The 137,765-nt window shown below is 47.6% G+C and overlaps 6 protein-coding genes and 1 pseudogene across 6 annotated transcripts; 3 read left to right on the top strand and 4 right to left on the bottom strand.

Annotated features, from left to right (window-relative positions):
* Window positions 1-20,152: 20,152 nt before the first annotated feature.
* On the bottom strand, window positions 20,153-27,299 carry Icam5 (intercellular adhesion molecule 5). The gene is made up of 11 exons (XM_004667446.2): window positions 27,218-27,299; window positions 26,035-26,304; window positions 25,534-25,854; window positions 24,934-25,221; window positions 24,408-24,662; window positions 24,038-24,286; window positions 23,101-23,343; window positions 22,748-23,026; window positions 22,421-22,660; window positions 21,498-21,761; window positions 20,153-20,561 (listed from the first exon to the last, which is right to left on the bottom strand). Exons 1-11 carry the CDS (start codon window positions 27,297-27,299, stop codon window positions 20,299-20,301), a joined length of 2,754 nt encoding a protein of 917 aa, XP_004667503.2. The 3' UTR covers window positions 20,153-20,298.
* Window positions 27,300-29,362: 2,063 nt separating this feature from the next.
* On the bottom strand, window positions 29,363-30,375 carry Icam4 (intercellular adhesion molecule 4 (Landsteiner-Wiener blood group)). The gene is made up of 3 exons (XM_004667417.2): window positions 30,039-30,375; window positions 29,628-29,933; window positions 29,363-29,482 (listed from the first exon to the last, which is right to left on the bottom strand). The coding sequence occupies exons 1-3, from the start codon at window positions 30,373-30,375 to the stop codon at window positions 29,364-29,366; spliced, it is 762 nt and encodes a 253-aa protein (XP_004667474.1). The 3' UTR covers window position 29,363.
* A 290-nt stretch (window positions 30,376-30,665) lies between these two features.
* Window positions 30,666-46,782, bottom strand: Icam1 (intercellular adhesion molecule 1). Its single transcript, XM_004667416.3, has 7 exons — window positions 46,723-46,782; window positions 43,703-43,963; window positions 34,555-34,869; window positions 33,701-33,988; window positions 32,247-32,501; window positions 31,871-32,119; window positions 30,666-31,784 (listed from the first exon to the last, which is right to left on the bottom strand). The coding sequence occupies exons 1-7, from the start codon at window positions 46,772-46,774 to the stop codon at window positions 31,609-31,611; spliced, it is 1,596 nt and encodes a 531-aa protein (XP_004667473.3). The 5' UTR covers window positions 46,775-46,782; the 3' UTR covers window positions 30,666-31,608.
* An 18,332-nt stretch (window positions 46,783-65,114) lies between these two features.
* Mrpl4 (mitochondrial ribosomal protein L4) lies at window positions 65,115-72,839 on the bottom strand. Its single transcript, XM_012950930.2, has 9 exons — window positions 72,661-72,839; window positions 72,513-72,576; window positions 72,279-72,429; window positions 69,851-69,902; window positions 68,128-68,245; window positions 66,514-66,620; window positions 66,288-66,397; window positions 66,126-66,202; window positions 65,115-65,431 (listed from the first exon to the last, which is right to left on the bottom strand). Exons 1-9 carry the CDS (start codon window positions 72,715-72,717, stop codon window positions 65,286-65,288), a joined length of 882 nt encoding a protein of 293 aa, XP_012806384.2. The 5' UTR covers window positions 72,718-72,839; the 3' UTR covers window positions 65,115-65,285.
* A 1,359-nt stretch (window positions 72,840-74,198) lies between these two features.
* LOC101617259 lies at window positions 74,199-74,806 on the top strand (annotated as a pseudogene).
* Window positions 74,807-112,280: 37,474 nt separating this feature from the next.
* On the top strand, window positions 112,281-121,499 carry S1pr2 (sphingosine-1-phosphate receptor 2). The gene is made up of 2 exons (XM_004667443.2): window positions 112,281-112,411; window positions 119,707-121,499. The coding sequence occupies exon 2, from the start codon at window positions 119,747-119,749 to the stop codon at window positions 120,800-120,802; it is 1,056 nt and encodes a 351-aa protein (XP_004667500.1). The 5' UTR covers window positions 112,281-112,411; window positions 119,707-119,746; the 3' UTR covers window positions 120,803-121,499.
* On the top strand, window positions 117,658-118,479 carry LOC101616965 (proteasome subunit alpha type-2). Its single transcript, XM_004667444.2, has one exon. It carries the CDS (start codon window positions 117,658-117,660, stop codon window positions 118,360-118,362), a length of 705 nt encoding a protein of 234 aa, XP_004667501.2. The 3' UTR covers window positions 118,363-118,479.
* Window positions 121,500-137,765: the final 16,266 nt, after the last annotated feature.

Raw genomic sequence — 137,765 nt, 5'->3', positions numbered from 1 at the left:
ACAGAAGTCCAGTCATTTGTAGCTAGGATCCACATATGAGAGAGAACATGTGATGTTTGGGTTTCTAGGCCTGGGTTACCTCACTAAGTATAATCCTTTCCAGATCCATCCATTTTCCTACAAATTTCATAACTTCATTTTTCTTTACTGCTGAGTAGAACTCCATTGTATAAATGTACCACATCTTCATTATCCATTCATCAGTTGAAGGACATCTAGGCTGGTTCCATTTCCCAGATATTGTGAATAGAGTGGCAATAAACATAGTTCAGCAAGTATCTCTCAGGTAGTGAGGTGAGTCCTTAGGATATATGCCTAGGAGTGCTATAGCTGAGTCATATGGTAGATCTATTTTTAACTATCTCAGGAACCTCCACACTGATTTTCACAATGGCTGGACCAGATTGCATTTCCACCAACAGTGTAGAAGGGTTCCTCTTTTTCTACATCCTCGCCAGCATTTATGATCAATTTGTTTCATGATGGCAGCCAATCTGACAGGAGTGAGATGGAATCTCAATGTAGTTTTAATCTGCATTTCCCTGATGACTAGGGATGTAGAACATGTTTGTAGATGTTTATAGGCCATCTGTATTTCTTCTTTTGAGAACTCTCATAGTCCATTTTTAATTGGGTTGTTTAATTTCTTATGATTTAATTTTTTGAGTTCTATGAATATCCTAGATATTAATACTCTCTAAGATGTGTAGCTGACAAAGATTTTCTCCCATTCTGTAGATTGCCTCTTTTCTCTATTCACAGTATCTTTTGCTGTAGAAAAGCTTTGTAATTTCATGAGGTACCAGTGGTTAATCTGTGGCTTTATTGCCTGAGCAATTGGGGTTATATTCAGAAAGTCTTTGCCAAGACAAATATGTTGAAAGGTTTCCCCTACTTTTTCCTCTAGCAGTTTCAGAGTTTCAGGTCTGATATTAAGGTCTTTGATCCATTTGGACTTAATTCTTGTGCATGGAGAGAGATAAGGATTTATTTTCATCCTTCTACAGATACATATCCAGTTTTCCCAGCACCATTTGCTGAAGAAGCTGTCTTTTCTCCAATGAGTATTTTTTGGCATTTTTATCAAATATCAGGTGGCTATAGATACCAGGACTTACATCTGGGTCCTCTATTCTGTTCCATTGGTCTACATATCTGTTCTTGTGCCAGTACCATGCTGTTCTTGTTACTATGGCTCTGTAATATAAGTTAAAATCAGGTATGGTGATACCATCAGCCTTATTTTTGTTGCTCATTATTGTTTTAGATATGCAAGGTTTTTTGTGTTTCCAAATTATTTTTTTGATTTTTTTTTCTATTTCTGTGAAGAGTGCCATCAGAATTTTGATGGGGATTGCATTAAATGTGTAGATTGATTTTAGTAAGATTGTCATTTTTACAATATTGATTCTTCTGATTGTCCCTTCTGAATAAGGGATGTCTTTCCATTTCCTAGTGTCTTTTGCAATTTCTCACTTGAGTGTTTTAAAGTTTTCATTGTACAGATCCTTCACTTCCTTGGTTAGATTTTTCCAAGGTACTTTATTTATTTATTTATTTTGATTCAATTGTGAATGGGAGTGTTTCTCTGATTTCATCCTCTGTTGTTAGCATATAGGGGGGCTACTGATTTCTGTCAGTTTATTTTGTATCCTGCTACATGGCTATAGGTGTTTATCAGCTCTGACACTTTGCTGGTAGAGTTTTTAGGGTCCTTTATGAATAGAGTCATGTCATCTATAAATAATGATAACCTGATTTCTTCCTTTCCAATTTGTATCCCTTTTATGTATATCTCTTGCCTTATTGCTATGGCTAAGACTTCCAGCACTATATTAAATACAAGTGGAGACAATGGACACCTTGTCTTATTCCTGATTTTAGTGGAAAAGCTTCAAGTTTTTCTCCATTTATTATTATTTTGGGCTGTAGGCTTGTCATAAATAACCTTTATTATGTTCAGATATGTTCCTTCTATTCCCAGTGTATGTAGGACTTTTATCATGAAGGGATGTTAGATTTTATCAAATGCTTTTTCTGCATCTAATAAGACGATCATGTGATTTTTGTCTTTCAGTCCATTTATATAATGCATTACATTTATTGATTTGTGTATGTTGAACCATCTCTGAATCTCTGGGATAAACCCTACTTGGTCAGGATAAATAACCTTTCTGATATATTCTTGTATTTGGTTTGCCAATATTTTGTTGACAATTTTTTCATCTATGTTCATGGTCTGTACTTTTCTCTTTTTTTGTTCTATCTTTGCCTGGTTTTGGTATCCAGGTGATGCTGGCTCCACAGAAGGAGTTTGTTAGGACTCCTTCTTTTTCTATTTTATGGAAAAGTTTAAGAAGCATTGGTGTAAGTTCTTCCATGAAGGTCTGGTAAAATTCACCAGTAAATCCATCTGGGCCTGGACTTTTTTTAGTTGGGAGATTTTTGATAACCATTTGTATCTCCATACTTGTTATAGGTCTGTTTAAGTAGGTAATCTCATCTTGATTTAATTTTGGTAGGTCACATAAATCAAGGAAATCATCTATTTCTTTCAAATGTTCTTTTTTTTGGGGGGGGGGTTCGAGGTAGGGTCTCACTCTGGCTCAGGCTGACCTGGAATTCACTATGTAGTCTCAGGGTGGCCTCGAACTCATGGAGATCTTCCTACCTCTGCCTCTCGAGCGCTGGGATTAAAGGCATGCTCCACCACGCCCGGCTCTTTCAAATTTTCAAACTTAGTGGAGTATATGTTCTTTTTTTTCTTTTCAAATTTCTTTATTAAGAACTTCCATGATCATAAAAAATATCCCATGGTGAGTATATGTTCTTTTAGTATGTCCCTATGATTTTTTAAAGTTCTCTGGTATCTGTTGTTATGATGTCCTTTTCATCTCTAATTTTATTAATTTGTGTCTCTTCTCTCTTTCTTTTGGTCAGATTTGCTAAAGGTTTATCAATCTTTTTTTAAAATTTTTTTTGTAATTTTTTTGGTAATTTTTGTTTATTTATTTGAGAGAGACAGAGAGGGACAGAAAGAGGCAGATAAGGAGAGGGAGAGAGAATGGGCACGCCAGGGCCTCCAGCCACTGCAAATGAACTCCAGACGCATGTGCCCCCTTGTGCATCTGGCTAACGTGGGTCCTGGGGAGTCGAGCCTCGAACCGGGGTCCTTAGGCTTCACAGGCAAGCGCTTAACCGCTAAGCCATCTCTCCAGCCCAAAGGTTTATCAATCTTGTTTATCCTTTCAAAGAACCAATTCTTTGTTTCATTGATTCTTTGGATTTATTTTTTTGTTTCTATTTCATTATTTTTCTGCCCTAATCTTTATTATTTCTTCCCTTGTACTGATTTTTGGTTTGCCTTCTTTTTCTTTTCTGTTTACTTGTGACCTTTCTAATTTCTTTTGTTTAAAATATTTTATTTGTATTTATTTATTTGAGAGAGAGATATAGAAATAGGGAGGTAGAGAAAGAAAGAGAGAATGGGCATGTCAGGGCCTCCAGCCACTGCAAAATAACTCCAGATGCATTCACCCCCTTGTGCATCTGGTTTACATGGGTCCTGGGGAGTCGAACCTGGGTCCTTTGGCTTTGCAGGCAAGCGCCTTAACTGCTAAGCCATCTCTCCAGCCTCTAATTCACTATGTAGTCTCAGGCTGGCTTCAAACTCATGGCAATCCTCCTACTTCTGCCTCCCGAGTGCTGTGATTAAAGGCGTGCACCACCATGCCCGGCTTCTAATTTCTTTTTTTTTATTTATTTTAATTTTTTTTTCTGGCTTCTAATTTCTTAATATAGGCACTTAAAGCTATAAATTTCCCTCTTAGAGGATATAAATAAATCATATGGAATCCTACGTTTTTGGACAATGGAACACTCAGGAGCCATAGATTGTTGCTAGGTAATTTTCAGTGCCAGGGATGGGATACCTTCCAGGGAGGTCCCTGATGCCCCAAAAACATTATAGGCCATTGCCAGGGCCCTTGGTTTCCCACCAGAAATAAATGGTAAGACCCTATTGCTGAAGAGTCCACATACTTGGGCTGCAAGACCACTGAGAAATCCTGCTGGAACTGAACTGATAGCCTCCTCCATGTAGACCAGCTGACAGAAAGCTGGAAGAAGCCATTCTGCATGCAGTTCAATGGGAGAAAGAGTTACCACCAGCGAAGATACTCAACAGTGGACACTGCAAGCCTTGTATTTTGCCAGCCAGGCCAAATGAGACAACAGGTGCAATAGTGGCATGTCTGTCATGGTGGAAACCAACTGCCCTCAGATTGGACTGGAGGCCAGCTCCAAGGGAGGGAATACATCCCTGATACTGAAAACTTAAAACAGGGGTAGTCATGAGCCCTAGAGGAGTAACGTCTGCTGCTGTCTGGCTAAATGTATAAACTATGCTTATCAAACTGCCCAGTAAGCACTTCTCTTAATGTTCATATCCTTATATTAATGCTACTCTCACTTTTGGTAGAAAATCTTCTCTTTTCAGATGGCAGTGACCTTGGGACGAATCAGAAGGTATCATGGTGCTGGAAAGAAGTGACAGGAGTGCTCAGTACTACAATATCTCTATCACACTTTCCAAGGCTCAGGGTCTGTTGTGGAAGAGGTGGTGGAAAGAATGTAAGAGCCAAAGGAAGGGTAGCACTCCTTACAACATGCTCCCTCCAGACACAAAATGGCCTGGATATCCATGAACTCACAGTGCCTGACGCTACCTACACAAGAGCATCATAAGAGGAGGAAAAGATCATAACATCAAAATAAAAGAGAGACTGATTGAAAAAAATAAAGGGAGACTGATTGAGAAGGGGAGGAGATATGTTGGAGGATGGAGTTTCAAAGGGGAAAGTTGGAGGAGGGAAGGTATTACCATGGGATATTTTTTTGATTTTTTAAAAAATATTTTATTTAGTTATTTTTATTTATATTTGAGAGAAAAGAGAGTGAGTGAATGGGCCAGCCAGGGCCTTCAGCTGCTGCAGACAAACTCCAGAAGTGTGTGCCACTTTGTGCATCTGGCTTATGTGGGTCTTGAGTAATCAAACCTGGGTCCTTTAGCTTCGCACGCCAGTGCCTTAACTCTTAAGCCATCATCATGGGATAATTTTTATAATCATGGAAGTTGTTAATAAAAATTTGAAAAAAAATTCCCTCTTAGGACTTCCTTCATTGTGTCCCATAGCTTTTGGTTTGTTGTATTTTCATTATCAATTGATTCTATTAATTTTTTGATTTTCTTCTTGATTTCTTCATTGACCCATTCATCATTTAGTAGTGTATTTTTAATTGCCATGATTTTGTGTATGCTCTATAGCTTTTCTTGCTAATGATTTGTAGTTTGATCCCATTGTGATGAGCTAGAGTGCAAGGAATTATTTCAATTTTCCTGTATTTGTTAAGATTTGCTTTGTGTCCTAAAATATGGTCTATTTTAGAAAATGTTCCATGTGCTGCTGAAAAGAATGTGTATTCTGCAGTGTTTGGATGAAATGTCCTTTATATATCTGTTAGATCCATTTGTTCTATCACCTCATTTAATCCAGATGCCTCTCTGTTTAGTTTTTGCTGGGATGACCTGTCAATTGATGAGAGTGGGGTGTTGAAGTCACCCATTACAACTGTGTTCGGTGTTATCTGTGACCTTAGTTCTTTTTTTAATATTTTTTTGTTCATTTTTTATTTATTTATTTGAAAGTGACAGAGAGAGAGGGAGAGAAAGAGACAGAGAGGGAACGGGCGCGCCAGGGCTTCCAACCACTGCAAACGAACTCCAGACACGTGCGCCCCCTTGTGCATCTGGCTAACGTGGAACCTGGGGAAACGAGCCTCAAACCAGGGTCCTTAGGCTTCACAGGCAAGCGCTTAACCGCTAAGCCATCTCTCCAGCCCTGTGACCTTAGTTCTAATAGCGTTTGTTTGATGAAGTTGGGAGCCCCCATGCTAGGTGCATATATGTTTTGGATTGTAATTTCCTACTGTTGGAGTGTGCCCTTAATCAATATAAAATGACCTTCCTTATCTTTCCTAAATAATGTTGGACTAAAGTCTACCTTGTCAAATATTAGGATAGCAACCCCTGCTTGTTGTCTAGGCCCATTTGCTTGAAACACCATTTTCTAACCTTTCACCGTAAGATAGAGTCCATCCTTTCTTGGAGGCAACAATTAAAGGATCCTGCTTTTAAAAATATTTTTATTTATTTATTTGAAAGAGAAAGAGGGAGAGGGAGAGAGAGAGAATGGGTGTGTGAGGGCCTCTAGCCACTGCAAGTGAACTCCAGACACCTATGCCCCCTTGTGCATCTGACTAACGTGGGTCCTGGGGAATCGAACCTGGATCCTTTGGCTTGGCAGGCAAATGCCTTAAGGGCTAAGCCATCCCTCCAGCCTAAGGATCCACTTTTAACCCAGTCTGCAAACCTATGTCTTTTGTTTGGGGCATTGAGGCCTTTGTTATTAAGAGTTATTATTGAAAGGTGTGTATTTATTTTTGCCATTTTTCTTGTTTTTAGTTCTTCTTGTTTTACCTTTGCTTTCTTGTATTAACTAGTATTTGAGTATGATTTGTTTTTTCCAGTTTCCTTAAATGTGTGCTTTTCTTTCTCTTCAGCATGGAGGATCCTTTCAAGTATTTTCTGTGGAGCTGGGTTTGTCTCCAAATATTCCTTTAGCCTCCCTTTGTTGTAGAATGTGCTTATTTCTCCATCTATTTGAATGGATAGCTTTATAGGATAAAGTAACCTTGGTTGACAGTTGTTATCTTTCAGAACTTGGAATACATCACTCCAAGCAAGGAGAGGTTCTTTCCAGGTTTTGGTTGGTTGGTGTTCTAAAGGATTCCTGTATCTCCATTGGCATCTCTTCCCCAATTTGGGGGAAGTTTTCTTCTATGATTTTGTTGAAAAAACCTATTATGCCTTTGGAGTAAAATTCTTCTCCTTCTTCCTTCAGGAAGCAACAAATGACAAGCCCCAAATATAGCTTATTTAAGAATGGCAAATCTGGGCGCTCTCTGGCAATTTGGAAGGTGACAGCAGTTGAGTCCCCCACTCCCTGGACGCCTGGTAGTCCTGCCTCCGCAATCTCCTCCTCCTCCTCCTCTTTTCTGCTTAGGGTGGTGGAGGCTGTGGCAGTGGCTGGAGGACACAGGAGGATGGAGGAAGGTGGCGGCAGTGTATGGAGCCTGATCCCCGGATCCCCGGTGCTCCTGGTGCCGTGCCGTGTGCTCAGCAGCGACGTCCCCTTCCAAGTCAACTGGTGCGGCACTGAGTTCTCTCTGGGTTGTGTACCTGGTGTTGCTTACAAACTCCTGCAGGAAAAGAAGAGGAAGAAAAGACATACCTTGACTTCAGAGAGAAAAGAGGCTTCAGAACCACAACAGTCATTTTTTTATCCAAAGATCCCACAACAAAACCATTCACTGTGCTGCTGTATATAGGAACATGTGATACTCCAAGTTATCTTGGTCCTGCTCATCTGGAAGTCATTGCTGAACAAGTTTTTAATGAACCTGGTCCAAGTGGAAGAAATACAGAATATCTTTTTGAACTTGCAAATTCTGTTAGAAAACTTGTGCCATAAGATGCAGATGAACATCTTTTCTCTTTAGAAAAATTAGTAAAGGGATGTTTAGAAGAAAAATAAAACCTCAGTGGTAAATAAAGTCACAGCCTTTTCCAAGCAGAACTTTTGATTTTCAGAGAATAATTTCAGTGCACAATGGCCTTATGTTCTGGAAATGTATTTACTTTAACGTTACGATCATCATCTAAGTTTATTTTTACATTATTTTTTATTGACAGATTCCATAATTGTAAACAATATCCCATGGTAATTCCCCCCCACTTTCCCCTTTGAAACTCCACTCTCCATCGTATTCCCTCCCCCTCTCAATCAGTCTCTCTTTTATTTTGATGTCATCATCTTTTCTTCCTATTATAATGGTCTTGTGTAGGTAGTGTTAGGCACTGATGGATATCCAGGCCATTTTGTGTCTGGAGAAGCACATGGTAAGGAGTCCTACCCTTCCTTTAGATCTTACATTCTTCCTACCACCCTGAGCCATGGAAGGTGTGATTGAGATATTTCAGTGCTGAGCACTCTTCTGTCACTTCTCAACACCATGGTGCCTTCTGAGTCATCCTAAGCTCACTGCCATCTGAAAAGAGAAGGTTCTCTAAAAGTGAGAGCATTAATATACGGGTATGAACATTAAGAGAAGTGCTTACTGGACAGTTTGATAAGTATAGTATATACTTATATATATAGTTTAGCCAGGCAGAAACAGATGTTACACCCCAGGGCACATGACTACCCCTGTTGTAGGTGTTCAGTATCAAGAATATATTCCCTCCCATGGAGTGGACCTCCAGTCAAATTAGAGGGCGGGTGGTTTCTCCCATAACAGACATTGCTACTATTGCACGAGTTGGCTCATTTAGCCTGACTGGTCAAATATAAGGCTTGTGGTGTCCACTGTTGAGTATCTTCACTGGTGATTTCTCTCTCTCCCATTGAACTGCATGCAGAATGGCTTCTTTCAGCTTTCTGTCAGCTGGTCTACATGGAGGAGGTTTTCAGCTCAGCTCTAGAAGGGTTTCTCAGTGACCTTGCAGCCCAAGTATATGGAGTCTTCAGCAATAGAGTCTTACCATTTATTTCTGGTGGGAAATTAAGGGCCTCAGCAATGGCCTGTAATGTTTTGGGGGCATCAGTAACCTCCCTGGCCAACAACTCACTGGAAGGTATCCCATCCCTGGCACTAAAAATTTTCTTTTTTTTTTTTTTTTTTTTTTTGGTTTTTCAAGGTAGGGTCTCACTCTGGCTCAGGCTGACCTGGAATTTACTATGTAATCTCAGGGTGGCCTCGAACTCTTGGCGATCCTCCTATCTCTGCCTCCCGAGTGCTGGGATTAAAGGCGTGCGCCACCACGCCCGGCAAAATTTTCTAGTAATGATCTATGGCTCGTGTGTGTTCCATTGTCCAAAAAAGTAGGTTTCCATATGACTTACTTATATCCTCATAGATTTTGATTAGCCCTCCCTCCACCTTTCTGTTACTCAATCTCTTCCCCTGACCTCACTTAGGCCTTTTCATCCCCATTAATCTATTCTTCTACTTACATGTATACAATACCACCCTATTAATTAAATGTATGTAGTTTGCTTGCAAGTGTCCTGAAACTTACATCAGAAGTTTGGCATACAAATAAAGGGAAAAAAATCAATTACTGGGTATGGTCGTGCATGCCTTTAATCTCAGCATTCAAGGCAGAGGTAGGAGGATTGCTGTGAGTTCGAGGTCAGCCTGAGAGTACATAGTGAATTCCAGGTAAGCCTGGCTAAAGCAATACCCTAACTCAAAATAATAATAATAATAATAATAATAATAATACAGAAGAAAGAAATTTAGAGCTAGAGAGATGACTTAGTGGTTAAGGCCCTTGCCTGAAAAACTTGAGGACCCAGGTTTAAGTCTCCAGTTCCTACATTTGACAGATGCCCAAGGTGCTGCATGCCTCTAGAGAGTGGCTAGAAGCCCTTGTGCACCCATTCTCTTAATCTCTTTCTCTGCCTCTTTTCCTCTATTTCTCTCCCTCCATCTCTAATAAATAAATAAACAAGCCAGGCGTGGTGGTGCACACCTTTAATCCCAGCACTTGGGAGGCAGAGGTAGGAGGATTGCCATGAGTTCAAGGCCACCCTGCGATTCCATAGTGAATTCCAGGTCAGCATGGGCTAGAGTGAGACCTTACCTTGAAAAACCAAACAAACAAACAAACAAAAAAAAGATGGCAAATCCAACCACCCATCAGAGTTAACATGTAATTTATCCAGACATGGAAGGTGCAGTTAGCACTTCCAATTCAAGCCTAGATACCAGGCTTATTTGGCGAGTACTGACCTGGTATAATCCCAGTTACCTTTTGTATGGCTTTGGTCTCAATTATGTTGTGCTCCTGCTTGGGTCCCTCTTTATTGCACTGTGGGCTCAGGTTGGCTAGCTGGGTTGGTGGGTTGCTGCTCTGCTCTGATCGCCAGTCCCAGGGGCTGTGTAGGTGAGTTCCCTTTCCCAGGTCTCTGATGCTTGCTGGCTCTTGAGCTGGTGGTGGGGGAGGGGAAGAGGTGGATGGTGGCTGAAGTTTTCCCACTTGTCCTCTTCCCCAGGATCCACTTCTCCGTTGGTGGTTGGGGTCCTCCCTTCATGTTTCTTGAGTTTCCTGCAGCTCAGGTGGAGCCTGGTACTTGGGGCCACGCAGACCTGGTTCCACCAATGCAGACCTGCTTCCGCCTGCCTCTGTGAACTCTAGAAGCTCTGAATCTCTTACTTCTCTGTTGCAGTTAATAATTTCTTATATTCCTCACTTTTTAGTAGAAGAGTGTATTTTGCTGGGTTTATTTTTGGTTTTTTCTCCCCTAGGCTGCTTTGGCATGGTTCCTATGCTGCCATCTTAACCCAAAGTCTTAATGTAGAATTTTTTTGTTGACAACTTCTACACTTACAAACAATAAACCATGATAATTCCCTCCCTCCCCCACTTTCCCCTTCACAACTTCACTCTCCATCATATTCCCTCCCTCTCTTTGTTCGTCTTTTATTTCGATATCATCATCTTTTCCTCCTATTATGATGGTCTTGTGAAGGTATTTCTAGGTACTGCGAGGTTGTGGATATCGAGGCCAATTTCTGTCTGGACAGTTCCATTGTAACCAGTCCTACCCTTCCCTTGGCTCTTACATTCTTTTCGCCACCTCTTCCACAGTGGATCCTGAGCCTTGGAGGGTGTGATAGAGATGTTTCAGTGCTGGGCACTCCTCTGTTATTTCTTCTGAGCGCTACGTTGTTTGGTTCATACAAGTGGTCATGGCCATCTGAAAAGAGAAGGTTCTCTAATCAAAAGTGTGAGTAGCTTTAATATATGAATATGAACATTAAGTGTAGTGCTTACAGGGCAATTTGGTGAGCATAATATACGCATTTAGCCAAACAAGAAGCAGGCTTTACACCCCTTTGGGTCATGACCTCCACTGCTCCATTTTTCTTTCTTTCTTTTTTTTTTGCAAGCGGAGAGGGATAGTAGAGAGACAGAGAGAATGGGTGTGCCAGGGCCTCCAATCACTGCCAAGCACTTCAGATGAATTCATCACTTTGTGCACCTGGCTCCACATGGGTACCGGGGAATAGAACTCAGGTCGTTAGGCTCTGCAAACAATCGTCTTAACCACTGAACCATCTCTGCAGTCCCCCCCCCCCACATCCAGTTTACATGATGCTGGAGATCAAGCTCAGGGTTTTGTGCCTGCTAGGCAGGAACTATATCCACTGAGCCCATCTCAGAATCTCTCAGATATTTTGGCTCCGTTCATAGAACTCCCACAGGGACTCAGGTGAGGACTTTGGTCAAAAGGAATGGCAAGGCTCTGGGGCAGGCAGGATTCTGTGGGCTTCAGGGAACCACAAGGTTGTCAGCAGAAGTGAAAAATGATTAAGGGGCGGAGGAGGGGCCACCAAAAGCTCAATGCCTTGCTTATGTTTTCTCAGCTTTTGTCCCTTGGCATCCAGCCACTCACACCCTGTTTCCTGTTCTTCTTTTTGCTTGTTACATGTTTGTAGTAGAGCAGCAATAGAGCTAGGAGCTGCCCAGAGCCACTTCCTTCCACAGGGCTGTGTATTCGGCTTTTGAAGGAGATGGGAGAGGGGGTGGCTGCGGGTAGGAGGCCCAGCTGTTCTCTCCGTTTGCTGTTAAGGGGTGAGGGGGTGGTGTTTGGAAGGAGCTGCAACTAATACTCTGTCTGCTCAGAATCATAATGGCCTGAATGTCAAGGCAAGTTGGGGTAAACTCAGGCACGGGTGGACACTGACTGGAGAGGTCATTGAAGGTGGGATAAGGGTTTGCCCTTTGATGGGAGAGACATCTTGAAGGCTGATATTCATAACCTTCTAAACATTGTTTTTGTTTTGCATTTTGTTTCTGAGCAGGGTCTCACTCTAGCCCAGGCTGACCTGGAATCACTTGTGTTTGTAGCCTCGGGCTGGTCCCACACTCATGATGACTCTTCTACTTCAGCATTCTGAGATAGAAGGCACGTGCCACACATCCAGTTTATTTTTTTTTATTCCCTTTGGTTTTTCGAGGTAGGGTCTCACTGTAGCCCAGGCTGACCTGGAATTCACTATGTATTCTCAGGGTGGCCTCGAACTCATGGCGATCCTCCTACCTCTGCCTCCTGAGTGCTGGGATTAAAGGTGTGTGCCATCACGCCCGGCTATACAGCCAGTTTTTTTATTTAGTTATTTTGTGGAGGGGGGCATATGTGTGTATACATGGGTAAGAGTGGACATGTGTGCACTTGTGTATGGAAGCTAGAGGTCAGCATTAGGTATCTTTAATTCATTCATTCTTTCTGTGTGTGTGTGTGTGTGTGTGTGTCTGTGCACCAGGGTCTTTTGCTGCAGCAAAGGAACATCAAGTGCATGGACCTTGTATGTGTGTGTGTGTGTCTGGCTTTATGTGGGTTCTGGGGAATTGAAATGGGCTGGCAGGCTTTACAAGCAACTTCCTTTAACCATTGAGCTGTCTTCCCAGACCCTGGGTGTCTTATCAATGGCTCTCCATGTAATTTTTTTTTTGGGGGGGGTGCCAAAGAAGGGTCTCATACTAGTTCGGGCTGACCTGGAACTCACTTTTTAGTTTCAAGGTGACCTCAAACTCACAGAGATCCTCCTACCTCAGCCTCCTGAGTGCTGGGATTAAAGGTGTGCACCACCATGCCCAGCTCTCCACCATATTTTTTGACACATGTTCTCTCATGGAACCTGGAGCTCGCAGATTCACCTAGATTAATTAGCCAGGAATTCTGTCTCTGCTCCCCCAGAGCTGAGATTACAGGCACATCCCACCCCACTGTGCTTTTTTGTTTGTTTTGTTTATGGAGGTATGGTGTCGCTCTAGCCCAGGCTGACCTGGAATTCATTCTGTAGTCTCAGGCTGGCCTCAAATGAACTCGCTGCAATCCTCCTACCTCAGCCTCCTGAGTGCCAGTATTAAAGGCGTGGGCCACCATGGCTGCCCTACCCAGCCTTTATGTAGGTTCTGAGGATTTCAACTCAGGTCCTCATGCTTGCATAAGACTTCACCTACTGAGCCATCTCCCCAGCCCCACCCATAGCTTTTTACTCATCAAGGAAATGGGAAACCCTTAAAAGGGGGCTCCACCCATTTTGGCAAGGGGATCTTGCTCTGCTGGTGACCAGGCAACCAGGGCTGGGAAAAGCACCATAGTTCCTACCTCAAAGACCTCAGGGATCAGAGGGCAATGCTGGTCAGAAGAGATAAAGGCAGAGAGTAGGAAGCCAGTCCTCACCCCTGCCCATAGGTCTCTTGACTGTAAGAAACAGTACTGTACCAGAAAACTCCACTCTATGTCATACAACTCACAGATAAGATGAGATATGCCTGACACAGAGTACACTTGCAAAACAAATGTTTTTAATGAATAACTCTGTAATCTTTTCTTAGTCATTTGTTTTTGAGGTAGGGTCTTGCTCTAGCCCAGGTTGACCTGGAATTCACTATCCAGTCTCAGGCTGGCCTGGAACTCAGAGCTATCCTCCTACCTAGACCTCCTAAATACTGGGCTTAAAGGTGCATGCCACCATGCCTGGCAACTCTGTAACCTTAGATTTGGGAGATAGAACAAGAAGGATCATGAATTCAAGGTCATTGTCAGCTACATAAGGAATTTGAGACAATATGAGATCCTGTCTCAAAAACAGGGGCAGACCATCATGAAAACAAATGATCATAAATGCTCGCGGGGATGTGGAAAAAGAGGAACCCTTCTACACTGCTGGTGGGAATGCAATCTGGTCCAGCCATTGTGGAAATCAGTGTGGAGGTTCCTAAAACAGCTAAAGATTGATCTACCATATGACCCAGCTATAGCACTCCCAGGCATATATCTGAAGGAATCATCTCATTTCCTTAGAAGTATGTGCTCAACCATGTTTATTGCTGCTCAATTTATAATAGCTGGGAAATGGAACCAGCCTAGATGTCCCTCAACTGATGTGTGGATAATGAAGATGTGGCACATTAATACAATGGAGTTCTACTCAGCGGTAAAGAAAAATGAAGTTATGAAATTTGCAGAAAAATAGATGGACCTGGAAAGGATTATACTAAGTGAGGTAACCCAGGCCTAGAAAGCCAAGCACCACATGTTTTCCTTCATACGTGGATCCTAGCTACAGATGATTGGGCTTCTGCGTGAGAAGGAAAATACTTAGTAGCAGAGGCCAGTAAGTTAAAAAGGAGATATCAAGGGAAGAGAAAGGAAGGGAGGAGGGTACTTAATATGTTGGTATTGTATATATATAATGATTGAGATGGGGAGGTAATATGATGGAGAATGGAATTTCAAAGGGGAAAGTGGGGGGAAAGGGAGGGTATTACCATGGGATTTTTTTTATAATCATGGAAAATGTTTAAAAAAATTAAATAAATAAAAAAAAGGAAAAGAAAAAAAATATTTTCAAGACAGCAAGGGAGCACCAGGGCCTCTCTGATGCTGCAAATAAACTTCAGATGCATTAAAAAAAAAAAAAAAAAAACAGGGACAGATGGCTCAGTGGATAAAACACTTGCCACACAAGTGTGAGAATCTGAGTTTGTTTCCCAGAACCCACATAAAGCTGGATGTGATAGTGTGAACACTGGTTAACTTCAGTGCTGTTATGACAAGATGAGAGGCTGGGACAGAACCCCAGAAGATCAGGGCTGCAAGATCAGGCTAACAAGGCTACACAGCAAGAATAGCATGAAGCCTTGTCTCAAAATGGAAGGAGAGGATCAACAACCAAGGCTGACCTCTGACCTCCACAAGCATACAGGAGTGGATACTGGCGTGCGTGCACACACATGATGAAAATAAAGGGATGGTAGAGCTCTTGTCTGACATATACAAGGTCTAGGAGTCAATCCCTAATACCACCAAACAAAAAGAAATGCCAAGCATGGTGGCACACTCCTTCAATCCCAAGATACAGGAGACAGAGATATGAGTGAGTGACTGGCTACAGAATAAGTTCCAAATCAGCCTGGGCTAAAGAGTGATACCCTGCCTCAAAAACAAAGGGGGCATGTTGAGGAGATGGCTCAGTTAACAAAGTGCTTGTCCCACGAGCATGAGGTTCAGTTTGATCCCAGAGCTCACATAAAAATGCGAGTGGTGGGCTGGAGAAATGGCTTAGTGGCTAAGGCCCGTGAAGCCTAAGGTTCCCAGTTTGATTCCCCAGGACCCACGTAAGCCAGATGCACAAGGGGGCACATGCATCTGGAGTTTGTTTGCTGTGGATACAGGCCCTGGTGTGTCCATTCTCTCTATCTGCTTCTCTCTCTCAAATAAATAAATAAAATATTTTAAAAATGCTAGTGGTACAAATGTGGTGGCACATGCTCATAATCTTAGTACTGGGTGGTGGGGACAAGCAGACCTCTAGAGCTTTCTAGCCAGCCATTCTAGCATAACAGGAAGCTCCAGGCCAATGAGTAACCTGTCTCAACACACACACACACACACACACACACACACACACACAGAATTTAGAAAACATTCTAGGCATGGTGACTCACACCTGCCATCTCATCTCATTACTCAGGAGGCTTATGTAGGAGGATCTTTGTGAGCTTAAAGCAAGCCTGAGCTACAACAGTGAGTTCCAAGTCAGCTTGGGGCACAGTGAGATACTGCCTCAAAATCTGAGAGAGGGCTGGAGAGATGGCCTAGTGGTTAAGGCGCATACCTGCAAAGTCAAAGGATCCAGGTTTGATTCCCCAGTACTCACATAGAGCCAAGATACACAGGGAAGCACATATATCATTTGCAACGGATAGAGGTCCTGGTACACTCATTCTCTCTTTCAAATAAATTTAAAAAAAATTAAAACTGGAAACAGCCTAGATGTCCCTCAACTGATGAGTGGATAATGAAGATGTGGCACATTTACACGATAGAGTTCTACTCAGCGGTAAAGAAAAATGAAGTTATGAAATTTGCAGGAAAATGAATGAACCTGGAAAGGATTATATTAAGTAGGTAACCCAGGCCCAGAAAGCCAAGTGCCCCATGTTCTCTCTCATATGCGGATCCTAGCTACAGATGATTGGACTTCTGTGTGAATAGGAAGAAAACTCAGTAGCATAAACCAGTAAGCTAGAAAGGGAATAGAAAGGGAGTGAGGGGGACCTAATAGGATGGTATTGTATATATGTAAGTAGAAAAACAGATTAAAGGGGTGAAAAGGCCTAAGTAAGGTCAGGAAAAGAGATTGAGTAAAGGAAAGGTGGAGGGAGGGCTAATCAAAATCTAAGAGAATATATAATTAATCATATGGAAACCTACTTTTTTGGACAATGGAACACTCAGAAGCCATAGATTATTGCTAGAAAATTTTCAGTGCCAGGGATGGGATACCTTACAGTGAGTTGTTGGCCAGGGAGGTCCCTGATGCCCCCAAGACATTACAGGCCATTGCCAAGGCCCTTGGTTTCCCATCAGGAATAGATGGTAAGACCCTATTGCTTAAGAGTCCACATACTTGGGCTGCAAGGCCACTGAGAAATCCTGCTGGAACTGAGCTGATAACCTCCTCCATGTAGACCAGCTGACAGAAAGCTGGAAGAAGCCATTCTACATGTAGTTCAATGGGAGAAAGAGATACCACCAGTGAAGATACTCAACAGTGGACTCTGCAAGCCTTATAATTGGCCAGCCAGGCCAAATGAGCCAACACGGGCAATAGTGGCACGTCTGTCATGGTGGAAACCAACTGCCCTGTAATTGGACTGGAGGCCCACACCATGGGGGGGAATACATCCCTGATACTGAAAACTTAAAACAGGGGTAGTCATGAGTCCTAGGGGTGTAGCATCTGCTGATGTCTGGAAAAATGTATATACTATGCTTATCAAACTGCCCAGTAAGCACTTCTCTTAATATTTACATCCTTAGATTAACGCTACTCTCGCTTTGGGTAAAGAATCTTCTCTTTTCAGATGGCAGTGACCTTGGGATGACTCAGAATGTATCATAGTGCTGGAAATAAGTGACTGCAGTACTGAATAACATCTCGATCACACCTTCCAAGGCTCAGGGTCTAATGCGGAAGAGGTGGCGGAAAGAATGTAAGAGGCAAATGAAGGATAGGACTCCTTACAACATGCTCCTCCAGACACAAAATGGCCTGGATATCCATGACCTCACCACGCCTGACATTACCTACACAAGACCATCATAAGAGGAGGAAAAGATCATGACATCAAAATAAAAGAGACACTGATTGAGATGGGGAATGGATATGATGGAGAATGGAATTTAAAGGGGAAAGGGGGGGATAGGGAAGGTATTACCATAGGATATTTTTTATAATCATCGAAAATGTTCATAAAAATTGAAAAAAAATCTAAGAGAATATATAATTAATCATATGGAAACCTACTTTTTTGGACAATGGAACACTCACAAGCCATAGATTGTTGCTAGAAAATTTTCAGTGCCAGGAATGAGATACCTTACAGTGAGTTGTTGGCCAGGGAGGTCCCTGATGCCCCCAAAACATTACAGGCCATTGCCGAGGCCCTTGGTTTCCCATCAGGAATAGATGGTAAGACCCTATTGCTGAAGACTCCACATATTTGGGCTGCAAGGCCACTGAGAAATCCTGCTGGAACTGAACTGATAGCCTCCTCCATGTAGACCAGCTGACAGAAAGCTGGAAAAAGCCATTCTGCATACAGTTCAATGGCAAAGACAGAAGTCACCAGTGAAGATACCCAACAGTGGACACTGCAAGCCTTATATTTGGCCAGCCAGGCCAAATGAGCCAACAACAACAGATGGCACATCTGTTATGGGGGAAACCAACTGCCCTCCAAATGGATTGGAGGCCCACTCCATGGGGGGGGGGGGAATACATCCCTGATACTAAAAACCTAAAACAGGGGTAGTCATGAGCCCTAGGGGTGTAACGTCTGCTGCTGTCTGGCTAAATGTATATACTATGCTCACCAAATTGTCCAGTAAGCACTTTTCTTAATGTTCAAACCCTTATATTAATGCTACTCTCACTTTTGGTAAAGAATCTTCTTTTTTCAGATGCCAGTGACTTTGGGATGACTGAGAAGGCATCATGGTGCTGAGAAGTGACAGAGGAGTGCTCAGCACTGCAATATCTTTATCACACCTTCCAAGGCTCAGGGTCTGTTGCAAAAGAGATAGCGGAAAGAACGTAAGAGCCAAAGGAAGGGTAGGACTCCTTACAACTTGCTCCCCCCAGACATAAAATGGCCTGGATATCCATGACCTCACAGTGCCTGACACTACCTACACAAGAGCATCATAATAGAAAGAAAAGATGATGACATCAAAATAAAAGAGAGAGTGCCAAGCATGGTGGCGCATTCCTTTAATCCCAGCACTCAGGAGGGAGAGGTAGGAGAACTGCCATGAGTTTGAGGCCACCCTGAGACTACATAGTGAGTTCCAGGTCAGCGTGGTCTAGAGCGAGACACTACCTCGAAAAATAAATAAATAAATAAAATAAAAACAGTAAGAGAAACTGATTGAGAGGGGGAGGGGACATGAAGAAGAGTGGAATTTCAAAGGGGAAAATTGGTGGAGGGAATTGCCATGGGATATTGTTTACCATTACGGAAGTGTCATTAAAATATAATAAATAAATAAATAAATAAATAAATAATTTAAGTTTTGTTTATTTTAGAAAGAGAGAGAGATAGAGACAGATAGAGAGAGAGAGAAATGGGCGTGCCAGGGCCTCCAGTCATTGCAAATGAAATCCAGACGCATCTGGCTTATGTGGGTCCTGCGAAACCGAACCAGAGTCCTTTGGCTTTGTCGCTAAATGCCTTAACCGCTAAGCCACCCCTCCATCCCTAAAATATTTTTTTAATTTAAATAATTTATTTATTGGAGAGCATGAGAGAGAAAGAGGCAGAGAAAGAGAGAGAGAGAGAGGGAGGAAGAGAATGGGTGTGCCAGGGCTTACAGCCACTGCAAACGAACTCCAGAGCTATGCACCATCTTGTGCATTTGGCTTACTTAGGTCCTAGGGAATTGAACTGAGGTCCTTTGGCTTTGCAAGCAAACGCCTTAACTGCTAAGCCAACGCTCAAGTCCCCTATTATGTTTTTTTTAAAGCAAAGAGCCCAGCTGGGCATGGTGTCACACACCTGTAATACTTGAGAGCCGTAAGTTCAAGGCCACCCTGAGACTACATAGTGAATTCTAGATCAGCCTGGGCTAGAATGAGAACCTACCTCGAAAAACCAAAGGGTGGGGGGAGCCAAGAGCCAGTCCTGGCACTTGGGAGGCACAGATAGGTGGATGGCCATGAATTCGAGGCCACCCTGAGACTATGTAGTGAAGTCCAGGTCAGTGTGGGCTAGAGCGAGACCCCTCCTCGGAAAGAAAAAAGAGGTCTAAATCCCAGCAGTATAGCAGCAGCAGGTTGCTTAAACATGGGCTTTTTCTGCCTTCCCAGGGCCTCCCTGCCCTGTCACTCCTAGGCCCCCTGCAGACTGGGTAGCCTGGGTCTTGGCTCCTTCCTTTCTGGGCCGCTCCTCCTGTGGTTGAGGAAGTAGCTAGGCACAGGGGCTGGGACCCGCCGCTCCTGGCTTGTCCCCTGCTGTCCCCAGGATCCTGACCTCCAGCCTGCGACAGGTCAGCCCCACGGGTGGGGAAAGGAGGGAGGAGGGTGACCCAGCCTCGATTCTGCAAAGACGCTGTTTCACGAGACCTGATTCAATACATCTGAAATAAAAGCAAACCGTCAAGAAAGAAAAGAAAGGAGAATAGAAGAAAAGAAAAGAAAAGAAAAGAAAAGAAAAGAAAAGAAAAGAAAAGAAAAGAGGGAAAGAAGGAAGGAAAAAGAAAGAGCCCTGGCTTGGTGGCTACGCCTTTAATCCCAGCAGAGGCAGAGGTAGGAAGATCACCATAAATTCCAGGTCAGCCTGGGCTAGAGTGAGACCCTACCTCAAAAAAAACAAAAACAAAAACAGACAAACAACAACAAAAAAACCCTTGAGATAAGTGTTCAGCCCCCATTGCACAGAGACCCAGAATCCTTTATAAAAACTTTATTGGGGGATGGGTAGAAAATGGGGATGACACCCCTGGAGTTGAATAAATAATTAAGTAGAGCAGTGACTGTGCCCCGTGTGCGTGCAGGGGCGGCCCCGGCCCGCGGGGAGCAGGGAGAGGGCTAGGCTCACGCGGCCGTCAGCTGGATGGAGAACACATCGTCCCCTGCGGGAGACTCGGCCGGGTCCCCCGCCTCGGGTCCACTGTCCGCCCCCGCGCCGCCGCCCGCGCCATTCAGACACACCGCCTCGCCCGAGCTCTCCGCCTCCTGGACATTATACTCGCCCTTCTTGCAGGCGGTCGACTGCACGTAGAAGGCCAGGCCGGCCCCCGCAGCCAGCAGCGCCGCGCCCCCCGCCGCACCGCCCACGGCGACCCACAGCCACGGACCTGCGGGGGCGGAGACCCTCACCCAGGATGCGCCAGCCCCAGCTCCTCCATCCCCACCCATGAGGCGAGGCGCGAGGTCTGCCTTACTCCTGCCACTGCAGTCCCAGGGAACTCACGTTTGTCCTTGGGAGGAAAGACTCTTGTGCATGAGTGGACCCCAAAACCAGTTTGCATCCCTCTCAGCCCTTAGAGACTAGTTAACACCTCCCATCCCCAACAGGATGAAGTGGGTGGCTAGCTCCAATGCAGGCAGACCCCAGTCTCAGGAGAGACATGAAGGGGATGTAGTTGAAACCCCATCAGCTACTCTGAAAGTGGGAGGATCAATTTCTCCCATCCCCAAAAAGATGAGGGTTGGAGGATCCCAGACAGACCCTAGTTCCACGAGCCACATGAAGTGGTAGGGGATGGATCTGCTGAGACCCTTCAGTTGTTCTGTGTCCTTCTCTAACCTCCATTCCCCAAAGTGATATGGTGGAAGGTGAATTTCTTGCAGGCCCCAGCCGCGACTTCACAAGCAAAGTGCCGGATAGTTTGATGCTTAGCATAGAAGGGTGTCACCACACACCACAGCCGCTGTGGCTTCTTGGGTCTTGAGCTCCTCAATTAGCAGCTGGGGTACTTCAAGAGCCCCTGTCCACTCTTACTGCTTGTTTTATGCGACAGGGGGATGTAGCCTATGCAGCTGAGAATGACCTTGAACTCCTGACACTCTTGCTTCTTCCCTGTGAGTGCTGGGATTTCAGACCTGCACCACCACTTCAGGTTTACCCTACCTCAACCTCCTTCCTCCTTCTCCAAACCAGCCACCCTGGGACGCCCTTGACTTTTCTTTTTAAACTTCGGCTTACTTTGGACTCATTTGTCAGGCACCCAAATTCCAAATCCCACCCTCGTGCCCATCCCTTGCCTGACCCTCTGCTATCTGCCACTTACCCGCCACGCGCACTGTGATGCGCCGCACGTGGCGCCCATGCGCGTTGGTGGCTGCGCACTCGTACTCCCCACCGTGGCTGCCCATGGCGCCCGCCACGCTCAGCGTGGAATTGTTGCTTGACAGGCCAAGGTTGAGCGCCCCCGGGGGCGCGCGCCAGCTGATCTGGGCTGGGGGCCAGGCCTCCGCACGACACGTCAGAGTGAAGTTCCCGCCTGGTCGCACGCTGGGCGGAGACGCGGCTAGCTCGGCCACCACAGGCCGGTCTGCAGGGGGCAAAGGAGCTGCTTAGCGCCAGCCTAGGCGTTAGACATGTGCCCCCCTCTGGTTAACCACACTGGTCCTGAAACAACCCCCAGCGTCACTATCTTTTAATCTATGACTTCTGGTAAGACCCCATCCTTCCTAGAATGGGACAAGGGCCCCTGAATTATTTCTCTCCTCACTTTCTTCTCTTTTCTCCTCCTTCCCTCCCTCCCTCCCTTTCTCTAGCCTACTGACCTGGAACTTCACTCTATGCCCAGGCTAGCTGCAAATTTAAGGCTTTCGACCTCAGTCCCCTGAGTGTTGGGATTATAACAGTGAGCCAACACCGCTGACTTTTTCTTTTTTCTTCCCTTTCCTTCTTTCTTTATTTTATTTTTTTTGTCTCACTCTAGCCCAGGCTGACCTGGAATTCACTATGTAGTCTCAGGGTGGCCTCAAACTCACAGTGATCCTCCTACCTCTGAGCACCCTGCCTACAGCTTCCTCGTGCTAGGATTTGAGGCAAGTGCCACCACACCTGGTTTTATGTGATACTGAGGATGGAACCTAGGGCTTCAGGCTTGCTAGGTAAGCATTCTTCCCACTGAGCCACGGTCAGTCCTGCAAATTGCTTTTCTAGAGGGAAAAGTCCCCTCCATTCAGTGGTACTCTCACTCACATTCCACACCCACAGTGACAGTCCTGGAGTCCGTGCCATGAGCATTGGTGGCCACACAGCGATAGGTCCCTGCGTCTTCGCGGGACACGAGCTTCTGCAGTGGCTGGGTGGAACCCTCTCTGGTGCAGCGCACCCTAGGAGAAGGACGACCCCGGGCAGCGCAGGCTAACGCGGTCACCTTAGCTCCTTCCAACCAAGTCTGCTGGCTTGGGCAGCTGGATTCATCCATCTGAGGCGGTGCTGCAGAGCAGCCACGAGGAGGGGGCGTCAGGGAGAGTCCACACCCGGGGACACCCTGTTCCTCCCACCCACCTGGGCCCCGCTCACACTCCGAGCTCACGACGACTGTTTTGACCATGGAGCCATGTCTGTTGGTGGCGTTGCAGAGGTAGATACCAGGTGTCAGGTCACTAAGGGTCATAGAGTCACTGGGGCCCGGATTTGAGGATTCCAGCGGCAGTGCCACTCCCTCGCTGGCACCCTCAGAGCCCATGCATTCCACGCGAGGCTCTGGCTTCCCATCGACCTCACAGGAAAACAGCTTTCCCGATCCTTCCACCCATGTCCAATTGCTAGGGCAGCTCAGCTCCTCAAAACTGGGGCCATCTAGGAGGCAGGAAAACGGATTCACACAGGGCACTGGGAACCCAGTCCAGGGATACTGAAATGCCCTGACTCACATTCCACTGTGACAGCCACATTTTTGGCTGCTGAGCCTCTTGCATTGATGGCTTCGCATCGGTAAGTGCCGGCGTGTTCTCGGCCCACAAGAAGTAGACCTTCCACAACTTCTGACTCCCCAGAGCGCACACAGCTCACACTAGGGGGCGGGACCCCATGTGCTACACAGCTGAGCGAGGCCTCGGTTCCTTCCAGCCAGGTAATACGTTCCGGGCAGCCCACACTGTCCAATGCAGGGGCATCTGGAAGGGGAGGCATGTTTTTTTTTTTTTTTTTTTTTTTTTTTTTTTTTTTTTTTTTTTTTACCACAGGGCCTCATGTATCCAAGACTGGCCTTGAACTCACTATGCAACTAAGGATGACATAGAAGTTCTGATCCTCTTGCTTCCACCTAGGATTACAGATGTGTGCCACCAAACCCAGTTTTATTCTGTGCTGGTGATCAAACCCAGGGCTTCATGCATGCTAGGTAAGTACTCTACCCACTGAGCTATATCCCCTCCATTTGGGTTTGAGTACATCTGATGTCCCTAGTTGTCCTCTTTCTCCTTCCAAAATCTCCAAAAAGGATTGGGCAAGCTATGTACTGTATGCAGATGCTGAACCATGGGGGTGTGGCATCAGGCCAGCACTATTTAAAGGTTTCCTGAACCCTTAAAGGGAGCTTTTGACTAATTCCCACAGTGTATCTCCACGACCATCCTAGTCTTTAGCTCTAAATTTGTTAAGACTGTCTGGACTGCCCGTTCTTGCCAGATTCCGCCCAGTTTATGGACATACCTTCAATAGTTTATGGGCATCCCTCAACACGATTTTTCCTTAATCCCACCAACTCCCCAGCATCTTTTCTTTCCCCAAATCCCGACTAAAGTCTCATCTATATCCTATTTCTACATTTCATGTAGGCCAACCACCTCAGAAGAGATGCCTACTCACACTCTACTGTCAGGGTCACATCCTTGACAGCCTGGCCTTGTACATTAACCGCCGTGCAGCGATAAGTGCCTGCGAGCGCGCGAGTCACTGGACCCAGCAGGCCTAGCGCCAGCACGGCCCCGCCATCAGGCCTGGCGCAGTGCACCGAAGGCTCTGGGTTTCCACGGGCCTCGCAGTGAAGAGTCTGCTCTGGACCCTCGGGCCATGTCCAGCTCCTGGGACAATCCGAGTCGTCCAGCCGGGGGGCATCTGCAGGCATGGAATGGGGAATACAAGAAGGCTACAGGTGAGGAAGGAATGACTGCCACCTCCATGACAGGAACCAAGCGTGTCCTAGGAAGTCTCACAAAGACGGTGCACATGTACTCACATAAGACACGCAGCTCAGTGCTCTGGTTCTTGCTCAGGGTCTCCCCATCCACCTCCAGGGTGGCATCGCAGAAAAAGCCGCGCTTGTCATCGTCCTCCGTGACGTTTAACTGGAGCAGGGCGGGCTGTCCTGGAACCGCAGCTGGTATTCCCTCCAGAGTGACCAGGGCTTGAGTCCCGGCTGTGCAAGTTACTGTCACTGTTTTCCCCTCCGGGGCGTTAGGGTCACTCAGGGTCAGAAGAGGTGCAGGGAAGCCTGGCGACAGAGCAAAATTGAGGCTCACTGACTTCGTCCCTTCCCAATGAAGACCACGCCCCTTTCCGCTGGAACTCTGGAGCTGCGGCCAATCAGATGCCCTGCTCCTCAGGCTGCTACGGCTCCTTTCCCCGCCAGTCCCTCTCCAGCTCGCCCCGCCCCTTCAGAAGTCCCCTGACCATTCTCATCTCGACTCCCCCGCCCACCATATTCTCCGCCCCCGTTCCTCTGGTCCCACCCCCAGCTGCCGAAGCCCCGCCTAGCTTCTTACTGTAGATTGTCACGTTTTCCTGTGTCTCGCGGCTTTCGTCCCCCAGGGTCACGTTGCAGACCAGCTGCCTGGCACCCTCCTGTTCTTCGCTAGCGGTGGCTATAGCAGTGGCCATTACTGTGTCCCCCTCGAGGGTGACATCAGGATTCAACCTCTGGTCTCCCAAAGCGAGGTAAACCCTGGCTTCTGGGGCGGGAAAAAGTCCGTCCAAAGTGCAGCTCACTGGCCTCTGTGAGCCCACCTCTAAAAGTCGGGGAGCAACGAGACTCGGGGTATCTGGAGGCAGGACTGGAGTGGAAGAACAGATACTGAACATACGTACTTAGCACTTAGCGTGAATTAAACAATTATCATGCACTGCCTTGTTTCATCTTCAAAGCACCGAGGCAAAGACTCAGGGGCAGCCGGGTGTGGTGGCCCATGCTGGTAATCTCAGCACGCAGGAGGCTAAGGTAGGAGGCTCCCCATGAGTTGGAGGCCAACCCGGGATAGAGCGAGACCCCTGCCTCAATAAATAAATAACAAATAAATAAACAAACAGCCTCAGGGCGGAGTGTTAGGGTTAGCATTCAGAAGCACGGGCCTCTTAAGCACGCTCACCAAAGGTTCGGAGCTCTCTGGGGGCCGAGCTATTCGCAAACAGTCCCAGACCATGCGGCCGCAGATCCAGCTCCGCGTGGCACGAGAAGTTAGCCTTGTGGTCCTCCCTCCGCGCCAGGACTGTGGCTGTGAGCACCGCTCCCCGCGCTCGGGGTGGCTCGCCGACGAAGCTGCGGCGGGCTAGCTCCTGGGTGCCCCGCAGCAGGGTAAGTGTGAGGCTCCCACGGGGGCCAGCGCCCGGGACCCGACAGCTCAAGGTGAAGTTCTCGCCCACCCGTTGCCAGGAGGGCAGCGGTACCAGCTCTACCCTATCGGGCTTCTCTACAGAGAGAAAACCATAGCTTTAGGAAACTCTTTCTCTCAGAGGGACCCCAGGGCCTATAGGGGAGAGCGTTTGGGGGGCTGTCCAGAGGGTGGGGCCTGAAGCAGAGGACTTGGGGACATAAGGGGTGGGGCGAGTATGGAAGAGGAGGTAATGGAGTGTGACCACCCAGAACTCACGGAAAGTGCGAATGAGCCCACGCGCCTGTAGAGTGCGTCGCGAGCAGCGGAAGAAACAGACGGGCTGAGTTTCAGGCTCGCGGATGTCCACCAGCTGCCGGGCCAGCCAGCGCAAACCCCTCTGGGTCCCGTTTCGGCGCAGCGAGGTCTCCAGGCCACCGCGCTCCGGCCGAGGGCAGTTGGTACTGCAATTCAGCCACAGCGAGCCCCCGCGCTCCACGAGCGCTACGCGGGGCTGCAGGTCCGCCCAGAAAGGCTCCTGCGCGATCGCTGCCCAGGAAAACGCGGGCTCAGCCTGGGGATCCAACTGTCTGAAATCTCAGCGCCCCTTTATATCAAGTCAGGGGTTCCCGCGGGACGAGGAGAGGCCACAACCAACAAAGAACCCAGGAGTCCCGCACGTCCCGCCAAAGCCCCAAGCTTGGAGGAGTCTCTGATCCAAATCTCGAGGGTGTCTCTGGGATGTGGCAATTGAAAGCCCTGGTCTCCAAGGCACCGAAGAAGCGATGGGGAAACATGGGGGTGGGAAGACAGGAAAGATGGGGTCTTGGATGCACACAGCAACTGTGGGAGGAGGGGACTCCGGGTGGGGGATGGGGAACCAACTAGCTCTCAAGGCCCTGACCAATGGACGGCCAGGCACAGGGAGCGCTGAGGTTGGGACAAAAGCAAAGGAGAGACGAGTGTGCCCTGGTCAAGGGTAAGGGTGGACCCCGAACCAGGGTAGTGAACATAGAAAGAAGCCTCAAGGTTGGACTCAGATGGAACTGCGGGTACAACCCAGGAAGCCGGTTGTCAGGGCTCAGGGTGGAGCGGGAACAGCGCCTCTGAGTCATGATAGTTGAGGAGATGGGGGTCTTTGCGGATCGCGAATGGGGAAGGTGCCAGTCCTTGCACCACAGTGAACCACAGAGCGGAAGAGGTATCTAGGGAGGGTATAGGAAAGCTACAGGGTCTCCAGGGTAAGAGGTTGGGCGCAAAACACCCAGGATCTGGAAGGCTGCTGGATACAGATCAGGGAGATCGAGGGGTGTTGATGGATAAGGGCGAAGACCTGCGCTCCAGGTGGGGACTGAAGCGTAGGAGCCATGAGAGGGCGGAGCCTGGAGGGGCATGGGGCCGTCTCTAAGGTCCAGCAGCTCCTCCCCCGTCTTGTCCACGGGAAGATCGGGCGGCCTCTTACCTGAGAAACCGAGGATGCCCAGGCCCAGGGCAGCCCAGAGGCCGAGGAACGCTCGGCGCAGCCCTGGCGAAGGCCCTGGCATCGCCGCCGCCGCGGGGGAAAGCGCAGGGAGGCGAGGGGAGCGCGAGCGACGAGCGGGGCTGGAGAACGACGCCGCGCGGCGGGTAGAGTGTGGGGGTGGCAGAGTTGCGCTCGGGGATTGGTTTAAACGTTGGTAACTTGGTTTCCAAGGAGGGGGCGGCGGCAGAGGTGGCGGCGGGGTTGGTGGAGGGTGAGGGAGGCGAGTGTGCGCCGGGCTCCCGGCATTGGTGAAGGAGAGCTGGCCGGAGGAGCGAACAACCCCGGCCCGGGGGTCTACGTGAAGATCGTTGCTAGTATCTGGGAGCCTTCTGGGGAGGACCACACTCTCTCGCGTCATTCCCTGGCCGCGACGCGAAGGTGGGAGAGGATGCTGGATTGCCCTGCCCAAACCACCCCATCCGCCCAAAGGGCTGGGATAACCGTGCTGGACTCCGAGCTCCACCCCCAGACTTAGCTCCTCCCACCCGCGCCCTTTCGCTTGGGGCTGGGAGAAGCTTGACGAGGATAGTATGCAGAAAGGATGGTTCTAGAGGAAGGTATGGTGTGCTTTCCTCCTTTCATTGATGCTTTCTCTTCTGACGCCCCGGAGTTGAGGATTGCAACCACGCCTCTAGTCTTCTTCTCGCACCCGACGGAGGGGGCGGGGACCAAAGTGCCAGCGAGCCGGGGACACGTGTGCGTGCGCGCAGCGTTGCAGGCGTCTAAATTAAAGTCGGCTGGTCTCCGCGTTTTTTATTTATCCAGCGTGCAGCGAATGTGAGTGGTGAGCACGTTTCCTCACCAGCGGAGGGATGGCCCGGGGACCTGAGTCGCTGAGGGCTGTCTCAGAATAATTAGCGTGGGCCTGGAGTCTGCGTCCAAGCGAGGCCGGAAGCTCAACTTGGGGACCGTTTTTAAAACAAAAAGATTTTTTTTAAAGGTAAGGTCTCACTCTAGGCCAGACTAATTTGGGACTCACTCTAGCCTAGGCTGTCTTCGAATGGATCCTCTTACCTCAGTCTCCTGAGTGCTGGGATTAAAGTGAGGCTCTTGGGGACACCTTTCCCTCTACATTGGATCCCAAGCTTTGACACTCACTCTTCTCCCCGCCCCCCCCCCAGCCTCATATGCCCACCTGTCTCAGTGACTGCCAGCCGGTTGCCAGGATGCGAGTCCGTGACATCCCGCGTGGACCGTTTGGCTACTTCCTCACTGTCATTACATAACCTCTCCACAGGGTCCGTATAGCCCCGCCCACTTGTGGTTCCCCCCCACACACACTCTCTCCCTTAATACATGGGGATATGCTCTGGCTTCACCTGTTGGCCTCTAGTCAGTCTCAAGAGCTAAAGTAGAGGCGGAGGGAGGAAGGAAACTTAGCATCCAATCAGAGCTGCGGTGTGTATCAGAGAAGCCAATCAGGAACAGCCACAAAGAGAACTGGCCCTCCTCCAACCCAAGGCCTCCAGAAGAGCCCCAGCATAGCGGGTCTGCCTAGCAACGATAAAGCCAGCAAGAGAGCAAGCCTTTAATACGTGCCTCGGAACGAAGACTGGGACCTCAAGTGGCCCTTCTGGGACAAACCTCATGTCTATCCCCCTTTTTTTTTCAGTGTTGGGGATTGAGCCAGGGCCTTAAGGAGTGCCAGGCAAATGCTCCACTATTGAGTTGTATCCCCAGCCTCCAGACAAGAAATTCGGAGTAAGTAACGCCACACACACACACACACACACACACACACACACACACACACACAAAGGGAGATCAAGGCTGGAAAGGTGGCTTTAGTGGTTAAGGCGTTTGCCTGTGAAGTCAAAAAATCCCGGTTCGATTCTCCAGGACCCACGTAAACTAGATGCACAAGGGGGCGCACACGTCTGGAGTTCGTTTGCAGTGGCTGGAGGCTCTGGCGCGCCCATTTTTTTCTCTCTCCCTGTCTTTCTCTCTCAAGTAAATAATTTTTTTTTAAAAAAAGAGAGACCACTTCCGCCAAGAGTCCTGAGGCTGTGGGACTAGAGGTTGAGGAAGAAGGCTTTATTGATCCAGGCTTCTTTCTCCTCCCTCTTGGCAGGCATGGGGCATCCATTTAGGCCTGGGACTGCATCTCCAGGCACTTGCGCACGTAGGCAACCCCAACAGCAAGAAGGATCCCCACCAGGGCTGCGATGGAGGTGGAGGCCAAGGCTTTGGCGACTGGGCTCAAAGCTGAGAGCAGGAGTGAGAATTAGAAATGCGGCACGGTGGAGGTGTGAGGCCCTCCAAGCGTGGAGCTCTCACGCCTTCCCTCCTGGACTCGCAACGTCCTCCCTCCCACATAAGTCCCCCCAGGATTAAGATCCGGATGCCTCACCCTGGACTGTCAGCATAACCGGTGCTGAGCTGCTGTGAACCACTAGGCCGTCGAGATTGAGGCGCGCGTGGCAAGTCAAGGGCTGCCAGAGGTCGTTGGGCCCAGCGCGCACAACATAAGTCAATGTCACGTTGGCCAGGTTCGGACCCGTGAAGCGCTCCAGACTTTCAAAATAAATAACCCGGCTGCCTCGCTTAAAGGTCACCACCAAGAAGCCCACGGGAAACACGTGCGTCACATAGCAGCGCAGAGTATACTTGTGGCCCACTAGGACCGGAGCTTCCATGATCACGCTGTCGGGCCTTTCTAAGGCAAGAGGGAAGAGCCCTGGGTAAGGTCCGCGGGACAGTCAACTCCCCCGTCCTCCACCCTCCTCCCCTCGCCCTGGCAGGGCCTGAACCCCTCCCTCACTGTAGGCGGTGATCGTAGCTGTGGCCTCCCGCGTCTCTCCCGCGCAGGTGACGACGCAGCGCACGTTGGAGCTCCAGGCCCGGACGTCCAGCAGCTGGTAGGATATCCACCCGGGCCCACGGAGCATCCCGCCCTGCTGCAGCTGCGTGCGCAGGCTGCTGCTCTCCGGCAGGGGGCAGCTGTGGCTGCAGTTAAGCCACACCGAGCCCCCCGGCCGCACGGCTTTCACCTCCGGGTTTATGTGCACCCAGAACGGCCCCGAGGGCGTGGGAGGGCTCCCACTAACCAGGCAGGTGGCCGCCAGCAAAAGTGACACAGGCAGAAGTACAGACCCCATGGCAAAGAACCGGCACTGAGGGGCCGGCACCCGGGAGCACGGCTGGCCCTGGAGATAAGGAGGACTCCTAGGCCCGCCCCAGAGGCCCTAAGGACGCCCAGGAGCCCTGCATAGGATACCCGACCCCTTCTAGTTTAAAGAGAGAGAGAGAGAGACCTCAGGCCCTATCTTCAACCAAATGTCAACGCATTTTTCTGAACAGGGCCAACTGGCAATCCTTTCTTTTCGTGAGGAAATGGAGGTCAGGACTGTCACTTAGAAAGGGCTCCAGGCTTCAACTCACAGAAGGCTGAGGCCATTGAAAAGCTTTATTGGCATAAAGGAAATGTTCTGGAGTTGGGAGGAGCTCCTCTAAGCCAGGCTGGCATCCCTGCCCTACCCCCACTGTTTGTGGGGGAACAGATCATCAGTTTTCTCTCCCTGCATTCTCTCAGAGCTGGAGACCCCAGTGGGGCACGCAGGGGTTGGCTGTAGTTCAATGGAACTCAAGAGTTCAGCTGCCAAGGAATGGTCACCTGTTTTTAGGCATGGTCACTGTCTCTGGTAGCGCTGACAGAAAATGTATATGGGTGGAATAATGTGCCAGTGCTGGGATGGGGGGATGAGTCACTGAGCATGTAATTATTGCTAGTCCATAGTGCCCCCCCATAAAAAACAAGTTTAACCAATGGGGAGAGAAATCCCAGACTGGCTTGATTCTTTCATCAGCCTCTGTTGTGCAGCGCAATGGCACCTGACCACCCTGAACGTGATTACATTGAGAGTTCAGTGTAGACAGGAAGCATAAGTATCTATGCAGGGTACTCAATAAATAGGTAAAAATCACAAATTAATAAATCTATCATGAAGAGTTGGGGACAGCTGGTAGATGGAAATGCCTGAGCTGGCACGGATGAGAGGAAACATGAGCATCTCTTCAGACACTATTGGGGCTGTGGGGCCTCAGCACATGTAACAGTTAGTGACTTCAGAATCTGCTTGAGAGTCCTCTAGGCTGGAGAGATGTGCCTCTCGTACTCTTCCTCTAGCCAGGTCAGACTTCAGTGTCCCTCACAGTCATGACCAAGCCTTGCTTCTTTCCTGTGGCTCAGTCCTGGGGCTGCAGGTCAGGTGTGACAACAAGTAGTCTTGTGTGTGGGTGCCACAACTCCAAACGCGTCCTGAGGCCACCATGCTGTCCTTTGTCACTTGAGGTGATGAACACAGCTAAATCTGTCCATCTACAGTAATCTCTCAGGGGGGGGTGGCTTGCGTCTTAAGCTTCAAGGGGGCCTCCTCCTGAGCCTTTTGTAGCTTATATTTCTTGATCTTCCGCTGGCGGTTGTAAGTGTAAATGGCAGCAGTCACAGTAAGTAGGATGGCCAAAGATGTTACCAGAATGAAGATGGCCAAGTTGCTCTGGTGGTGGTCTATGTGGAGGGTATAGGAGATGGTGAAGATTTAGCCCAGCTCACAGCCCTGCCTCCATCCTGCCCTACAAACTTGGGATACTCACATAGCACAGTCAGGAATACCTCCCGGGTGACATTTCCATGGGTGCTCACAGCATGACACACATAGGTACCATTCATCTCACGCTTGACAGACTTCACCACTCCTATGGGTAATGAGGTGCCATCTGTTTTTCTGCTACAGTTCAGCCTGGGGGATGGGTTGCCCCAGGCCTGGCATCTCAGAGTCTGCCTGGACCCTTCCTGCCACGTCCAATTCCCCAAGCAATCTTTCTCATTCAGTCGGGGGCCATCTGGAAAAATGCAGCAGAATGAAGGTCAGGGACAATGACACCTCTATCTGTGGACTTCCTAAGGAAGGGACTTGTTAGGTGTTGCAAAGCCTTGCAGACAGGGCTCATGGTCAGGCTGTCTACTCACAGAGGACACAGAGCTCCAGGGACTGGTTCTTGTACACCACCTGCCCAGCCACCTCCAGGGCAGCAGAACAAAAGAAACGTCGCTGGTTGTCCTCGACACTGGCATTCAGTGAAAAGTAGACCTGCGGAGATGGTGGCCCAGCTGGGGCGCCACTCAACATCACCAAGGCTCCACCATAGGCTTCACACATCACGGTCACTTGGCTCCCTTCAGAGACCTCAGGCTTGCTCAAGGTCAGGCTGGGAGGTGAGAAGCCTGGGGGCAGGGCATACAGCAAAGTCTGTCCCATGCTAGCCTCTACTGAACGCCCTGCTCCTAGTACTGGTCAGTTCCTGAAGTAAGCTAATTCCTTGAGAACCCTGCACCTAAGCCAGGCATGCATACCTTTAATCCCAGCAGAAGTAGGAGGATTACTGTGAGTTCAAGGCCACTCTGAGACTACATAGTGAATTCCAGGTCAGCGTGGGCTAGGATGAAAGCCCTACCTCGAAAAACCCAAAACACAAACAAACAAAAAAAGAAAGCCCTGCATCTGGTATCAGTTTGCTCTGGATTGACCCCTGCCCTCTTAAAATTCTGCCTCTTGAAGAAACCCTGCCCCAAGCATGACTTTAATCCCAGTATTCAAGAGACAGAGCTAAGAGGATCACTCTGGGTTCAAGGCCACCCTGAGACTATATAGTGAATTCCAGGTCAGCCCAGGCTAGAGTGAAACCCTACTTTGAAAAAACAAAGAAACCTGTCTCAGATGAACCCTGAGGTACAGGCCTTTAATCCCAGCTGCTCTGGTGGCTGAGGCAAGAGAATCTCAACAGAGTGAGTTCCTGGTCAGCCAGGGCTAGAGTGAAACCCTGCTTCAAAAAGAGAACTCCGGGCTGGGGAGATGGCTTAGCAATTAAGGCGCTTGCCTGCAAAGCCAAAGGACCCAGGATTCATTCCCCAGGACTCATGTAAACCAGATACAGAAGGTGGCACACATATCTAGAGTTCATCTGGAGGCCCTAGGGTGTCCATTCTCTCTCTCTGTCTCCATCTGCCTCTTTCCCTCGCTCTCAAATAAATAAATTAAACTTAAAAAAAGAAAAGAAAGATCACAAGTTCAGGGCCTGCCTGGACTAGAAGTGAGTTGAGAGTTCAAGGTTACCCTGGATAATTTTTTTTACTTTTCGAGGTAGGGTCTCGCTCTATCCCAGGCTGACCTGGAATTCTCTATGCAGTCTCAGATTGGCCTCGAACTATGGTTCACCTCTGCTTCCCAAGTGCTGGGATCAAAGACATATGCTACCACACCCCGCTCCACTTCTGATTTCAATCCTTTCTCTAGCACTAAGGGTGGCAGAGTAGGCCCTGACCCCTGGAAGCCCCGCCCCTTGAAAGCCCCACCCTCTGGTTCCAGTCAGTCCTGTCTGGCACCAGCTGCCTGTGGACTGGGCCCCAGCCCCACTCCATCTTACTGTAGATGGTTAAATTCCTCTGTGTCTCCAGCTTGTGGTTGGCCAGTTCCACCACACACACCAGCCACTGGGTGCCCTCCTGCTCCTTGGTCACCTCCACCAAGGCCTTGGCTGATGCAAAGTCCTCAATGTTTGTAGTTAGGGAGTGCAGCCTCTGCTCCCCCAGCTCCAAGTGGACCTTGGCTTCAAAGGCTGGAAACAGGCCATCCAGGGAGCAGAGTACAGGTTGCACTGTGCCCACCTCCAGAATATCAGGGGTGACAATCTGCGGGGAGGTTGCAGGCAGGACTGGGGAGAGACAGTGGGTGTGAACAGAGGACTCCATGGCCACCCAAAAGCCCCCTTCTGGGGAATTTTTATTCTTCTACCAGGCACATTCATTCTGGGTCACCTTTGGCCTAAGACACAAGGACCTCCCTACTAAGCCACAGGAGACCAGAATCTTCCCAGGTCTTGCAGCCACAGACATCCCATCCCATGGCCAATAACGTTTTTTCAAGGTTCTAGGGCCTGAAGAGATTGATCACTGGTTAAGGTGCTTGTCTACAAAGCCTAAGGACTCTAGTGAGATTCCCCAGTACCCATGTAAAGCCAGATACACAAGGTGGCACATGTGTCTGGAGTTCATTTGCAGTGGCTGGAAGCCCTAGAGTGCCCATTCTCTCTTTCTCTGTCTGTCTCTCTCTTTCAAATAAATAAAATCTTTAAAATAAAAAAAGAGAGAGAGAGAAGGTTGTACAATCAAGGTCACCACTTTCTCAGTCCCCACACCCACCTCCACAGCCAGAGCCTTCTCCTTCCCACGGCCCTGCCCCACCACCTCCCTCTCAAACCTATCTTCTCTAGTGTCTCACCGAAGGTACTGAGTTGCTGGGGAACCGAGGTGTTGTGGAGCAGGGCCAGTCCTTGTGGCCGAAGATCCAGCTCCACTCGGCATGAGAAGTTAGCAAGGTGGTCATCTCTGCTCACCAGCACTGTGGTCGTGACCTCCGTGTGGTCCTCAGGGTGCCCTCCCACCAGCTGGCGGCTCAGCTCCACTTCCCCACGGAGCAGCACCACAGAGAGCTGAGACCTGGGTGCCCCACCCAACACCTTGCAGCTCAGGGTGAGGTTTGACCCTACTGGCTGCCACTGGGGCAACATAGCCATTTCCAGTGACTCTGGAAGCCCTGTGGGAACAAGAAGCATCCTGTAAGCTGTAAGGAAAGCTGCAGACAGACCACACCTGTCTGGAAAACCCCATACCTTCCCAGTCTCCCCGAAACACACTCCACCAGCTAAGCAGCCAGGAATGTTAAGTTTCTGGGAAAGCTAATAATGAGGCCCTGAGTGTTTGCAAAAGGAACGGTAAAAATTCCAAAATTCCGCCCACCAGGCGTAGTGGCCGACGCCTTTAATTCCAGCACTCAGGAGGCAGAGGTGGGAGGATTGCCATGAGTTCGAAGCCACCCTGAGACTCCATAGTGAATTCCAGGTCAGCCTGGGCTACAGTGAGATCCTACCTCGAAAGACCAAAAAAAAAAAAAAAAAAAAAAACCACAAAATTCCTGTTGGCGACACCTGTCAGGAACACCCAGGATGCAGGCAACAAATGTAAGCAGTCCTCCACTAGATACTGACTTCAGGACGGGAGGGTCCGCATATCGAATGGGGTGCTGCTCATTTGATAACGTGCTGGCCATGCTGCATACCTGTCATCCCGGTCTCCCACCCAGGAGGATCAGAAGTTTAAGGTCATCCTTGGCTAACTATTTCCAGGCCAGCATTCATGTAGCAAGATGTTGATTCAAAAAAAAAAAAAAAAAAAAGGGAAGGGCTGGAAAGATGGCTTAGCTATGAAGGACTCAGGTTCAATTTCCCAGTACCCACATAAGCCAGAAGGGCAAAGTGGTGGTGTTCTTTTGCAGTGGCTAGAGGCCCTGGTAAACCCATTTTCACTCACTATCAAATTAAATAAATAAATAAAACAGCTGGACGTGGTGGCGCATGCCTTCAATCTCAGCACATTGGGAGGCAGAGGTAGGAGGATCGCTGTGAATTTGAGGCCACCCTGAGACTCCATAGTGAATTCCAGGTCAGCCTGGGCTAGAGTGAGACCCTACTTCAAAAAACAAAAAAGAAAGAAAGAAACAGACCCAGAGAGAGAGCACAAGCACAAAGACAAAGCTGGGCTTGGTTGCACAAGCCTTTAGTCCCAGGAGGATCACCTGAGTTAGAGGACAGTTTGGACTAGTCAGCCTGGGCTGCCGTGAGACCTTACCTCAAAGAAAACAAAAAGAACTAGCCCCAGCATGTAGGTCTAACCACATACCATGAACTCCAACTGCAGTAACTTGAGGCTTGCTTGCAAAATCTGGTGTCCTGGATTTGATCCCTCCATACCCACAAAAAGCCAGATGCACACAGTGGCACATGTGTCTAGAACTCATTTGCAGTGGCCCTAGTATACCCATTCTCTCCCTTCCTCCCTCCCTCCTTTCTCTAACATAAATAAAGGTTTTTAAAACTGGGTTCAGTGAGAGACCCTGTGTCAAGCAATAAAACAGAAGAGAAATAGAGGACACTGGACACCCTGCTTTGGCCTCTGCACACACGTGTGTACAATGCATGCATGCACACACACACACACAAACATGGGGGAGGGTTGTGATTTTTTTTGTTGTTGGTTTTTCAAGGTAAGGTCTAGCCCAGGCTGACCTGGAATCCACTATGTAGTCTCAGGGTAGACTTGAACTCATGGCAATCCTACTTCTGCCTTCCAAATGCTGGAATTAAAGGCGTGTGCCACCACACTGGGCTTTGGTTTTACTTCTTGACCTGAACTTCAGTCCCTCAACAAATCCTAGTCACTCCATTCTTCAAATATTTGTCAGCCCCTCCCTTTTGGATTCTACTCTTGCCAACAACATGGGCCAGCCTGGCCAAGGCCCACAGCCAGCTGCTTTCTGCTTGCCCCAAAGAAATTCCAGGATCCCTGGCTTGCTCACAAATCTTGCATGGAGCCCTGTCACAGACAAAGAGGAAAAGGTCCCACCAGCTCCTGGCTCAGCCAGATACTTCCCCTCTGTCCAAGCTGTTCCCTGCACTAAGAATGCCCGCCCTGTCCCCCCCCCCCGATCCCCTTCTTGAATATTTGTTTATGCTTTTGGTTTTGTTTTGAGACAAGGTCTCACAACTGAGGCTGGATTCAAACTCAACAGTCCTGCCTTAGTGTCTTGAGTACAAGGAATCCCAGTATTCACCACCAGGACTGGCTTCAGAATGCCTACCTTACCCAACTTCTACACATCCATCAAAGCCCAGCGGTCACTTTTTTTTTGTTGTTCGAAGTAGGGTCTCACTCTAGCCCAGGCTGACCTGGAATCCACTCTGTAGTCTCAGGGTGGCCTCAAACTCATGGCGATCCTCCTGCCTCTGCCTCCCGAGTGCTGGGATTAAAGCCGTGCACAACCACACCCTACTCCCCCCACCCCCAGTGGTCACTTGTTTGAGAAATAACATGACTAATATTTCTATTTTCATCCTCACACCAGGAATGAGAAAGGACAGCTAAACTCTCTTAAGTCATTCCTATTTTACCCTCTTGTGTGGAGGCCCATAGTCTGCCCTTTTTTGTTCACTTTTTGTGTGTTTTGGGGTTTCTGTTTGGTTTTGCTTCACTTTTCTAAAATATTTTGTTTATTTGAGAGAGAAGAGAGAATGACCATGCCAGGGCCTCCCACAGCTGCAGTCTAACTCCAGATGCATGTACCACTTTGTGCATTTGGCTTTACATGGGTACTGGAGGATTGAAACCAGTCAGGCTTTGCTTGTTTGTCCCTTTAACCCGAGCCATCATTCCTGCCCCATTCCCCCCTCAACCCCCGCCTTGGTTATTTGAGGTAAGGTCTCTCATTCTCTAGCCTAGGCTGACCTAGAATTGGCTATGTATTCTCAGGGTGGCCTTGAACTCACAGTAATCCTCCTACCTCTGCCTCCCAAGTGCTGGGATTAAAGATGTGTGCCATCATGCCCAGCTGTTTTTGTTTTTATTCATTCTTTTTTTTTCTAGGCAGGGCACTCAAGAAGCTGAGGTAGGAGGATTGCTGTGAGTTTGAGGCTGCCCTGAGACAACATACTGAGTTACAGGTCAGCCTGGGCTAGGGTGAGACCCTACCTGGAAAAACAAAAGCAAAATTATAGATTGACAATACAACACAGCCATGATTCTAACCTGGAGCATTGATTCTCCAGTATCATGCAGAAATGTGGAAAACCCATGTGTGGTGGCGCACGCCTTTAATCCCAGCAGAAATATATATGGAAAACCTTTTAAGATTCTCGGGGGGGGAGGGGTTGGAGAGATGGTTGCCTGCAAAGCTAAAGGTTCAATTCCCAGGACCAACGTAAGCTAGATGCACAAGGGGGCGCATGCATCTGGAGCTCATTTCAGTGGCTGGAGGCCCTGGCATGCCCATTCTCTTTCTCCTTCTGTCTGCCTCTTTCTATCTCTCTCAAATAAATAAAAGTTTAAAGAAAGATTACCTGGGGTTTTCAGAGCCCCCAGATATGCTTGGGGACTTCCCTACTTGGAGGGCAAAACCACCATCTACACTAATCAGTAGCCAAGCTGAGATTTACCCAGAGGCTTCTTCCCTCCAGGCACCTAGAATGTGGGACAGCTTTTAGACCATACTGCATCATCTCCAGCCCACAAGAGCTGTGATGGAAAGTGACCCAATGGTCACCCAGCCACTAGGACACCAATTCCAAAGCCAAGATGAACCTCAGGGCTTATCTAGAATCCACAGTGAGGGCTGGGGGCATGGCTCAGGGATACAGCTCCTGCCTAGAATCCATAGTGAGCGCTGTGGGCGTGGCTCAGAGGTAGAGCTCCTGCCTAGAATCCACAGTGAGGGCTGGGAGCATGGCTCAGAGGTAGAGCTCCTGTCTAGAATCCACAGTGAGGGCTGGGGGCGTGGCTCAGGGGTAGAGCTCCTGTCTAGAATCCACAGTGAGGGCTGGGGGCGTGGCTCAGGGGTAGAGCTCCTGTCTAGAATGCACAGTGAGGGCTGGGGGCGTGGCTCAGGGGTAGAGCTGTCTAGAACCACAGTGAGGGCTGGGGGCGTGGCTCAGGGGCAGAGCTCCTGCCTAGAATCCACAGTGAGGGCTGGGGGTGTGGCTCAGGGGTAGAGCTCCTGTCTAGAATCCACAGTGAGGGCTGGGGGCGTGGCTCAGGCGTAGAGCTCTTGCCTAGAATCCAGTGAGGGCTGGGGGCATGGCTCAGGGGTAGAGCTCCTGTCTAGAATGCACAGTGAGGGCTGGGGGCATGGCTCAGGGGTAGAGCTCCTGTCTGGAATACACAGGATGGGTTGAGGGCAATAACTGGTAGAAATGCCTAGAATCTGTCCTGAAAAGCTAGCCACTTGGCTAGTTCTCTTTGTGGTATTTCTGACTTTATTTTTTTCTTGTTTTTTTTTAAGGTAGGGTCTCACTGTAGCCCAGGCTGACTTGGAATTAGCCTCAGGCTGGTCTCTAACTCACAGAGTGCTCCTACCTCAGCCTCTTTTTTGAGCTGGAATTAAAGATGTGAATTACAGCTGGCTTTTCTATTTTTGTTTGACTCTTTTATTTCAATTATATTTATCGTGCCCAATAGCTTGTTCTTCTAGTTCAAAATATGCAATATTTTTTTTTTCTTCTTTCTTTGTGGTACTAAGAGTTGAATTCAAGACATGCTTGGCAAGTGCTCTAACAGTGAGCGACAACTCCAGATTACATTGCCTTGTTTTTTTGGAGATAGGGTCTCTCTATCTTGTTGAGCCTGGCCTCAAGCTCCTGGGCTCAAGAGATTTGGCACCTCTGCCTTCCAAGTAGTTGAGATCTACCGGGCTGTTTCCTTCAGACCTCCTTTGGGTCTTGCCCCACTGCTCCCTAATGAAGATGGCTGGCCTCCAGTCCTCAGCGCTCCTCCTCTGTTGTTTACTGCTCACACACTTTGGAGCTCACTGCCTCTCAGCAGCAAGAACTTCCTCATTCTTTTATATAGTTGCCCACCTCCACTGCCCAAACCAAAGCTTATCTCCCTGACCCTCCGCTTTCAAGTGGTTTGTAAACGTCTGCCCTTCAAATACAGCTGCAGTGTGAAACAGGGGTGTGTGGCTCTGGGGCGTGTGCAAGGCCCTGGGTGGCTCCAGCTCCAGCACTGCAGCAAAACAGAACAAAACAGTAACTAACAACAGACCCCTCAGCAGTTCCACTGCAGGAGAGATCCAAGCAGGACCAATTTCCAGGACTGGGATTTATGAATCATGGGACTCATGAATACCATATAAAGAAATGAGCCAAGTGTGGTGGCGCAAGCCTTTAATCCCAGCACTCAGGAGGCAGAAGTAGGAGGATCACCATGAGTTCAAGGCCACCTTGAGACTACAGAGTGAATTCCAGGTCAGCCTGGGCTAGAGTGAGACCCTACCTTGAAAAACAAAACAACAACAACAACAAAATAATAATAAAAGAAAGGCCTCGAGAGATGGCTTACTGGTTAAGCACTTGCCTGAGAAGCCTAAGGACCAAAGCTATAAAAAACTGATATCCAGGGGGCTGGAGGGATTGCTCAGTGGTTAAGGTGTTTGCCTGCAAAGCCAAAGGACCCAGGTTCGATTCCCCAGGACCCATGTTAGCCAGATGCAAAAGGGGGCGCATGCACCTGGGAGTTCGTTTGCAGTGGCTGGAGGCTCTGGAGCGCCCATCCTCTCTCTCTCTCCCCTTTCTCTTGCCAAATAAATAAATAAATAAATAAATAAATAAATAAATAAAATATTTAAAAAGAAAGAACTGATATCTGATCTCTTTCAGGACCGTTTATTCTCCTCACAGCACTGCCACACAGCTGTTATTAATTCTTGTGATTGTTGCCAACATATGGAAAATGTCCTCTCAGAACTAGGACTGGCTTTTCTTTCTATCTTTTTCTTTTTTTTTTTTTCAAGGTAGAATCTGATCTTAAACTCACTATGTAATCTCAGGATTGCCTTGAACTCACAGCAATCCTCCTACCTCTGCCTCCCCAGTACTGGGACTAAAGGGATGTGCCACCATGCCTGGATTCCCTACATCTTTTTTTTCTTTTTGTTTTTTTGAGGTAGGGCCTCGCTCTAGCTCAGGCTGACCTGGAAATCACTCTATAGTCTCAGGGTGGCCTCGAACTCACAACGATTCTCCTACCTCTGCCTCCCGAGTGCTGGGATTAAAGGCGTGCGCCACCACACCCGGCTCCTATGTCTTTCTTAAAGCAGAAGACCAGTGCCTTGTGTCTAAAGATGAGGCACTGGAAGGGGACATGGCTCAGCAGAAGAGTGCCTGCCCTAGAATCCCCAGTGAGGGTGGCAGGTGTAGCTCAGAGGGAGGGCGTTTGCCTTGTACAAGAAGCCCTGGGTTCCATCCCTATCACTGACAAATTATTAAAAAAAAAAAAAATGGAGCCAGGACTCTTTTTCTCTCTGTCTCTCAAATAAATGAATAAATAAAATAATTTTTTTTTCGGTTTTTCAAAGTAGGGTCTCACTCTAGTCTAGGTGGACCTGGAATTCACTATGGAGTCTCACAGTGGCCTCAAAAGGGCTGCGATTAAAGGCATGTGGCACCATGCCCAGCTAAAATAAATTTTTTTAAAGTTAGCCAGACATGGCGCCTTTAATCACAGCACTTGGGAGGCAGAGGCAAAAGGATCGCCGTAAGTTCGAGGCCATCCTGAGACTACATAGTGAATTCCTGGTCCACCTGAGCTAGAGTGAGACCCTACCTCAAAATAACAAAAACAAACACACAAAAAAAGTAACAATAGCTGGCACAGTGTAGCATACCTTTAATCCCAGCACTTGGGAAGTAGTGGCAGGAGGATCATTGTGAGTTTGAGGTCAGCCTGAGACTACATAGTGAATTCCAGGTTAGAGTGGGTTACAGTGAGACCCTACCTTGAAAAACAAAAAGTAACAATAGGAACTATAGGGACTGGAGAGATGGCTCAACTGTTGACCCTTGCTTGAAAAGTCTTGGCAAAGTCTGAGTTCTATTCTCCAGTACCCATCTGCAGTGACAGGAGACCCTGGCATGACTACTATCTACCTCTTTCTGTCTCTCAAATAAATTAATTGAATATGTTTTTGTTTTGGTTTTTCGAGGTAGGGTTTCACACTAGCCCAGGCTGACCCGGAATTCACTATAGTCTCAGGGTAGCCTCGAACTCACGGTGATCCTCCTACCTCTGCCTCCCGAGTGCTGGGATTAAAGGCATGTGCCACCACACCTGGCTGAATATGTTTTGTTTTTTTTAAAAAGTAATAAATGGGCTGGAAGGATGGCTTAGTGGTTAAGGTGCTTGCCAGCAAAGCCTAAGATCGCAGGCTCAATTCCCCAGTACACACGTAAAGCCTGATGAACAAGGTGGCACATGTGTCTGAAGTTCACTTGCAATGGCTAGAGGCCCAGGCACACCCATATTCTCCCTCTCTCTGCCTTTCTCTCTCACCCACACTCTCAAATAAACAATAAAGCCGGGCGTGGTGGCGCACGCCTTTAATCCCAGCACTCGGGAGGCAGAGGTAGGAGGATCGCCGAGAGTTCGAGGCCACCCTGAGACTACATAGTGAATTCCAGGTCAGCCTGAGCCAGAGTGAGACCCTGCCTCGAAAAACCAAAAAATAAAAAAAAAATTTTTTAAATGAAAAAAAAAATGTAACAATAAAAAATAAACCAGGGTCTGAAAAGATGGCTCAGTAGATACAGGCACTTGCCTGCAAAATCTGATGGCCAAGTGCCATTCCCCAGTACCCACATAAAGCCAGGTGTACAAAGTCGCCCATGCATGTGGAATTCATCTGCAGTGGCAGGAGGCTCTAATGAGAACCCATTCTCTGCATTCTCTCTGTCTCTCTCTCTCACTCACTCTCTCAAATGTTTAAAAAAAAAAAAAGCCAGGTGTGGTGCATATGCCTTTAATTAATCTCATCACTCAGATGGCTAAGGTAGGAAAATCACTGTGAACTCAAGACCAGGCTGGGCTAAACAGTGAGTTCCAGGTCAGCCTAAGCTAGAATGAGACATTGCCTTAAAAAATAAAAAAATTAACCAGGCATGGTGGTGCACGCCTTTAATCCCAGTACTCGGGAGGCAGAGGTAGGAGGATTGCTGTGAGTTTGATGCCACCCTGAGACTCCATAGTGAATTCCAGGTCAGCCTGGGCTAGAGTGAGACCCTACCTCAAAAAACCAAAAACAAATAAATAAATATTTAAAAATCCTGCCAGGCGTGGTGGCACAAACCTTTACTCCCAGCACTCAAGAGGCAGAGGTAGGATGATTTTTGTGAGTTCAAGGCCATCCTGAGACTACACAGTGAATTCCAGGTCAGTCTAGGTTACAGCAAGATCCTACCTTGAAAAACCAAAGTAAATAAATAAATAAAAGTAAATAATAATAAAATAAAATAAGGGCCAGATGCATCTGGAGTTTGTTTGCAGTGGCTGGAGGCCCTGGAAGACCCATTCTTTCTCTATCTCTCAAATACATAAAAATAAAATATTTAAAAATAAATAAATAAAATTTCCAGGCATGGTGGCACACACCTTTAATCCCAGCATTGAAGAGGCAGAGGTAGGAGGATCACTATTAGTTCAAGGCCAGCCTGAGGATACAGTGAATTCCAGGTCAGCCTGGGCTAGGGTGAGACCCTACCTCAAAAAAATAAAAAATAAAAAATAAAATTAAAAAGGAGCTACACAGGCATCTGTAGTTTGTCTGTTTCCAGTGGCAAAAAGCCTGGCACACACACATATGCATAAATAAGTAAATTAATTACTTGAGTAAAGTTGTTTTTTAAATAAAGCGTAAGGAGACAGGATTCTCCCATGTTCTGAGTCCTGTTGCACTCCTTCATGGCAAAAGCTCAAAGGCACCTCCAAATGACAATGGGACTTTCAAGTCCTACCGCCATCTCCCCAGACAACCCCCCAGACCGACTCACAGTACACAGTGATCGTGGTGGAAGCTGTGACCTGTCTGTGGTCACAGTTTGCGAAGCATATTGGAGTATCATCTTTTTGTAAATTGCTCAGCTCAAAGAGTTTCCAGTTCTCCCCACTGTCCAGCTCCTTTTTGGTGAAGGGAGTCTCCAGGCCCAAGGTGTGGCTCCGGGAGCAGGTGGCCGAACAGTTCACCTGTACGGAGCTGCCGCGGGGCAGGAAGGCTTCTGTAGGGATTGCGGATATCTGGGCGTCTCCAAGCCCTGTAACAAGGGGGAGGAGGAGACAGGTATGCCAAGGCTTATCCATATCATTAGGTTAGGGTTTAGGACATGGCCTTGGACCCGACAAAACTCTGCTGTCACTGCATGAAATAAATTTATTAATGAGAAAACAAGATAATTAATAATGGATGCTAAAGGGCCAGGGATATGCTCAGTGGGTAGAGTACTTGCACAAAGCCCTGGGTTCCATCCCCAGCACTGCACCAACTGGGTGTGATGGTCCATGCCTGTTGTCCCAGTCCTCAGAATGTGAAGGCAGGACCATCAGAAATTCAAGGTCACCCCTGGCTACACAGTAAGTCCAAGGCCAGCATGGGTTACATGAAACTGTCAAAAAACAAAACATTAATCTGGGCCGAGGGAACGGCTCAGTGGGTAAGAGCACCTGCAAGCACGAGGACTGGGTCATTCCCCAGCACCTATGTGAAAATGTGTGGGTGGTGCACACATTTGTGCACCCAGTGCTGAGAGGCTCAGGGTCACTCTGGCTGGGAAACAGTGAGCTTCAGGGCAGTGAGAGACTCCACCTCAAGGAAAAGAAGGTGGGAGAGTGACACAGGCCGCTTGCTGTTCCTCTCTGGCCTCTAAGCATGTGCATGGAGGTCACGTGACGCACTGCACACAAACACACAAACGAACACTGAAGAGGCTGTACACGTGACTCAGCAGGTGAAGCACACGCAAGAAGCACTGGCCTGAAAAATGGGTTTCATTCTCCAGCACCCATGTAAGAGCCAGGTGTGGCCATATGTGCCTGTAGAACCTGTCCTTTGTCCTTCACAGGATGGAAACAGCAAACAGGCTCAGGGGTCAGCCAGTCTGACTGAAAATAGCAGCTCCAGGTTCAGCGAGAAGTTTCATCTCAAGGAAACACCAAAAAGTAATAGAAGAGGATACCCGATAGTCTCTGGCCACAGCTGTGTACACAGAGGGCACATGCATCTGCACGCACACACATACAAACATACCTGTACACACCACACACACATATACACACTACATAACACACATGTCAAAGAATTAACAACAGATGTTTTGACAAAAACAAAACAGGGTTCTCGGCAGTCAGTGCCTTAGTGACAGACGTGAGGAAAGGACGACAAAAGGCTGGCCCTGAAGAGAAAAGGGGGCAAATTTTAAGCAGAAGGAACAAGTGTGGAGGTCCTGTGGCAGGCTGGCTGGAACGCAAAGAACACGGGCAAAGAGTGAAGGAAATGAAATTAACTGAAGAACCCATGAGCACACGCCTTTAATCCCAGCACTCGGAGTAGGAGGTTCACCATGAGTTTGAGGACAGCAAGGGACTACAGAGTGAATTCTAGTTCAGCCTGGGCTACAGTGAGACCCTATCTTGAAAAAAACAAAAATAAAAATCATCTGTGTATCTGAGCCTCTCTCTTCCCAAAACTTCAGACCTCAGATGAGCTGTTTGGGCCCGGAAACTCTCCACAGTGATTCTGGAATTATTCCCATTTCAAGGAGGACACTGGGCAACAGTGAGACCAAGAAGGAAGTGGTTACTGAGCTAAAACCATGGTTTCTGGGAGTTCAGGATCGATGAGAGTTGGTGAGAAAGGTCTCAATCTGCACACTGCTGTCTCCTTCCCCAGCCAGGCTGTAGTCTGGGGAGGGCAGTTCAGGGGAGTCCTGGCTTGTCCCCCAGCTCCGCCTTTGGTCTCTGAGTAAGCTGGCCCTGGAATTCCCCTTGCATAAGGAGTCTGGACTTCCCCATAGGCAAGGAGAAGGAGGAACAGAATGTCAGTGGGAAGTGATGCCTGGAGTTAGGTTAGCTGAGGTCCGGTCCCATGACATAGGACACACACTGGGGGGCCCTGCAAGGCTAGAGAGGCTACAGTTACCACCTTCCTCTAGTGGTGACATTTTTACAGGGATGGTGGCACACTCCTTTAATCTTAGCACTGGAGAGGCTGAGCAAGGAGGATTGTAACCTCCACGCAAGTCTGGGCTACACAGTAAAAACCTATTCAGAGAGGAAAGGAGGGAAGAGGGGAGAGGGGAGAGAAGAAAGGCAAGAGAAAAAGGGCTGGGGGTGGTGGTACATGCCTTTAATCCCAGCACTTGAGAAGTTGACATAGGAGGATCGCTGTGAGTTCAAGGCCAGCCTGAGACTATATAGTGAATTCCAGGTCAGTCTGGGCTAAAGCAAGATTCTACCTCAAAAAAACAAAATGAGAGAAAGAGAAAGAGAAAGGAAGGAAGGGAGGGAGGGAGGAGGGAGAGAGGGAGGGAAGAAGTCAGGCAGGTGGAAAACACTTTTAATTCCAGACAGCGCTTGGGAGTTTGAAGTGGCTGGACTGCTTTGAGTTCCAGGCCAGCCTGGGCTAGAGTGAGACAACGCCACAAGAAAAGAGCCGGGCGTGGTGGCGCACGCCTTTAATCCCAGCAGAGGTAGGAGGATCACCATGAGTTCGAGGCCACCCTTGAGATTAGAGTGAATTCTAGGTAAACCTGAGCTAGAGTGAGACCCTACCTCGAAAAACCAAAAAGAAAGAGGGGGGGGAGGGAGGGAGGGGTTGGGAGAGAAGGTGAGAGAGAAGAAAGAAAACGTCACACTGGGTCTTGCCCACTCATTCAAGTAATGCAACATCAGGATTCGAACTCACCACTCTTGAGTTTTCAATCGGCGGCTCGACGGCCTCTAGTCTAAGGACGAATAACGGGCTATTCGGCTAGGAGCAGGTCCTTTCCCGCACCCGGGGACCCCGCCTGGGACTCACCTGGGAGCAGAGCGGCGAGCAGCGCGAGGAGCAGAGGCGGCGCGCGGGCCATGGCGAGGCCGGAGCAGGACGCGGGCGGAGCGCGGCGGGCGACGGGCGGCTCAGCACCACTGGGCGCCGAGCGCGCGCGCGGGTCCTTTATGAAGCCGGCCTCGGGGGGCCGAGGGGCGGCGCTGCTTTCCCGGAAACCTCGCGCCTTCCCCTCCGGAACGAGGGCTCGGCATTTCCGGCCTCAGAGCGTGACCGGGCCGGCGGAGTGGTCCTGGCGGCCCCGGAATTTCCCAAGCGAAGGCACGGAGCAGGGAGCGGGGGGCGGGGGGCGGGGGGTGCCCGCCGGAGGCGACCCCGGGGGGGACAGGCCGAGCTCCAGGCCGCGGCCGCGATGCACACTTCTTGACGGCCCCTGCGGCCAGCTCGCAGCGGGGTAAACTGAGTCTCGGTGTTGCTCCAGCATCTCTGCTGACGCCGAGCGACGATGCGTGGAGTCCTCACGTCCGGGGTGGGCGTCCCCGGCCCCCGACCGTGGGTGCATGCACCCCACCCCGCTTCCTCTTTTCGCCTTGACCACCCGGGGCGTCTTCGCAGCGCCCGGAAAATGGAAGGAAGTCCCGTGGGCGTCCTCTCGTGTGATGCCCTTCCGCTGCGGCTTGCCAGACTCTGCAGGGAAACTGAGGCAGAGGAGAGGGGCTCTCAAGCCCCAGTGTCCTGTGCTTGGTCCCCAAGCTGAGCCCCAGACGCGCGGGACCCGCCACGCCTTCCTGTTTTGGGGACGCCGGTGCAGTTGCCATGGAGACCCGCGAGGGGCCAGCAGGTCGCTCTGCAGGAAGGGAAGGGAGCGGTCGGCGAGATGCGCGCCCTTCCTCCCGAGCCCCGGCCCCCCGCGCATTCTAAGGAGTTTCCACGGGGATCTTTTCTTCTCTTGGGGAAACTGCCAGGACAGGGTCACCGGTGACCTCAGGGAGGTCGCTGCGCCGCCGAGGGTCGGGGAAAATCCCCGGCCGCCTCGCTCTCAGTCGCGCTGTCCTCGGCGCGCAGCGCCCGCCCCAGGCGCGTGGGCAGCGGGCGCCCCCTGGCGGCGCGAGTCCCGTTTGCAGCCCGGGGAGTCCAGGTCTTTCCGCGAGGCTGCGTTTAGGCGCCGGGCGGAACAGACCGTCCCAGCGTGGAGGGCTCATCTGGAAAGGGGCCATACGGACAAAAACAAGCCGGCGCTCGCCTTTAACCACAGCACCAGGGAGGCAGAGCTAACAGGATCACTGTGAGTTCGAGGCCAGCCTTGAGACTACCTAGTGAATTCCAGGTCAGTCTGAGCTAGAGAGACCCTACCTGGAAAAACCAAAAAAAGCAGCCAGATGTGGTGGCGCATGCCTTTTATCCTGGCAGAGGTAGGAGGATTGCCATGAGTTCCAGGGGATAGTGAAATCCAGGTCAGCCTGAGCTACCTACCTACCTTCAAAAACAAAAACAAACAAACAGGGCTAGAGAGATGGCTTAGCGGTTGGTTAAGCGCTTGCCTGTGAAGCCTAAGGTTCGAGGCTCGATTCCCCAAGATCCACGTAAGCCAGATGCACAAGGGGGAGCACACATCTGGAGTTCGTTTGCAGTGGCTGGAGGCCCTGGCGCGCCCATTCTCTCTCTCTCTCAAATAAATAAAATATATATATTTTTAAAAAGTAAAAAACAAAACAAAACAAAAAAATGGCTTAGCAGTTAAGGCACTTACCAGCAAATCCTAATGACCTGGGTTCGATTCCCCCGTCCCTACATAAAAGCAGATGCACAATGTGGTGCATGCATCTGGAGTTTGTTTGCAGTGGCTGGAGGACCTGGCGCACCCATTCTATCTGTCTCTTCTGTCTCCACTTACAATAAATAAATTTTAAAAATCCCAGCTGGAATTCAGCCTGTGTTTGAGGGTCTTTGGGGCTCAGGAATTGGACACCTGCTTCATGGTCTCAGCAGTGCCTGAGCAGCAGCAGTCCTTTCTATAACACCCTCTACATCTCCATAGGTCTCAACCAGGGCTCAGTCCATTTCTGGTCTCAACCTCTTTCTCCTTCTCTAGACCACAACATGGACATAGTTGTGAAGGGAGATGTGCTGCAGAGCCCTGGGAGGCCAGTGTGGGAGGAACAAGCGGGTCTGGCAGGTACTGGTGGGAATCGTCCTTAACGGAAGGAAGAACTCGGACGTTCTGAGGTTTCTTCCTGGTAAGGCACTTCCTCGAGTGGGGTATGCATAGACAAACATTAAATATGCATGTGTGTGAGTATTCTAATTTTTATCCTATCAAGATCCTGATTTCACAGATATCATTGCTACAGATGGGACCAGCCAACCAAGTATGGTAATGTACAGTTGATTTATAAAAAAAAAAAAATACTAAATAAATGCAGATGGTGCTCAGAGAAGGCAAAAATAACTCCAGTGAGAGCCAAAACCCTGCCTTTTAGGAGCCATGTTGTGGCAGGTGGAGATTTAAATTTCAGTTAAAGCTCCGTTGATTACCAGATAGGCAACCTCGACACACTCACTTAACCTCTGTGGCCCTCACTTTGTCATTTGTGCAACGGGGCCACGCCTGTCCACCAGGACTGCCACGCCTCATTGAGATCAAGCTGAAAGGCAATGGAAACCCTCAGCAGAGGCAAGTTTTAATATGTTCTAAAAATACGCCCATTTCAAAGCTTTGTTCGCCATGTCATTTTCTCATTCCTTGGGGGTTTGTAACTCACAACTGGAACGCAGCTGTTCTCATCAGCTTTTTGGCCATTGTGATAAGCATTGATTATCAGGATCAACATTAGTAAATTTACCCAAGCCCTGGTGCATAGGGAAAATGCAGTGGGCTCTCACGCATCTCTTGCTTTACAAGAACGATTTGCCGTGTCTAAGAACCATTTCTAGAATTAATTTGCCTACAGCAAACAATTTATATTAATGAAAACACATTGAGTTGGGGGAGGTGGGAGGGGTGTTCTGCCTGCAGAGTATGTTTGCTTTGTTCACCTAGAATAAAAAGACTTTGAGCACAAAAAAAAATCCCTGCTGGAGAGATGACTTAATGGTTAAAACATTTGCCTGCAAAAACCTAGGGCCCAAGTTTGATTCCCCAGTACCAGGTAAGCAAGATGCATATGGTGGCACATGCATCTGGAGTTCGTTTGCAGTAGCTAGAGCCCTGGCGCACCCATTGTCTCAAATATAATAATAAGGCAAAATAAATGTATGCACAGTTTTATTTGTGAAGGTGAAAAAGCAGGGATTTTGTGACAGTTACTTTTTTTTTTTAAAGAGTATCCTCGGAAGACTTATGGGACATTGAGCAAGACACAGGAAATGAGGGAGCCACACCAACATGGGGAGAAGAACACGGAGCACAGAGCACTACAAGTGTGAAAGTCCAGTGGCAGAAAATTCTGGCTTGGTGGCATACACGTGTCATCCCAGCACTTGGGAGACTGAGGCAGGAGGATCAGGAATCCAAAGCCTACTTAGGAACCTGGCTAGGCTACATGACTGGGGCTGGACAGAGACATTGGACTTATGCCAATTGGACTTGCATTGGAGGAATACAGCAGGGGGAAGGGTGACTCCCTGTTCAGGTTGGAACCCTTGTGAGGGTAAAAGGCCATTTCTGAAGTTGGGGATGAGACAAGAATGGGCACAGGTTGGTAGAGAATAAGGAGACCTTCCAGGCTTATGCTGACTTGGCATTTTTGCCCCTGCCCTCTGCTGTACTTTCCAGGAAGGGCTTGGTTTCCTCCCTGCTGCCCAGTGGTTTCACACAGACAAGGAATAGGCCCACTGCAGGTCAGAAACTTCCAAACCTCACTCTGTGCTCACATGCATTCTACCCCCAGAGTAGCTCTGGTTGTTTTTGTTGGTGGTGGTGGTTTTGTTTTTTTCATTGTTTGGACAAGGTCTCATGTAGTCCAGACTGGCCTTAAACAAACAATGTAGCCCAGGATGACCTTGAACTTTTAATCCTCCAGCCTCCACCTTCCAGGTGCTAAGAGTTATCTCAATAATTTGGTAGTACCTTTTAGAAACAGGATTGCTTCCTGTCCTAGGTCTGGCTGAGGTAGTTCAGTGTGAGGAACAGGTTCTGACTCATTTCTTTGACAGTCCATGTGGCAGTGATAGGTCCCACTGTTTCCTGAGAATTCTGATACAGATGGGATGGCATTGGTATATCTAGGCACAACCAGCTAGACAAGGCTGGGTGCTATAAGAGAAAATGCATCTTTTTCCAGAGTTTCGTCCCCTTCTGTATAAGAGCCACAGCTGGGCTGGGCATGGTGGTGGACACCTTTAATCCCAACACTTGGGAGGCAGAAGTATGAGGATTACTGTGAGTTCGAGGCCATCCTGGGACTACAGAGTGAGCTCCAGGTCAGCCTGTGCCAAAGACCCTGCCTTGAAAAGGCCAATAAATAAATATAAAAAATAAAAAAGCACATGTGGGCCTGGAGGGATGGCTCACTGGTTAAAGGTGCTTGCTTACCAAAGGTTTGCAAAGTCGGCCAACCTGGATGCTCTTCAGCTGGATGCAGAACTGTGATCCCAGTGCACATATGGCAACAGGAGAATCGGAAGCTGAGGGCCTGCTAGTCTGACATTACTTTGCAGTCTTCAGTTTCTTTGCAGTGCTAAAGAAACACAGACACCTGGAAGCTGTCCTCTGACCTTTTCATGTGCAGTCACCCACATCCACGTAAATGGTAAGAGGCACCTCTGAAACAGGTAGCACACTGGACTAGCCTCAGCACCCTTTGATAACTGGCTCCAATGACTTCTTTGGAGATTTTTCTATGTATGTGTGTGTTAGATCAGACCAGGTCCTAATACGGAGTCACTGAGGATGACAAAATGGCAATAAGAAGCAGCCTTATGGGAAAATAAAAGACCCAAGTTGACTCCATTTCTCAAAACCACCTGACCCATTGTTTCCCCTTGCCCATAGGCCAGTTTCTGTTATCCTTATCTCAAGAGCTACCTAACCTGCTTTGATGATACACCCTAACTGCCTGACCATAGTCTCATTGATTAACAGAAAAATTCCCCTGAAGAAACTCCCCAACATCACAAATGAGCCCCTCATTCCCTCCCAGCAGAAAGGAAGGCCTTATAAAACCTAGCAGCACATGCCTTTCCCAAATAGAACTTCTACTTAGCTTCAGAGTGGTCTTGCCTGTTCTGGTCGTTCATGAACCTTACATCTGGTGCTGTGACTGAGGAGGCTCCTGGTTGCCCTCTCCAGTGGCTAGACCTCTCCTTTCTCCGAGTAGACCACTGAACTGCCACTGACCCTCTGAAGGCCTCAGACTGTCTGCCTGGTGCCCATTCACCATGATTCTGCCTTGCTCTTCTTCCCTTCTTCGTCTCCTCCCTCTTTTTCAGTAAGTGCTCCTCACAGGTTGGCCTGTCTTCAGGTTTATCCTCTTCTCGTCTAAGCCGTGCTGACATGTACCCCCCTGTCTGCTTCTGGGCACCCCAGGTCTTGAGACTCATTCTCACCACCTTGGGTCTCTCTCCAGACTACAGAGACCTGTAGGGCACCATTCAGCTTGGTTTGCCAGCTTTGGGACACTTTCCTCCTTCCTTCTCTGCTTTTTCCTTCCATCTTCACTCTCCTCTTTCTCATCTCCTCTTGGTGTCAGCACCCTCTCCTTCTCACCTGTGATGGGAAACAAGATCTCTAAATCATCCTCATCACACCCCTGGCTTGTCTCATTAAGAATTTAAACCACTGAGATTTCAGGATATTAAACCTTGCTGCCTAATTTTTTACTGCAATACAACTTAGCCACAATATAAATTGGACAACAGGTCTATATGGCCCAAAAATGGTACTTTCGATTTCAAAATTCTTACTGATTTAATTAACTTCTGCCACCACATAGGCAAGTGGTCCAAGATACCCTATATTCAAGCATTATTTGCTCTACATATCCATCCTTCTCTCTTTTCTGCTTGTCCTACTCACCAGATTCTTCTGGCCAAGGTCTTGAGAGCAAAATCAAATTCAACACCCTATCCTTATTCTTCCCACCATCAGATCTTGATCCAGCACCATCAATGAACTAACCCCTACTGTTCCTCCCACTCCTCCTCAACCCCCCTAACCCACCTCCTTCTGACCTCCTCACCACCTCTGCCCTCTCCTCTGCCCTGCTGCTCAACACACTTGCTCACACACAGTTGGAGTTTTTCCGCTACATGAGGTTGTGGGGACAGAGGGAACTGTATGCATCCATGTCCTATTTTCTATGCCTGACCTGTCTCAAACTGAAGTGTACCTAGGATTGTTTTCTCTGACCCTGCCCACTATACTAAAGAATTTCACTTCCTACTCCAGCCTAAGATCTTATCTGGCATGGTATCTGTGTCATCCTGTCTACCACTCTCACACACACCTGGGAGGCTGCTCAGGCCCACACTGACAATATTCATCTAACCAATTCAACCTATCCAGTGGGCACTGTGGCAGCTCCTGGGGAAGACCCAAACTGGTCTTCTACTTCTACGTCTACTACCAAGTCCCTGCCCCTACTGGTCAAGACCCACACCCCCCCTCAACAAGGAGGGTAGCTCAGGACCAGATGGGTGTCTGCCTCTTGGTGGGCCTCCAGAAAGCTTCCCACAAGGTTATTAGGTTGAATAAACTTCTCTCAATAACTCAAGCACTTGATGAAAACCCAACAGGGTTCAAGGGAAGACTGACAAAGGCACTTACTCAATACACCTCCCCTGATCCCACTTCCCAGGAAGGTGTGTTGATTCTTTTTTTTTCCCAAGGTAAGAGGTCTCACTCTAACCCAGGCTGATCTGTAATTCCTCTCAAGGTAGCCTCTAACTCATGGAAATTGTCCTACCTCTACTTCCCAAGTGCTGGGATTGAAGGTGTGTACCATCATGCCTGACTTTTTTTTTTCTTTATTTCAGAGAGAGAGAGAGAGAGAGAGAGAGAGAGAGAAAGGGAAATAGGTAGAGAGAGAGAATGGGTGTGCCAGGGCCTCCAGCCACTGCAAACGAACTCCAGATGTATGCACCCCCTTGTGCATCTGGCTTACGTGGGTCCTGAGAAATCAAACCTGGGTCCTTTGGCTTTGCAGGCAAGTACCTTAACCACTAAGCCATCTCTCCAGCCCAGGCTTTTTTTTTTTTTTTAATTTTTTTTTTTTTGACTGTTTCCAACATTTTTTTTTTAATTTTTATTAACATTTTCCATGATTATAAAATATATCCCATGGTAATTCCCTCCCTCCCCACCCCCACACTTTCCCGTTTGAAATTCCATTCTCAATCATATTACCTCCCCATTACAATCATTGTAATTACATATATACAATATCAACCTATTAGGTATCCTCCTCCCTTCCTTTCTCCACCCTTTATGTCTCCTTTTCAACTTACTGGCCTCTGCTACTAAGTATTTTCATTCTCACACAGAAGCCCAGTCATCTGTAGCTAGGATCCCCATATGAGGGAGAACATGTGGCGCTTGGCTTTCTGGGCAGCCCAGGCTTTTTGATTCTTAACACCCACTTCCTATCTCAATCTGAGCCTGATAATTGTAAAAAAAATTCAAATGCCTTGAAAAGGGCTCTCAAATCCTCCAGGGAGATCTGCTTGAAATGGCCTTTAAAGTTTTGAACAGCCTAGAGGACCAGAAACAGACCAATAGACTGGCCAGAGAAAAACAAAAATACCAGCTCATGGCTTCGGCTCTCTGTACTCCTAAAAAGAAGACATCAGGACCTCAACGATCACCACTGGGACCCTGCTTCAAGTATAGCACCACTGGTCACTGTGCTAGAGCTTGCCCCAACCCATGCCTGCTGCCAGGACCCTGCCCTCACTGCAGACTCCAGGGACACTGGAAGGTTGATGTTTCTCCCTGTCTCACCAAGGTAGGCCAGCCCCTTCTCCTCAGCCCCCCACAGCTGCTCAGCGAACTCCTTGGCCTAGTGGCTGAAGACGGACAGTGCCCTGGGAACTCAGCCCCCAACAAGACTCTCCACATCACAATGGAGGAACCCAGGGTACCAGTCCACATGGTAGGTAGACCTGTCTCATTTATATTAGATACGGGGGCCACATGGTCTGTCCTGACATCCTACTCTGGCCAGACTTTTCCCTCACAGATTTCCATAGTGGTTGTATGTAGACGGTCAACCTCATTCCCTTCATATTTATTGCTCCTCTGCCCTGCAATATTTGGGACACTCCACTCCCTCTCCTTTCTTGTGATACCCTCTCGTCCTGCTCCACTTCTAGGCTATCTTGTGCCAAAACTCTCCCTGACCCCCCACTCACCCTACATCTTTACTTTTATCCCTGCTCCCTCCCTTATCAAGATCCCCAGCTTCCCCCTTCCTGCTTCTGAGGTTGATACCCAAGGGTGGGACACTTCATCACCTGCTCTGGCCTCTCTCATCACCCACCTGTCTGTATCAAACTCAAGGATCCTACAGTGTTCCCTTGTTGGCCCCAATATCCAATCTCACTCAAACACCGTCGAGGACTTAGACGCATTATCTCTCACCTCCTTCAGGCTGGCCTCCTCCGCCCTACCTCTTCTCCCTGCCATACCCCTATCCTGCCTTCATCAAGCATGATGGAATCTACTGCTTAGACCAAGACCTCTGCTTAGTCAATGCTGCTGTCTTGCCCACACACCCTTCTCTCCCATGTTCCTTCCTCCACCACTCACTTCTCAGTACTTGACTTCTTCTCTGTGCCTCTCCACCCTGATGCCCGTGATCGCTTTGCTTTCACCTGGGAAGACCCTGACATCCACACTGCAACCCAGCTAACCTGGACTGACCTCCCCAAGGTTAAGAGACAGCCCTCACCTGTTTGGCCAAGCCGTGTCCACTGACCTGTCCCAACCTGTCACCTAGCACACTTTTACAGTACGTGGATGACCTTCTGCTCTGCTCACCCTCTCTTCCGGACCCCAGATGACACATGAACAAATGTCTCTACTTTCTAGGCTCCAGGGGTTACAGAGTCTCCCCAAGTAAGGCTCAACTCTCTCTAACCCAAGATAAGTAGCTTGGTTTCCTCCTTACTCCCACCCCAGGACAACTAACCCTACACTGCAAACAGTATCTTCGCTCTCTCTCCCCTCCTACCTCCAAGGAAGAAATCCTATCTTTTCTTGGTTTCTCTGGGTTTTTCAGAACATGTGTTGCCAATTTTTCCCTCCTGGCAAAACCTGTCTATGACAAAGCTAAGGGGACGTGCATGAACCCCTGGATCCAAAGACCAAGATAGATGCTGCCTACAAGATGCTCTCCTGTCAGCACCAGTCCTGGCTCTTCCTGATCTCCAACAGACAGTTCTTCTCTATAGCACTGAAAAGGGAAGAATAGGACTGGGAGTTCTGGGACATATTAGAACCTACACCTCCAAACAATTAGAAACCTCTGTCTTGGGCTGACAGTGCTGCCTACTTACCCTAGCCTCAGTACCACTCTTGGCCCAGGAAGTGCAAAAACTCACCTTTGGCAAAAAGCTCACAGTTCTGTTACCTCATAGGCTCAAGGTCCTCCTCTCTAATGCCTGCCAGTCAATCTTAACTCCACCCAACTTCAACATTTTCATATTACCTTTCTAGACAATCCAAACATTACTTTAGACTTCTGCCCCTCACCCCTGCTAGCCCACCTACCCTTCTACTATTACATAAACTACTTACACACTCCTGACTAGAGATTTTACAAGAGCTTGCTTACCACCACCCCAGAATTTCACTGTCCCTTCCCCGATCCTGACCAACATTGTATATAGGTGGAAGTTCTTCTACCCCCCCCCAACACACACACAGCGGTCCCAAATAGCAGGATATGCTATTGTTTGAGATGATCAGATAATAGAGACTGGCCTGTGGCCTAAGGAAAGTACATTCCAGAAAGCTGAGCTTGTTGCCTTCAGCAGAGCTCTGAGTTCAGCCCAAGGAAAGACAGTTAATATATATACTGGTTCTAAACACACCTTGCATATTTTCCACTACCATGGTATCATCTGGAAGGAAAGAGGTTTTATCTCAGCAAAGGGAACCCCAATTATTAGTGATCCTCTTATGGGTATTTTGGTATTGTGGCTTAGTTAAAAGATCTTGGATAGGGGGCGGGAGAGATGGCTTAGCGGTTAAGCGCTTGCCTGAGAAGCCTAAGGACCCCAGTTCGAGGCTCGGTTCCCCAGGTCCCATGTTAGACAGATGCACAAGGGGGTGCACGCATCTGGAGTTCATTTGCAGAGGCCCTGGCGCGCCCATTCTCTCTCTCCCTCTATCTGCCTTTCTCTCTGTGTCTGTCGCTCTCAAATAAATAAATAAATAATTTTAAAAAAAAAAGATCTTGGATAGGGCTGGAGGTATGGCTTAGAGGTTAAGGCATTTGCCTGCAAAGCCAAAGAACCCAGGTTCAATTCCCCAGGACCCATGTTATCCAAATGCACAAGGGGACACATGCATCTGGAGTTCGTTCACAGTATCTGGAGGCCCTGATGCACCCATTCTCTCTCTCCCCATCAAATAAATAAAAATATTTAAAAAAAAAAAAGATCTTGGATAATGGGGATGTTTGAACCTCATTAGGATTGATAAAAACTATGGGGATTTTTTGTTGTTGTTTTGAGGTAGGGTCTCACTGTAGCCCAGGCTGACCTGGAATTCATTAAGGAGTCTCAGGGTGGCCTCGAACTCACAGCAATCCTCCTACCTCTGCCTCCCAAATGCTGGGATTAAAGGTGTGCGCCACCACACCTGGCTACTATGGGGATTTAAGTTTAACTGAATGCATTGCATTTTACATCATGGATGGTTATCAGTTTATGGGGGACAGGGGCGGAATGTGGTGGTTTGATTCAGGTGACCCCCATTGTTACAGTCAGGTTTGCATTGCTGGTAGAAATCACCTAACCAAGAGCAGCTTGTGGGGAAAAAGAGGTTTATTTTGGCTTACAGACTAGAGAGGGAAGCTCTGTGATGACAGGCAAAACAATGGATAAACAGTGGTTGGACACCACCCTCTGGCCAACATAACAACAGAAACAAGAGAAAATGCCAAACACTGGAAAGGGGCCTGTGATGGTTTGATTCAGGTGTCCCCCATAAACTTATTTGCTAGGTTCCCAGCTGATAGAGATTTGAGAGTTAACACCTCCTGGAGAGAATGTATTGTTGGGGCCGGCTTGTGAGTGTTATAACCAGTGTCCCCTTGCTAGTGTTTGGCATACTCTCCTGTTGCTATTGTCCACGTGATGTTGGCCAGGGGCTGATGTCCACCCTCTGCTCATGTCATCATTTTCCCTGCCCTCATGGAGCTTCTCCCTTGAGCCTGAAAGCTAAAATAAACCTCTTTTTTTCCACAAGCTGCTCTTGGTTGTGCGATTTCTACCAGCAATGTGGACCTGACTGCAACAGGGACACTGGCTATAATACCCACAAGCCCGCCCTCAACAATACACTGCCTCCGAGATATTAATTCCCAAATCTTCATCAGCTGGAAACCTAGCATTCAGAACACCTAAGTTTATGGGGGACACCTGAATCAAACCCCTACACCTTGCTCTCTTTGCACTAAGGCCTCCCCACAAGGTGGGGCCTGACCCCATCCTAAAAACCTCAACACTGAGGCTCTCTTCCTGGGGTTGACTGGCAAATAGACTTCACCCCACATGACCCCTCACAAAAAGACTAAATATCTTCTCACTATGGTAGATACCTTCTTGGGATGGGTAGAAGCCTTCCCAACAACAGGGGAGCCTGCAAGCATGGTTGCCTATCACAGTCTCGAGTCCATTCCACCTCACTTCAGTCTTCCCCTTACTATTCAGTCAGACAGTGGACTGGCTTTCATCTCTAAGGTGACTAGCAGGTGTCCAGGTTCCCTAGGAGTGCACTGGAAGTGCCAACATTCCATGCAGGCCCCAGTGCTCGGGTAAGGCAGAGTGGGCCAGTGCCCTTCTCAGTACCCACTTCTCAGAGCTAACTTGTGAGCTTCATCTACCCTGAACGAGCCTGCTCCCACCAGCTCTTACCCAAATCCAGTCTGCCCCATGTGCTCCCTCTTTCCTCAGCCCATTCGAACTTACAAATGGACGCCCTGTCTCACTAGGGAACCTTCCTACTTTACAAAACACCCTGCTCCATGAGCACTTGCCAGCTTTCACGCTTGTCTCCTACAATATGCTTGCTGATTGTTCCTACCTCAACCTTCAAAGGGACCCATCACCCTCTGTCTTAACCCTAGTGACCAGGCATACCTCAAACAATCTCACTCATAGAGCCTCACACCACGTCTGACTGGCCCTCATTTAGTCATCCTCACCACCCCTATGGCTGCAAAGCTGCAAGGCATTGCCAACTGGATCCATATATCACAGCTCAAGCAACTCAAGACACCATCACTATCTCATCAGGAGATAAGGACACCTCTACTTCAACTGGTCCCCATAAACTCAAGATTTCCCATGATCCCACGCTTTCCTTGATCTCAGAATGTTCTCCCTAGGTATGTTGACACCCCTCTGCCTCATCTCCCTCACACTGAGCTCTCTCTTGCTTTTGAATGCTTGTCTCCCTCAGTACCTGATGTTTCAACATCTTAGCTGTTGACAAACTCCTTAACTCTTCCTTCTGCCCTCTCACAAGCTATGCAGAGCCTGTCCCTCTTACCTTCTCCATCACAGATGGAGCTAACTTTAACAGGGTGCTAAAGGTCCAGGAAGGTCTTTGCACCCCAAACCCTAGGTTCATTTCTAATTTTAGTCAAAGAATTGAATAAAAAAGAAAACTGAGAAGGATAATTATTAAATTATTATAGTGGAGGGATGTAGAGCCAGGCACTCATGTGGCTAGAGATCCCACGTGGAGGGCCTGGATAAAAGCATGGAAAGAAAATTAAAAAGAAAGTTCAAGGAGCTCCTGCCATGTGGGGAGCTGCAGGGGATAAAGAACCCATGTGGACAAATGAGCCAAGGGATGCAATAGTGGCACATCTGTCACAATGGAAACCAACTGCCCTCTAAGTGGACTGGAGGGCCACTCCATGGGAGGGAATATATCTCTGATACTGAAAATTTAAAACAGGGGTAGTCATGAGCACTAGGGGTATAACGTCTGCTGCCGTCTGGCTAAATGTATATACTATGCTTATCAAACTGCCCAGTAAGCACTTCTCTTAATGTCCATACCCTTATATTAATGCTACTCTCACTTCTGGTAGAGAACCTTCTCTTTTCAGATGGCAGTGAGCTTGGTATGATGACAAGAGTGCTCAATACTGCAATATCTCTATCACACCTTTCATGTCTCAGGGTCCATTGCAGAAGAGATGGTGGAAAGAACATAAGAGCCAAAGGAAGGGTAGGACTCCTTACAACGTGCTCCCCTTAGACACAAAATGGCCTGGATATCTATGACCTCACAGTGCCTGACACTACAAGACCATCATAATAGGAAGAAAAGATCATGACATCAAAATAAAGGAGACTGATTTAAATGGAGAGGGGATATGATGGAGAATGGAGTTTCAAAGGGGAAAGTTGGGGGGGGGGAGAGTATTACCATGGGATATTTTTTATATAATCATGGAAGTTGTTAATAAAAAAAATTTTGAAAAGGAAAAAAGAACCCATGTGGACAGTAAGGACTAGGGGTCCCTCTTGGCTGGGCCAGCTGAGGAAAACCTCACCCACAGCTGGAAGTTCCCAAGTGATCAGAGAGCCTGCCCACCCCTTGCAAAGTTATGTATAACCTTTTAGTGGAGGTGGGCTGTCTTCTGGCTCAGGTGAAGCCGAGGTTCAGCTGGTTGGTTAGAGATAGGGGCTGTCTCAGGAAGAGGCTAGCCCTGGCACAAGTTCCAGGAGCTGAACTTGACCAACCACAATGTTTAAATGAAAGACCTCCTTCCCAGGAGGGGTCTTGGTTGTTTGTGGAAAAACAGTCTCTGGAACTAGGCAAGAGATAAGAAATCAGATCAAGCTGGGCATGGTGACTCATGCCTTTAACCCCAGCACACAGGAGGCAGAGGTAGGAGGATCACCATGAGCTCAAAGCCACCTTGAAACTACACAGTGAATTCCAGGTCAGCCTCAGCTACAGAGTGAGACCCTATCTCAAAAGACCAGAAAAAAAAAAAAGAAAGAAAGAAAGAAAGAAATCAGGTCATCTTTGATTTCTACCAAGTGCAAACTTTCCTGCCCTTTGTACCTTCAGGGGTCCAGTCACCGTAACTCTACCTCCCCCTTGTAACGACTGCCCTGAGATGCAAGAAACCTCTGCCATGCTGGGATCAGGTTGATTCAACATGTTACACTGGCACCATTTGGCCATGTTCTGCCTCAATCTCATCGCTCAGCCGACTGCATTTCTACAACCCTGTCAGACCAGGTTTAGATGTCGAGCAGCCCCAACTCAAGTCTCAGGGTCACTCACGGTCTTTACTGTCAGGGACTCTGGGATCACTAGTGGGTGGATGGAGTGACAACTTTATATCCCTCTCGGTCTCATTGTGGAGGCACATGTGGTGGTCTGATTCAGGTGTCCCCCATAAACTTAGGTCTTCTGAATGCTAGTCTCCCCAGCGGATGGCAATTGGAAATAAAGCCTCCTGGAGGCGGTGTATTGTTGGGGGAGGGCTTATGAGTGTGATAGACAGTTTTCCCTTTGCCAGTGTTTGGCACTCTTCTGTTCCTGTTGATCTTATGTGGGCCAGGGGGTGATGTCCACTCTCTGCTCAGGCCATTGTTTACAAACCCTGCCATCATGGAGCATCCCCTCCAGTCTGTAAGGCAAAACAAACTTTTTTTTCCCCCATAAGCTGCTTTTGGTCTGGTGATCTCTGCCAGCAATACGAACCTGACTGTAGCAGCAGAGTAAGAATTTTTGGATCCCTCCAGACTGCCCCTAAGACTGTCCAAATGCCCATAGTCAGAGTTATGACACCAGAGACTCACAGCAAACTTCCACGTGATCTTATCTTTTCTACCACATCATGGATATTCATTCTTAACTCTCAATTCTCCCTTCACCACCTGCTTCCTGTGCAATTCACTGGAACGTCCCCTCATAACTGCAGTTCCCTTGTTCAATGTCACTTCCACTTCGGGGCCTCCCTGTTTCTGGAATCCCCTCTCAAGACTCCCTATCCCTCTTTCCTGTCCAAACTGCCTTGACTGTTGGCATAAGGACATTTCTCAATGCCGGCGAGGAACTTTCAAAAACAACTCTATTGAAGCAGCTGTGGTGGCACACGCCTTTAATCCCAGTACTCAGGAGGCAGAAGTAGGAGATCACTGTGAGTTCAAGGCCACCCTGAGACTCCAGAGTGAATTCCAGGTCAGCCTGGGGTATAGTGAGCCCCTACCTAGAGAAACCGAAAATTAAAAGAAAAACGAACAACAAAAAACGTACCTTGCCAAGGGAATCTCCTTCTGTTGTGGCTCCACCCTGTACACGTGCGTCTCCCCGCCACGCCCCCGTCGCTCCCGTGTGCCCAGGAGGGGAGCTGGTGCTTCTCCCCAGCAGCGCGGTAGGGGCGGCACAAGGCCTCCGCGCTGCCCGGGGGAGGGCGGGAGGGCCGGCCGCAGCTTTCAGAACCGAGCGCCACAGTGCACGGTCCACTGCCGCCCCACCACCGCCACGGGACCAACGACCCTCTGCCATCAGTGTTTTTTCTTTCCTTTTTTGGGGGGTGGGGTTCGAGATAGTGTTTCACTCTAGCCCAGGCTGACCTGGAATTCACTATGTAATCTCAGGGTGGCGTCGAACTCACAGCAACCCTACCTCTGACTCCTGGGTGCTAGTATTAAAGGCATGCTTCACCACACGCGGCTGACCTTGAACATTTTAAAATTTTTTTTTGTTCGTTTTCATTTATTTATTTGAGAGCGACAGACAGAGAGAGAAAGAGACAGATAGTGACAAGAGAGAATGGGCACGCCAGGGCCTCCAGCCACTGCAAATGAACTCCGGACGCGTGCGCCCCCTCGTGCATCTGGCTTACCTGGGTCCTGGGAAATCGAGCCTCGAACCGGGTCCTTAGGCTTCACGGGCAAGCACTCAACCACTAAGCTCTCTCTCCAGCCCTGACCTTGAATTTTTAAAAAAATATTTACTTGAAAGAGGGAGGCATAGATATAATGGGTGCACTGGGGCCTCCAGCCACATGTGCAACGTTCTGCATCTGGCTTACGTGGATACTGGGTAATCGAACCTGGGTCCTTAGGCATTGCAGACAAGCACAAAGCCATCTCTCCAGCCTAGACCTTGAAATTTTGACCCTCCACCTCCTCCATGCTGGGATGTCAGGTTTAGGTCACCACGCCTGGCTTGCTTGGATTTTCAGAGTAGGGTCTTGCTCTAGCTCAGACTCCTAGTCTGGCCTCAAACTGGAATGTGGTGAGATTGCCTTGGGAGCTCACCAATTAAAAGGGGGCAGAGGGTGGGAAGCCATAGGACAAGGTATGGCGGCACACATCTGCATGGCTCAGAGTGGAGGATTGCAAGTTTACGGCTGTTGGGCTACATACCAAGATTCTGTCTCAAAACAAGCCAGCCAGAAAGCTGGGTGTAGTGGCACACACCTTTACTCCTAGCACTTGGGAGGCAGAGGTAGGAGGATGGCCATGAGTTCCAGGCCACCCTGAGACTACATGGTGAATTCCAGGTCAGCCTGAGCTAGAGTAAGACCCTACCTTGAAAAAAAAAAATTTAGATATCCTGTGCTACAATGAGGTTCAGTCTGGAATATATAAGACCTTGTTTCAAAACTAATTTCAGAGACAGTTGTGGTGGCACACACCTTTAATCCCAGCACTCTGGAGGCAGAGGTAGGAGGATCACTGTGAGTTTGAGGCCACCCTGAGACTACAAAGTTAATTCCAGGTTAGCCTGGGCCAGAGACCCCACCTCGAAAAAAAAATAATAATAATAATAATTTCAGGGACTGGAGAGATGGCTTTGAGGTGCTTGCCTGCAAAGCAAAAGGACCCAGGTTTCATTGTCCAGTACCCACATAAAGCCAAATGCACCAGGTGGTACATGTTTGGAGTTTGTTTGCAGTAGCTAGAGGCCCTGACACCCATTCTGTTTTTCTGCCTCTATCTCAAAAAAAAAATTAATAATAATAATTTCAGGGCTTGGGTGTGGTGGTAAAGGCCTTTAATCCCAGCACTCAGGAGGCAGAGGTAGGAGGATCACCATGAGTTTGAGGCCACTCTGGAACTACATTGTGAAATCCAGATCAGCCTGGGCCAGAGGGAGACCCTACCTTGAAAAAAAAGAAAGAAAAAAATAGGCATTGTGGGCTAGAGAGATGGCTTAGTGGTTAAGGCACCTGGGAATCATAAGGACCCTTTCTTGACTCTTCAGGTTCCATGTAAGCCAGACACACAAGGTGAGGCAAGCGTGCAAGGTTGCACACACACAAAAGGTGGAGCATGAGAGTTCGATTATAGTGGGTGGATGCCCTGGCAAGCCAATTCCCTCTTGCATTAAAAAAATTTTAAAAAAGGGCTGGAGAGATGGCTTAGTGGTTAAGCGCTTGCTTGTGAAGCCAAAGGACCCCAGTTCGAGGCTTGGTTCCCCAGGACCCACTAGCCAGACGCACAAGGGGGTGCACGCATCTGGAGTTCGTTTGCAGTGGCTGGAAGCCCTGGTGCGCCCATTCTGTTTCTCTGCCTCTTCCTCTCTCTGTCTGTGGCTCTCAGATAAATAAATAAAAATAAAAATAAATATTTTTAAAAAATGGGCATGGTGGCACACATCATTAACTCCAGCAGTAGAGGATCATGCCGGGCGTGGTGGCGCACTCCTTTAATCCCAGCACTCGGGAGGCAGAGGTAGGAGGATCGCCGTGAGTTCAAGGCTATCCTGAGACTACAGAGTTAATTCCAGGTCAGCCTGGACCAGAGTGAGACCCTACCTCGAAAAACCAAAAAAAAAAAAAAAAAAAAAAAGTAGAGGATCACTGTGAATTCAAAGTCACCCTGGGCTAGAGCAAGATCCTACCTCAAAAAAAAAAAAAAAGGTTTTAAAATATTTTGTTTAGTTATTTGACAGAGAAAGAGGGAGAGAATGGGCATGCCATGGCTTCCAGCCACTGAAACAGACTCCAGATGCATGCACCCCCTTGTGCATCTGGTTAACATGGGTCCTGAGAAAATGAACCTGGGTCCTTTGGCTTTGCAGATAAAACGCCTTAACCACTAAGCCATGCCTCCAGCTCAATTTTTTTTTTTTTAATTGAGACGAAGGGGTGAAGGGGCATGGTTCAAAGCATTGGGCAAAACCTGTTTCGAGCACCACAGAAAAAGAACTTTTAACTTGGGACACTGATGTGGTTTTTATGGAAATAAGTCATTCATTCTCCACCAACTTTTGTGTGAAAAATAACATTTATTTTAAACACTAGAGAACCAAGGCAGGCACTCACCAAACCTTAGTACAATTGCCCCTTGTAGGAGATAAGGCCTGCCTGGTTGCTCCCAGGGGCATCTGGAAGCATCTTTTTGCAGAGTGGCTGGTGGTTAGGCCTGGCAGGGCTCCATCAGGGGAAGTCACAGTAGGGCAGGTGAAAGGGGTAGAGTGGTGTATAGCGTGACTTCTGCCAGAGAAGCTTGTCCTCCAGGAAGGCAACAGTGGGTAGGGTGAGGACCAGCGTCTCATGCTTGAGTAGACTGTGCACGTTCAGACCTGTGGTACAGAAGTGTGCTCAACCCCATCCCCTCTGCTTACACGTGCAGTCCTCACCACCCTCCTCCACCTCACGTCACCACACCCTGCCCTCCTTAGATTCAGGTTTTAGTCACCAAAGAACTGCTTTTGGATCTCCAGTCTGCCCCATGTCAAAACCCAATGGAAGAGAGCAAATAGACAAGCACACCATGTCATCAGGAGACCAGAGTGCTAGAACTCAGTGAGCAAGGGACAGGAAGAGGAAGCTTGCAGGGCCTGGCAAGGACTTGACCTTTTCTGCAAGGAGGTGGGTAGCCAAGGACTGAGGGGAAGAGTTGGGTCAAGCTCTCTCTCACTCATGTGTTCATGTGTGTCCTCTTTGGTTGTATGAAGAACAGACTTGATCAATGTGCCTTAGAACCTTTCTTTGAGGAAGGAACCCCAAGGGCACAAAGAGAGATAAGAACTGGGGACCCAGCTCAGTGGCAGGGCTGTTTCCTGGCATACAAAGGGCCCTGGGTTCCATCCCTAGCACCATGGATGGAAGGATGGATCAATGGATGACTGCGTGGATAAATGGAAAGCTCAGACCTGGTCAGGGAATGTGATTGTGTTCAAATAGGCCATTCAGTGACCCACTGACAGCTACAAGACTTGAACCGGGCTTGGTTTCTACCAATAGGACCTGTACCCACAAGCTGCCACTGCTCACCAACTGCTGGAATCAGATTGAAGGTCTTGAGCCTGGAGGTGGCCTCCACAACATTGTTAGGCATCTCCTCATGTGTCCTGCAATGGAAGTCAGGATAGAAGGTGACCCCCATGGACGTGCAGCTCAGGCCCAGCCTCCCCACCCTGCCCAGCACAGCCTCACAAGTCCACAAGGAGCACGGAGCTCCCCCAGCAGCGGTAGCGGGCCAACTCTGTCAAGTACTGTGGGTCTGTGGTGGGCAGCTCCAGGGAATCCACAACATGTAGATCATCCTAAGAAGAGGAATGGAGCCCTGAGCCCTGGGTCCAGAGCCCTGACATCCACCCCAGCACCATGTTATCAGCCCATCCTCCATGATGGCTGCTGTTCCGGTGACACTGTTCTCTACCTGCGCCAGCTTGATGGTCAAAGCCACCTCGAGGCCCAGTGCCCGTAATTTCATGGGTAGCATGTAGTAGTAACTCTTGGGGCCCCGGGGACCATGGGCAACGCCACCTGTGGGAATAAAGGTGTGTAAGGAAATGCTATCCAGTGCTGGGCCTGGAGGGCAGGAATCAGCTTCTATGACTAGTGAAAGAACTATGGAGCTAGGCAGTGGCTGTAAGCTAAGTCTTCACAAGGTCATGAAAGTGGCAGATAGAGCCCTCTGGGTGGTAAGGAAAATGTGGGACAGGAAAGGCAAAACAGGAGAAGGGCCACAGGGGCTGTGGGTAGGTGTGGTATGACGTGCCTGGAGTGCCAGCACTGGAGTGGGCAAAGCAGAAGCATGAATGAGACCCTGTCTCAAAAGAAAGAAAGAGGGCTAAAGGGATGGCTTAGCAGTTACGGTGCATGCCTGTGAAGCCTAAGGACCCAGGTTTGATTCCCCAGGTCCCATGTAAGCCAAATACATATGGTGGCACATGTGTCTGGAGTTCGTTTACAGTGCCTAGGGGCCCTGGTGCACCCATTCTCATTCTCTCTCTGTCTCTAATAAATAAATATACATACGTATATATAAAGGGGAGGGGGGCTGGAGAGATGGTTTAGCAGTTAAGCACTTGCCTGTGAAGCCTAAGGACCCTGGTTCAAAGCTTGTTTCCCCAGGACCCATGTTAGCCAGATGCACAAGGGGTGCACGCATCTGGAATTTGTTTGCAGTGGCTGGAAGCCCTGGCATGTCCACATTCTCTCTCTCTCTCTGTAGCTCTCAAATAAATAACTAAAAAATAAATTGGAAGGAAGGAAGGAAGGAAGGAAGGAAGGAAGGAAGGAAGGAAGGAAGGAAGGAAGGAAGGAAGGAAGGAAAGGCTGCACCAGCACTTGGGAGGCAGAGGTAGGAGGATCACCATGAGTTCAAGACTACCCTGAGACTACACTGTAAAGTCCAGATCAGCCTGAGCTAGAGGGAGACCCTACCCCCTACCTTGAAAAAACAAAACAAAACAAAAAGGCAGGATTTGGTGGTATATGCCTTTAATTCCAGCACTCAGGAGGCAGAAGTAAGAGGACTACTGTGAGTCTGAGGCCAGTCTAAGATTACAAAGTGAACTAGTTCCAGGTCAGCCTGGGCTATAGGGAGACCCTAACCTGAAAAACAAACAACAAAAAAAACCAAAAAGGGAAGAAAGGAAAAATCCTGGCAGTGGCTGGCATGCATTTGTAATCCCAGCATTGGGGAAAGTGGAGACAGGAGGATGCCTGGTCCAGTCTGGCATGCTTGGAGAGTTCCAAGCCAGTGAGAGACCCCCATCTCCAAAAAGGTGGGAAGCATTCCTGAGGACGACACCCAAGGTTGTTCTCTGGCCTCCACACAAGGGCACACACACAAGAGGTCTAAGAAGACATGAAAGAGGGTAGGAGGACAGCTCTGGGGAAGTGAGATCTTCATGTCTGAGTCCTGGTGCCATACACCTCAGGGGCTGATGAGGCAGGGTCTCAGGGTTGATCTACTATCACAGCAGATGTGAGTGCTACGTGCGAGGAAAAACCCAGAGCCCCTCCCTACTGTACCTCCACTCACCTCCCCGCCAGAGGGGGGAGCGGATACTGCCATGTCGGGCGTGCCCAGTGCCTTTCTGTGGCCAGGGCTTGCGGCCACCCCCGCTCACCTCTGCCCTGGTCTTGGTCTTGGCATAGCTCTGTGGGTACAAAGTAAGGAAGGTCAACCAGATGGCACTACAGATACCCATCCCCTAATAGGAATGTGAGCAAAGCACATATTAGTCTCTGGGGGAGGGAGACTGAAAACAGTGATGGGACTGCAGAGGGGACAGCAAAGAGAGAATAGCCCCTATGGCCCAGAACATCAGCCTTCAAAGTGGACCCAGATGTCTGGCCAGGCTCAGAGGAATGGCTCAGTCACTGTTAAAATATGGTTTGGGGCCGGGCATGGTGGTGCACACCTTTAATCCCAGCACTCAGGAGGCAGAGGTAGGAGGATCACCATGAGTTGGAGGCCACCCTGAGACTACATAGTAAATTCCAGGTCAGCCTGGGGCTAGAGCAAGACCCTACCTCAAAAAAAAAAAAAAAAATTGGGAGGGGGGCGCTGGAGAAAGGGCTTAGCAACAAAGTGCTTGCCTACAAAGCCTATGTTCAACTCTCCAAGTCCCAAGTAAGCCAGATGCGAGCATGCAATGTCACATATGCACACAAGGGGGTGCACTTGTCTGGAGTTCGACTGCAGTGGTTGAGGCCCTAGTGCACCATTTCTCTCCCTCATCTCATACAAAAACAACAAAAAAAAAGCGCTGAGCATGGTGGCACATATTTTTAATCCCAGCACTTGGGAGGCAGATTGCTGTGAGCTCGAGGACACCCTGAGACCACACAGTGAGTTCCAAGTCAGCCTGGACTAGAGCAAAACCCTACCTCAAAAAAACCAAAACCAAACCAAAACAAAAATTTGGTGGCTGGAGAAATGGCTTAGTGGTTAAGGTGCTTGCCTACACAGCCTAAACATCCAGGTTTGATACCCAGGACCCATGTAAGCCAGATGCTCATGGTGGTGCATGTGTCTTGCGTTCATTTGCATTGGCTGAAGGCCCTGGCATGCCCGTTCTTGAATAAATAAAAAATAAAAGTAAGTAAGTTTTTGTTGTTGCATGACACAGGATCTCATTATACCACCCAGCTGGCCTTGAATTTTCAATCTTCCCACCTTGATCCCTCTAGTGTTGGGATTACAGGCAGATACCACCATACTTACATACATACACATACATACAGCTTTCTGACCCTGGAAAGTTCTTGGCATAAAATTCAAGTTTCTTGCTATGGTTTCTACTGACCTCTTTGGTCACACTTGGCTTGCAGTCCCTGTCAAATAGCTCTACCCTACCCCATTGAACCTGTGATCTAGTTAAGTCAAATGCCCCATTGGACTGGGAACATGTCTCCAAGGTAGAGCTCCTGCCTAGAGTCCAAGGTGAGGCTGGGGGCATGGCTCAGAGGTGGAATGACTATTATTAACTTTACTTGTATATCCTTGATGACTGATTCATGTTCGTCTGTCCCAGTAGATAGCAAGTCCATGGGAGAAGGAACCTAAATAGTCTCATCTCACCTTACAGAAGCCCACAGTGGTGCATGCAGAGCAAAGGCCTGAGCTTTGATCTGCCTGTGTTCAGGACAGCAGATGAGGCCTGAGTCCAGTAACCACAGAATATACCCACAGGCCTCCTGTGCCACCTGCCCCCAAGCACCATGGGACACTGAGCCACCTCCCTCTGCTCAATACTCACAATTCTCTTGAAGTTCTTCTGCCAGATGGCAACCTGATGCAAGACATCCAACCTGGGGGAGAGAGACATGAAAAGGCTACTCAGCTGGAAACTGTCCCATGTCTGCAGGGCTATAAAGCAGTCCCTGGCCCCTCCTCTCAACCTATGTTTATCTGCCCTTTCCAGACCAGAGCTGATGCTATCTCCAGCCAGGCTGCATGGTGGATGAACTACAAAACAAAATGTGGGAATGAACTAGAAGAATAAAATATGAGTATAAAGTACAGAAAAGAATGTGGGGACCGAGCGTAGTGGTGCAAGCCTTTAATCCCAGCACTTCGGGGGTTTGCCAATAGTTCGAGGCCACCCTAGGACCACATAGTGAATTCCAGGTCAGCCTGGCCTAGAGTGAGACACTACCTTGAAAACAAAACAAAACAAAACAAAAGGTACAGAGTCCAACCTCAGGGCCTTTGCACGTGCCACTTCACTTGTGCCTGAAATCCTCCTGCCCTGCCTACAGGTGCCAGCACAAACTACCCCTAAGGAGGATGCTAAGCAATGAGCTGCCCTTCCTCCTCTCACTCCTTCTCACAGTACCTTGCTTCTTTCTTAATATGCCACTTACTTGTCAACTCTATGATGAACTGTCTGCCTCTCTACCCCTGCTGTCCCACTACTACTAAATAGCTAATAAATACCTGAAACATAGTCGGGGCCACTTGGTGAAATAAAACTTTTGGGTATATTTGGTTAAAGACAATACTGAAGTCAAACTCACCAGTCTTTTTGGTTTTGATACTGCTGTGTTTTTTTTTTTCTTTACCAGGTGTTTTTTTCTTGTTGTTGTTGTTTTGGTTTTTCAAGACAGCGTCTTGTTCTAGCCCAAGCTGACCTGGAATTCACTATGTTGTTTTAGGGTGGCCTTGAACTCACAGCAATCCTCCTACCTCTGCTTCCAAGTGCTGAGATTAAAGGCGTGCACCACCACACCCGGCTTTTATTTTATCTAGTTATTTGAAAGAGAGAAAGAGGGAAAGAGACAGGGAAAGAGAAAGAGAGAGAATGGGCATGCCACAGCCTCCAGCCACTGCAAACTCCAGATGTGCGCACCCCCTTGTGGGTCCTGGAGAGTCAAACCGGGATCCTTTGGCTTTGCAGGCAAACACCTTAACTGCTAAGACATCTCTCCAGCCCCCTATACCCTGCTATTAAACATATATTATTTTATTTTATTTATTATTATTTATTTAGATTACTTTGTTTATTTTTAGAGAGAAAGAGGCAGATAGAGAAAGAGAGAATGGGCATGCCATGGCCTCTTAGCCACTGCAAACAAACTCTAGCCACATGTGCCTCTGGCTTACATGGGTGCTAGGGAATCAAACCTGGGTCCTTAGGCTTTGCAAGCAAATACCTTAACCGTTAAGCCATCTCCCTAGCCCTTGGTTTTTATTAGTATAAAATTGTTGGATCAAAGTTGTACTGAACCAACTAGAGCACAGGGGAAATATATAACCTTGACAGCAGACTGTTCTTTAATGGAGGGCAAGCAGGTGAACAGGGAAGGATGGTAAGTTCCATTCCGAGGGCTTGAGGCTGCGGGGCTCAGAAGCAGCTGAGCCGGATATTTAAAGAGAAGGGAAGAGCAGGTCAGATAATAGGGGAAGGGCGAGGAAAAAGGAATGCAATCGGAACAGGGCTATTCCCTTTGTTGACTTGTTTTCTCAGCTGAGACTCTTAGGTCTGGCTTACTAGTTCTCCCCCCCCACCCCACCCCACCCCGAGGTAGGGTTTCACTCTGTTTCTGGCTGACCTGGATTTCACTAGGTAGTCTCGGGGTGGCTCAAACTCACAGCGATCCTCCCCAGTGCTGGGATTAAAGGTGCATGCCACCAAGCTAGGCTACTGGTTCTTAATGATGGCACGGCTTGGGGCAATGGTTCCTGTGCAACAGGTAACCTTATCAAGCTGTACTTTGGGTTATTTACAACCTGAAAGAATTTCTTCTGTGTTAAAGCCTGTTCCAGGGCCAGCATTTAACGCCTGCTGGGACCCCAGTCTTAACCCTTACACCAACAACAATAATTGTTGTTTTTGAGGTAGGGTCTCACTTTAGCCCAGGCTACCTTGGAACTCAACTCTGTATCCCAGACTATCCTCGAACTCACGATTAAAGACATTCATCACCACCTGGCAAGCACATGGCACAATGCATGTGGGTTCTGAGGACTGAACTCAGGTACTTGTGCCTAAACCTTGTTTAATCATGCAATTTTCTGACACTCGGTAGGACGGGGCAGGATTTTAACAGGCACTCGGATTCCAGGATCGAGTCCTTAAGCCCCTTTCAACTTCACACAACCCTGGAACAGCGAAAAACGAGCCCGCCCCCCACCCAACCCGCCTTTGGCAAGTTGGAAAGAGGTCCCATTGCAAGCTCACTCACCGGGGCGCTGTGGCGAAAACATCGGGGTGCAGCTCGGCCAGGCCCACGCGCTCCTGGTCATAGCCCCGCAGGGACTCCACCCAGGCCTGCACCGGGCGCTTGGGCAGGGTGATCGGATGCTCGCACTTGCGCAGCACGGGATCCTGGCGACCTGAAGCAAGAGGTCAAGGGTCACGGCCAAAGGTCAGAGATCGGGGTCGCGGCCCGCTCTACGCTGACCGCAAGCTCTCTCACCCAGACTCTGCTGGGGCTCCAAGGCCGCCGGCCGCGCTGCGTCTTCCACCAGCGAGTTCAGGCCCTGTAAGAGAAGGGCGCGAGTGAGAGGCGACCCCGGAAGCCTTCACCTGGGAACTCCGACACCGCCCCGAGTCCTCCGCCTCACCCGGCAACCCGAAGGCCCAAGCCAGACCCGCGCCGCCGGCCGCACGAAGCGCAGCATGGCGAAACGCGCGGTCCCGACGCCACCAGAAGTCGCCTCGCGGTGACGTCGCGCGCCGGAGCCCCCGGCTGGGCTGGAGCGCGGGAACACGGGCTGCAGGTTCCACCCAGCGGTCCCCAACCGCGTCCCAAAGCCGGTCTGAACGTCAGCCCTGGCGGGAGGCCGCGGGGTGACGCGTCACGTGACCGCCCCGCCCCCAGGGCCCACGGACGCGCCGGGGAGTGAGGCTGCGCCGGCCGCGGGCCCAGCACGGCGCCTGCGCGCCAAGCCTGCGCCCGCTCCCCGCCCGCCCCGGCTGGGAGTGCGCGCGCGCCGCCTCCGTGCAGGCCGCCTTGTTTAACTCCCACCTAACGATTATTGGGCGGACCTGCTTAGAGCACGCTGGAACAGAGCTATGGCCCTCTGGAACCATCGGATCAGCTCTATGTGTCCGTCGCCCCTAAACTAGGATCCTGACCCTTCTTACACCTTCCAGGGCTCTTCCAGGATGAACAAAATTGTGAGTCCGCAGATCGGGGATCGCCTTCTTGCCCTTTCCCAACAGTAATCCAGTGGCCATGTTAATGTTCCCCAGTTGACCTCCAGAGGGCGCGACGAGCCCATACCGGGAAAGCCCAACACGTGAAATCCCAGCCCACCTCCATTTTTTACGGAAAATGGGGAAATTATGAGATTTCAGTGAAATGATGAAGCCAAAGAGTGGCATAGCCGGGTGTGGTGGCGCACACCTTTAATCCCAGCACTTGGGAGGTAGAGTAGGAAGATTACCACCCTGAGACACAGTGAATTCCAGGTCAGTTTGGACTAGATAGAGTAAGACCCTACCACAAAAAAAATAAATAAATAAAAATTAAAAATTACGGACTGGAGAGATGGCTTAGCGATTAAGGCATTTGCCTGCAAGGCCAAAGGATCCCGGTTCAACTCTCCATGACCCACGTAAACCAGATGGACAAGGGGATGCAAGCGTCTAGGGTGCCCATTCTCTCTCTTCTCTCTCCCAAATTTGTTTAGCAGTTAAGGCATTTTTCTGCAAATCCAAAGGACCACAGTTCGTTTTTTTTTAATTTTTAAATTTTTATTAACATTTTCCATGATTATAAAAAAATATTCCATGGTAATTCCCTCCCTCCCCACCCCCACACTTTCCCCTTTGAAATTCCATTCTCCATCATATTACCTCCCCATTACAATTATTGTACTTACATATATACAATATCAACCTATTAAGTATCCTCCTCCCTTAAAGGACCACAGTTCTATTCCCCAGTCCCCACATAAGCTAGATGCACAAAGTGGCACATGTGTCTGGAGTGCCTTTGCAGTGGCTGGAAGCCCTGCACTCCCATTCTTCGCCCTCCCTCCCTCCCTTCCCCTCCTGCCTCTGTCTCCCTTTCTCAAATAATTAAAACTAAAATATTTATTAAAAAAAAACAAAAACGAGGGGCTCTCTTCCCAGATCTGGGGACTCCTAGTCCACCATGTGTATCCTGGCTTCCACGTTCCTACTGCTGGTGTTTTATCGCCATCGCAGTCCGGGCCGAACCTGTGCAGTTCAAGGACTGCGATTCTGTAGCTGGAGTTGTGAAGGAGCTGAACGTGACCCCATGCCCTGTACAGCCCTGTGAACGTCACAAAGGACAGTCCAACAGTGTCAATGTCACCTTCACCAGCAATACTGAATCTCAGAGTAGCACAGCAGAGGTATGTGGCATCCTGATGGGTGCTGAAATCCCCTTTCCCATTCCTGAGTCTGATGGTTGTAAGCGTGGCATCAGCTGTCCCATCCAGAAAGACAGGACCTACAGCTGCCTAAGTGAACTGCCAGCCAAGAGTATATACCCTTCTGTAAAGCTGCGGGTGGAGTGGAAACTTCTAGATGACCAGAAAGTATCTTCTGCTGGAGAATCCCACTACACATCAAAGGCTAGAGCTGTCTGGTGCCCTTATGTCTGTGCGATGGTAGAGGCTATGGATGGGTGGAGGGAAAATCAGAAGTCGAATCAGTGCCCTAAGAAGGAAAAAAAAATTCAAAACTGCTGTTTTATGCCACTCAACCTCCACGCATATGTAATTTCCCATTTCTTGAGAGCTCAGAACTGTTGCCTTTGTAAGAAAGCTGAAGGAGAGAAAGGAGAGTGAGACACGGAAGTAGTTTAACAATCTCCAATGTGGTGGGGAAGAGAGGGCAGATAAGGATGGCTTCCAAGCCCCTGTTGTCTAGCTGGGGAGATCACTTCTATAGTTTCCTCATCTAAGTGCCTCACTGAGTCCAGTGCGCCTCGGACTCTTGATAGCCCATCGCTTCAACAGTAGTGACATGCTGTCCACTGTGTCCAGACTGTCCAGTGAAGAAAGTGAGCAGAAAGTCAGCTCTGGATGTTCCTTGCTGTTAGTGATTTTCCTTAAAGGTGACAGTTGCTTAGTAGATATTTGATTTTTTTGACTATTAATTTGTATCCTCTTGCACTTGGAAATGAACATTTGAATAAATAAAAGCTGTCATTCTTGCCTTCTGAAAAACAACAACAACAACAAGGGGCTGAGCCAGGCTTGGTGGCGCATGCCTTTAATCCCAGCACTTGGGAGGCAGAGGTAGGAAGATTGCCTGAGTTCGAGGCCACCCTGAGAATACAGAGTGAATTCCAGGTCAGTCTGGGCTAGAGGGAAACCCTACCTCGAAAAACCAAAAACAAAACAAAAAACCTCGAGGGGCTGGAGAAATGGCTAAGCAGTTAAAGTGCTTGCCTGCAAAGCCTAAGGACCCAGGTTCAATTCCCCAGGACCCCATGTAAGCCAGATGCACAAGGTAGCACATACATCTGGAGTTCAATTGCAGTGGCTGGAGGCCCTGGTGCACCCATTCTTCCCATATATCTCTCCCTCCCTCCCTCCCTCCCTCCCTCTCTCTCTCTCTCTCTCTCTCTCTCTCTCTATTTGCCTCTTTCTCAAGTAAATAAGAGCCAGGTGTGGTGGTGCATGCCTTTAATCCAGCACTTGGGAGGCAGAGGTAGGAGGATTGCCGTGAGTTCAAGGCCACCCTGAGACTACATATTTAATTGCAGGTCAGCCTGGGCCAGAGTGAGACTCTACCTTGAGAAACCAAAATTTAAAAAAATAAAATAAAATAAAAATAAATTTAAAAATGCCAGACGTGGCTGTGCACACCTTTAATACCAACACTTGGGAGACAGTGCTAGAAGGATCACCATGAGTTCAAGGCCACCCTGAGACTACATAGTGAATTCCAGGTCAGCCTGGGCTAGAATGAGATTCTACCTTGAAAGAGAGCGAGAGAGAGAGGGAGGGAGGGAGAGGAAGAGGGAGAGGGAGAAAACAAATTACAGTGGGACATTTGGTACAGCTTAGTGGTGGAGTGTTTGCATAACATATGTGAAGGCCTGGGTTTCATGCCCAGCACCACAAAGGAAAAAAAGTTATTCCTTTTGCCTGCCCCCCTACACATACACTTGTTTTTACGAGGTAGGGTCTTACTCCCTCAGGCTGATCTGGAATTCACTATGTAGTCTCAGGGTGGCCCAGAATTTAAGGTGATCCTCCTACCTCTGCCTCCTAAATGCTGGGATTAAAGGTGTGCACCAGTACCCCTGGCTTACCTGTTTTATTTTTTCCTCTGTGTGTGTGTGTGTATGCAGTGCTGTCCATAGAACACAGAACATGCTAGGCAAGTGCTCCACTACTGTAGTCCATCCCCTGCCTCTTCTAACTGTATTTTTGTAATCCATTATCCAACATCCTCTGTCTTCCTCCCCCTCTCCAGCCTCTGGGAACCAATATTTTACTATCTGTTTTAAATATTATGCCAATATTATGCTATCTATTTCTCTGATAGTAACTTTTTTAGTTTCCTGGTGAGAACACATGATATTTGTCTTTCTATGCCTGGCTTCTTTCATTTATAATATATTCCAGTTGGGTGGGGCCATAGCTCAGTAGGTAGTGTGCTTGACCAGCATGCACAAAGCTCAGGGTTCCATCTGCAGTGCCATATACCAGGGGACGGTGGTGCGTGCCTGTAATCCTTGCACTCAGAAGTTGGAGGCAGGAGGATCAGAAGTCCAAATGAGTTTCAGGGAAGCCTGGGCTACATTATACCCTGTCCCCTCAAAAATAATATCCTCCAGTTCCATCCATGTTCCTTTAAGTGCTTTTTCTTTACTTTTTTTGTTGTTTGTTTTGTTTTTTGAGGTAGGGTTTCACTCTAGCTCAGGCTGATCTGGAATTCACTATGTTGTCTCAGGGTGGCATGAAACTCACGGCAATTCTCCTACCTCTGCCTTCTGAGTATTGAAATTAAAGGTATAAGCTAAGTAAGTAAATTCCTGGAGGTCAGCCTGGGTTAGAGTGAGACTCTACCTCAAAAAAATTAATTAGTTAATTAATTAATTTTTTAAAAGTTCAATAAAGCCAGCCTGAAACTCAGCAACATGAGACCCTATATCAAAATAATTATAAAAATTGGGCTGGAAAGATGGCTTAGCAGTTAAGGCATTTGCCTGCAAAGCCAAAGGATCCTGGTTCAATTCTCTAGGACCCACGTAAGCCAGATGCACAAGGGGGCACATGCATCTGGAGTTCATGCCCATTCTCTCTCTCTCTCTCTGCCTCTTTATCTCTTTCTCTAATAAATAAATAAATAAATAAAATATATTAAAAATAATAATAATAATGAACATGAAAATATATAGAGATCTTTGATAAACTGTTTTCATTTTCTTTGGTCATATACCCAGTGTGGGATAGCTGGATCATATGTTAGTTCTATTTTAACTTTTTTTGAGGAACCTCCATATTGTTTTCCATAATAGCTACACTAATTTGCATTCTCTCCTTGCCTGACTTCCCCTTTCTCTGCATCCTCAGCAGCATTTGTTAAGTTTTTGCTCATTTTGCTTATAGTCATTCTATCTTAAGTGGATTGGTATCTTATTATGGTTTTGATTTGCATCGCCCAGATGATTAGGGAGGGTTAGCATTTTTTTCATATGTTTGTTAGCTGTTTGTCCAGTGTTTTTTTTTTTTTTTTTCCTTTATTGAGGCAGCTCTAGCCCAAACTGACCTGGAACTCACTCTGTAGCCCCAGGCTGGTCTTGAACTCATTGTGATTCTCCTACCTTAGCCTCCCAAGTGCTGGGATTATAGGTGTGAGCCACCATGCCCAGCTTCCAAGCCCAGGCTGACCTGGAATTCACTATGTAGTCTCAGGGTGGCCTTGAGCTCACAGTGATTCTCCTACCTCTGCTTCCCAAGTGCTGGGATTAAAGACGTGCACTACCATGCCAAGCCTCATACCTGGCTTTTTCATGGGCTCTGAGTATTGAACTCAGGTCTTCATGCTTATATGGCAAATACTGAGCTGTCGCTTCAGCTCCTGCTTTGTATTTTTGAGATGTATATCCCATATTGGCCTCAAACCCACTAAACAGCTTAAAATGACCTTAAACTCCTGATCCTCCTGCCTCTACCTCCTGAGTGCTGGATTTCTGGAGTTAGAGGCATGGCAATTAAAAAAAAAAGTCAAGGGGGCTGGGAAATTGCTCAGTGGTTAAAGACACTTGCCTGCAAAACCTGTTAGCTGGGTACAGTTCCCCAGCCACACACATCAAATCCTATGGACATTCATTTGTAGCAGCAAGAGATCCTGATGCACCTATACACACACACACACATACACACACACACACACACACATACATACAGAAATTTGAAAATTTCTATTTATTTATAGGCACACACCTATAATCCCAGCAGCCCTCAGGAGGAGGATGTGGCCGGATCACCATGAGTTCAAGGCCAGCCTGGTCTACATAGTGAGTTTAGGACAGCTTGGGATACATAGTGAGACTGTCTCTAAAAAGCAAAACAAAGCCAGGCGTCGTGGACCATGCCTTTAATCCCAACACTGGGGAGGCAGAGATAGGAGGATTGCCATGAGTTTGAGGCTACCCTGCGACTACATACATAGTGAATTCCAGGTCAGCCTTAACTAAAGTGAGACCCTACTTTGAAAAACCAAGGGGGGGAAAAAAAAAGCAAAACAAGGGCTGGAGAGATGGCTCAGCGGTTAAAGCACTTGTCTGCAAAGCCTAACGACCGGGGTTCAACTCACCAGTACCCACATAAAGCTAGTTGCACAAAGTGGCACATGCTTCTGGAGTTCATTTGCAGTGCTTAGAGGCCCTAGCATGCCCATTCTCTCTCTCCTCTCTGATTACAAATAAATAAGTATTTTTTTCCTTTTTTAAAGCAAAAAGCCCGGTGTGGTGGTGCATACCTTTACCCAGCACTTGGGAGACAGAGGTAGGAGGATTACACATAAGGTGCTTGGGAGATGGGTCAATAGTTAGAGGCGCTTGTTTGCAAAGCCTACCAGCCCAAGTTCAATTCCCCAGATGCCCCAGGTAAAGCCAGACCCCAAAAGTGGCATAAGCATCTGGCGTTGCATTTGCATTGGCAAATGGCCCTGGTGCACCCATGCACACACACATGCAAATAAGTAAAAAATAGTTTTATAAAAATTTTCTTATGTATTAATTTACTTTATTTTGCGGTAAGGTCTTGCTGTGACGCCCAGGCTGACCTCAAACTGGCAGTGCCTCTCTTGCTTCAGCCTCCCCAGGACTGGGATGACGTGTGTGCTGCCACCAGACTCCCAGTTTATGCCCAGTGCCCTGGGCCACTCGTAGATTGATAGGCAGCTTTGCCTGCACTGGTGATTCTTGCTTTTAGGTCATGAACGGAAAAGTTCCTCTAACTGGTGTCCACTGGGTTCCACTAGGGGACCGTGCCCCCCCCCCCCCCGTGTCCACAGCAGAGTGCTGAGTGAAGGCTAAGGAATCAGATGAGAGAGGGGGAGAGAGAGAGAGAAAGAGAGAGAAAGCAGTGCAGTGTCGGGGTTCCTTGCAGGGGGCCAGACCTGAGAACTGCAGCTTGAGGCCTGTGAGGACTAGAGGTGGACCCCAAGCCTCCCATACATGCTAAACAAGCAATTTCTCACTGGGCGCCACCCACCACCCAGGGTCCATGAAGATTGGCCTGAGGATAAAGTGTGTGTCCAGTTAAGGGAGGGCAAGCCTAGCTGTGGGGTAGTGGCTGGGCTTTCCTACCCTCCCTTCCGTCTTCAGCGATTCTCTCGCGGGTTCTGCTGCAAGGTCTTCACAGTGCTGAGCCTCCCGCTGGGAACTTTTTTTTTTCTCCCAGATCAGTATGGTGAGCTCCTGCATTTTCTCCGGTTTTGCTCAAATACCAACTCTTGAGGCGCCACCTGTAATTACTCTGTTTATTTATTTAGACTGTTAGACTTCTTTTTTTTGGATATTTGAGGCAGAGCCTCACTATATATAACTTACTCTGTACCCCAGGCTGGCTTTGAACTCATGGTGACCCTCTTACCTCAACTTCACCAGTGCTGGGAGTATAGGTGTGAGTCACCATGATCAGATGTTTTTTTAAAAATTTATTTTTTTATTTTTTTATTTGAGAGCGACAGACACAGAGAGAAAGACAGATAGAGGGAGAGAGAGAGAATGGGCGCGCCAGGGCTTCCAGCCTCTGCAAACGAACTCCAGATGCGTGCGCCCCCTTGTGCATCTGGCTAACGTGGGACCTGGGGAACCGAGCCTCGAACCAGGGTCCTTAGTCTTCACAGGCAAGCGCTTAACCGCTAAGCCATCTCTCCAGCCCTATCAGATGTTTTTGTTGCTTGTTGCTCTATTTCCTCCCTTCCTTCCTTCCTCCCTTCCTTCCTTCCTCCCTTCCTTCCTTCCTTCCTTCCTTCCTTCCTTCCTTCCTTCCTCCCTCCCTCCCTCCCTCCCTCCCTCCCTCCCTCCCTTCCTTCCTTCTTTTGACAGAAAGAGGCAGAGAGAGAGAGAATGGGCACACTAGGGCCTCCAGCCACTGCAAACAAACTTCAGATGCATGTGCCACCTTGTGCATCTGGATGGGGTCCTGGGGAATTGAACCTGGGTCCTTAGGCTTTGCATGCTTAACTGCTAAGCCATGTTACTTTTTTTTTTTTTTTTTTTTTTGTATTTTCGAGGTAAGGTCTCACTCTAGCCCAGGCTTACACTGTAGTTCCAGGCTGGCCTTGAACTCACAGAAATCCTCCTACCTCTGCCTCCCAAGTGCTGGGATTAAAGCTGCACAGTACTACGTCCAACTTGTTGCTCTGTTGTATTAAGACAGGGTCTCAGTGCATAGCCTTGGCTTATCTGGAACTTTCAGTGATCCTCCCGCCTCAGCCCCTGAGTGCTGGGATTCCAAGAATGAGATACCATACTCAGTTCATTTGGTATATTGAGACAGGGTCTCATGTAGCTCAAGCTGGCCTCTAATTTAGCCATGTAGCAGATGACCTCTTGAACTACTGATCCTCCTGCCTCTCTACCTTCCAAATGCTGGAATTTACAAGTGTGTCACTGCATCCAAAATTTTTTGTTGTTTTCACTTCATACAGCATTCAAATATTTAAAATCACATATCTCATAAATAAAATCAATGCATAACAACAGTGGCAAAAATGATGAGTTGTACAAAATGAAATCCGACATCTTCCAGGTAGTGGTGCATCAATTTTGAAAAATTAATGGCAAATAGACAAAGAACGTTTTGAAAAAGCAATTGCCCATCTTCAGAAATTAAAAAATACTTTCTTATGCCAAGAAGACAACTTTGCTCTGTTACGCTCTTTCCTTGCTGCCTTTCGAGTCCTGTTCTGAGCGCTGCCTCAGGCTCTACCAGGTCTCCTTCTTGCTTGGGAACCTCTGCTTTCACCGCATTAAAGCAGCAACTACAGGACTACTGCCATTTTTTTTTTAATGAGAGAAAGCATGTTTGTCCTTCTGAGTTTTTATTTTGCTAAATGTGATCTCCATTCCATCCATAACCCTCCAAATGATGTAGTTTTGTACTTTATGACTGAGTAAAATTCCATTGCATATGATACATCGTGTTTTCTTTCTCCAGTCATCTGTTGATGGGTACATAGGTTATTATGCCCTTTCACTATGTAGTCTCAGGGTGGCCTCGAACTCACGGTGATCCTCCTACACTACTGTTATTTTTAATCTTCTCTGACAAACTTACTTAGCCTGCATTTTTAAAATATTTTTTGTTCATTTTTATTTACTTATTTGAGAGTGACAGAGAGAGAGAGAGAGAGAGACAGATAGAGAATGAGCGCGCCAGGGCTTCCAGCCACTGCAAACTAACTCCAGACGCATGCGCCCCCTTGTGCATCTGCCTAACGTGGGTCCTGGGAAATTGAGCCTCGAACTGGGGTCCATAGGCTTCACAGGCAAGTGCTTAACTGCTAAGCCATCTCTCCAGCCCATTAGCCTGCATTTTTAAAGGGAAAAATTACTTTGCAATGTATGTGTTTCCTGTAAACAGCTTGAGTCTAGAATGACACCAACATGAACTAGAAAATGGACAAGAATTAGGTCCCCTGGTCCTTAAAAATATGAGTTTTGAGCTGGAGAGATGGCTTAGTGGTTAAGCACTTGCCTGTGAAGCCTAAGGACCCCAGTTCGAGGCTCGATTCCCCAGGACCCAGCCAGATACACAAGGGGTGCACGTGTCTGGAGTTCGTTTGCAGTGGCTGGAGGCCCTGGCGTGCTCATTCTCTCTCTCTCTCTGCCTCTTTCTCTCTGTCTGTCGCTCTCAAATAAATAAATAAAAATAAACAAAAAAAACTTTTAAAAATATGGGTTTTAACATATTCTATAGCAGTTGTAAAGTCACTCATGTAATCTCAGTAGAAGAAATTCTAAACCTGTTTACACATAGTCAAATCACATCTTCAATACCTTTAAGCTCCTATTCACTATCTTTTAAAGCATAAGCATAAAAGGGCATAATGGCAAGATTCTCATGTATTAAATGACAATGACAACCTACAGCCAATATATTCTACAGTAGAAAATGAAAGAAAGGGTTTGGAGTAACAGAAAGGTATTGTTTACTGCATCCAGTTTTTTTTTTTTAACTTTTTTTTTCTTTTTAAATTTATTTTATTTGTTAGAGAGAGAGAGATACAGAGGATGGGCACACCAGGGTTTTCAACTGCTGCAAACGAACTCCAGATGTATGCGCCACCTTGTGCTTCTGGTTTACATGGGTCCTGGGGAATCAGACCTGGGTCTTTCGCTTTAACAGGTAAATGCCTTAACTGCTAAGCCACCACACCCAGCTTCCCTTTTTGGTTTTTTGAAGTAGTGTCTTGCTGCAGCTGGGGAGGACCTGGAAGTCGCTATGGAGTCTCAGGCTGGCCACTGCCTCCTGAGCACTGGGATTCAAGATGAGAAAGAGAATGGGAGCACTGGGGGTTCTAACTGCTGCAAACAAATGCCAGACACAAATGCTTTATGTGGTTAGTGGGGAATTGAACTCAGGTCATTAGGCTTTATGAGCAAGGCCTTAACTGCTGAGCCATCTCTCCAGCACTTGTTTTGCTTTTGAGACTCTTGCTGCGTAGACCTGGCTGACTTAAAATTTATGGTCTTCCTGCCTCAGCCTCCCAAGTGCTGGAATTTACAGGCATAAACTACCTACCTCAAAAAAACAAAAGAGTAAATAAATAATTAAAGTAGCAATAGCATTGGGTGTGGTGGCACATGCCTTTAATCCCAGCACTTGGGAGGCAAGGGTAGGAGGATCACTATGAGTTCAAGACCACCTTGAGACTACATAATGAATTTCAGGTCAGCCTGGGTTAGAGTGAGACCCTACTTCGAAAAAACAAAAATAAATAAATAAAATAGCAATAGCAGTCTCTGGGCTGGGGAGATGTCTCAGTGGATAAAGCGTGAGTGGTACAACTCTAAGTACCTGAGTTCAGATCCCTAGACCTTACTCAAAACTGTGGTGAGCTTCTGAAATCCCAGCAAGCCAGGGATGAGAAGGGAGGTAGAGACTTCCTGGACCAGTTAGCCTGGTAAATTGAGTGGCATGTGGTGAGAGACCGTGCCTCAAAATGAGGTGTGAGCAGGAGAATGTAAGTGACATTTCTGACAGTGCTTTCTTCCCAGGTGAGCCCTTGTGTTTAGCATCAGTATGTGAGGCTCTGTTCAGCACAGCTGTTTCTGAGATGAGATTCCATCATATATATGCAAAGGACAGGTGGCTTTTAGAGATCTCTTTTTATATATACTTATGAAATACTGAAGACCAATCAGACCTTTAATGGACACTCAGTGCAACTTTTTATAACGAGAATAATGCTAAAGCAAGACCAAAACTGGTGTCATCAGTGAAATTAATGATTTTCAATATGCTCATATTTTACTTCACAATGGGAAAATATGTCCCACAACTGGAAACTCAGTAGTACTTGTGTAAACCGTGGAAGATTTTAAATGTGATGCTACTTTGACTGTTTTAAATTTTAGAGTCACATTTTATTCTGATTAGAATTTTTATCAAGATGTTGAGCTTTTATTTTTTGACACTGGTTTGTCATGACATGTTGTGCATAATCACAATATTTATTTTGTTAGGACTGTTGTGAATGTGTAGACTTATGTTTACTGCTAAGGGAACAATTATTTATAAAATAATATTAAATCCAGTATTACCTGCCTACTTCACACACTTCATACCTGCAGAGATCCATGTTACATTTACCACACTGAAGTTTTCTTTTTTAAAGACTCACCCTCATTGTTGAAAGTAAATGTACTCTTAGGATGTGAATATTAGTAAGTTCCAATAAGCATGTGGTTATATTAAGGTACTGGTAGAGGGAAGATGATCTTGATTCCATTGGGAATCTCAGGTTTTCGTAAATTTTTTGGGAAAATAGTTTTTTCTGTATTGATGACTTGTTTTTTTTTTTTTTTGGGTAAACAGTATCTTTCTAAAAGAAAAAGCATGAAGGAGAAATTGAGGTGTGTAGACATTTCCTCAAATAACCAGCATTGTATTCGTGAATACTGTGTATCTTGCAATGAGCAGTGTGAAAGCTGTTCATTTTTCAATCTGAAGTAAAATACTTTCAAGGGAAAAAAAAAATGAGATGTGAGGCCAGGTGTGGTGGCTCATGCACTCAGGAAGCAGAGGAAATAGGATGGCCATGAGTTTGAGGCCACTCTGAGACTACATAGTGAATTCCAAGTCAGCCTGAGCTAAAGTGAGACCCTACCTCGAAAAAACAAAACAAAACAAACAAACAAAAGAGGTGTGAGGTGAGAACCAACCTGAAACTTGTCCTCCTCCCTCTCCACACTCACTGTGTTTCAGTCTGCACTCACACACACACAGACACAAACTAAAATTTGAAAATGGGGGACTGGACAATGGAACACTCAACAGCCATGGATTGTTACTAGAAAATTTTCAGTGCTAGGGATGGGATAACTTCCAGTGAGTTGTTGGCCAGGGAGGTCCCTGATGTCTCCAAAACATTACAGGCCATTGCCGAGGCCCTTGGTTTCCCACCAGGAATAGATGGTAAGACCCTATTGCTGAAGATTCCATATACTTGGGCTGCAAGGTCACTGAAAAATCCTGCTGGAACTGAGCTGATAACCTCCTCCATGTAGACCAGCTGACAGAAAGCTGGAAGAAGCCATTCTGCATGCAGTTCAATGGGAAGGAGAGAAATCACCAGTGAAGATACTCAACATGGATACTGCAAGCCTTATATTTGGTCAGCCAGGCCAAATGAGCCAACAAGTGCAATAGTGGCATGTCTGTCATGGTGGAAACCAACTGCCCTCTAATTGGACTGGAGGCCCAGTCCATGGGAGGGAATACATTCCTGATACTGAAAACCTAAAACAAGGATTGTCATGAGCCCTAAAAGTGTAATGTTTGCCACTGTCTGGCTAAATGGACATACTATGCTAATCAAACTGCCCAGTAAGCATTTCTCTTAATGTTCATACCCATACATTAATGCTATTCTCACTTTTGGTAGAGACCTTCTCTTTTCAGATGCCAGTGACCTTGGGATAACTCAGAAGGCATCATGGTGTTGGGAAGAAGTAACAGGAGTGCTGAGCACTGAAATATCTCTATTACACCTTCCAAGGCTCAGGGTCATTGTGGAAAAGGAGGCAGAAAGAATGTAAGAGCCAAAGGAAGGGTAGGACTCCTTACAACGTGCTCCCCTCAGACACAAAATGGCCTGGATATCCTTGACCTCACAGTGCCTGACACTACCTACACAAGACCATCATAATAGGAGGAAAAGATCATGACATCAAAATAAAAAAGAGACTGGTTGAGAGGGGGAGGGAATATGATGGAGAATGGAGTTTCAAAGGAGAAAGTGGGGGGAGGGAGGGCATTACCATGGGATATTGTTTACAATAATGGAAGTTGTCAATAAAAATAATAAATAAATATAAACAAGAGGGCTTGAGAGATGGCTTAGTGCTTAAGGCGTTTGCCTGCAAAGCCAAAGGATCCCAGTTTGATTCTCCAGGACCCACATAAGCCAGATGCACAAGGGGGTGCATAGTCTGGAGTTCATTTACAGTGGTTATAGGCCTTCTTTTTTTCTTTCTTCCTTCCTTTCTTTCCTTCCTTCTTTCTTTCTTTCTTTTTTTTCTCTATCTCTGTCAAATAAATAAATAAATAAAATATATTTTAAACAAAAAGAATAAAATAAAAAATAAAAATAAGGACTGCTTCTCCTTCTTTGGAATTTTTGAAATATTTTAAAAATATTTTTATTTATTTATTTGCAGACAAAGAGAGAGAGAGGAGAGAGGGAAAATGGGTGCACCAGAGCCTCCAGCAAAGAAACTCCAGATGCATGTGCATGTGCCACTTTGTACATCTGGCTTTATGTAGATTCTGGGGAACAGACCTGGGTGGCCAGGCTTTTCAGGCCAGTGCCTCAACAGCTGAGCCATCTTTCCAGCCCCTTTTTTGGACTTTTAGTTTTGTTTTTTTGTTTTTTGAGGTAGGGTCTCACTCTAGCCTAGGTTAACCTGGAACTCACTCTGTAATCCCAGGCTAGCCTTGAACTCATGGCAATCCTCCTACCTCTGCCTCCCAAGTGCATGTATTAAAGGCATGCACCAACACTCCTGTATTACAGCTGGCCTTTTGAAAATGTAGATATTGTATTTTTATTTACTTACAAGAGAGAGAAAGAATGGGAGCTCCAGGGCCTCTAGACAGTACAAATGAACTTCAGACACATGCACCACCTTGTGCATCTGGCTTACATGGGAATTGGGGAATCAAACCTGGGTCTTTAGGCTTCACAGGCAAGTACCTTAACTGCTAAGCTATTCCTCCAGCCAGCCCCCTTTTAAAATGTGTGTGGACATATGTGTACATGTGTGTAGAAGACAAAAGACACCCTCAGGTGCCATGCTGAAGAACATGGTCCACATGTGTGATTGGCCCAGTGCTCACCCATTAGATCAGCCTCAGCAATACAGCTAGTTCAAGGCCAGGCTGGCTGCACAAGACTACCCCCAAAACCAAGCCAAAACAACAATAGACCCAACAAAATAAGCAGGGCCAGGGGCTATTGTTCAGTTAGTAGGGTGCTTGATTAACATGCTCAAGACCCTGGTATCAATCCATAAACCAAGTGTAGTGGTGCACCCATGTAATCCCAACATTCAGGAGGTGGAGGTCAGAAATTCAAGGTTATCCTCAGCTACATAGGGAGTTCAAGGCCACTCTGAGCTACATGAGATCCTATGTCAAAAATAAGTAAATACGGGGTTTGGGAAGATGATTCAAGGTGCTTCCTTGCAAAGCCTGCCAACCTAGGTCCAGTTCCCCAGTATTCACATACACTCAGATGCACAAAGTGGTACATATCTGTGGAGTTTCTTTCCAGGAGCATGAGACCCTGGTGTGCCATTCTCTCTCTTTCTCTTGCTCACAAATAAGTAAAAATATGGTAGTTGGGTGTGGTGGCACATGCCTTTAATCCCAGCACTCAGGAGGCAGAGGTAGGAGGGCCGCTGTGAGCTTGAGGCCACCCTAAGACTACATAGTGAATTGCAGGTCAGCCTGAGCTAGAGTTAGACCCTACCTCAAAAAACCAAAAAAATTTTAAAAAATAGATAAATGTATTAAATATGTTTAAAAAATAAGTAAATATGCAGGACGTGGTGGTGACACCTTTAATCCCAGCACTTGGGAGGCAGAGGTGGGAGGACTGTCATGTGTTCAAGGCCATCTTGAGACTACATAGTGAATTCCAGGTCATCCTCGGCTATAGCAAGACCCTACCTCAAAAAACAAAACAAACAAACAAACAAAAAGTAAATATGGCATGGGAAGATGACTTAGCAGTTAAAGGCAATTGCTTGCAATGCCTGCTGACCCCCAATTCCCCAGTCACCCACTGAAAGTCAGATGGATAAGCTGACAGAAAGCTGGATAAAGCTACGCTGCATGCAGCCTAGGGGAGAAAAAAGTCATCAATGGTGGTAAAGAGCATAGTGAATTCCATGTCAGCCTGGGCTAGAGTGAGTACCTACCTTAAAAAAAAAAAGACCCCATGCAGAGATTAAGAGCTAGGCTGGGCCTGAGCTAGGTCCTAGCTGAGGGAAACACTCACCCACAGCTGGAAGTTCCCAAGTGGTCAGAGAGCCTGCCCTCCCCTTGCAAAGTTATTTATAACCTTTTAGAGGAGGTGGGCTGTCTTCTGCCTCAGGTGACCCAGAGAGACTAGGGCTAGGGGCTGTCTCAGGAAGAGGCTAGCCCTGGCATCAGGTTCTGGGGGCTGAACTTGTCCTGATTGCTTGTGCAAATCGGGTATGGGGCACAGCAAGAGAAAAGAAGTCAGATCATCATGGATTTCTGGCAAGTGCAAACTTTGCTGTGCTTCTCACCTTCAGGGGTCCAGTCACCCTAAATCTACCCCCTCTTAAATGTGCTGACCCCTGTGATTGTCCCAAATGCAGCAGTCAGCTGCATGATTTGTAGTAGTGGGGGATTGCATTTGTGTTCTTCCCTACACAAAAAACAAAAGCAAAGTCTATAGGGGCAGGGGAGATGGCTCAGAGTGTAAAGAGCTTGCTGCACAAGCATAAGGACCTTAGTTTGGATCCACAGCACCCACATAAAAGCTGGGTATGGTGGCACACACTTCTATTCCCAGTGCTGGGGAGGTGGAGACAGGAAGATCCCTAAGGCATACTGGCTAATCTAGTGTAGCCAAATTGGTGAGCTCCAGGTTCAGTGAGAGACACTCTTTCAAAAAATAAGGTTGAGCAGAGGACAGTGGCACACACCTTAAATCCTAGCATTTGGGTGGCAGAGGTAGGAGGATCACTTTGAGTTTGAGGCCTCCCTGAGACTACATAGTGAATTCCAGGTCAGCCTGGACTAGAGTAAAACTCTACCTTGAAAAACCAAAAAAATAAAAATAAAGTAAAATAAGAAAAAATAATAATAAGGTTGAAGCTGGGCACAGTGGCACGAGTCTTTAATTCTAGCACTCAGGAGGCAGAGGTAAGAGGATCATTATGAGTTCAAGGCTATCCTGAGACTACATAGTGAATTCCAGGTCAGCCAGGTCTAGAGTGAGACCCTACCTTGAAAAACAACAACAATAATAATTAACAATAATAATAATAGGCCTGGAGAGATGGCTTAATGGTTAAGCACTTTCCTGCAAAGCCAAAGGACCCAGGTTCAATTCCCCAGGAACCATGTAAGCCAGATGCACAAGGTGGCACATGCATCTGGAGTTCTTTTGCAGTGGCTGGATGCCCTAGTGTGCCCATTCTCTCTCTCTCTCTCCTCTCTGCCTCTTTCTATCTCTCAAATAGATAAAAAATAAAATATTTAAAATAATAATAATAGTAATGATATTGAGAATGATTAAGTGTGGCTTCCACTCCCAGCCCCCACGCCCATACACAGGCAAAAAAAAAAAAGTAAATAAATAAATGAAAGGGAGGTGATGACATTGACTGGCTCAATGTTTGACCATTTTGGCCCAATCTGAGTGAAGTGGAGAGCCACCAGCCTTCCCTTATGGCTCAGACATCCCAGCAGGTGACCTCTATGCCCAATAGTGTAGGGCTGGCCTCCACTTCCACTCAATTAAGATCTCGGCTAGCTGTAGCTATCACAGCTACTTAGGGGTACTCATTGGAACCTGGAAGGATTCCCCTCAACATCTGGCCTTTCTCAGCTCCCTGTACCCCTTCCCAAAAACTAGACATCAAGGGAGGAATCCTGGGGGTGAGCTACCACTTAGGAGGTGCAGGTTTGATGGGGTGCAGTCTAGCCTAGAGCTCCCTTCCCCCACCAACCGCCCAAACACCTGCTGTGGGTTTGTTTTTGGTTCAGTTTGTGGGTAACTTGCCAAACCCTGGGGGTGGGGGGATGTTTGTTTCCCGCAAAAACCTCACTCTGGCCCTAGAAGATGGGCTCATTTGCATAAGCATTTCCATTGGCTATGGTTGTCTAAGCCAGCACAACCTGGGTAGGGGAAGGAGGGGCAAGAAAAGGCCCAAAACCAACCTGCAGCCAGGTGTTTGCAAAAATCCACTCTCCCTGAGAGCTGGAACCCTTTGGATTGGTCATGTTGATCTCTGGGCCTCAGTTTTCTTCTCTGTAAAATAGGTTAGAATTACCCCTTTCTCACATGCTTTTTTTTTTTTTCAAGGTAGTGTTTCACTCTAGCTCAGGTTGACAAGGAGCTCACTCTGTATTCTCAGGCTGGCCTTGAACTCACAGTGATCCTCCTACCTCTGCCTCCCAAGTGCTAGGATTAAAGGCATGTGCCACCATGGCAGGCTCACATGCTTTTTAAAAATTATATTTTTTTTATTTATGTTTTTGTTTTGTTTTGTTTTGTTGATGTAGGGTTTCACTCTGACCCAGGCTGACCTAGAATTAACTATGTAGTCTCAGGGTGGCCTCAAACTCATCGCAATCCTCCTACCTCTGCCTCTAGAGTGCTGGGACTAAAGGCATGTGCCACCACGCCTGGAAAAAAAAAATATTTTTTATTAAATATTTCTGTTTATTAGAGATTGAGAGAGAATGGGCGTGTCAGGGCCTCTAGCCATTGCAAAGGCATTCCAGACACATGCTACCTTGTTTATCTGGTTTAAGTGGGTTCTGGGGAGTGGAACCTGGGTCCTTAGACTTGTTAGGTAAGCACTAGCCGCTAAACCATCTCTCCAGTCTGCTCATATGCATTTTGTGTGTGTGTATAGGGGGACACATTACTGAGGATGGATGCCAGGGGCCTTGCACATGCCAGGCACTCCATTGAGCCACTGCCCTTAATCACTGACTCTGTGTATGTGTGTGTGTGTGTGTGTGTGTGCGTGTGTATATATATATATACATATATAGAGACACATATAGATATATACATATAATCACCTTGAACTCATAGCTATTCTCCTGATTTATTCATTTTTTATTTTATTTATTTATTTATTTTTGGTTTTTTGAGGTAAGGTTTCACTCTAGCCCAGGCTGACCTGGAACTCACTATGCAGTCTCCAGGTGACCTCAAACTCACAACAATCCTCCTACCTCAGCCTCCTGAGTATTGGGATTAAAGGCGTGCACCACCACACCTGGCTTTAATTTTTTTATTGGTGGGGGGAGCGCCACTGCAAACAAACTCCAGACACATGTGTCATGTTGTGCATCTGGCTTATATGGGTTTTGGGGAATTGAACCTGGGACCTTAGGCTTTGTAGGCAAGCACCTTACCCAGTAAGCCATTTCTCTAGGGCCTCTTGCTATGTTTTTGAGACAGGGTCATGGTCCAGGCTGGCCTCCAATTCACAATGTAACAGGCTAATCTCGAACTTCTAACCCTCCTGCCTATACCTCCGGCTAGGATTACAGTTATGGGCCATGATGTCTGGCTATCTGTCCCTTCTGATGACTCCAAGCTCTTCAGTGCTGAAGGTGTGCAGTACATCCTCTCTCCATTCATTGCTAAGCCTGCGACAATTTTTTGTTTGTTTTTTTCTTCTTCTTCTTTTTTTTTTTTTTTTTTAAGTTTTTTGAGGTAGGGTCTCATTCTAGAGTCCAGGCTGACCTGGAATTCACTCTGAATTCTCAGGGTGGCCTTGAACTCACGGTGATCCTCTGCTTCCCCAGTGCTGGGATTAAAGGCATGCGCCACCATGGCCAGTTTAAGCCTTTTTTTTTTTTTTTTTTTTTGAGGTAGGTTCTCACCCTAACCCAGGCTAACCTGAAACCCACGCTGTAGCTCCAGGCTGGCCTCAAACTCAAGGTGATTCTCCTATCTCAGCTTCCTAGGTGCTAGGATTAAAGGCATGGTGACTCACACCCAGTTTAAATTTGAACTTTTTGAGACAAGGATCTTTCTGTAGCCCTGGCTGAAAATGAATTCTCCATGTAGCTCAATCTGGCCTTGAACTCAAGATTCCCCTTCCAGTGACTGCTCAGTACTGAGGCTACACCCATGACAAATTTTCCTATGTCTCGGACAGAGGGGGCTTGCTGAGAAGACACTCCTCACAGTGCCTGTCCCGCCAGGGCCCCATCCTCTTCAGGTTCTCGGAGCCAAGAGCACATTTGGTGCTGACGTGGATTCCACTGGGACCCTCCCTCACCCACCCCCCAGCTAGCCAAAGGTGGGCACCAGGCCGGCAGCCGGCTGAGCAGTGGTGGCTGCTGCTTTGCGGTTGCTAAGTAAAACATCTGGAAGGCTTCTCTGCAGCCTGGGGCCCTTTCCCCCAGGCTCAGGGCGTGATGACAAAGTGGAGATTCATCTGAGAAACCTTTCTCCAGCAGTTCCTCCTGCCAAAAGCTGACAGCACTGGTAGGGGACCAGGGGAGGATGGAAAACAGGCTTGAGTCTCCTGGTCTGATTTCAGGAGTTAAAAGACATTTGAGCTGGAGGGCATCAGAGGATCCCCCTTATCCTGTGGATTAGTTACTTTTCTCTACAAGCAGCTAAGGGACGGCAGGGAAAGGGAGGGGAAGAAAGGGAGGGAAGGAAGGGAGGGGAGGGAAGGGAAAGGAAAGAATCTGGTTACTTTGCATCCATTCAAGAGGCCCGTGGGGTGGATAGATGGCTTAGTGGTTAAGGCACTGGCCTGTGAAGCTTAAGGACCCAGGTGCGATGTTGGGCTCTGAAAGGCCCAGGCGTGAGGTCTAGTGGAACTTCCTGAGCCTAGCTAAAGTTTGGCGACCTGTCTCTGGCCAGCTAGGACTCAGCAAGACGCCTAATGGCTTCTGGCCTGCTACCTCCGCATGGCAATTGTAATTACCACTTCAATAGTTACAGTTTACTATTGGCCCTTACCTCTTCCCCCATCCTAAAATCCCCGCCTTCGTCCCCAACATGATATAGGCCACTGCTCAGAGTAATAAAGTGAGTTGTTTCTGCATGGAAAAGACTCCCGACTCAGTGTGGTTTTTCTCCGGTGGCCAGGAGAGGTTTCTGAGTCTTCTGACGCTCATCATCCCCTCAACCCCTAGGGAGGAACCAGCAGGCCTGATCCTCTGGGCACTACCTGACTGGGAAGGAGCCCCGCAGTGCGATTCTCCAAGACCCATATAAAGCCAGATGTACAAGGTAGCACATGCATCTGGAGTTCGTTTGCAGTGGCTGGAGGCCCTAGTGTGCCCATTCTCTCTCTCTCTAGTAAATAAATAAAAATAAAATCTTAAAAGAAGGAGGCCCAGAGACGAATGCCTTGGCTCAACTCACTTTCTTAATAATAATAATAATAATAATAATAACAGGGCTGGAGAGATGGCTTTGTGGTTAAGGCACTTGTCAGCAAAGCCAAAGGATCCAAGTTGGATTCTCCAGTACCCATGTAAAGCCAAACGCACAAAGTGGTGCATGCATCTGGAGTTTGTTCACAGTGGCCAGAAGCCATGATGCACCCATTCTCTCTGTCTCTTTCTCTCTCAAATAACTGAATAAATAAATATATTTTTTAAATTTTTTAAAAATTTATTTATTTGAGAGCGACAGACACAGAGAGAAAGACAGATAGAGGGAGAGAGAGAGAATGGGCGCGCCAGGGCTTCCAGCCTCTGCAAACGAACTCCAGACGCGTGCGCCCCCTTGTGCATCTGGCTAACGTGGGACCTGGGGAACCGAGCCTCGAACCGGGGTCCTTAGGCTTCACAGGCAAGTGCTTAACTGCTAAGCCATCTCTCCAGCCCAATAAATATATTTTTAAAAAAGAAAATGCCAGGCATGGTGGTGCACATGTTTAATCCCAGCACTCAGAAGGCAGAGAAAGGAGGATCGCCATGAGGTTCAAGGCCCCCCTGAGACTACATAGTGAATTCCAGGTCAGCCTGGGCTAGAAAAACCAAACCCCCCAAAAAGTGAGAGTAGCATTAATATATGGGTATGAACACTAAGAGAAGTGCTTACTAGCAGTTCGGTGGGCATAATATATGCATTTATACTATGCTTCTATGGCTTATGAGCTTCCTGACCATAGGCTTTTGACTAGGTTTTCAGTACCAGGTATGTATTTCCTCCCATGAAGCAGGCCTCCAGTCCAATTAGAGAATGGTTGAATTCCCCAATAACAGACATACCACTATTGTACCATTTAGCACATTTGACCTGGCTGGCCAATCTTAAGGCTTGCAATGTCCACTGCTGTTTATCACTGCTGATGAATTCTGTCTTCCCTAGGGCTGCATACAGGGTTGCTTTATCCAGCTAAGGAAATGATTTTTTGTTTGTTTGTTTTTTTGAGTTAGGGTCTCATTCTAGCTCAGGTTCACCTGGAATTCACTATGTATTCTCAGGATGTCCTTGAACTCACAGTGATTGTCCTACTTCTGCCTCCTGAGTGCTGGGATTAAAGGTGTGTGACACCATGCCCAGCTCCTGATTTTTCTTTTTTTTTTTTTGAGGCAAGCTCAATTGACTTTTTTTAATTTTTATTTATTTTTATTTATTTTTGACTTTTTTTTTTAAATGCAAGAGAATGGGGAGGAGAAAATTGGTGCACCAGGACCTCCTGCCACTGTAATCAAACTTCATATGTGTGTGTCACCTTGTATGTCTGGCTTATGTGGGACCTGGAGAGTCAAACATGGGTCCTTAGACTTCACAGGCAAGCACCTTAATGTAGTGAGTTCAAGACCACCTGAATAAGGATTTTAAAACAAGAGTCTTTATTAGCCATCTGGCGACTGTCTCCTTACAGCAAGCTGCTGAGGACAGCAGCCCTGTCTTATCAGTGAGTTTGTAAGGCAAAAAACCAAACCATATTCTTTTTCAATGGTTAGGAAACAAAAACACATTCTTTTACAATGGTCTGGAAAGTACCCAGCACCTTCCTATTTTGCAATCCTATTTTGCAATATAAGCAAGCGTGATTACAAAAAGCAGAATTTAGCTGGGCATGGTGGTGCATGCCTTTAATCCCAGCACTCGGGAGGCAGAGGTAGGAGGATTTCCGTGAGTTCGAGGCCACCCTGAGACTACATAGTGAATTCCAGGTCATCCTGAGCTAGAGTGAGACCCTACTTAAAAAAAAAAAAAAAAAGATAAAATACAAAAAGCAGAATTTTGCAGTTAGCACAGTGTGTGGAACAAATGCCAAATATTGTAATTGAGACTACATCCTCATTCTTATTTACATGACTGCAGAACTTCAACCTAGGTGAAGTTTTCTTTTATTATGAAAATGGCTGGGCATCTTAAGATGGCTTTCCTTAGGGTTAGTTATCTGGGTATTTCATTAACCATGAAGCCATCTCTCCAGCCTGAAAATGCACCAGGGCCTCCAGCCACTGCACATGAACCCCAGATGCTTGCTCCACCTTGTGCATCTGGCTTACGTGTGCCCTGTGAATTGAACCTGGGTCCTTTGTCTTGGCAGGCAAGTGCCTTAGCCACTAAGCCATCTCTCCAGCCCCTGAAAATGACTTTTTTTTTTTTTTTGAGGTAGGGTATCACTCTAGCTCAGGCTGACCTGGAATTTACTATGTAGTCTTAGGGTGGCCTCGAACTCAGGATCCTCCTACCTCTGCCTCTAGAGTGCTGGGATTAACAGCATGTGCCACCATGCCTGGCTCCGACAATGATTTTTATTTATTTATTTATTTATTTGACAGAGAGAAAGAGGGAGAGAAAAAGAGAGAGAGAGAGAGAGAGAGAGAGAGAATGGGCACACCAGGGCCTCCAGCCACTGCAAACGAACTTGAGATGCATGTGCCATCTTGTGCATCTGGCTAACGTGGGTTCTAGGGAATTGAACCTGGGTCCTTTGGCTTTGCAAGCAAACGCCATAATTATAAACAATATCCCATAGTAATTCCCTGCCTCTCTCCACTGTCCCATTTGAAACTCCACTCTCCATCATATCCCCTCCCCCTCTCAGTCTCTCTTCTGACTCCACATTTATTCAGATATCAGAAAGATGTGAGGAAAGTAAAAAACAGGGCTAAGGAAGGGAAGGTGAAGTGGAGAGAAGGCAGATACACCACGTGGAGCCCATGTACGAATGTAGATCATAGATTCTTTTAAAAATTTTTTGTTTATTTTTATTTATTTATTTGAGAGCAACAGATAGAAAGAGAGAGAGGAAGAGAATGAGAATGGGCACATCAGGGCCTCCAGCCACTGCAAACGAACTCCAGATGCGCATGCCACCTTGTGCATCTAGCTTATGTGGGTCCTGGGGAAAGGAGCCTTGAACCAGGGTCCTTAGGCTTCACAGGCAAGTGCTTAACCACTAAGCCATCTCTCCAGCCCTAGATCTTAGGTTTTTAAAAAGCATGAAAGGGGCTAGAGATATGCTTAGCAGTTGAGGCACTTGCCTACAAAGCCAAAGGACCTGTTTGATTCACCAGGACCCACATAAGTCAGATGCACAAGGTGGCGCATGCATCTTGAGTTCATTTGCAGTGGCTGGAGGCCCTGGTGTGCCCATTCTCTCTTTCTCTCTCTGCCTCTTTCTTGCTCTCTCAAATAAATAAATACATTAAAATAAAAGAAAAAGAAAAAAAAAAACACGAAGGGCTGGAGAGATAGCTTAGCAGTTAAAGCACTGGCCTGTGAAGACTGAGGACCCAGGGACAATTCCCCAGGACCCACATAAGCCACATGCACATGGTGGCACATGCATCTGGAGTTCATTTGCAGTGGCAAGAGGTCCTGGCATGCCCATTCTCTCTATCTACTTCTTTCTCTCAAATAAATAAACAATAAAAAAGGGGGGTTTAATAGGATGGTATTGTGTATGTATATAAGTAGAACAGATTAATGGGGTTGAAAAGGCCTAAGTGAGGTTAGGGGAAGAGATTGAGTAAAGGAAGGGTGGGGGAGGGATAATCAAAATCTAAGAGGATTCCAGAAACAAAGTGGCCTGGATATCCATGACCTCACAGTGCCTGACACTACCTACACAAGACCATCATAATATGAGGTAAAAGATCATGACATCAAAATAAAAGAGAGACTGATTGAGAGGAAGAGGGGATATGATGGAGAATGGAGTTTCAAAGGGGAAGGTGTGGGGAGGGAGGGTGTTACCATAGGATATTGTTTACAATCATGGAAGCTGTTAATAAAAATTAATTAATTTAAAAACCTAAGAGGATATAAAGAAGTCATATGGAAACTGATTTTTTTGGACAATGGAGCACTTAGAAGCCATAGGTTGTCACTCAAAAAATTTCAGTGCCAGGGATGGGATACCTTCCAGTGAGTTGTTGGCCAGGGAGGTCACTGATACTCCTAAAAACATTACAGGCCATTGCTCTTGGTTTCCCACCAGGAAGAGATGGTAAGACCCTATTGCTGAAGACACCACATACTTTGGCTGCAAGGTCACTGAGAAATCCTGCAGGAGCTGAGCTGAAAACTTCCTCCATGTAGACCAGCTGACAGAAAGCTGGAAAAAGCTATACTGCATGCAGTTCAATGGGAGATAGAGAAATCAACAGTGGAGATACTCAACAGTGGACATTGCAAGCCTCAAATTTGGCCAGCCAGGCCAAATGAGCCAATGGGTGCAATAGTGCTACATCTGTTATGGGCGAAACCAATCGCTATCTACTTGTCTGGAGGCCTACTCCATAGGAGGGAATGCATCCCTGATACTGAAAATTTATAACAGGGGTAGTCATGTCTGCTGGTGTCTGGCTAAATGTATATATTATGTTCACCAAACTATCCAGTAAGCACTTCTCTTAATGTTCATACCCTTATATTAATGCTACTCTCACTTTTGGTTAGAGAAGCTTCTCTTTTCAGATGGCAGTGACTTTGGGATGACTCAGAAGGCACATGGTTCTGAGAAGAAGTCACAGAGTGCTCAGCCCTGAAACATCTCAATCACATCTTCCAAGGCTCAGGGTCCGTTGTGGAAGAGATGGCAGAAAGAATATAAGAGGCAAAGGAAGGGTAGGACTCCTTACAACATGCTCCTCCAGACACAAAATGACCTGGATATCCATGACCTCATGGTACCTGACACTACCTACACAAGACTATCATAATAGGAGGAAAAGATGATGACATCAAAATAAAAGAGTGGGGCTGGAGAGATGACTTAGTGATTAAAGCATTTGCCTGCAAAGCCAAACGACCCGGGTTCGATTCCCCAGTACCCATGTAAGCCAGATGCACAAGGTGGTACATGCATTTGGAGTTCATTTGCAGTGGCTGGAGGCCCTGGCATACCCATTCTCTCTGCCTCTTTCTCTCTCATGCTTCAAAAAAATAAATAAATATTTAAAAAATAAAATAAAAAATAAAAGAGAGACTGATTGAGAGGAGGAGGGGATATGATGGAGAGTGGAGTTTCTAAGGGGAAAGTGGGGGGAGGGAGGGAATTACCATGGGATATTATCTACAGTTATGGAAATCGAAAATAAATTTTGCTGGGCTTGGTGGCCTTTAATCCCAGTACTCAAGAGGCAGAGGTAGGAAGATCACCATGATCACCGTGAGTTCGAGGCCACCCTGAGACTACATAGTGAATTTCAGGTCAGCCTGAGCTAGAGTGAGACCCTACCTCGAAAAACAAAAACAAACAAACAAAAAAATAAATTAAAAAAAAAAGGGCTATGGCAGATGCACAAGGAGGTGCATGTCTGGCTTGTTTGCAGTGGCTGGAGGGCCTGCACTACCATTCTCTCTATCTGCATCTTTCTGTCTCTCTTAAAATAAATATATCTTTTTAACTGGGCTATGGAACTAAATAGAAAGTTCTCAAAAGAAGAATATAGATGGCTATAAATATCTAAAAAAATGCTCTATATCTTTAGCTTTCAGGGAAATGCTTTGATGCCAGGCATGATGGTGCACACCTTTAATCCCAGCACTTGGGAGATAGAGGTAGGAAGATTGCCATGAGTTCCAGGCCACCCTGTGTGAGTTCCAGGTAAGCCTGGGCTACACTTAAACCCTACCTCAAAAAACAAAAGAACAAAACAAAAGAAAAACAAAAAATTACTTTGAGATTCTATCTCACTCCTGTCAGAATGGCTATTATGAAGAAAACAAATGATGCTGGCCATGATGACTCATTCCTTTAATCCCAACACTTGGGACAGAGAGGTAGGAGGACATCCATGAGTTCGAGGCCACCTTGAGACTACAGAGTAAATTCCAAGTCAACCTGGGCTAGAGAAAGACTCTACCTCAAAAACAAAACAAAACAAAACAAAACAAAACAAAACAAAACAAAACAAAACAAAACAATACAAAGCAAAACAAAACAAAACGACAATAAATGCTGGCGAGGATGAGGAAAAAGAGGAACACTTCTACACTGTTGGGAATGTCTCCATCTCTCAAGTGTCTGAAATTACTGCTGTGTGCTTTTGGGGGGTTTTAAAAAACTTTTTTGGGGGGGTGCTGGAGAGATGGCTTAGCAGTTAAGGCATTTGTCTGCAAAGCCAAAGTACCACAGTTCAATTCTCCAAAACCCATGTAAGCCAGATGCATAAGGTGGTGTATGCGTCTGGAGTTCGTTTGCAAAGGCTGGTGGCCCTGGCACACCCATTCTCTCTCTCTCTCCTTCTGTATGTGTCTGCCTCTTTCCCTCTCTCAAATAAATAAAATAATAAGATTAAAAAAAGTTAAAACAACAACAACAACGTTTGTTTTTGTTTTTTTGAGGTATGGTCTTGCTGTAATGCAGGCTGACCTGGAATTCATTATGTAGTCTTAAGGTGGCTTGGAACTCAGAGCTTCCTCCTACCTCTGCCTCCCCACTGCTGAGATTAAAGACGTGTGCCACCACGCCTGGCTAAAAATGTTTTTATTGACAACCTGCATACATATAGACAATATACCATGATCATAATTGCCTCCCACCATCTTCCCTTTTCCCCCCTCCCAAATCCCTCCTCCATTAAATCTCTTCTTCTTTCTAACTAGTCTCTCTTCTATTTTGATGTCATCGTGTTTTTCCTTCTAGTAAGCAGGTCTAGAGTAGGTAGCACCAGCCACTGTGAGGTCGTGAATACCATGGCCACTTTGTGTCTGGAAGGCAGTATTGTGAGCATGCCTCCCCTCCCCTTGCTCTTACATTCTTTCTACCACCTCTTCTACAATGTTCTCTGAGCCTTGGAGGGTGTGATGGAGATATCTCACTTAGTGCAGAACACACCATTGTCATTTCTTTTCAACACTTTGGTGAGTTTCAAGTCTCCCCAGTGGTCACCACCATATGAAAGAGAAGCTTCTAACACTTTGGTGAGCTTCAAGTCTCCCCAGTGGTCATCACCATCTGAAAGAGAAGCTTCTCTAACCAAAAGTGAGAGTAGCATTAATATATGGGCACAAACAGCCTGGTGTGGTGGTGCATGCCTTTAATTCCAGCACTCAGGAGGTCAAGGTAGGAGGATCTACAAGAGTTTGAGGACACCCTGAGACTACATAGTGAATTCCAGTTTAACCTTGGCTAGCACAAGACCCTTGGAAAAAAAAAAAAAAAAGATGCATACCTTTAATCCCAGCACCCAGGAGGAAGGAAGAGGTAGGAGAATCCCTGTGAGTTCAAGGCTACCCTGAGACTACATAGTGATTGCCAGGTCATCCTGAGCTGGAGTGAGACCCTGCCTCAAAAACAACAATGACCACCCCCCCAAAAAAATCAAACCAAAATTACACACACACACACACACACACACACACACACACACACACACACGTATTTAGAAGGCAGTTTGGTGTCATTATATATCTATTTAGCCAGATAATAGTAAGTTTCCTTCCCCCTGCCCCAGACTTTTACGACTTCCACAGCCACAAAACTTATTATTTTTTAATTGATTAATTAATTAATTAATTTTGGTTGTTGGAGGTAGGGTCTCACTCTAGCCCAGGCTGACCTGGAATTCACTATGTAGTCTCAGGGTGGCCTTGAACTCTCTGTGATCTTCCTACCTCTGCCTCCTGAGTGCTGGATAAAGGCGTGAGCCACCACGCTCAGCTTTATTTTTTAATTAAAATTTATTTATTTATTTATTTGAGAGAGAGAAAGAGGCAGAGAGAGGGAGAGAGAGAATGGGTGCGCCAGGGCCTCTAGCTGCTGCAAACAAACTCTAGATGCATGCACTGTCTTGTGCATCTGGCTTACATGGCTACTGGGGAATCCAACCTGGATCCTTTGGCTTCATAGGCAAATGCCTTAATCACTAAGCCATCTCTCCAGCCCAATAAACCTAAAAAAAATTCATTTATGATCCTTCTATCTCTGCCTCCCGAGTGCTGGGATTAAAGACGTGTGCCACCACACCTGGCTTAATTTGTCCCACTTTAGCTGGGCTTGGTGGTTTATGTCTGTAATCCTGCACCTAGGAGGCTGAGGCAGAAGGGTTGTGCTTTCCAGGATAGTCTGAGCTCCATATGGAGACCCTGTATCAAAAAACAGAGCCATGCCAGGCATGGTGGTGCATGTCTTTAATCCCAGCACTTGGGAGGCAGAGTTAGGAGGATCACCATGAGTTTGAGGCCACCCTGAGACTACATAGTGAATTCCAGGTCAGCCTGGACTAGAGTGAAACCTTACCTCGAAAACTAAAACAAAACAAAACAAAAAACAAACAAACAAACAAAAAAAAAAAAACAGCCAGGTATTGTGGCTCATGTCTTTAGTCCCAGCACAAGGGAGGCTGAGGTAGGAGGACTGCCATGAGTTGAAGGCCAGCCTGTTGGTTATAGAGTGAGTTTCAGGTCAGCCTGGGCTAGAGTAAGAATGAGAGGTGGGTACTGTTAGGGTGATTGGACCCCTGAAGGTAAAAAGGGAGCTGGAAAACAACAGGCCACCACAAAAAGGTTATAAATACCTTTGCAAGGAGAGGACAGGCTCTCTGACCACTTGGAAACTTCCAGCAATGGGTGAGTTTTTCCCTCAGCTGGGCCTGGGCTGGCTTGGCCCAGGCTTAGGGGTAGCAGGGAGGGCCCCTCGCCCTTACTCTCCACATGGGTCATTTACTCCTCCAGCTCCCCATATGGCAGGAACTCCTTGAACTTTCTCTTTCTCTTTTCTTTCCATGCTTTTTTCCAGGCCCTCGTGTGGGATCTCCAGCCACGTGCATGCCTTTCCTTGGCTCTGTACTTCCCTCAATAAATCTAATAATTTAATAATTATCCTTCTCAGTCTTCTTTTTTATTCAATTCATTGATTAAAATTAGAAATGAACCTAGGAGCCCAATGTGGTGGCACACACCTTTAATCCCAGCACTTGGGAGGCAGAGGTAGGAAGATCGCTGTGAGTTTGAGACCACCCTGAGAGTACATTATGAATTCCAGGTCAGCCTGGGCTAGAGTAAAACTCTACCTGAAAAATACAAAACAAAACAAAACAAAAAAGAAATGAACCTAGGGTTTGGGGTTCAAGGACTTTCCTGAACCCCTAGCACCCTGTTACAAGACCTTGCCTCAAACAAATAAAAATAGAAAGCATTCTAAGCGAAATGGCTCATGCTTTAACCCCTTTAATCACTGTGAGCTCAAGGACAGCATGGACTAAAATGAGATCCTGCCTCAAAAACACAAAATGAGAGCTGGGTGTGGTGGTGCACACCTTTAATCCGAGCATTTGGGAGGCAGAGGTACGAGGATCTCTGTAAGTATGAGGCTACCATGGGACTAGAATTCCAGGTCAGACCGAGCTGCTAGTGTAAGACACAACCTCGAAAAACCAAAAAAAAAAAAAAAAAAAAAAAGAAAGAAAGAAAGAAAGAAAGGGCTAGAGATAGCTTAGTGGTTAAGGCTTTTGCCTGCAAACACTAAGAACCCAAGTTCCATTACCCAGTATCCATGTAAGCCAGATGCACAAGGGGACACATGTGTCTGGAGTTCATTTGCAGTGGCTAAAGACCCTGGCATGCCCATTCTCACTCCATCTGCTTCTCTCTCTCTTTCAAAATAAATAAATAAATAAATAATTTAAAAAAGGAGCAGGGTGCCAGGCATGCCTTTAATTCTAGCACTTCAGAGGCAGAGGTAGGAGAACTGCTGTAAGTTCCACACAACCTTGAGACTACATGGAGAATTCCAGGTCAGCCTGGGCTACAGCAAGACCCTACCTCAAAAACCAAAAAAAGGAAAAAAAAAAAAGAAAGAAACAAACCAAAAAAATCCCAGAAGGTTAAACAAAAAGAGATCTGGGCATGTGGCTCAGGTGGTAGTGCCTGCCTAGCACACATGAAGCCCTGGGTTTCATCTCTAGCACCATATAAACCGGCTGCAGTGGCACACACCCACCACTCGAGGAGGTGGGGGCAGGAGGATCAGGAAGGAATTCAAGAGCAACCTCAGCCACATAGGGAGTTTGAGGCCAGTTTGGGCTATGTGGGCAGATCCTGTCTCAGAAAGAAGAGGAAGAGGAGTACAAGGAGGGAGAAGACACCTCCCACCATTGTCAGTGACCCTGTGCTTACTGGAAGCTTCACACACACAGAGCTTTCTTCTCTGTTGCTGGAGGGCCCTGCAAGGAAGAGAGCCCTATGGCTCAGGGGTAAGGCGCTTGCTGCACAAGCATGAGCACCTGAGTTCCCATCCCTGGACCTAAATAAATACTGGGTGTGATGCCACATGCCTGTGATCCCAGCACTAGGCAACTGAAGACAGGAGAATCCCCGGGGCTCCCTCACTAGCTAGTCTAGCTGAATCTGTGAGCTCCATGTTCAGTGAGAAACTATCTCAAAAAATAAGGGGCCAGGCATTGTGGTGTGCATCTTTAATTCTAGCACTTAGGAGGCAGAAGTAGGAGGATTGCTGAGACTACATAGTGAATTCCAGGTCAGCCTGGGCTGCACTGAGACCCTACCTCGAATAACCAAAATAAATAAATAAATAAAAACAAGGTGGTGAAGAGTAAGTCAGCTAATATTGACCTCTGGCTTTCACAAGCACACCCACACAATATGAACATGCATATACAACACATGTAGAATGAAAAGAAGAGAGCCTCACTCACTTCCTGTCCTGCTGTTCCCTACCTTAGGCAGGACCCAGCTCCCCCTCTGACCTCTTTACACTACCCAGAAGCCTAAGCCTTAGATATTTTCCTGCTGACCTGGTGGAGCCCTCTCACTGCCTCAGAGGACACCACAAAAGGTGAGGGAAGTTCCCTGGGAAGTGTGTTCCCTGGGGACATTACCTTTGTCTGTCAGTCCTTTCCCCTTGCAGACAGCCAGATATGTCCTGTAGCCTTGACATCACCCCTCCCCCCAGGCCCCTGGGGAGATGGCAAATCGCTGAGCCAGCTGAGGCAAGCGTGGAGGAGCACTTCCTCCCCAGCTTTAGGTCTTCACAGAGGTCTGATGTTTCCACCCCAATAGCTTTCCTGCTAAGGAGCAGAGGTGGTTAACAGAAGTTTCGAGAGGTTGAACCTGTTTCATATGCAGAGGATGCAGAGTGAGCCAGATCAGCTGTCACCGGTGGACTGAAATCAACCTGAGAATTTATTAAATATACATATGTATGTTTAATATTTCATTTATTTGAGAGAGAGAAAGAGGGAAGGGGAGAGAGAGAGAAAGCAGAGAGAGAATGAGAGAGAGAGAGAGAGAGGGAGGGAGGGAGGAAGAGGCAGATAGAGAGCAAATGGGTGCACCAGGGCCTCCAGCCACTGCAAAGGAACTCCAGAAACATGTGCCACCTTGGACATCTAGCCTATGTGGAATTGAACCTGGGTCCTTAGGCTTCAAAAGCAAGAGCCTTAACAGCTAAGCCATTGCTCTCTCTATATATATATGCATATAAAAATATTTCCAGGGCTGGAGAGGTGGCTTAGCAGTTAAGCGCCTGCCTGTGAAACCTAAGGACCCCAGTTTGAGGCTGGATTCCCCAGGACCCACATTAGCCAGATGCACAAGGGACACACACTTCTGGAGTTCATTTCCAGTGGCTGGAGGGCCTGTTGCACCCATTCTCTCTCTCTCTCTCTCTCTCTCTCTGCTTCTTCCTCTGTCACTTTCAAGTAACTAAATAAAAATAAGCAAAAACAATAAAAAATATATCTCCAAAATTTTATTTTTATTTAGTTATTTGACATAGAGAAAGGGGAGGGGTGAGACAGAGAGAATGGGCACGCTAGGGCCTCCAGCCACTGCAAATGAACTCCAGATGCATGTGCCACCTTGTGCATCTGGCTAACGTGGGTCCTGGGGAATCAAACCTGGGTCCTTTGGCTTTGCAGGCAAACACCTTAACCATTAAGCCATCCCTCCAGCCCCTATTATATGGGGTTATATTATATTATATTATATTATATTATATTATATTATATTATATGGGGTTCCATCCCCAGGACCACATAAAACAGGGTGGCATGTGCTTATAATATCAGCAGTTGGGCAGGAGAGGAAGGAGGATTAGAAGTTCAAGGTCTTCCTCAGTTTAAAAAAAAAAAAAGACTAGAGGAGCTGGGTACAGCTGCACACACTTTAGTCCCAGCACTTGGGAGTCTGAAGGCTGAGATAGAAAGATCACAGAACCAGCCTAGGGCTATGGAGTGAATTCCAGGTCAGCCTGGGCTAGAAAAAAACTGGATGAAAAAAGACTAGATAGCCAGGTGTGGTGGCAGTGGTAGAAGGATCGCCATGAGTTCAAGGCCAGCCTGAGAGTAGAGAGTGAATTCCAGGTCAGCCTGGACTACAGTGAGACCCTACCTGGAAAACAACAACAGCAAAAATCTAAAAAAAAAAAAAAAAGAAAAAGAAAAAAGACTAGAGTAAACACTTATGTCTGACTTTTTGCTTGCTTTGTTTTATGGGATAGGGTCTCTTGTAGCACAGGCTAACCAACCATTCTAGATTCTATGGACTCTACTTCCCAAGTTCTGGAATTAACATACATGCATCACTATGCCCAGTTTCTCTCTCTTTTTGAGGTAAGGTATATATACTTTGTGATGCAAAGATAAAATCCATGACCTTGTTATATGCTAGGCAAGCACCCCACCAGTGATCTACATCCTGAGCCCTAAATAAATAATGAAAAATACAGTATACTGAGCTTGGCAGCATATCACATGCCTTCAATCCCGGCACTCAAGAGGGTGAGATAAAATGATAGCAGTGAGTTTGAAGGCAGCCTGGGACTACCGAGTGAGCTTTCAGGTCAGCCTGAGCTAGATTGAAACCCTGACCCCCACAAAAAAATTGTTTTTAAAGGCAGAAATGGTGGCTCATGCTTTTATTTTATTTATTTGAGAGAGAGAGAAAGAGGCAGAGAGAAAGAGAGAATGGGTGCACCAGGGCCTTTCTCTAGCCACTGCAAATGAACTCCAGACGCATGTGCCCCCTTGTGCATCTGGCTAATGTGGGTCCTGGAGAATGGAACCAGGGTCCTTAGGCTTTGCAAACAAATGCCTTAACCACTAAGCCATTTCCCCAGCCCCACAAAAAACTTTTAAAAAGGGAAGTATAGGATACAAAATATATATACCAGTAGTACATCCACTTATTTTATATATAATTGTAGTTGTTTTTTTTTTTTTCCAAGGTAGGGTGTTACTCTAGCCCGGCTGATCTGGCACTTACCCTGTTGGCCCAGGCTGGCCTCCAAACCTCTGTCTCCCAAGTGCTGGGATTAAACGCATGCTCCCACCACACCCCTGTGCCTTTATTTATTTATTTTTAATTTAATTTAATTTAATTCTTTTGTTTTCTGAGGTAGGGTCTCACTCTAGCCCAGGATGACCTGGAATTCATTATGTAGTTTCAAGTTGGCCTCAAACTCATGGTGATCCTCCTAACTCTGCCTCCAGAGTGCTGAGGTTAAAGGCATGTGCCACCACACCCTGCTCTTTTATTTATTTGTAATTTCATGTTTTTAACATATGTACTTCTAAAATGAGCACAGAAGTTGCTTTTTTTTGGTTTTTCAAGATAGGGTCTCACTCAGGCTGACCTGGAATTCACTATGTAGTCTCAGGGTGTCTTTGAACTAATGGCGATCCTCTTACCTCTGTGCTGGGATTAAAGGCGTGCACCACCATGCCCGGCTGTTTATTTATTTTTAAATTTATTTATATATAGATAAAAGCAGATAAAGAAAGAGAATGGGCATGCCAGGGCCTCTAGCCGCTACAAACTACTGACGCATGCGCCACCTTGTGCATCTGGTTTATGTGGGTTGGGGAATCGAACTTGATTTCTTAGGCTTTGTAGGCAAGCACCTTAACGGCTAAGCCTTCACTCCAGCCCATCAAAACTTCCTTCATATATTTCTATATATTCCTTCATATATATATATATACATATATATATATATATTTTTTTTTTTTCCTTCGAGGTAGGGTCTCACTTTAGCTTAGGCTGACCTGGAATTCACTATATAGTCTCAGGGTGGCCTCAAACAGCTATCCTCCTACCTCTACTCCGGAGTGCTGGAATTAAAGGCATGCACCACCTTGCCTGGCTCTTTTTTCTTTTTGTTTCTGTGTTTCTTTCTTTCTTTCCTTTTTTTTTTTTTGGTTTTTCAAGGTAGGGTCTCACTCTGGTCCAGGCTGACCTGGAATTAACTCTGTAGTCTCAGGCTGGCCTCAAACTCATGGCAATCCTCCTACCTCTGCCTCCTGAGTGCTGGGATTAAAGGCATGCGCCACCATGCCCGGCTTTTCTTTTTGTTTGAGTGTGTATGATGTGTGGTATGTGGATGCATATCTATCTGTGTGCACATGGATGTGTATATGCATGCATGTGGAGATCACAGAATGACATCCAGTGTCTTCTTCAATTGGGCCTGGAACTCATGGCATCCTCCTACCTCCTGGGTGCTGGGATTAAAGGTGTGTGCCACCACACCTGGCCTGTTGCATTTTTTTGTGCAGGCCAAGACTTCCCACATGCTAGACTAGTACTCTACAGCTGAGCCACACCCCAGCCCTCACTGTGGATTCTAGACAGGAGTTCTACCCCTGAGCCACGCCCCCAGCCCTCACTGTGGATTCTAGGCAGGAGCTCTACCCCTGAGCCACGCCCCCAGCCTCACTGTGGATTCTAGACAGGAGTTCTACCCCTGAGCCACGCCCCCAGCCCTCACTGTGGATTCTAGGCAGGAGCTCTACCCCTGAGCCACGCCCCCAGCCTCACTGTGGATTCTAGGCAGGAGCTCTACCCCTGAGCCACGCCCCCAGCCCTCACTGTGGATTCTAGACAGGAGCTCTATCCCTGAGCCACGCCCCCAGCCCTCACTGTGGATTCTAGACAGGAGCTCTATCCCTGAGCCACGCCCCCAGCCCTCACTGTGGATTCTAGACAGGAGCTCTACCCCTGAGCCACGCCCCCAGCCTCACTGTGGATTCTAGGCAGGAGCTCTGCCCCTGAGCCACGCCCCCAGCCCTCACTGTGGATTCTAGACAGGAGCTCTACCCCTGAGCCACGCCCCCAGCCTCACTGTGGATTCTAGGCAGGAACTCTACCTGAGCCACGCCCCCAGCCCTCACTGTGGTCTTTATTTTGAGGTAGGGTCTTGCTCTCTGGCCCAGGCTGACCTGGAATTCAGTATGTAGTCTTAGGGTGGCCTTGAACTCACAGCCATCCACTTACCTCTGCCTTCCTGAGTGCTGGGATTAAAGGCATGTGCCACCACACCACGCCTGGCATTTCTTTTTATTTTTGAGACAATCTTATTCTATAGACCAGGATATTCAGAAGTTACTATATAGCCCAGGATAGCCTTCAACTCATGGCAAGCGCCTAACCACTAAGCCATCTCTCCAGCCCCCCAGCCCATTTTTCACTTCTTTATTTGTTCATGTATGCATGCATGCATGCATGTATGCTCATGTACGAATTAAAGTTGTGCCTCTCAAAGGTCCCCTAGGATCCACTCTCTCCTAACTTCCTGCTCAAACCTGAGGTGATAAGTGTGACTAGGGACTCACGCGTTTCTACGGAGATGGGAAAATCATTTCACAGGCAATCTGGCTGTATCTGTACAACCTTTATTTATTTATTTATTGGTAGTATGGTGGTGTACACCTTTAATCCCAGCACTTGGGAGGCAGAAGTAGGAGGATTGCTGTGAGTTTGATGCCATCCTGAGACTACATTGTGAATTCCAGGTCAACTTGGGCTAGAGTGAGACACTACCTCAAAAAAAAAAAAAAAAAAAAAAAAAAAAAGACTCAGTGATTAAGGCACTTGCCTGTGGAGCCTAACCTCCAGAGTTCAATTCCCCAGTACCCACACAAAGCCTCTGGATGGGATAGTGCATACATCTGAAGTTCATTTGCAGCAGCTGAAGGCCTTGACATGCCCATTATCCCCATCTCTCTTCTAACTCTCCCTGCTTGCAAAAAAATAAAATTATTACTATTTTTTAAACTTTTATTTACTTATTTAATTGAGTAAGAGTGTGTGTGAGCCGGGTGTGGTGGTGCACGCCTTTAATCCCAGCACTCGGGAGGCAGAGGTAGGAGGATCGCCGTGAGTTCGAGGCCACCCTAAGACTACATAGTGAACTCCAGGTCAGCCCGGGCTAGAGAGTGAGACCCTACCTTGAAAAGATTTAAAAAGTAAAAAACAATTAAAGAAGAAACCCAGTGTCGGCGCTCTCTGGCCTTCTCATGTGTGTACACAAATGTGAGTGCACATGTGCACACACAGGACTCTTTTTTGTTGTTCAAGGTAGGGTCTCGCTCTAGCCCAGGCTGACCTGGAATTCACTAGTAGTCTTAGGGTGGCCTCGAACTCATGGTGATCCTCCTACCTCTGCCTCCCGAGTGCTGGGATTAAAGGCGTGCGCCACCACGCCCGCACACACAAAGTTCTATGACTGGGTAGAGTGCAGTTCAGCAGGAGAGGCTGTGTGAGCATGTGCAAGGTTCATAATTCTGTTCTCAGCACCAAAAGTAAACAAACAGGGCTCAGCAGTTAAAGGCTGTAGCTTACAAAATCTGCCAGGCTGTGATTCCCCAGTATCCATGTAAAAAGCCAGATGCACAAAGCAATGCATGCCTCTGGAGTTTGTTTGCAGTGGCAAGAAGCCCTGGAACATGTTTTCTCTCTCTCTCTCTGTCTCCTTGCAAATGAATAATAAATTATTTACCAAAAAATAAATAGGGGGAGGGAGGGAATTACCATAGAATATTGTTTACAATTATTAAAGTTGTCAATAAAATAAAAAATAAATAGCCAGGTGTGGTGGTGCATGCCTTTAATCCCAGCACTTGGGAGGCAGCTGTAGGAGGATCCCTGTACCACCTTGCCTGGCACATGACGACTATGAACTCACTTTGTAGCCCAGATTGGCCTTGAATCCACAGCAATCTGCCTGCCTCAGCTTCATGAGGTATCAGTCACCATGCTCAGCCCCACTTTATTTGAAAGTGGGAGGGGGGGAGAATGGGAGCACCAGGGCTTCCAGCCGCTGCAAATGAACTCCAGATGCATTGTGCATCTGGCTTTACGTGGGTACTGGGAAATCAAACCAGGTCCTTAGGCTTTGTGAGCAAGTACCTTACCCCACTGAGCCAGCTCTCCTGCTCCCACTTTACCTTTTTAGACAGAGTTTCTCCCTGAACCTGAATCTCATTAAATCAGATAGAATAGCTAGTTAGCCAATCAGCCCTAGGGATCCCCTGCCTCTATCTACCCAGGACTGGGTACATGCCACTGTGCCCAGAATTTTACATGTGTTCTTAGGATCCAAACTCACGTCCCCACATTTGTGTGGTAAGCACTCTAACCCGTGAGCATCTTCTCAGCCCTTTACACACCTTACTGAGGTGCAGCATTCATAGAGAAGAGTGTAGCAAGGGAGACACTCCCTTGTTTTATTGCTTCCTTCATCTCTCCTGGGTACCCAGTTGCCTTCATTGCTTTAATTTAATTTATTGTTGGACTACAACATGTCTGCACAAGTTACAAAAGTCAAAAAGCACAAAGGATTTACAGGGTTGGGGCAGGGCTGCCTTCTTTCCATCCTGTTCCTTCTCACAGATATTCTGGGAATGGACATCGCACTTACACAGGATTTCAGCTTCATGGGGAACAGGGAGTCATGTCTGTTTTGTTCACTGATATGTCTCTGGTTGGGTGTTTTTTTTTTTTTTTTTTTTTTGGTCTTTTGGTCTTACTCTAGCCCTGGCTGACCTGGAATTCACTATGTAGTCTCAGGGTGGCCTCAAACTCAGTGATCCTCCTACCTCTGCCTCCTGTGCTGGGATTAAAAGCATGCGCCACCACGCCCAGCTACTGGTCTTTCTTTAGTCTCAGGAAAATGGTAGTGCTAAACTGGCAAATAAACATATGAGCAGGTTATTTCTCACCTGCACAAATGGTACCTCCTTTTCTTGTCTCTTTCCTCTTTTTTTTTTTCCCACTCTAGCCCAGGCTGACTTGGAATTCACTATAGAGTCTCAGGGAGGCCTGGAACTAAAGGCGACCTTCCTGCCTCCGATGGGATTAAAGGCATGCACCGCCACGTCTGGCTCTTTCTTTTTTCAGTGCTGGGCATGGAATTCAGCTAGGCCAGTGCTCTACCTCTAAGCCTCCAGCACCTGACTGGTGGATTCTAGGCTAGGACCAAGCCTCCCCTATTCTGAATCTAGCCAGGTGTGGTGGCTCACATTTATAATGTCAGCACTTCTGAGACCGCGGGAAGAAAAAGTTGAAAGCCTGCTCAGGCTGTAGAGTGAGATCCGCTCTCAAAAACAAAAACAATGGCTGGAGAGATGGCTTAATGCTTAAGGTGCTTGCCTGCAAAGCCAAAGGACTTAGGTTCAATTTCTAAGTACCCAGGTAAAGCCAGATGCACGAGGTGGCGCATGCATGTAGAGTTTGTTTGCAGTGAGGTAGGCTTGGTGGCTCACGCCCAGCATTCTGGAGGCTGAAGTAAGAGGATTCGCAGTGAGTTCGAGGCCAGCCTGGACTACAGAGAAAGTTTCAAGTCAGCCTGGGCTTAAGACAAAACAAGACAGTAGTTGTTTCTGGTGAGGGCCACCTGGCTAGGCGCGGCATGACGTCACGGGGATACGTGACGTCACGCGACGGCGGGTTCTCACGGGTGGGGGTTGGGAGGGGTAGGACAAAGGGGCCCTGCGCGCCTCGGCCGGCCCGCCAGCCACATCTGGAATTCATTGCTGTCGCCGCCGGAAAGAGGAGGAGAGGAGGGCGGGGCGAGCGGGGAGTGGGAGGGGGACGCCGAGGCGGCGGCTCTCCCCGCCTCCCTCTGTCCGCGGTCCCCCACCCCGGGACGTAGCCCGAGCCCCTCCGCGGCTGCCCCGGGGTCACCGACGCCGAGGCCCCTCTGGCCAGGGCAGGGAGCCGGAGCCGAGCCAGGTGAGCGCGCAGGGCGAGTGGGGCGGCAGCCAGGGCCGGCCGGTCCCCGGAGGATCGGATCGGAGCTGGGGGAGGGGTCCAGCCTGGGCTCAGGGCGCACCCGGCGAGCACGCCTCACCAGCAGCGAGGGGCTGGTCCTCGTGCGCCCCTCTCCACGATTCCCGGAGGCTGTCCCCACCGACTCGACTGTGAACCCCCAAACTGTGCTCCCCGCCTTGCCCGGGGCAGGAAGTTGGCGCCGAGGAGAAGGCGGAATCCGAGAGCTTTGGGCTGGAAACTTGGCTAGACAGGACCGGCTTCCTAGGGGCCGGGTTTTTTTTGGGGGGCAGAAGTTTTTTGGGGAGAAGCTCCCCCTTTGATTGGCTGAGCTGGGCGTAGGTTGCTACCTACGAGCGGCAGAGGCTCTACGTTATGGATGGGGACTCCAGCAGAGCAGCCACCCATAGCCAGAGTGGGTTAGTTTTCGGCCTCAGTTTCCCCCAGTTGCCCCCCTACTGCAGTCCCCTTCCGCGGGTGGGGGCTGGGCTTTGTTCTGGAAAGAAAAGGAGAGTGCGTGGCCCAAGCGTCCTGTCCTTCCTTTTCTGGTTTAGGGCTGGGCGTGGGTGAAAGCACGCGTGGACTCCACGTTGTCGCTGGGTCACACAGCTTCGGGATCTTGCCCCCTTCTTTCTCTGGTACGCGTTGACTCACCTGGGGATTTCCACCCCCCTCCTCCCTGTCTGTGTTCTGGTCTGTCACTGCAGGAGCCGTTCGCTGAGCCCACGGTTCCCTCGCGTGGCGTGACGTGGGAGCAGAACGGGGGATGCAGCTGGGATTTCCCCTTCATCCCCAGTCCTCTGGGAGTCTGGAGGTGGGGTCCCCGGGCGGGATCGAGAGGTGTCGCTGCTTCCCTGGAGGTGTGGGGGTCCTGTGCGCGTGGCGGGGAGAGAGATGGCGCTGCCCCAGCGCGAGCCAGTGTGGATACCTCGCATTCCTCGGCCTGATAAGGAGGCTGAGAGTGCAGCGCGGGCGGGGCCTGCCGCTGTCGCCATGGAGACAAGCCTGGTTTTCCTTTGGTGGGGAATGAGTGCTAGTGGACCGAGATGTTTCCAGTTCCCTTTGGGATGAGCATAGGAGCCTCCAACCTCTGGTTGGTTGGTTCGTTCATTCATTTACCTGCTTCTTCCATTCTCTTCCATCCAACTGCCTTCTTAGCACCAGGCATGGTTAGAGGGGCTGAAAAATGAACTCCATCACTGCTCTCCAGCAACCCACATGATACTGTGGAAGCGAGATAGAAAAGAAAATAAGGTGTGGTGGCTCATGCCTATAGTTCTAGCACCCTGAAAACTGAAATAGGAGAATTGCTGTGAGTTGGAGGCCATCCTGGGCTGCAAATCCGTCTGGGCTAGAGTGAGACCCTGCCCCCCCATACAAAAACAAATAAACAAAAAGATGCTTTGTTGGATAGGGTTCAGGGAAGGATGCTTCTGTAGACTCTGCATACATAGATGGACCTGAAAGATGAGATAATCATTCAAAACAAATGGAGTGGAGGTGGGAGGGAGAAGGATGGGCCAGGAGAAAGAATAGCAGGAACAAAGGCCCTGAAGTGGAACCCCAGATGCCCCTTAGGTGGCTGGGGTAGTGCATGCTGAGGGGCCAGTAGTACACCATTGGGGCCCTATGGAGCCAAGGAAGAGTGTAGGGTGGCATATGAAGTATCCCTCTCTGACTACTTGATGAAGAATGGTAATGTTGTAGGATCTAATTGCCAGAGGGCAATCAAAAGAAAAGATGGGGATAGGGCTGTACTTGATCTGGGCATGGGATTTTTGGGTAACCAGAGGGAACTGTGACCACAGGATCTGCCTCTGTGGAAGTGAGAGGGAGAGGAGGGAAGCCACTGAGTCTTCCTGCAGCCTTCCTCTCTCCTAATCTTCAGCTAAGCAGCTACAACTGAGTCTGTATCTTCCCCTGTCACATGTTCCTCAGGCCTAGACTAGACATTCTTCCATCTGTTTTTGTTTTTTCTTTTTTAGTGGTGTTAGGGATTGAACCCAGGGCCTTGCTTTGCACACAGCCTTCTCAACCTCCTTCCACTAAGCTACACTGCAGCCACAACCCCCCCCCCCCAATCCTTTTTTCAATTTGAGACAGGTCTATATATGCTGTTCAGGCTGCCTTGAGAACTCGAGATCCTCCTGCCTTAGCCTCCTGAGTAGCTGGGATGACAGAGGTGAACCACCATGCCTGGTGTATTTCTGGTTTTGAGCCCAGTGGCCACTTTCTGGTCTCTGGACTACCGTGGTGGGGTGAACAGGAGACAGGCTCACTTTGGCAAGGTCTTCTGGTCTGGGAAGGAGGGGGGAAGAAGGCCAGGCCAACCTGTATTTGCCTGGAGGGTGACTCTTCTGCCAGCTCCAACTCTCCTACCTAGCTCTCTCTTTCTGGGAACTCAACTTGCCCAAGCTCCTGCCTTTGTTAGCAAAGTTCTGTAACAAAAGATGAGAGTGGGAGGCAGCTAGGGTCTCAGTTTCTCCTTTACCAGGAGAGCCGCCTTTGCTTGGCAGAAGCCCAGGCGTCCTGAGTCTGAACAAACTTGGGAGCTTAGCGCCCACTGTCTTCCCAGAGAAGACGACTTTCTGGTCAGTCCCGCGGGTGTGCGGGCCGGTCATATTTCTTACTTCTGCAGGAAGTAGCTGTAAATCTTTCTTTTCTATGCCCGCCAAAATTTAGGTGGGGGGGAACCTCAGAGGGGCAGCTTGGGGGAGGGCACAACCCGGGCTTCTTTTCCTCCAGATTTGCGATTGGGAGGGTGATCTTGAACCCCTGGAAGAGCCCAAAAGACCAAGCCATCCTGGGGTCGTGTGGTGGGGATGACCCAGCGGTCAGGCAGTGGTTTAAACTTTACCGCAGGGACAATCACACTGCCAGCTCCGGAGTCCTGTGAAGGAGCCATAGTAGGATTTATCGTAGAGCGCCCCCAGCTGGGCCAATCAGGTGCCGAGGATGAACCGTTCCGGCCAATGAGTAAATCTCTAAGGGCCTCCTTGAAAATGGAGCCAATCAGGGTGCGGGGCTTCTCTGTCTTGTCTTGGTAAGGTTGTGTCTGAGCCAAACTGGTTTAGGACGTGATCTGCAGCTAGCCGAGGGCATCGGGATGCCCGGAGCTCTGTCCGGCAGGGAAACAAGGGACCTCTTGTGTCCCGATCTGGGCGGGGCAGTTGTCCTCAAGGACACATACAAGCTCTTCTCTGTTCGCAAACTAGGACGGATGTTCCTCTGCCCAGAGGGAAGGGGGGAGCAGCTGCCTCTGTAGGGTCAGAGGCCAGGATGCTCCTTTAGAGGGAGCATCCGGGAAGGGAGATGGCTTGGGTGACCCGGAAGCCCCCCATCCCTCCCAAGTTCACTAGGAACCGGCCTAACTAGCCAGTTTCTAGAAACACATGGACCTTGCCAGGTCTGTTTCCAAACGGCTTGTCTTGAGAGTTTTTGGCGCGCCCTCTTCCTTGTAATTCAAATGCTGTCTTTGAGAAAGGCGAACACTGTTCCAGCCTCTCTGAGACCCCCCTAACTTCTGGATGGCATTGCTGTGGGCTTTTCAGCCCACACAGGTCCCCACCCCTCTTTCTCTTCTTCCCCTTCCTCAGCTCAGTTTTCCTTGAAAAGGAGGGGTGAGTGAGTCAGGATTGCATGGACACAAATACCTTCCTGCCTTTCGTGCGCTCTAAAGAGCTTGCACAGCACCCATCCCCGTGGCTCACATGACCTCAAAAGCTGCCCCATCTTCCCAGCCAGGACCTCCCAGAAGGGTCTCGGGTGAACCCCACACCACCCTTCCCCCACACCGGATGTGATGGAGGGCTCCACCCTGTTTGTTACAGGGGCCTCACACATCTGGAATTCATCCTGGCACTGAGAGGGGGTGCCAGCGCCCAGCCCACCCCCTGGAGGATCCCCATGTCCCTGGGTAGCTAGCTCCACATGGTGGGGATGGGAACAGGCTTTTTGGAAATCACTTGTTTGTCTGAGTCAATAACTTCTTCCCAAAGATTGGGTGAAATGAACCCGCCCACAGCCCGTGGGTGGTGGGAAGAGGAGACGCTAAAGATATTAGCTAATATTTTTGGGTACTTCCTATGGGCTAAGTGTGTGCCTCTTTTTTTTTTCTTCCTTCTTTTCTCCCACTTTCTTTTCCCTCCTTTTCTCTTGCTTCTTCCCTTCTCTTGCCCTCCCTCTATTTCCTTCTTCCTCTTTGCTTCCTCCCTCCCTCCCTTCTTTCCCTTTTCATCCTCCTCTCCCTGCCTCTTTTCTTTTACTTGCTCTTGCTGCTGTCCAGGCCCCTCTTGAGTTTCTGGTCTCAACTCCAACCTCTGCCTCTGCCTCTCTAGTGCTATGATTACATGTGCACACCACCACCCAGGCTTCGTGCATCTTTTTTTCCCCTTGGAGGTAGGGTCTCCTGGAATTCACTATTTAGCCTCAGGCTGGCCTTATACTCACAGCAGTTCACCTACCTCTGTGTTCTGAGTGCTGGGATTAAAAGCATGTTCCACCATGTCCAGCTTCATGCACCTTTGTTTATTTTTTTGAGAGAGCGAGTGAGCACAAGAAAAACAGAGAGCATTGGCATGCCAGGGCCTCCAGCCACCACAATCGAACTCAGACATGTGTACCACCTTGTGCACATGCATGATCTGGGGAGTTAAACATGGGTCCTTTGGTTTTGCAGGCAGGTGCCTTAACCACTAAGCCATCTTTCCAGCACTCATGCATATTTTTTTAAATATATATTTTATTTCTTTATTTGAGAGAGAGAGAGAGAGAGAGAGAGAGAAAGAAAATGGGCACTCTAGGGCCTCTAGTCACTGCAAAAGAACTCCAGATGCGTGTGCCCCCTTGTGCATCTGGCTTACATGGGTCCTGGCTAAGCCAGCTTTCAAGCCCCCCTCATGCAACTTTTTTTTTTTTTTGTTTGTTTTTTGAGGTAGGGGCTCATTCCAGCCCAGGCTGACCTGGAATTCACTATGGAGTCTCAGGGTGGCCTGGAACTCACAGTGATCCTCCTACCTCTGCCTCCTGAGTGCTGGGATTAAAGGCATGCACCACTGCACCCGGCTCATGCATCTTTTAAAAGGATTTTTCCATCACCTCTATAAAGGGGCTTTCTTATACCTGTTGCATAGATGGGGATGTCAAGGCCAAGGGCCATCCACAGAGCTGCTCTCAGTGTCAGAATTAAGAGTGGGGTTCTCCAAGGGAAGATGGCGGAACGCGGCTACAGCTTTTCGCTGACTACATTCATCCCATCTGGTAAACTTGTCCAGATCGAATATGCTTTGGCTGCTGTGGCTAGAGGAGCCCCTTCGGTGGGAATTAAAGCTGCAAATGGTGTGGTATTAGCAACTGAGAAGAAACAGAAATCCATTCTGTATGATGAGCGAAGTGTACACAAAGTGGAGCCGATTACCAAGCATATAGGCTTGGTGTATAGTGGCATGGGCCCAGATTACAGGGTGCTTGTGCACAGAGCCCGAAAGCTTGCTCAGCAGTACTATCTTGTTTACCAAGAGCCCATTCCTACAGCTCAGCTGGGTCAGAGAGTTGCTTCTGTGATGCAGGAATACACCCAGTCAGGTGGTGTTCGTCCATTTGGAGTTTCTTTACTTATTTGTGGATGGAATGAGGGACAGCCGTATTTATTTCAGTCGGATCCATCTGCAGCCTACTTTGCCTGGAAGGCCACAGCAATGGGGAAGAACTATATAAATGGGAAGAGTTTCCTTGAGAAAAGATATAATGAAGATTTGGAGCTAGAAGATGCCATCCATACAGCCATCTTAACCCTGAAGGAAAGCTTTGAAGGGCAAATGACAGAAGATAACATAGAAGTTGGGATCTGCAATGAAGCTGGCTTTAGGAGGCTTACTCCAACTGAAGTTAAGGATTACTTGGCAGCCATAGCATAATAAGGAAGTGACTAGAAACTCCAAATTTCAGATCATCTATCTACTTACACATGCTTAAATTATGTTTTGTTTTTGCATACTTATTTCTACATGGTTTAAGGGACCGATGTTTTTAAAAATGACCCAGATCTTAATAAACTGTTAAATCTAAAAAAAAAAAAAAAAAAAAAAAAAAAAGAATTAAGAGTGGGAACAAACTACTCATCATTGTCTCCAAAGTCCCATGGTTTGTGTCCTTGAAGACAGTGCCACTCTGGCTTGGACCTCAGGGCTGCCCTGGTGTCTCCCCGGTTCCTTATCTTGGGAGCACCCATGGCCTCAAGGCTTAAACCCCTAGCCTGGAATTGGGGCAGGAGTGTTAATGATGGGGGAGGGTTATATCTGGGCCAAGAATCTCACTGACCCAGGTCAGCAGGCAGCTTGAAGCTGGAGGAGCCTGAATGTTGGACAGGAGGTACAAACCCTTCAGAGACTACCCAAGACTTGAGGCTTGTTCTCAGGGCAGGTAGGCAGGGTTTCTGGAAGTCCAAGGAGGAGGAGGAGGAAGGAAGGAAAAGAGGAAATACAGGAGAGAAAAAAAAAAAAGGAAGTTTTTTTTTTTTTTTTGGTTGTGCATGGTGGTGTCTCTGCTTCCCTATGGGACTGGAATCACCAAAGTGTGCCGCGCCTAGCTGTTTATGTGCATCCTGGGCACTGAACTAGTGCAGCCTCAGGCTTCTTCAGACCCTCATGCTTTGTACTAGAAGTGCTCTTGCCTTTGTAAAGGAATCATTGTGAATTCGAGGCCACCCTGAAACTTCATAGTGAATTCCAGGTCAGTCTGGGCTAGAGTGAGACCCTACCTTGAAAAACAAAACAAAACAAGCAAACAAAAAGGAAAAAGAAATAGAGAAACAAGAAAAGAATAGGAGTGTCACTCAGGGTCTTGTGTTAGCCATGTAGTCAGTCTGTTTGGCCTTGCCATTACTAGCTTGGTGACTTTGGGGAAATGAATTATCCTCCCTAAGAGTCCCATTGTGTCAGTGAGGGACAATCATGTGGTCAGTGAGGAGAGTTGCTGAATTTGGACCTCAGCTATCCAAAATCAGGATCTCAAAAAGAAAAAAAAAAGAAAAATAGGAAAAGTAATTTGGATGTGATGGCTCATGCCTTTAATTTCAGTGCTCAGGAGGCAGAGGTAGCAAGACTGCTGTGAGTTTGAGGCTATCCTGGGACTACAGAGTGAGTTCCAGGTCAACCTGGGCTAGAGTGAGACCCTGCTTTGGAAAAACAAAACAAAAATTTACCAAGTCAGGATACCACACTGACCTGTTGTCTTGTCTCTTGTTCCTTTCTTTTCTGCAGTTCCCAGCCCCATGGCCCCAGCCGGCCACTGATCCCCACCATGGGTGGTTTATACTCCGAGTACCTCAATTCAGAGAAGGTCCTGGAACACTACAATTATACCAAGGAGACGCTGGACACTCAAGAGACACCCTCTCGTCAGGTGGCCTCGGCCTTCATCATCATCTTGTGCTGCGCCATCGTGGTGGAGAACCTCCTGGTGCTCATCGCAGTGGCCAGAAACAGCAAGTTCCACTCCGCCATGTACCTGTTCCTAGGCAACCTGGCCGCCTCTGATCTTTTGGCGGGTGTGGCCTTTGTGGCCAATACTTTGCTCTCGGGCCCTGTTACACTGTCCCTGACACCTTTGCAGTGGTTTGCCCGTGAGGGCTCTGCCTTCATCACACTATCTGCATCTGTCTTCAGCCTCTTGGCCATCGCCATCGAGAGACATGTGGCCATTGCCAAGGTCAAACTCTATGGCAGTGACAAGAGCTGCCGGATGCTGATGCTCATTGGGGCCTCGTGGCTCATCTCCCTGATCCTTGGTGGTCTGCCCATCCTTGGCTGGAACTGCCTGGGTCACCTTGAGGCCTGCTCCACCGTCCTGCCACTCTACGCCAAACATTATGTGCTCTGCGTGGTGACCATCTTTTCTGTCATCTTGTTGGCCATTGTTGCTCTGTATGTCCGTATCTACTGTGTGGTCCGTTCTAGCCATGCTGATGTGGCAGGTTCCCAGACGCTGGCCCTGCTCAAGACAGTCACCATCGTGTTGGGGGTCTTCATTGTGTGCTGGCTGCCTGCTTTCAGCATCCTTCTCTTAGACTCTGCCTGTCCTGTTCGAGCCTGTCCTGTTCTGTACAAAGCCCATTACTTCTTTGCTTTTGCCACTCTCAACTCGCTGCTCAATCCTGTCATCTACACGTGGCGCAGCCGAGACCTGCGGCGGGAGGTGCTGAGGCCCTTGCAGTGCTGGCAGCGGGGGACAGGGGTGACAGGACGTGGTGGGACCCCGGGCCACCGTCTCCTGCCCCTCCGCAGCTCCAGCTCTCTGGAGAGAGGCTTTCACATGCCCACATCTCCCACATATCTGGAGGGCAATACAGTGGTCTGAAGGGTAGACTGATTAACCAATCCATAAAGAGCTGTGTGTAGACGGACTGGGTGACCTTAAGATGTCCCTACTCCACAGACCTGGGTGATACTGATAGTAGTTCACAGCCCAGCCTGGGGTGGCCAGAGGAGTCAGACTACTCAGATGGCAGAGCTGTGACTTTGTAGGCGGGAGATCAGAGCTGGAGGATTTACCGTGTGCTACAGAGGATAGTGGTTATTTTCCTGTCTGACCTTCCAGCTTGTGCTGAGCTCCCCTCCCGTCACTTTTTATGGACAGCTTCAGGCCACCTTCTTGGGAACCTCTGCGCCCAGGAGACAGGAGGCTTCCTTTTACTCCCTCCAGGCCCAAATCCATAGCTTCCCTAATTTCATCAGTCCCCTTCCCTGGCGGCTACTTCTCTTTCATGGGCCAGGAAAGGGAACCATGGGGTGCCAGTGGGGTAGGGAGGGGCTGAGTCCCATTATCAGACCCATCATTGGTCTGTTGCACTATCTAGGCATACAGGGAATTAGTGAAGGGTTTGGAAACCAGCTGAGGGAGTGGAGAAGGACTTTGAGCTTCCTGGTGAGAAAATTCTAGGGGAGATGTAGCCCATTCTGGCATTCCCACCTTTGTACATTTCCCTTGAACCCAGGTATCAGGTCCAGGCTTGAGCCTCGTGACCAGCTTGCAAATTGTCTTTTTTTTTTTTTTTTTTTTTTTTTGAGACAGTCTTATGTAGTCCAGGCTAGCCTCAAACTTAAACTTGCTTTATGGCGAAGACTGGCTCTGAAGTCTTGATCCTTTTGTCTCCACCTTCCAAGTGTTGGGATAGCCATGCTTGGCTTGCAAACTGTCTGGAATGGAACATGTGGGGCTGGATTGACCAAGGACATTTCCTGGGGACTCTGCCCTGTCACCTGGCCTTGAAGGACTTTGGTAAATCCTGTGGACAAGTGAATGGCCATTGCGGTACAAACTATATTTATGTGTGTCTGTGTGTGCAAGCATGTGGGACCCGGAATACATGCTATTCTGTTTCCTCATGTCCATGTCCTTGTCAAAGCTGCCAAAGGAGGGGTCTGACCCTACGCAGGCCCTTTTGAACTTCTTCCCTTGAAGGAAGTTTTGTGAGTGCAAAGGCTAGGGGAGGGGTCTTTGGAGGCAAGGAGCCAATCAAGGGGTGTCTCCCCTCATATAGCTTTCCAGGCCCCACCCCCAATGCCACAGTCCCAAACCTGGGCCAATAAACGGTTCAATTTCTCTTGCTGGTGATTGTTGTGTCTTTTGGGGGAGATAGGCAGATATTTCTGAAAAAGCAATTTAAGACTGGGCATAGAGGGCAGGGTGGATGGCAGCTGCCTAGGCACCCCAGCCTTTGTCAGCCTTTCTCATTCCCTACACCACATGTAACCTTAGCCCCACCTGAGCTGGGACTGCTGCGGCTTCTGAGAAAACCGAGGTCAACCTTGACCTTATCCCTAGGGCAGCTGGGAGTGGTGCCTAGCTTTTCCAAGTGATTCACTGAGCCTGAGACCTCCCTGCTGCCCTTCAGAGATGCCCTGGCAGGTGAGTTGAGTCTTGTCCATACCCAGAACAGGTGGCACCTGGGGAATTGGAGAGGTGGTCTTAGAGATATAAGGAGGTCAGCCGCCAGAACTCAGTAGTCTCCAAGTATAATGGCTGGCCTTCATTAAGCACTGTTTTCTTCCTTCCCTCCTTTTCCTTTTTCTCACTTCTTCTCCCCCCTTGCCTTTTCTCCCTCTCAACCCCCTTCATATTTTATTTACTGATTTTCAAGCAGAGAGAGGGAGAGATAGGCACAAGGCCTCTAATCAGTGCAAAGAACTCCAGAGGCATGTGCCCCCTTGTGCATCTGGCATACGTGGCTACTGGGAAATTGAACCAGGGTCATTTGGCTTTGTAGGCAAGTGCCTTAACTGCTGAGCCATCTCTCCAGCCACACACACACACACTTTTTTTTTTGAGGTAGGGTTTCACTCTAGTCCAGGCTGGTCTGGAATTTACTATGTAGTCTCAGGGTGGCCTCAAACTCATGGTGATCCTCTTACCTCTGCTTCCTGATTAAAGGTGTGCACCACCATGCCCAGCTTCCAGTCCCTCTCTTTTAAAAAAAACAATTACTTATTTGAGAGAGAATGGGCACCCAAGGGCCTCTGGCCACTGCAAACAGACTCCAGACGCATGTGCCACCTTGTGTATCTGGCTTATGTGGGTCCTGAAGAATTGACACTGGGTCCTTTAACTTTGCAGGCAAATGTCTTAACCATTAAGCCATTTCTCCACACCCCTCCTCTTTCAAAAGGGTCTTATGTAATCCAGTCTGGCCTTGAACTCACAGGTATCTTACCTCAGCTTCTCAAGTGCTAGGAATACAGGCATGAACCACCATATCTGACTTAAAATTATAATGTTTTTAAAGATAAAAATATTTTATTTGTGAGAAGGCAGATAGAGAGAATGGGTGTACCAGGGTCTCAAGTTGCTACAAATGAACTCCACTTATATATACCACTTTATGTACCTGGCTTTATGTGGGTCCTGGGGAATCGAACCTGGGCTCTTTGGCTTTTCAAGCAAGTGCCTTAACCACTGGGCTATCTCTCTAGCTCCCTTATAGTGTTTTTATTATTATTTTTTTGAGGTAGGGTTTCACTGTAGCTCAGGCTCACCTGGAATTCACTATGTAGTCATGGTGGCCTTGAACTCTCGGCCATCCTCCTACTTCTTCTGCCTCCCAAGTGCTGGGACTAAAAGGTATGCATTACCATGCCTGGTCTTACAATGTTTTTAAATCCCATGTATCCCAGGCCGACCTCCACGTTACTGTGTAGCTGAGAAACTGAACTCCTGATCCTCCTGCTTTCACCTCCCAAGTACCGAGATGACAGCTGCGCTGCAGTCTGCAGGGCTTCGTGCGTGCTAGGCAAGCCCTTTGCCTGAGTAACATCCCTGGTGCTGGGTTGTTTTAAAGACATTCTCATTCCAGTCTCCGTTTATGTGCTGCTGAAGCGAGCACCAAAGACACTCTCCCAGCGAATGCCACGCTCTCCATGCTGCCCGGGGGCTGGCCTCACAGTCCCCGCAATCCTGCTTCAGAGTCTGGAGCGCGACCAAGGCGTGAACCAGTAAGGCTGCTTCACCAAGCACTTTCTGAGATGGCCGCTCGAGTCTTCAGGAGATAATAGGGGCATGGGTATGGAGGGAAGGAGGTAAAGGCAACGTGAGACATAGAGACTGAGGGCCAGCAATGCCCCCTCCCCGGTCTGGAATTTGGAATTCCCCTTTTGTAGCAGGGTGGAGACAAACGGAAGACCTGAGCCTCAGCCTGGATGGAGGGTGGTGGGGTTGACACAAAGGGGTTACAGCCAGTGAATTTTTTTTTTTCCTCAAACACCCACATGTTTATTTTATTTTTTATTTATTTGAGAGTGACAGAGAAAGAGGCAGATATATATATATAGAGAGAGAATAGGTGTACCAGGGCCTCCAGCCACTGCAGATGAACTCCAGATACATGTGCCACCTTGTGCATCTGGCTTATGTGGTTTCTGGGGAATCGAGCCTTGAACCAGGGATGAGCGGTTGGTTGCTAAGCCATCTCTCCAGCCCCCCCTTTTCTTTTATCTCCTCCCTTTGGCCTTGCTCAAATGCTACCGCTTCAGAGAAACCCTTCCTGTTCCCCTTCCCTTTATTACTCATCAGATTACTATCTGGTGGTAAATATACCAATGTAACAATTAATCTATCCCCCCATTAAATGGGCATAACTGGGCCAGAGAATTCATTTAGCAGTTAAGGCATTTGCCTGCGGAGCCTAACAACCCAGGTTTGACTCCCCAGAACCCACGTAAGCCAGGTGCACACACAAGGTGGCGCACACATTTGGAGCTTGATTACAGTGGCTGCAGGCCCTGGCATGCCAGTGCTCTCCTAAAAAAAGAAAAGAAAGAAAAGAAAATGTAAAATAGACACATCTTAAAGTCAGGCCTGGAGTTGCTTTGTCTCCAGAATCTTCTGTGGTGCTCACTGGCTGAGGATGGGGCTCAGCTGGCAGAGTGCTTGCCTGGCATATTTGGATCTGGGTTTCATACCCAGCACCACATAAACCAGACATGGTGGCGCACGTCTATAATCCCAGCACTCAGAGGGAGGAGGATCACTGTGAGTCCAAGGCCAGCTTGAGACTAGATAGTGAATTCCAGGGCAGCCTGGGCTACAGTGAGATCCTACCTCAAAACTACCCCCCACCAAAAAAAAAAAAAAAAAAAAAAAAAACTTGGCTGGAGAGATGGCTTGGCAAATAAGGCACTTGTCTGCAAAGCATAAGGACCCAGATTCAATTCCTCAGAACCCACATAAGGGAGATGCACATGGTGGCACATGTGTCTGGAGTTAGTTTGCAGTAGGTAAAGGCCCTGGCATGCCCAATCTCTCTCTTTAAAATAATAAATAAAAGTATTAAAATATTTATTTCCAAGGAGAGAGAGAGAGAGAGAATGGGTCAAATGGAGCTTCTAGCCACTGCTAACAAATTCCAGATACATGTACCATTTTGTGCACCTGGCTTTACATGGGTACTGAGGTGCAGGCAAGTGCCTTAATTGCTGAGCTTCTCTCCAGCCCCCCAAAACATAATTCTATAAATAAAATTTATGTGGGTTCAGAGAGGTTAAGTGAATTGCTCAGGATGAACCAGGCCCTAGTTAGGGAAGTGCCTGTCTGGATATGAACCCACAGGCTGACCCCAGGTTCCTGTAGGGTCCATTTCTGGGCTAAGTTTGTTTTCTTTGTTTGTGTCACTGGGAATCAAAGCCAGGATATCATGAATGCTAGAATAATACTTTATTTTTTATTTTATGTATTTATTTATTTATTAAAGAGAGGGAAGGAGGGACATTGAAAGAGAGAGAGAGAGGGAGAGAGAGAGAGAGAATAGGTGTGCCAGGGCCTCTAGCCACTGCAAAGGAACTCCAGACGCATGCGCCACCTTGTGCATCTGCCTTATGTGGAACCTGGAGAATCAATCCTGGATCCTTACGCTTTGCCTTAACCGCTAATTCCTCCCTCCAGCCCTAGAATAGTACTTTATCACTGAGTAACACACACTGTCCCAAGTACTACTTAAGATACTGGATCATGAGGCCAAAGGAAAGCTCTGGGACAAGTGGCATTTCACCTATATTCAGTGACTAGCTCTTTGGAGATTGAGTAAATTATGACAGTAAAAGCCTTCAGTGCCGGGCAGTGTTAGAAGTACTTTACTGCTATGAACTCATGGGATCCTTGAAATAACCCTACACAGTAGGCATGATGGTCATTGGCCAAATAAAGTCAAGTAACCCAGCCTAAGTTAAACAGCTTGTGAGTGGAGAGGTCAGGATTTGAACTCATATAACCCTCAAAGGCCATGTCACATCTGATCCTTCTCATTGTCCCAGCCTAAAGCTCAGCGCCAATGCCACTTGCATCTCAGCCTGGAATGGAATGGAGCAAGCTTTAGGAGATGTAAAAGTGCTTTCTGCTTTCACTCGAAGAAGGCTGTTGGCTATTAGGGAATGTTAGAATAAAATGGAAGAATCTGTGAACATGCAGATTCTCAAGGCTCAGTGGGTAGAGTACTTGCCTAGCATGCATGCAGTCCTGAGTCCCCATAGTCCATCTCAGCCCATGGGAGATGGAGACAGGAAGATTATTAAGGGTTCAGGGTCATTCTTGGCTACCTAAAGAGCTCTAGGGTAGCCTGAGCTACATGAGACCCTGTCTTAAAAAAATAAAATAGGGGGCTGGAGAGATGGCCTAGCAGTTAAGGTACTTGCCTGGGAAGCCTAAGGACTCAGGTTTGATTCTGTAGTACCCATGTAAACCAGATGCATAAGAGGCACATGTGTCTGGAGTTTGCAGTGGCTGGAGGCCCTGATGTGCCCATCCTCATTCTTTCTGTTTCTCTTCTCTTTATCTCTCGCTGCTTGCAAATAAATAAACATAAATAAATAAAATAGGCTGGGCATGGTGGCACATTCCTTTAATCCTAGCACTTGGGAGGCAAAGGTAGGAGGATTGTCACCTTGAGGCCACCCTGAGACTACAGAGTAAATTCCAGGTCAGTCTGGGCTAGAGCAAGACTCTACCTCAAAAACAAAACAAAACAAAACAAAAACAAACAAACAAACAAAAAACAAAAAAAATCCCAAAAGATAAAATAAAAATAAATGAAGCTGAGGCTATGGCGAGAGGTTAAAGATGCTTAATGGGTTTAATTCTCCAGCCACTGATGTAATGAATGGACATAAACCAGGCATGGTGGCACACACCTTTAATCCTCGCACTTGGGAGGCAGAGGTAGGAGGGTCACCATGAGTTCGAGGCCACCCTGAGATTACATAGTGAATTCCAGGCCAACCTGGGCTAGAGTGAGGAAAAAGCAAAAACAAAAACAAAACACAGATGCTCAAGCACCTACAAATAGACATTGGCACTGGAGGAAGTCTGTGCTGACCTCAGGATGTGAGTTTTCATCAAACACCTTCTAAATTTTTTTTTTTTTTTTTTTTTTTTTTTTTTTTGGTTTTTCAAGATAGGGTCTCACTCTAGCTCAGGCTGACCTGGAATTCACTCTGCATTCTCAGGGTGGCCTCGAACTCACGGTGATCCTACCTCTGCCTTCCAAGTGCTGGGATTAAAGACGTGTGCCACCACTCCCAGTTAAAATTTATTTTTTGCTTTTTTTTCTGTTGGTGTTTTGAAATAGGGTCTCACTCAGGCCCAGGCTGACCTGGAATCTACCATGTAGTCTCAGGGTGACCTTCAACTCATGGCAATCCTCCTACCTCTACCTCCTGAGGGCTGGGATTCAAGGCATGCACTGTCATGCCTGGCCTTAATTTTTTTTTTTTTAATTATTTATTTGAGAGAGAGACAGAGAGAAAAAGGTAGATAGAACGGGCACAGCAGGGCCTCCTGACACTGCAAACAAACTAAAGATGCATGTGCCAATTTGTGCATCTGGCTTTTTGTGGGTCCTGGAAAATCGAACCTGGGTGGTTAGGCTTTGCAGACAAGTGTTTTAACCACTGAGCCATCATTCCAGCCCTTTAAAAAATATTTTTATTTATTTATTTAAGAGTGAGAGAAAGAGGTAAATATAGAGAGAGTGAGTGAGAATGGGCGTGCCAGGGCCTCTAGACACTATAAATGAACTCTAGACACATGCGCCACCTTGTGCATCTGGTTTATGTGAGTCCTGGGGAATTGAACCTGAGTCCTTTGTCTTTGCAGGCAAGCACTGTAAATGCTAAGCCATCTCTCCAACCTGAGCCTTTTTTTTTTTTTTTTTTAAGGTAAGGTCTCACTCTGGCCCAGGCTGACCTGGAATTAACTATGTAGTCTCAGGGTGGCCTCGAACTCAGGTGATCCTCCTACCTCTGCCGCCCGAGTGCTGCGATTAAAGGTATGAGCCATCACACCTGGCTTACATTTTGTTTTTATTTGAGACAGAAAGAAAGGGAGAAAGAGAGAGAGAAAGAGAGAATGAGAATGGGCACGGCAGGGCTTCTAGCCACGGCAAAGGAACTCCAGATAGATGTGCCACTTTGTGCATCTGGCTTACGTAGGACCTGAAGAATCGAACCTGGGTCCTTAGGCGTCAAAAGCAAGTGCCTTAACAGCTAAACCATCCCTCCAGCCCCCCTCTTTTTGAGGTAGGGTCTCACTCTAGCCCAGGCTGACCTATAACTCACTCTGTAGTCTCAGGCTGGCCTTGAAGTCACAGTGATCCTCCTACCTCTGCCTCCCAAGTGCTGAGATTAAAGGCATGTACCACCACACCCAGCTCTTTTAATTTTATTGTTTTGTTTTATTTGTTTTATTTTTCAAGGGAGGTTCTCACTCCAGCCCAGACTGGCCTGGAATTCATGGCAATCCTCCCACCTCTGCCTCCCAAGTGCTGAGATTAAAGGTGTGCACCACCACACCTGGGCTATTTTATTTATCCCACATTTTTTTTAAAAAATTATTTATTTATTTATTTGAGAGTGACCGACACAGAGAGAAAGACAGATAGAAGGAGAGAGAGAGAATGGGCGCGCCAGGGCTTCCAGCCCCTGCAAACGAACTCCAGACGCGTGCGCCCCCTTGTGCATCTGGCTAACGTGGGACCTGGGGAACCAAGCCTCGAACCGGGGTCCTTAGGCTTCACAGGCAAGCGCTTAACCGCTAAGCCATCTCTCCAGCCGTATCCCACATTTTTTAATGAGAGAGAAAGAAAGAGAGAGAGAGAATTGGCACACAAGGGCCTCCTGCCACTGCAATCAAACTCCAGATGTGTGTGCCATCTTGTGTGCATGTGCAACCTTCTGCTTGCATCACCTTGTGTATCTGGTTTACATGGGTTCTGGGGAGTCAAATATGGGTCCTTCAGCTCACAGGCAAGCGCCTTGACCACTAAGCCATCTCTCCAGCTCATTATTTTATTTTATTATTATTTTAAAATATATTTTATTTATTTGAGAGAGAGAGAGAATGTGTGTGCCAGGGCCTCCAGCCACTACAAGTGAACTCCAGATGTGTGTGTTCCCTTGTGCATCTGGCTTACACGGGTCCTGGAGAATCCAACTGGGATCCTTTGGCTTTGCAGGCAGATGCCTTAACTACTAAGCCATCTCTCCAGCCTTATTATTATTATTTTAAGGTAGGGTCTTGCTCTAGCCCAGGCTGACCTGGAATTCACTATGTAGTCTCACGGTGGCCTTGAATTTATGGCAATTCTCCTACCTCTGCCTCCTGAGTGCTGGGAGTGAAGGTGTGCACCATCGCTGGAGAGATGGCTTAGTGGTTAAGGTGCTTGCCTGCAAAGCCTGAGGACCCAGGTTTGACTCCCCAGTACTCACATAAGGCAGATGCACAAGATGATACAAGCACCATGTTGCATCTGCACCAGGTGGCACATGTATCTAGAGTTTGTTTTCAGTGACTGGAGGCCCTGGTGTGCCGATTCTCTCTCTCTCTCTCTCTCTCTCTCTCTCTCTCTCTCTCTACCTCTTTCTCTCTTTCTTGATCAAATAAATAAAATATTTAAAAAGATTTCTTTTAAAGTGTGCACCACCACTCCTGGCTCCATTATCTTATTTAAATTTTTTTATTATTGTTAACTTCATAATTATAGACAATAAGCCATGATAATTCCCTCCTCCCACTTTCCCCTTCACAATTCCACACTCTACCATGTCCCTTCCCCCTTTCAATCAGTCTTTTTTTATTTTGATGTCATTATCTTTCCTCCTATTATATTGGTCTTGCGTAGGTGGTGCCAGGCACTGCTAGGTCATGGATATCCAGGCCATTTTGTGTCTGGAAGAGTGCATTGTAAGCAGTCCTACTCTTCCTTTGGCTCATTATTTTATTTTTAAAATATTTTAATTAATTTATTTGCAAGCAAAGAGAGATAGAAAGAAGAGAGACAGAGAATGGGCATGCCAAGGCCTCTAGCTAATGCAACTGAGCTCCAGATGCATGTGTTACTTTGTGCATCTGGCTTTATGTGGGTACTGGGGAACTAAACCCAGGTTGTTAGGCTTTGCACTCAAGCGCATTAACTGCTAAGGCATCTCTCCAGTCCCCTCATTATTTTATTTTTGAGACAAGTCTTACTGTATGATCCAGGCTAGTCTAGAACTCACAATGTGCTGTTTGCAAACTTACAGCCATCTTCTTGCCTCAACCTCCCACGCACTGGTATTATAGGCATGGGGAACAATACCTGACTAATTTTATTTTTTTTTTAAGTTTTTTTTGTTTATTTTTATTTATTTATTTGAGAGCAACAGACAGAGAGAGAAAGAGGCAGATAGAGAGAGAATGGGCGCGCCAGGGCTTCCAGCCACTGCAAAGGAACTCCAGATGTGTGCACCCCCTTGTGCATCTGGCTAATGTGGGTCCTGGGGAATCGAGCCTCGAACCGGGGTCCTTAGGCTCCACAGGCAAGCGCTTAACCATTAAGCCATCTCTCCAGCCCTACCTGACTAATTTTAGTTTTCTGTTTAGTTGTTTGGTTTTTTGAGTTAGGGCTTCCCTCTAGCCCAGGCTTTCTTGGAACTCACTCTGTAGGTCAGGCTGACCTTAGTCTTATGGCAATCATCCTGGCCACAGCCTCCTGACAGATGGGATTACAGGCATGAGTCACTAATTTAATCGAACCTTGGTTGGCAGACTTTGCAAGCAAACGCCTCTAACTGCTGAGCCATATCTCTAGCCCATTATTCTATTCTTCAATTATCCATCTATTCCTCTACCCACTTATCTACCCATCTATTCATTTATGTACCCACCCACTCACCCACCCTTCAATAATCCATTCATATATCCATTCATGTATTCATTTGTAATCCACCCAAACACATGTCCACCCATCCGTCCACCCAATCTCTACTCATTCGCCCTTCCATTCATCCACCCACCCACCCACCTTAGAAGAAGTATTTCTCCTAAATACTTCAGTGAACCAAGTCAGATTTCACCCATCACCTCATTACTGATCACCTCATTTGTTGTCGCTTTGAATGGGGACAATCATGCTGTGTCCTTGTCAGGAGGCGCCTGCCTACTGTCCCATGGAGTGCAGCATCATTTTGATCACTAGGCTGCGTCTGTCAGGTGTCACAGTCTGGCAGTTGTTGCCTCCCTTTATCATAAATCAGTCAGCATCTGTGGACACTCTGAGACTGTAACCCTCCCTCATTAGTCAGCAGACTCTCACTCGCTCACATCCATTATGAACTGAATCAATTCTTACTCACTGGATATTTTGAAGCAGTCATTTCACTTGTAAAAACTGTATTTTTTTAAAAAAAGTTTATTCTTATTTATTTATTTGACAGAGAAAGAGGGAAAGAGAGACAGAGGGAGGGAGGGAGAGAGAGCAAATAGGCAGGCCAGGGCTTCCAGCCACTGCAAGTGAACTCCAGATGCTTGGGCCCCCTTGTGCATCTGGCTAACATGGGTCCTGGGGAATCGAACCTGGGTCCTTTGACTTTGCAGGCAAACGCCTTAACTGCTAAGCCATCCCTTCAGCCCCAAAATTGTATTTTTTATGTCTAAAGGAGAGCGACACAATAAACACAACATCATATGAGCATCACACTTATCAAAAACATTAATTAGAGTTAAAAATCTCCCATGAGATACCTCCAGTGAGTTGTTGGCCAGGGAGGTCCCTGATGCCCCCAAAACATTATAGGCCTTTGCCGAGGCCCTTGGTTTCCCACCAGGAATAGATGGTAAGACCCTATTGCTGAAGACTCCATATACTTGGGCTGCAAGGCCACTGAAAAATTCTGCTGGAACTGAGCTGATAACCTCCTCCATGTAGACCAGCTGACAGAAAGCTGGAAGAAGCCATTCTGCATGCAGTTCAATGGGAGAAAGAGAAATCACCAGTGAAGATACTCAACAATGGACACTGCAAGCCTTATAATTGGCCAGCCAGGCCAAAATGAGCCAATGGGTGCAATAGTGGCATGTCTGTCATGGTGGAAACCAACTGCCCTCCAATTGGATTGGAGGCCCACTCCATGGGGGGGGGGAAACACATCCCTGATACTGAAAACTTAAAACAGGGGTAGTCATGAGCCCTAGGGGTGTAACATCTGCTGATGTCTGAAAAATGTATATACTAAGCTTATCAAACTGCGCAGTAAGCAGTAGCATTAATAGAAGGGTATAAATATCTTAATATTAAGATATTTATACCCTTCAATATTAAGATATTTATACCCTTCTATTAATGCTACTCTCACTTTGGGTAGAGAATATTCTCTTTTCAGATGGCAGTGACTTTGGGATGACTCAGAAGGTATCATAGTGCTGGAAAGAAGTGACTGGAGTACTGAGTAACATCTCGATCACACCTTCCAAGGCTCAGGGTCTAATGCGGAAGAGGTGGCGGAAAGAATGTAAGAGCCAAAGAAGGGGTAGGACTCCTTACAACGTGCTCCAATGTGCTCCTTCCAGACATAAAAAGTCCTGGATATCCATGACCTCACAGTGCCTGACACTACCTACACAAGACCATCATAAAAGGAGGAAAAGACCATGACATCAAAATAAAAGAGACTGATTGAGATGGGGAAAGGATATGATGGAGAATGGAATTTCAAAGGGGAAAGTGGGGGAGGGAGGAGGGTATTACCATGGGATATTTTTTATAATCATGGAAAATGTTAATAAAAATTGAGAAAATAAATAAAGAAAGGAGGAAAGAAAGAAAGGAAGAAAAAAAGAAAGAAAGAAAATAAAAGAGAGACTGATTGAGATGGGGAGGGGATAACATGAAGAATGGAATTTCAAAGGGGAAAGTTGGGGGGGAAGGAAGGTATTACCATGTGATATTTTTTATAATCATGGAAAATGTTAATAAAAATTGAGAAAAAAATCTCCCATGAGTCTCAGTTTTCCTGCTTAGGTTTTTGTTTTCTGAGGTAGAGTCTTCTTTAGGCCAGGCTGACCCGGAATTCCCAATTCACTATGTAGTCTCAGACTTGCTGGAATCAAAGGTATGCACCACCATGTCTGGCCCCTTTAGTTTTTTTTTTTTTTTTTTTCAAGGTAGGATCTCACTCTGGTCTAGGCTGACCTGGAATTAACTCTGTAGTCTCAGGGTGGCCTTGAACTCATGGCAATCCTCCTACCTCTACCTCCCGAGTGCTGGGATTAAAGGCATGCGCCACCATGCCTGGCTTTTTTTTTTTTTTTTTTTTTTGAGAAAGAGAGAGTGAAAGAGAAAGAGGCAGATAGAGAATGGGCATGTCAGGGCCTAAGCAAACTCCAGATGCATGCACCCCCTTGTGCATCTGGCTTATGTGGGTCCTGGGAAGTTGAACCTGGGTCCTTTGGCTTTGCAGGAAAACACCTTAGCTGCTAAGCCATTTCTCTAGCCTATGGCCCCTTAGTTTTTGAGACAGGGTCTCAAGTGTCCCAGGCTGGCCTCAAACTCACTATGTAGCTGAAGATGACCTTGAATTTTTTTTTAATATTTTTTGTTCATTTTTATTTATTTATTTGAGAGTGACAGAGAGAGAGAGAGAGAGAGGGAGGGAAGAGAGAATGGGCGCGCCAGGGCCTCCAGCCACTGCGAACGAACTCCAAATGCGTGCGCTCCCTTGTGCATCTGGCTAACGTGGGTCCTGGTGAATCGAGCCTGGAACTGGGGTCCTTAGGCTTCACAGGCAAGCGCTTAACCGCTAAGCCATCTCTCCAGCCCGACCTTGAATTTTTGATCCTTTTGCTTCTACTTTCTGAGTGCTGGGATTATAGGCATGCACTATCACGCCTGGTTTACAAGGTTCTTTGGCTAGAACCCAGAGCTTTGTGCACTCTGGGCAAGCACTGTACCATTAAGCCACAGCCTTAGCCCTGAGCATGTGTTTGAATTTTCCTCCTGATTGGTCACACACAAAATGTTGCCTGGGCATTTGCTTGCTTAGCTTTCTAATCTATCTTGCTACCCTCCATTTTGCCCACTTATCTACATAGCTGATAATTCCTTCCCAAAATTCAGACCAACTCCTGCCACCTTTTTCTGAGTGCCTTATTCTGAACTAGGAAGTAGAAGCAGGAGAATTAGGAGTTCAAGGTCATCCTCAGGTACATGTCCAGCTGAAGGTAGCATGGATTATATGAGATCCTGTCTCAAAGAATATTAACAACAACAAAAAACCCACTTGACCATGAATATTTCTAGATGCATTATTTAGGACAGCTACAAGTTGAAAGTACTCAAGTATCCATCAGCAGATAAATGGACAAATAAAATGTAGCCCAATATACAAAAGAATAAGAGGATTCAGCAATAAAAAGGGTGAAATCCTGATGTATACAATAATGTCCTTGTACCAGGCATCGTGGTGCATGCCTTTAATCCCAGCACTTGGGAGGCAGAGGTAGGAGGATCACCGTGAGTTCAAGGCCACCCTGAGACTACATAGTGAATTCCAGGTCAGCCTGGGCTAAAGTGAAACCCTACCTCGAAAAACAAAAACAAAACAATAAAAAAACCTCCTTGTATTTGAACTTCCTCACATTATTTAAAAAAAAAAAAAACAAACTTGTAGGGGGCCGAGAAAATGGCTTAGCAGTTAAGGCATTTACCTGCAAAGCCTAAGGACCCTGGTTCAATTCCCCAGGAGTCACATAAGCCAGATGCACATGGGGGCACATGTGTCTGGAGTTTGTTTGCAGTGGCTAGAGGCCCTGGTGTGCCCATTCTCTCTTTCTATTTGCCTCTTTCTCTCTCTCTCTCAAATAAGTAATATATGTTTTTTTAAATAGCCTTGTGGGGGAGGGGAGATGGCTCAGCAGTTAAGGTGCTTTCCTGCAAAGCCTAAGGACTCAGATTCAATCCCCCAGTACCCTCATAAAGGTGGATGCACAAAGTGGCACATGCCTCTGGAGTTCGTTTGCAGTGGCTGGAGACCCAAAAACGTAAGTTGGGAAGATGATAGGGGCTATTAAAGGCACTTGTTTACAAAGCCTGATAGCCCCAGTTCAAAAATATTAAAACAATTTAAATATTTTACTTTTATTTATTTGAGAGAGAAAGAGAGAGAGAGAGAGAGAGAGGGAGAAAACAAAAACCGAAGCCGGGCATGGTGGCGCACACCTTTAATCCCAGCACTGGGGAGGCAGTGGTATAAGGATCCCTGTGAGTTCGAGGTCACCCTGAGACTACATAGTGAATTCCAGGTCAGCCTGAGCTACAGTGAGACTCTACCTTGAAAAAACAAAAACAAACAAACCAAAAATTTGAGCTGGGCATGTGCCACCACACACATTTAAAAATTTATTCATTATTTATTTGAGGGAAAGAGAAAGAGACAGAGAGGAGAGTGGGTATACCAGGACCTCTAGCCACTGCAAACCAACTACAGACGCATGTGCCATCTGGTTTATGTGGGTACTGGGGAATCAAACCTGGGTCCTTTGGCATCTCAGGCAAGTGCCTTAACCACTAAGCCATCCCTCCAGCCTCTTTTGTTTTTCTTTTTTTTTTTAAACGAGGTAAGGTCTCACTCTTGGCCAGACTGACCTGGCACTTTCTAGGATTTTGGTTTGTTTGTTTGCTTTAATTTTTAATGTATGACCAAAGATTTGTTTAAAAATATTCCTATAAGGGATATTGTCAGTTTTTACTTTATTTATTTGCTTTGAGAGAGGGTCACAGATAGCCCACTTTGGTCTCAATTTCTCTGAGTAGCCAAGCATGACCTCGAACTTCTGATCCTCCTGCCTCTACTTCCCAAGGCTGGAGTAAAGCTGTGCGCCTGCACACCTGCTTTCTGCAGCACTGGAGAGCTTAGGGCTTCTCAAGTGCCAGGAAAGTACTCTGCTGATCGAGCCATGACCCCCCCACACCCATCTGGCCCCATCTGTGTGCTTTCTATTAGGGCCCCCAGTTCAAGTCTAGGACAGTGGAGGAAATGTCTGGAAACATCCCCAATGCCTTAATTGAAAAGCCTCCCCCATTCTCTCTTGACCAGGTACTCCCAGTAACACTGTGATTGCCTTTGGAGAGTCAGTTGTGGCTAACTGGGGGCCTCACATGAAGATCCTCTAGCTTAATGGCCAGGGCGGGGCCAGCCCTTATTTCTACCCCTGTAGGAAGAGCGGGAAGCCTCTGCTGGGCAGGAGTGAGTACCCCTCATCTTCACGCATTCCTGAGAAGGTGAGCTCTGACTACTGTTTTTTCCTAAATTGTATTTTTTGTTGACAATCTTTATACACGTATGCAATGTATTTTGTCATATCCCTCTCCTATTACTTTCTCTTGTCTTTTCCTTGCCTGTTCTACTTCCACTGAACCCCCTTTCCTTCCCAACCCATCCCACTTCTGCTTTGATATCTCTCTCTCTCTCTCTCTCTCTGTGTGTGTGTGTGTGTGTGTGTGTGTGTGTGTGTGTGTGTGTGACCGAGCTCAGGCTTGCCTGCATGTGCATGGATGGGGTTATTTACCAGAGCACTTGCAACTTACCAGGGCCTACAGCACTGCTGAAAAGTCATTAACTTCTGATGGAGCCTCAGAGATGGGGGGGGGGGGTTCAAAGGCTTCACTTCCTCCTCCAGTTTTTCTTTGTGATTATTGTGGGGAATGCCATCACACTCTAGGCAAAAGTCTGAACATAGGGGCTGGAGAGATGGCTTAGCGGTTAAGCGCTTGCCTGTGAAGCCTAAGGACCCTGGTTCAAGGCTCGGTTCCCCAGGACCCACGTTAGCCAGATGCACAAGGGGGCGCACGCATCTGGAGTTCATTTGCAGTGGCTGGAAGCCCTGGCACGCCCATTCTCTCTCTCTCCCTCTATCTGTCTTTCTCTCTGTGTCTGTCACTCTCAAATAAATAAATAAATAAATTAAAAAAAAAAAAGTCTGAACATAGAAAAAAGGGAGTTGGGCTGCAGGGATGGCTTGGTGGTTAAGGTGTTTGCCTACACAGCCAAAGGATCCAGGTTTGATTCCCCAGGACCCGTGTTAGCCAGCTGCACAAGGGGGCGCACATGTCTGGAGTTCATTTGCAGTGGCTAGAGGCCCTGACACCCTCATTCTCTCTCTCCCCCTCTTTCTCTGCCAAATAAATAAATAAATAAAAATATTTTTTAAAAAAAGGAAAAGAGGGCTGGAGAGATGGCTTAGCGGTTAAGCGCTTGTCTGTGAAGCCTAAGGACCCCAGTTTGAGGTTTGGTTCCCCAGGTCCCACGTTAGCCAGATGCACAAGGGGGCACACGTGTCTGGAGTTGTTTGCAGTAGCTGGAGGGCCTGGCACGCCCGTTCTCTCTATCTGCCTCTTTATCTCTGTCACTTTCGAATAAATAAAAATAATTTAAACAAAAAGGAAAAGAAGGGAGCTATGTGTGGTGGCACATACCTGTTAAAGGGATTAACCCAGCACTTGGGAGGCAGAGGTAGGAGAACTGCA

The sequence above is a fragment of the Jaculus jaculus genome, chromosome 2 (genome assembly GCF_020740685.1).
Source record: "Jaculus jaculus isolate mJacJac1 chromosome 2, mJacJac1.mat.Y.cur, whole genome shotgun sequence".
Taxonomy (NCBI): Eukaryota; Metazoa; Chordata; class Mammalia; order Rodentia; family Dipodidae; genus Jaculus; species Jaculus jaculus.
This window is presented reverse-complemented; position numbering and strand designations above follow the sequence as displayed.

Bases quoted from the DNA above. Each gene is read 5' to 3' on its own strand.
- Icam5 (XM_004667446.2), bottom strand. From the start codon at position 27,299: ATGCCAGGGCCTTCGCCAGGGCTGCGCCGAGCGTTCCTCGGCCTCTGG. The intron at 23,344-24,037 runs GTGAGTAGGCAT...CTCCCCTTCCAG, and splicing joins TGTGACCCTGACAGTAGAGT to ATGCCCCTGCATTGGACAGT. The intron at 22,661-22,747 runs GTGAGCGGGGCC...GCTGCTCTGCAG, and splicing joins AGTCGTCGTGAGCTCGGAGT to CACCGCCTCAGATGGATGAA.
- LOC101616965 (XM_004667444.2), top strand. From the start codon at position 117,658: ATGGCGGAACGCGGCTACAGCTTTTCGCTGACTACATTCATCCCATCT.
- Mrpl4 (XM_012950930.2), bottom strand. From the start codon at position 72,717: ATGCTGCGCTTCGTGCGGCCGGCGGCGCGGGTCTGGCTTGGGCCTTCG. The intron at 72,577-72,660 runs GTGAGGCGGAGG...CTTCTCTTACAG, and splicing joins TTGGGCCTTCGGGTTGCCGG to GGCCTGAACTCGCTGGTGGA. The intron at 66,621-68,127 runs GTGAGTGGAGGT...TTATTCCCACAG, and splicing joins CTCCCCCCTCTGGCGGGGAG to GTGGCGTTGCCCATGGTCCC.
- Icam1 (XM_004667416.3), bottom strand. From the start codon at position 46,774: ATGGCCCGCGCGCCGCCTCTGCTCCTCGCGCTGCTCGCCGCTCTGCTC. The intron at 32,120-32,246 runs GTGAGTAGACAG...GCATTTTTCCAG, and splicing joins CCTGGAGCTCTGTGTCCTCT to ATGGCCCCCGACTGAATGAG. The intron at 31,785-31,870 runs GTGAGTATCCCA...CCCTCCACATAG, and splicing joins GGTATTCCTGACTGTGCTAT to ACCACCACCAGAGCAACTTG.
- S1pr2 (XM_004667443.2), top strand. From the start codon at position 119,747: ATGGGTGGTTTATACTCCGAGTACCTCAATTCAGAGAAGGTCCTGGAA.
- Icam4 (XM_004667417.2), bottom strand. From the start codon at position 30,375: ATGGGGTCTGTACTTCTGCCTGTGTCACTTTTGCTGGCGGCCACCTGC. The intron at 29,934-30,038 runs GTGAGGGAGGGG...CTCTTGCCTTAG, and splicing joins AGCTACGATCACCGCCTACA to AAAGGCCCGACAGCGTGATC. The intron at 29,483-29,627 runs GTGAGGCATCCG...TCCTGCTCTCAG, and splicing joins GGTTATGCTGACAGTCCAGG to CTTTGAGCCCAGTCGCCAAA.